This window comes from Parasteatoda tepidariorum, chromosome 10 (assembly GCF_982258835.1).
Source record: "Parasteatoda tepidariorum strain Cologne lab strain chromosome 10, Ptep-v5.0, whole genome shotgun sequence".
Lineage (NCBI taxonomy): Eukaryota > Metazoa > Arthropoda > Arachnida > Araneae > Theridiidae > Parasteatoda > Parasteatoda tepidariorum.
The window spans coordinates 64,640,173-64,754,861 of NC_141764.1; the positions used below are offsets into that span (position 1 = coordinate 64,640,173).

Below are 114,689 nucleotides of genomic sequence, written 5' to 3' on the forward strand. Positions count from 1 at the left end.
CGACTTGTTACATATCTGAAGAGGTTGCTAGGAAATTCACTTTTTTCCCCCTTCTAAATCTTCTATCGCAAAGAGAGATTCGTAATTATTACGGAAATAAATCGCGATGGTCCCAGCTATTTAATTTAGCTAAATTTTCGTGTGAAATTCGTTATTTCATAGAATAACTACAGTACCTGGCCAAATTATTAGACGCACTGTAAGATTCTATGTAAAATCTTAATTACCAGGTAATACTGTACAGCTTTATTGTTGTTACGTGAATGAAACAGGTTCGCACTTGTTTACGTTCGTGTTGTTGTTGTAGTTAATTTACGTCGCACTAGAGCTGCACAATGGGCTATTGGCGACGGTCTGGGAAACATCCCTGAGGATGATCCGAAAGCATGCCAATACAATTTTGATCCTCTGCAGAGGGGATGGCACCCCCGCTTCGGTAGCCTGACGACCTGCATGCGAAGTCGAGCGCTTTACGGTAGAACAGTTTAACGAGGACCAATACCGCACACCCTCGGTCCCTACGCAGACTAATCCAAGTAGTCACCCACCCGCTGTTTACGTTTGTGCGTGTCAATTGGTAATTCAATACAATATATAATATGAATTTGACGATTGGATAAGTTAGACCATATATTATATAACTATAGAATATTTATTATATCAAGCATTATATTAGTACTATATTATAATAATTAGACCAAATTATTAGACGCACTGTAGTTTTTTAATCATGACATGTTTTGCACGAGTTGGTATGCGATACTTTTAAATTTAAACAGACATGTAATGGGTAAAATTTAGGAGATATTTTATATAATTCCTATTTGTATTTATTTTTAACGTATTGCATTACAATGTTAACCAGTTGATACACGAACGTAAACAAGTGCAAACCGGTTTCAGCCGCGTATAAACAATAAAGCTGTATAGTATCACCTGATAAGATTTTACATAGAATCTTATAGTGCGTCTAATAATTTGGCCAGTATATAAAATTGTTGAAAAAATGTCGACTGTTATTTCTAATTTGTGTATTTTTTAAGCGAATGAAGTTTTCAATCAAGTAATAAGGGTAATACATATTAGGTATTACTTTATAGAGAAAAGAACACCGCTTATAGCTTTAAGCTTTTAATTTAAAATGATAATTAAAATCATAAAGATATTTACAGTAATGGTAGGAAAAGATGGTAAATAAATTAACATTAAAAAAGGGATGGATAAATACTTTTCATGTGAAAATTAACAAGAAAACTTTTACTTATTTGGCGCTAGTGTGAAAGTCAACTGACGAAATCCAAATCTATGTTAAGTAAAATTCCATTTACATGATTTTTCTCGTCGATCAGAATGTACCAAAAAACTATGAGAAACTGTTTCATTATTTTCTTATGTTATATTGAGATACGCAACTCACATTAGATTTCCATACGGCCATGGGATGTTTCCTTCCCACCAACTTTAACCATTTTTTGTCAATGAGAAGGTATTTTCCCATTGAAACGTGGCATTTTTTTAAGTTAGCAACTATTCTTTCCATTTCCATTCCGGTAAGCCAAGCACGTCAAGTATCAGTTATGTCAAATATATATATATTCATATACAATGTATATTTGTATACAAAGATTCATTCACAATGATTTCAATTCTTTCACTATATATTTCTTTCTTAACGCAAAGGCAGGCAAAAAGCCAAGTAGAACATAAACAAACTAATTTAATACCGAAGTTGCCAGGTATAAAAAGCAAAAATTATATCACGTTTCTAATTAAATACACAAACAAATAATAAATCTAAGTTAAGAAAAAGATGTAGACGAAAAAGAATTATATTTCAACTAATTCGATGTTCGATATTCATGTGTATTAAATTAACTTCGCATTAATTAACATTTTAATTCATGTGGAGAAAGTTAGCTCAACTTTAACATGCTATTTTGATTTTAAATGATCAACTGAAGCTGACGTCATACGTCGCATGTGTGGGTATCTGTGATTTTCTTCTTACAAGGCAAATACTTTACAGTAGAAAAAAAGTTTAAAATCCCCCCCCTCCTGTCATGCTACAAAAATAGGGTCTTAAAATCAAAATAATTTTAGGTAAAAAGCTAAATGAATTTCTTTTTATTAATTAATTTCACTTCTATTTTATCATATTACTAGACAGAAAAAATGGCCCTATAAAAAGTAAAAATATTTTATTACTTCAAATTAGCTACAGTAAGAATAAAATTGATGATCGATACGAGCATGATTATTATTTCGTTTAGATAATTTATACAAAACACGTTTTTATTACAAATTATTTCCTGATCGTTAAAGAAAAATAATAATATTCAATCATTTAAAGATCCTACTTAGTTCAAGTTCGAAGGAAATGCATACAAGTGCGAAATTCAGGCCGATCTGCGACTTAAAACGATATATGGAGCAGCGCGAACCCTCCTCCCTTCTGATTAATTGGTCAGGCAGAAAGATCTTTTCACTTTCTAAAACTAAGTTCTTTTTTATCTCCAAATATTCTTTCCGTCGGATATCTGGAAAACAGCTTTGAAGTGTCACAAAACCATGCTGTTCCTGGCGCAAACCTACCATAAAAAGAGGTCATCGTAATGAAATCATCGCCAATTGGCGACCAAACAAATGAGAAAGGAGATGAAAATTCCGTTATTATAGAAAAAAAAGAACAAATGAAACGAATATGGGGGGAAAATCAACAAATCAAATAGTGAGGTGTGAAGTTGGGAGGGCCGGAAGTAGAACTTTTGGAATAGGAAGAACAATGTCGCCACAGGTTTTGATCAAAAAGTAGCAAAGAAGTGAAAGTAGTAGTTGATGACAGAATTTTTTTAAAATTCCTAGTAAATCACACCACCTGATAATAAGGAGAAATTCGATAATTCTAAATTTAAATTAGAATGCATAACTTGTAGAATTCGGATATCGTTAATAATTTTACAAATTTGGAATATTTTTATTGAAAAAAAAATTTAGATAAATTAGATGATGAATTCCAAAATGAATATATGTACGTGATTTAAATTTGGAAGAATTCACAATTTAAGAATGATGTTCTTGTACAATAAATGAACATCGTGTTTGTTGCTTTGATGTTCCAAAATTTACGATTTTAAGAATATTGTTTACGCAAATTTTATCGTTTGCGTATTTTGAAGTAGCTCTATTTTAGAAGAAACTACAGACGTGCATTGTGCTTTAAGACTAGAAAAGTGTTAATTACGAAAAAAAAATTGCCAATGGATATTGATTGCATCATAAATTCTACCAATCTGTACGAAGAATAAATTTCTGAGGTAAGTGATTTTAAAAATTATGTAAAAAAATTTTGAAGTTGATCTTGAAGAAAATTAACCGTTACTCTTATTACGTAATTTATTAATTAAAAAACCTATATAGTGTGAATTAAGATCACAAATTAATAGCACAGATGAATTTCTATAGAAGTTTATAAGACTTAATAAAAAATTGTTCGAACATTGTTTAATTGTACATTGAACATTGTTCAATTGTACATTGAACATTGTATTTATGGAACATTGAACATTGTATCTGTGGAAAAAATACTCATTTTCAACAAATCGTAAAATTTTAATATTACATGTAACCTATTTTTTACTAGCCTATTTCGCAGTCATGAAGCCTATCATAAGCCTTTTTTTTTCAATTACGTGATAACTACAATTTTGTAGAGTAAGAACTCACATCAATTTTATGTTTGGATAGACAATTCAGGAAGTGGCATGAAATTTTTTTTACTGACAATATATATTCCTAATTCGCTATTTAAATACTATTTAAATCATCCTAAATGAAACAATAAGAAAAGTTTTATCCTGCCGTTGTTGCAAAAATTCACCATTTTAAAGCAATGCAATAAATGCCTTAAACTGAAACAAGTAAAAAAAAAGTGATAATAATCACACGCTTCAAATGTAGGGATATTTTGTTCTGACAACTGTCACTTCAGTTGCACAAAAAAAAAAAAAAATTAGTTAAATTAATTTGAATTATGATATAGATTTTAATTTCTGTAAATGAGATGTCGCAAAATTCGACTGGCAAATTCAGAAAAATAATAAAAGGCATCAAAAGTATAAAGACTTACATGGCATCTCAAACTACTTTAAAAGGGAGAAAATTCATGCAGCTTTCGTTGTTACGCTAGAAAAAAAAAAAAAAAAAACTACAAATGATGCTAGAAATTTAGTAAACTTTAAAAATATTTATTTGATTATTTATTTCAAGATTTGCTTCAAGTGACGCCCACTGACGTCATTGCACAGTCTACAACGACATAAAAACGATTCTCGGGAGCGATACCAGGTTTGCTTTTGAAGCCAGTTTAGGCAAAGACAATCAGCTCTATGAAATACTTCGCAGTGTGTCTACATTGCATGCGTTTTTCGCGATTTTCAACCTCGCAATGTGGTTTGCGACCTTATGTTTTCTTTCTTTTGATGCCTTTTATCATTTTTCTGAATTTTTCGGGGCGAATTTAGTTGTTCCTCTATTATGGTAGACATAATTGTTTGTTTCTTCAAAATAGATATATAAAATGTAAAGAAATGATTGAGTTACAAGTGGCTATTTATTTTTTAATTAATTCAAATGAATGAATGCTTCCAATTTAATTAATTCAAATGATTGTAGATCCAGTTTTTGCAGAAACAATACTCAAAATACGACATAACCAGATCATATATTTAGCTTCTTTTTTTTAATTATTCTGTGTACGTAATTTTTCACTTTTTGAATTAAGAAAAAATATTTTTAGTAATAGATGAGAAGCTTTCTAAAGAATACTTTTAAAAAGTAATTGGTAAAGCTAACTAAGAATTTCTATTAATTTCAAAAGTAGAGAATATATGTATTTTTAAATAAACGGTCTAAACAAATTTAAGCATAAAATTACAATACAATTTTAATTTATTTTCTTCCCCCAAATATATCTATCTATCTATATCTAATATATCTTTCATAGAGTAATCTATATTTCCCTAACTTATCTAGTATACTATATTTCACTAACTCATCTTATTATCTAGTAATCCATATTTTACTAACTTATCCAGTAATCTATATTTCACAAACTTATTAAGTAATCTATATTTCATCAACTTATTTAGTAATCGATATTTCATTACCTTATCTAGTTATCTGTTTCTCTAACTTGACTAGTAATCTATATTTCACATTTTTGACCATGAACTACAACCACCCAGGAAAAAAATCTAGGAAGTCTAGATCAGTGGTTACCAACTGGCGGCCCCCGGGCCGCATCCAGCCCGCGAAGCCTTCTTTTGTGGCCAGCGAACTAAAGTATATTAGTTGTCATTTATTGGGGACAATTTTCGCAAAAATTCTAAGTGAGTTTAAAATACTTTTCTTTCTTTAAAAAAACCTAATTTTTTCGTTTCTGTGAAATTTAACATACCAACTGTGCAAAAAAAATTATTTCTCAGGTTTTGCATCCAAGAAAATATTTATTCGAGAAAATATTTATTATTATTTGTAATTCAATGCTTTTGTTTTGTACAACTAGATAAAAATCTGACAGTAATATTTAATGTTCCTTCAAACATTAAAGAGTCCTATATAAAATTTTGATAAAGTTGCGGCCCGCCATTTGACTGGTGTTTTTAATTGCGGCCCCCGGCCTCATGTAAGCTGGAAACCCCTGGTCTAGATCATTCTACCTTCAATATAAAGGGGAATTTTCTATACCAAACGACTAAATTTCGGTCACTATATTGGAATAAACTGTTCTATGCGAACGTTCTAATAATCATTAAAATAACATTGTGTCCATGGAACTGCAAACGGAACCTTAAGCTTAAATCGTTATAGTAGAAGTGGGGGTCGTACTAATGGTGTGGAGGTCGGCTATAATGGGGGTCGTACTAAGAGTATGGAGAGTACTTGGTTGGCATATTGCTAAGCCTATGGGAGCATAATTTGCTATTAACAAACTCCGGTTTTAAAGAGCTATATTTTTGTGATTTTTACGACGTTGTTCCACTTTTCCAGCTCAACTGATTCTTTATGGAAAAAGTTTCGTTTATCATTCTAAAATCAACTGAAAGTTAGTTATTAATCTTAAATCCAGCAAACTCTTATTTCGAAAGCAAGGTTACAAATGACGATGTTTTCTAGGCTATGAGTTTTTTTTCTTCGAAAAGCAATAACACAACATAAGAGACACTAAGACAGTTTAAAACCAATTAACTAACATCTTTTGTACTGTACAGATATGAAATAAGTAGCATATTTATAATTCAGTAAATTTGTTAATAAATTTTCACGAACTCGTTTTTTACGAGAACTCTGTTATAACGAGCAAATGCTGCGGCAAAATCACGTTATAAGTTTAACGTATTTTTAAAAACGAAAGTATATATTTTAAATATTTTTTACGGAGTTAATCTATGACGGAAATTATTCTATAGTAAATTATTGCTTCCACAAACTAATTTCCACTCTTTTTAATAAAAAGAATAAAGTTTTCTTTCTGAAACAACATTTCCAAATTTGAAATCATTAATTAAAAATTCTATTTTATACTTTTTAAAATATTTTGGTTGAGAAATATATTTATTAATAGATATAATTTTATAATAAAAAATAACATAAATAAATAATTTTTAAATCCTTAGTTCATGAATTGTATACTGACTATGGCTGGATCACAGATATACAGCCCTTATATTAATCCCTGGGCAGGACGCTATGAACAGTTTTCTACTTCTTCTCCCTCTAGGCCAGTGGTTACCAACTGGTGGCCCGCGGGCCGCATTCGGTCCGCGAAGTCTTTTTTTGGTAGCCCGCGAACCAAAATATATTAGTTGTCATTTTTTTAGAACACTTTTTGGAGAAAATCTATATGGGTTTTACATACTTTTAAGTTTTCTATCTTAAAAATTTGATATCTGTTGCACATTAATTGTTTAATACATAGGTACTCATTAAAGTTATTGTAACCAGAATTATTTAATATGCAATTAAATATTTTTAAAAATCAACTTCTGATTTTAATTTGCAATTCAATATTTTTGTTTTGTACTACTTGATAAAAATCTGACAGTAATATTTAATGTTCCTACAAACATAAAAGAGTCCTACATAAAATTTCGATAAAGTTGCGGTCCGCCATTCGACTAGAGTTTTTAATTGCGGCCCCCGGCCTCGTATAAGTTGGAAACCCCTGCTCTAGACGTCATAGCACTAAAACCTTATTTAAATTATCGAACAATATCATGTGCTATTTAAACATCAGAAAAAAGCATTTTCACAATGCGAGCTTTTGAAGAGAAACGTGTAAAAATATATAACTTTAGTGTTAACGATTAATAAAAAAAAAATTTTCTTTTCAAAAGTATTAAAACTAGTTACCATATTTTCTGTATTAAAACTAGTTCTGTGATTCATTGAATAAGTTTATAATATTATTGATTCATTTTAAAAATTACATAAATAAATACTTGGGAAAAGAAAATGTGATTAAGTCATAAACACAAGAGAACATGAACTTACGCAACCACTCGTTTTGATAACATTACTTGTTATCTACTTTTCTTATTTCGTTTGAAGTTTAAAATTTACATGTGGGGGTATAGCTCAGTGGCAGAGCATTCGACTGCAGATCGAGAGGTCCCCGGTTCAAATCCGGGTGCCCCCTGTTTATTTTATAATTTGTTGATAACTTGTAAACTCTAATACTTGAAGTTCAATTCTAAGAAAAATTTTTGTAGCATGCTGTCCTTCATTTTTTTTCTTTATTATATTTGATAGTCTCATTAAAAAAATTTTAATCAAAGTTTTTTAAATTTGACTTATTTTTAAGAAATAGATTTTTTTTAAAAAATTTTTAGAACAAAAACATAGCAATTTCTCTTTATACAGACGAGAATTTTCGAAGACAAATTCATTTTACGTGCCATAAAATTGTTTTTGCATATAAAATGAGGCACGTTTTTCAACAAGGTCGATTGAATTAGTTTCAAAATCATCTATCTTCGAAAAAAATAATACAAAAAATAAAACCCTCTTTTACTTTGGCAATTTAATTTAGGTGATTCTTTTTAGTTGTGTTTGAAAAACGAATTTTGATCCATAATTGTTTAGAAATAGCAGTATTCTCCCTAAGACGGGCGGTCCGCCCCGCTTGCCCTTTGATCCCTATAAATGCGTCCTCCTTGCCCTTTTTGTAAAAAAATAAACCGCCATCCCTTTAAAACACTGCCATTTTATTTAATTTTTTCAGGAAAAGGTTGTTTTCTTAATGAGCTGCTTCCATGAAAAGTCCACTTCTGATTTATTTCGTTATTGATAATTATTTAACTTTATTTTTTAATTTCATTCCTTCATTTTAGTAAGATTTTTATGTTGTTTAGTTATATAGTTAAAATTCGCATTGACATTCGGCTCTAGAGATATTCACATCTTTTATTTGGGAGGAAGTTTATTGAGTTTTTTTAAATTTTTTTTTATTTTTTATTTTTTCATTTTTTTTTTTTTTAAATAAACACATTTTATTTAAAAATGTACCTTTAAATGTTTATTTTCTCAATTTTCAATTTAAAATATATTAAAAAAAGTTTCAAGTTGTTTATTAAATAATTCTTTTTTTTTTGGTTTAATTTTTTTAAAGAAAATTTATTCACAGAGATTGTCTTTTAGCATGACTTTAATTATTGTTTCAAAAGCTTCAAATTCCTCTGTCATTTTGATAATGAGTGAGAATTGCTTTCTGAAATATACACATAGAATAGTATAAGAAGGTAATTTAAAAATTAATGATAAAATTCACTTATTACATAATATTACACATTTTGATAAATTTTGAAGGTAGTGAGTTCCCTTTCAAAACTCAAAATGCCTCTTTCTGTGAGGAAGCCCCCTGCCCTTTTTTATTCCATTGGAGAACTCCGGAAATAGTTTCACCAAATTGCTCTGAAACCTAAGTACTTCTTTAAGAATAGACTTTTAAGATATTTTGATAAATAATTTTTTTCAGTAATTCGAAAAATAACTTCAAATTTCGTAATTCGTTCATCTTGGTTAGAATTATTTAACAAAAACACTCATTAATACCTATTTTGTGGTTAAACTGTTTTTCTATAAATGATATTAAATATCTAAAAAAAAAGTATGGACTTCGGTAAAAAATTGTAATATTTAATATTATAAATTCAGTTTTCATTTAGCAATCAAACTGGTTTTATGATACCCATCTTACTCGCGAAAAACAGATGGCGAAACTTTACTCGGTCATTTTTGATGGGAGCAAAAATAAATGGGTTGGCAACAGTTAATCCTGAATTCGATTGGTATTTATGTTATGTGCACTAAATATTTAATACTCCCTACGAATAAAATTGACTTTTATGTTTTAACACTCTAATGACGTTTTTCTACGAATTTCGATGCAACAGATAGTCTTGAAAAATACATTTATGGAAATAACTATCGGTGTTGCCTACGTTACATAATTTGTACAATTCTTCAGGCATGTGTTTTTCCGTTAATTCGCGGTTTTCCACGAATCTCAATCTCTAATTTCAGCTAATCAATAATTTATATTTTATAACCGTCTTTGAACAGCCGACCCAATTTTTTGAGTTTACGACTGCAAATGTTGAACTCCGTAGCCCTGTAATGTTGAATCCAATCTAGAAGACAAGGGGGATCAAGTATTGGAAGAAATTTGCCTTTGTGGAGGACTTTTTAATGGAACTAGCCCGCATTTGCGTTGCATGGAGAGGAAAACCTCGAAAACCTCCTACGATTTGTCTGATGGCAAGGGGACTCTAGCCCATGATCCGTCTACCACTGTTGGTATTTTACGTCAGCACTGTGGTCGGTGCATGTCGGATGCGGAATTCGTATCAACCAGAAATCGCTGGGATTCGAACCCGGTTACCCTCATTGGCAGGTGAACGCTTTATCCCCTGAGCCACCACGACTTGATAATTTATATTTCGACCCCATTTCCTCAGTGTTCCGCTAATCTAAAATTTAAATTTCGTTACTTTCGCAAAATCTCGTTAACAAGACATTTAATCCGTCCTTCCCAGAGCCTTTTTTTTTCTTATTATTAATTTTGCATACACGCGCAATAAGGACTTTTTTTACGCAAAATCGTTAGAGAAAAATGCAATTTCGGATAAACTTCGAGAACACGAGACTGAAAATCATGGCTGGAGTTACGAAACTATTAAGGCTATCACAAAAGTATAAAATTGATAATCTAAAATTTTATTCCGAAATTGCAAACGTTTAAAAGATTGTTCGCTAGAAAAAATTGTGCTTTTTTTTCATTTTTTTAAAATTTGTATTTTAAAGTATAACAATTTAGTTGAGAATTCCGATTTGTAACAGAAGAATAATTTAATGAATGTGATATATTTGCCCCTTTTTTAGTTAGCTCACAATTAGATCGGACAAATTTTTAATAGGATGTAATGATGTGAAAATTTCGAATTGCGCATTCACTATTCAACATGTTCGATAACATCAAATATCCACATCCTTTTTTTTGTTGCAGCTAATGCAATTGATTTTCTCATGATTTTTAAAATTCCGATATTATTACGATTCAGTTATTGCCGTAAATATCACGGGTTTTTAACTTTTTTTTTTTTTGGTACGATGAGGACTTGCAAAGTGTGAAAACGGGGGAACATGTAATTTTTTTTGCGATATATGCATTCTTACATGTGTTGATAAGAAAAAAATTCATTAGATAATTTTTTCTTTTCTCGCTTTAAATTTTTTAAATGTTACTTTTATGCATAAAAATGACAGTCTTTAATTTACCTTCTAAGCACAAAATAAGAAAATAAAATAAATTAAGTGCTAAAAAAATTGACACTAGAGAGAAAAAAAAAATCGGATAATTTCTTCTTTCTGCAATCTGCTATATTTTATGCTTAAGAAGATGGGATTTTGCCACAGAAATATTTCCTAAAAACGTTAAAAAAAATCATTTTAAGTGTGGAGAAATAAGTTTTAAAGACTTACTTTAATATATTTTTTGACAAAATATCTCTATTTCGTACGTCACTTTTCGAACTTGCATTGAAACACTAATTTCTTTTTCTAAAAATCGTTCATTCAGCTTTGAAGAACAAATAGTAAAAAAAAACGTGTAGTAATATGCTTTTCTTATGTGTGTCTGCGGTGGTACTTATCTTTTAATTTAAAAGAGGAAAATAATTTTTTAAAAAAAGCCACCCCACAAATAAAATAAAAAATGCTTCTTGGTATTTCCTTTTATTCCTTTTTTTTTCTAAATCAAGTGTAAAAGTGTGATGCCTTTTTTTTTTAATTAAAAGGTAACTATTACCATCGATACATATCACATATATATAAAAGAATTGTAAAAAAATGAATAGTGTATTGCACAATGTCTATATGTGGGGAAAAAATGTTTGAAGAGTAAAATAGTGAATTCTAGGGAAAGAAAAAGAAAAATTTACACAAATTTATTACTTAAACAACAAATTTTTATATAAATAAGGGCAGTATAAAGGTTTCAATTATGTTAGTTTGAGCAAGAGAAAACTTTTCTTACTTTGCCAAAAGTTTATTAAAGTTTCTTCAGTTCAAGTTCAGTTCAAATTTGAAAACATTTCCGCTTAACACCACGCATCCCTGTATTACTTCGCTCATCTATCCCTTCACGATTGTAACAGAATCTTTTCATTTCTTGATTGTTACATCAAAATAACAAATTATTCATTCGCGTTACATGAAGAGAAAAACCATGAAAACCTCCCATGGTTAGCCTGATGGCAAGGGAACTCTAACCCATGATCCGTCTACTACTGAGGATATTTACGTCGGAACTGTGGTCTGTTCGAGCCACGTGCGAACCTGAGTCATCTCATTAGGAGGCGAGCGCTCTATCCCCTAAACCACCACGTCTCTAAGAATAGTAATATTTTATTTTTATAACAGCCGTTGAACAGCCGACCCAATTTTGGGTTCACGACTATTAGTCTTGTAATTCTGAACCCAATCTAGAAGACAAGGAAACTTCTAGATCAGTACTCCCAGAGGTACTGATTTGCGACTCGACAGATTTTACGTGCATCAGTCACCATTTACTACACGGGGAGTCTTCGGCTGACGGGGATCGAACTCACGAACTCTTGGACATGGACCCAGTGCCCTACTAACCAGGCTATCCCGGCCTAATAATAGTAATAGTCAGAAAAGATGATAAAAAAATATTACAGTAAACACTATTGAGAAAGGGATGGTGAAATATATTTTGCCGATTGAGAAATGGTTCGCACAGCAATAACTTATTTATTGCCGTTATTAGTTAAGGATACTATTAAGTAACTGCCTGTTTAATTTTGTAATCTTATTTTTTATGTTACATAAGCTCAGTTAACATCATGAATAACCAAATTTGTTCTTTTTGGTTTGAAATTTTTTTTAAAGGATAATTAAATTTAAACTTATTTGTTGCCAGAGCTTTAAATTAGATCTGTGTTATGCTCCTACTGTTTAAAAACTGCCTTGTAATAAATAGTTTTTAACGGCTTTATAGAAACCAGGCATTTTTATACAAAAAAAAAAAAAAAACTTGAAGATCGATTAGATTCTGAATTATTAAAATTTGAATTAAAATTAGCGCAAAAGTTAAATTTTTTTAAGAATTTTGTAGGAAATTTTTTTTTAAACCAGAGTTCTCCCCAAGAATAATAATAATAAAAAAAACAGCGTGCTTCCTCTCTGAAAACGCACTTACTTAACATCATAAATAATTATCAAAATGTCATATTATCGTAATAACTAAATTTTATACTCCACAATTTTTAAACTATCCTCTTATATACTATTTTAAAAGTATATTTCAATTCGTAATTTTCTTTCATTATCAAAATATGAGAAAAATTTGCAGCTTATAAAAATAATTAAAGGCATACAAAAAGGCAATTCTTTTTCAAAAAAAGTAAATTAGCAAAAAGTGATTAATTGATAAACAACTTAAAAGCTTTTTTTTCTTTCTAAAATTCAAACTGAAATTTATGAGAAAATAAACATTTAAATTTGCATTTCTTTTTTTAAAAAAAATGGTTTTAAAATCAGTTATAAAATTTATTAATATTCCTCCCCTCCGAAAAAATATACTTATAAAAATTTAATCAGTTGAGAATAATCCTAACAAAGTAAACATTTGTAATAGTAAACAGAATTAAACCCATAAACACAGGTAATTTCATCAGTGTGTAAGTAGAGTTTAAAAACAATTAATTTTTTTTAAAAAAAAGTGGAACCTGAATAAAAAAGCAGTAATTTTAAGGGATGGCGGCTTACTTTTAAAAAAAAAGGCAAAGAGGGCGTATTTATTGGGATCAAAGGGCAAGCAGAGCGGACCGCCCTTCAAAAAAAAAAAAAAAAGAAAAAAAAAACGATTAGGGAAAACACTGTTTAAACCAAGTTAACACCTAGTATTAATAGTAGCTACCATTAAAGAACCAATAAATTAGTAAAAAAGTATCTTGTGAGACAATAAACCGCATTTTACCTGTTTTAATTTTTTCAGAAAAAAAATAAGTGGTGACAAAAATTTCTCAATTTATAATTAATTTCTATCGCAGTAATTATATTTATGATATATTTATAGCATATAGCTGCCAATTCTATCGGAGTTTACCAGTAGACTACCGGATTTTGCCAGTTGCTGGTTTAATCAAAAATTCACCTAATTTTTTAATTTTTGAGAAAATTCCCCCAAAATTGAAAAAAAATCGTATGGGGATAGATTTTTTACTCTGTTCATTCATCGTTTGCTTGAGTATATTGTTGAGTATATCGTTCATACATCGTTTGCTTAAATAAATATTGATGCTAAATAATGAAGTGAGTCGAATCGAAAATAATCAGTTTGAAGCTTTTCTTTTTTCATTATTCAAATATTTTCATTTTTCACAACTCTCTATTTTTGAGATCTTTATTTTAGAGTAAAGTCGTAACTATCTAAAATGATTTCAATATCTGTTATTGAAATTAATGAATTCAAAAATAAGTGCAAAATAATGAAAATCTATTTCCATGGTTTATTTAGTATCTATCACAAAGAGAAAATCCAGTCAATTTAATTTTTCATAGTTATTAGTCATTTTTTATAGTTATGAGTATTGTAAAAAGTCATGTTTTTAAAATTCGATTTTTCAAGAACGATTCGACCGATTTCATTAAAATTGTGTATTTTGCCATGTAAAATTACATTCTTTGAAATGGTGTGAAAAAATTGTGTACTTTTTAATTCAAAATTTTTCGACTCTTATTAAATAAAATAATAAAAAAAATACTAAAAGTCATATTTTGCATTAATTAAATTATTTTTGGATAAAAGAATTTTATAATTAATTATGTGCAAAAATTTTTCAATTCGCTTAAAAAGTTCCAGAGATAAGGCGAAATACGCACGAAATACGCATGCGAAAAAAGGTATGTTTATTCAGAGAAAAAGTATGTTTATGTGTCTGATTTTGTAACTTAAATTATTATCGGCACTAATTATTTAGCATATATGAAGTCACATCCTCGAACTAATAAGTTTGAGTTCTCGAACGTAAGGATCCGTTCATTAGATTAAAAGTTATTCAGGGTGGTCTGTTTATTTTTTTTGCGCCCTGTACAAAAGACGCTTTAGGGGATGATCCCTAAATTCATCATTTAAAAATGCTATATTACTGAACTATTAATTGGAACCGACCGTTTTTTAAATTTTAAGATCGTTTTTCAGAAATTATTCATTTATTATAATTGTTAAACTATAAAAATCTTGCGAGATTTTTTTATTAAATTTGCTGAAAATAATAAGAAACCATATCACTCCTGAAATTATCATAAAAATTCAATAACGTAAAATTGTTAATTGAGTTTCCTTTTCATAGAATGTTGTTGTTGTTCATTTACGTCGCACTAGAGCTGCACAATGGGCTATTGGCGACGGGCTGGGAAACATCCCTGAGGATGATCCGAAGACATGCCATCACAATTTTGATCCTCTGCAGAGGGGATGACACCCCTGATTCGGTAGCCCGACGACCTGCACGCGAAGTCAAGCACTTTACGGTAGAACAGTTTAACGAGGACCCATACCGCACACCCTCGGTCCCTACGCAGGCTGATCCAAGTGGTCACCCACCCGCACACTGACCACAGCCAGTGATGCTTGACTTTGGTGATCTACTGGGAACCGTGTCTTAACGATCAGTCCACTGCGGGACTTTTCATAGAATGACTTAATTCCCATGGAACAATGAATCCTGTGGGTATGACTAAATCCGTGAACCATGTATATATAACTAGTAGATGGTGCTATGTTGGAATTATCGAGTTTTGCGATTTCTACAAGCATTGTTAATTACAATAAAAAGATATTAGATCAAAAATCCAAAACTTTCGATTCTTCAAATGTACTTTTTAAAAATTTACATTTGGTATATTCTCAGAAAATGGGATTTTCGGAACGCACACAAAAATCAAGAATATCAGGACAAAATATTTTTATCTCTAATATCAGGACAACTACGAACCTTGTATTTTGAAGGCTTTTTAAAAAGCTTTTTTAAACGATTGTTTACCTCTAAATTTTCGAAATATCCCTACACACATTCCACTACATTTAAATTATTTATTAGAGCTTATTCTTGCTAAAAATTTGAGGTTTATTGGGTTATGTAATCATTTATTTGAATTGTGCTAAGCTTAAGTACGAGAAAAATTGTGGAATCTTTCAAATATACTTAAAACTTGCCAGATTTTTTTAAGACAAAACATTAAATTAAAATAAATTCCATTTTTTATTAAGAAATTTAACCGGGTACTCAACTGACTCATGCTATAGGTCAATTTTTCCTGTTTTCCATCTTAAATACTACTATGGGAGAAATTGAAAACACAATGTTTTTGACGGTAATTTTAAAGAAAATAATGAAGTTATAATGTATAATGGAATTATGGAAATATAAATATGTCTGTATGTACGAATATGGACAGTTTGAAGAGGATAATTTCCGTAGGTTTTTAAAAGCAATTAAACATCTTATTCAATAAACAAAATTAAAAATAGTAGATAACAACACTAGTTCCATTCTAAGAATTAGATCAAATATACCATAAAGATAACACTAACTTCATAATTTCAAAATTCTTACCATCAAATCTAAGTTTAAAAAAAAATGGAATAGCTGTCATAAAAACTCACCAAACCTTAGAATAGCCACCTTGCCCGCCATTTTCTCTTTGTAAATATTCATTACGATTTGCTCTTAGCATGCAAGTGCTTATTTGGATTAGTATCCACTTTACAATCTTTACCACAGTGATTTGTAAATAATTATAATGTACTTTTAATAAAAATTAACGAAAATTATGTAAATATTATAGAAATAAAATAAATATTTGTGCCATTGGATCTTCTCTATCATCAATCTTGATTTAAAAATGTAGTGTTACTAAAAAATAAGCACAACACAATAAAAGATTCGTTGAATGTTTAGGAAACATGGCCGAAAATGTAAAGAGTACTAGCTTACCATTCGTAAACAGCCGAAAAGTTGAATTGGTTACATTTGGTTTTTACTCTGGAGTTTCTTGAAAGACCCATCAAATTACATTTTCAAGCATAAGTCTGAAGCTTTTACGTTGGATTCGAGATCAGTTTATAAAATTAGTGATTGAGGTATAATATCAACTCGTGACTTGAAAACTATTGGGGAAACTCAACGTTTGCAACTGAATAGCACATAAGCGCTTCATTGTAAGTAATACAAGCAGTTATTACTTTCAGTACACTCATTATATGTAAGTAAGTTGTAAGACAATTTAATAAGGTTAAATGCAGAACAGCTGACGAACGATTCGGGAAGGTATGTGTTTATCTTATGATGATCAAATGAGTGAGTTCTTGTCCGAGGAGCACTATTTTTTGGTCAAATACTCTGAAGCTTGGAGGTAGCGAGTTCGATTCTTGTTGTGAATACAGTTGCGATGGGAACCAGTAAAAACGATGCAACATAATATTTGTTTTTCTATTTTTTTTCCTTTTGCAAAAAGAAACAACGTAAATCTATTTCATGTTTGTTGGTAATATTTTGACAGTTCTAAGTTCATCATTGTAAATATATTTATTGTTTCAGATACCTGAGAAATTTAGAATCGTAACAAAATTTCACCTATGTAATTGTTTTTTTTTTTTTTTTTTTTTGTGCAGTAAAATTTGTTTTTTTTATAAGGGTTTATAAAGAAAATTGTATTATCCAAAAAAAAAAAAAAAAAAAGTAAAGATAGAAAAACATCGCTATTTCCAACTTTTTGAACCTGTGAAACCAAAATCTAGTAGGAAATATATATACATACACAGGGTGTGAAATTTAGAAAGGTGTTAAAGGATTCGCATCGCATAGGAAAAATTTAGTGAGAAGGATCCTATAAAAAGCATTAAGCGGATTAAAATTCACCATAATATATGGGGTCGCAAACCACGTTGACAAAGTGAAAATACCATGCAGGTCTCGCCGTCAAGCTGGAAAACAACTTCAAAAGATACAGGAAACTTGTTAACTACAAAAGAATTTATTTGAGCTATTATTGCAAGAGTTGTGTAAAATCCAATGACATTATTTATTACACAGTCCACAACGACGTAAAAACGACTCGTGGACGTGATCAATGAGACAAGGTGTGATTTGCCTCATTGGATATGGGTGTATCCAGAGGTGTCATATAAACTAGTGATTTATGGTGACCCAGAAGGAAGAAATCCCACAAATTGAGATTTTACGAACAAAAAACCATGAACACTTAATTTAGGTAGGACAAATCGTTAGTAGCCTTCACCTTTCGCTTCCTCTAGATTGAGAGCCTGCACGCATTTTGTATGATTTTCTCCCTCTCAGCGTTGTCCAATCTCATATCCTATCATAAGTTTTAATCCACCTGACGAAATTGTTCCTCTCTGAAATTTACGTTCGGGACACCGGACACCCTGTATGGAAAAATTATCCATGATATGATTGCCTTGAAAGAATTTCACACCCGATAAAACTTTACCTCATTTAATTGAAAGTAATTCGTTTTTAAAATTGGTTTTGTATTTGTTATACGTCCTTTAAAATCATAAATTTGTATTTTTAGATCACAAACTCCTCCTGAAATTCAAGAGAGAAACAATTTATTCTCCTCAGACTGGTTATTGGAGTTCAGACATCAGGAAAGAAGGCGCCATCTTTGTTCCTCTTGTCATCGAGGGTTTACTGATCCAAGCAACCTACAGCGACACGTTCGTTCACAGCATTTAGGCAATAGAAACCACGCTTGTAGCCAGTGTGGGAAGGCATTTGCAACTTCAAGTGGACTCAAACAGCACACGCACATCCACAGTAGCATCAAACCGTTCAGGTGCGATGTCTGCTTCAAATCTTATACCCAGTTCTCAAACCTCTGTCGTCATAAGCGTATGCATTCTTCTTGTCGATTCCAAGGTAGTTGTGACCACTGTTCGCTGAATTCCAACATTCAATCGTTCTTCCGAAATCATTCTTTCAGTAGAACCCACTTACCGCTATTTAGAATTCGGTCCAGGCAAAGACACATTGAAAAATCTGACGAAAGAAAGACAACCACAACTTTTCTAACGAAAAAGAACGACGCAGTATACCGTAGGTCTAGAAGACTAAAATTTAGAAACAGCACCCATAGTAAGCTTAACATTGATCGAGCAGAATCAGATTGCCCAAGAAAACTTTCCGAAACAGGTGAACACCCGGCAACACAAACTATGTTCAGCTATCAAGGTCAAACTTCACCGAAAGTGGCGAATGTTTGTCCAGAATCTTTATTGATGAGCGATTTGTATTCACACCACAGATTTTCGGACAGTAGTTGCTTCATGGGGTCAGAATACTCTAGGCAATGGAAATCTCCAAGCACAGAACTGTACAAATCTTATTTACATCCATTTCATTCACTTATAGACTTGCAGAAGCAAAGAGATGAGCCATTAGATTTGAGAGTGAGTCGCAAAAAGAAAACCTCTAGTGATACAGATGAAAACAACAACGCTGATTGGAAACTGCTCGGAGATCCCAGCAATATTCATGACATTATTCTGGAAAGCGGGTGTAATTTTCCGTCACCGTGGGCAAGAACTATACAGCCATTTTTCTTTGACCCACTCTATCGCGGTCATCAAGAAAACCTAGCCGTGAATTTCTTTCCTAGTCCACCTGATTTAAATCATTTCCCCTTTTCACAAAATGTAATGACTACCCCAACAATTGAAAACCCAATCATGGGTGCAACGAAACCCCAAGTTCAAAACTCATCTGTTGATTACGCTAAACACAAGAAGAACAAAGAAAAATACTCCTGCAAGTTTTGTGGGAAAGTATTTCCACGATCTGCGAATCTTACAAGACATTTGCGTACACATACCGGAGAGCAACCGTACAAATGCAAGTACTGTGACCGATCATTCAGTATTTCTTCCAACCTCCAAAGACACGTTCGTAATATACACAATAAAGAAAAACCTTTTAAATGCTCGTTGTGCGATCGATGCTTCGGGCAGCAGACAAATTTAGATAGGCATATCAAGAAACACGAATCTGACTTGGCGGGTTTAGACAAAACTGTACCAACTACTCAAAACAAAAACAGATTTCAGGATACGGATAAGTCTTCAAAAATAGCTATTAACCTAAACGTAAAAAGTGAATTCAGAACGAATGAAGGTGACCCCGAAGAATTTCTTCGAAGAAAGTTCGAAAGGAGTACTTTCAATCCATGGTCGTACGAAAGATTTGCGGAAGATAAATTAAGAGAGGTTTTGTGCAGTAAAGAGTTAGAAGCAAATAGCAGGGTGAGGAACAATGATATTGAACTGAAAAACGGCATCATGCGAAATTCCGCATCACAAAGGGCTTTCAAGATTCCTGAAAATAAAACTAATGTGGAAATAAGAGCAAGCGCTGATAGCGAAAAGATCTACAAAGAAAAAAGAGATTTTCGTATAAAGAGTATTTCAAAATGATAAATATTAGAATGATAATTGAAGTACTTCACAGAAGAACTAAATTTTGTGGCATAGATCATTAATTTATTCTGTGCTCAAACTTTAATAGAAGAACTTGAGGCAATATAATGATAATCCAATAAGATGAAGATGTTTCTGTGCATTGTGTAATTGCTATTCCGCAAACTTGTAAAGTACTTACCTGGAAACGACGAAAAAAAAAAATTTAAAGTTAAAATGTTCCCTCTGGAAAAAAGTGTGGCTTATCATTATATTGCCTCAAATCAGTAAAAAAAAAATTGCTTGTTTCATAATTTTTTTGTTGGTGTTTTTATACATTCTAAAACTGATTTTTCTCAATATCAGTAATAAGCCCTTCCATAATAGAAACAATTGCAAAGGTTTTTCGGAGGAGGTTTAAGTTACGTTGGTGTAAGGTACATTATTTTTGTTCTGCAGATATAATGGCAAAACCTAAATGGTGCGAACAAAATCGGCAATAGAGACGCTCTACTTACATTTTATAGGCAATGCCTGGCTCCAAATAAACATAAAGAAACTATCCATTAAATTGCACCAATCTTTTTTAGAAAAAACAAAAACAATAAGATTAAAATGTTAACTATAATTTTAGGAAAAAAAAACTTATATTAGTTCAAAAAATAAAATTCACTTTAATCATACACCCAAGTGACTTGAGAAACAAAGAAAAAAATGTAAAATCAAATTGTAAGTACAGACTTAAGAAAATAAATTTTCATGCAATGATGCTTTATAAATAACATTACATAACCTCAAAAATTACGTGTATTATTAACTAATTAAAAACGCAGAAGAAAATTTAAAAATGATGTTATATAAAATGGAATGTCGTTATAGCTATAGTAACAAAATATATTAAATGCTGATATATAAATTATCAAGATTTAAGTTTTTTTTTTCTTCTTAATCAAAAATAGTTATAAAAAAATGAAAAAATATCTTTTTTGAAAAAAAAAATTTGCTTGAAAAGTTAAATTAATTAACTAATTAAAAGAATTTTTAAAATCAGTTTTGTATTTTTAAAATTTATTACTAATATTTTTATTTTACTGTGGTGGAAAAATTTAATAACTGCAGTGTTTGGTTCTATAGATTTTCTAGCATCTTGTCTCCAAACATCTGTTATTTTTTTTTAATAAGCCAATAAACTGGCCCGAATCTTCAGTTATCAAAGTAAATTACACCAACTGTAACCTTAACCAGTCTATCTTAACAATTGGATTCATATTTCCCATCATTAAACTGTGTTTCTGATAAAGAGATATAAAACACATCAAGTGATGCCTAGTTAAATAAAGAATCACAATTTCATAGTATAATTTAAATAGTAAATTGAATAACTTTCAATGAATGTTTTCATAAAGATAACACTAGAAAAAGTAAATTATTCCAACAACGGACATTGTCATATCTTTTATTATTTTCATCTTGTTTGTCTATCATGTTACTTAATGATCATATTAACTAGTATACATTTTCAGTTTGAATTATTTAAGAAAATATCAGGTTAAAAAAAGTTTTTTCAGGATTTAAAATATGTTAAAATAAAACGCGTTTTAAACTAGAAATTATTTCCTAATTACTATGAAAAAAATATGATAAAGAATTAAGGCTGTTATTCGAAGGCTCCGTCGTTATATGAAATGATGTTTTTTTGCGAATATATGTTATTTTTATAACTCCTGTGAGTTTGTAACTGTTATGTTAAGTTAAGCCTATCTGAAGCCAGCGCTGTCTACCATTATTTTACAAATGGCGCAAAACATCAATATGGAGAAAAGTCACAGTTTGGTAAACATAAAAGGCGTTTGTCCTTTGTGGTGTAATTTTTTAATATTTAAAAACTTAGACCAATGCTACACTACCTGGGCTTATACAAATGTGCAAAAACTGGAAATAAGGCAGTGATTTTGATAATTTTCATCTAGGTGGAAAATTATTGCCAAATTGGCGATTTTTTAAAAAGTTCAATAATTTTTAAAATATTTAAATTATTTATCTGTGCTAAAGCCCAGATAATTCTTCAGAGCAAGATCATATATATAGTTTAAAATCATTGCATTGCTTCGAGTGTAAGTCACTTAAACTAAGGATTTTTTATTTTCCTTGGTGACAGAGCTTCGGAATACAGCATTATATTTAGAATAGGGGACGCAATTTTAGCCCGGATGTTGCAACCTTCTCAACAGCATCCCCAATGCGGTCCCGATAAACCAGCAACCTGGACTTGATAAGTTTTTTTTTTAAATTTTTCAACAAAACAATTAAAGTTTGGATGATAAAACTGGAGATTTTTATTGAATTAAATGATAAAAAATTTGTCCAAAAGACTAAAAAATAAGTAACGTACTCTCAAGCCTAAATATCTTCCTCACTTCATAAACAAAATTGTTCATAGTTTAAAACAACAGTATGTTGGTATGATGAGCTACAAAGTAGACAAATCAGTCAAAATACTCAACATGTGCCCCACTGAATGTTGGGAAATCAATCCAAATAGCTTTTAAAATGTTTCAATCAGCAGAAACAAACAGGAAATAAAAAATATAATAATTTTTTTCTCTTAAATTTATTAGGCTGTAGTAGAAATGTCTTTTAACCTCCCAAATAAGGTCTTCGTTAGTGCAGATCTTAAAACTGAAAAGTTTGGAGACCAGATAATCAAATGGAGATTATTTACTCTATAAAGAGATAAAACACAAAAAATTTTCATCTGTTTATAGTAAATAGACTGTGCAAGAGAAATTTATAACTATTCATCAATAAAAAACTTTAAACAAAATATATATTTCTCAAACAAGTTTTTAAGTTGCTTATTTACTTGTTATAAAATTTAAGTTTCCATTATTTTGTTTGTATTGTTAAGAATTTTGTTTTTAAACCTGGCTGTGATCTACAGAGGATACCGGAAGAAACTTTTTCACTAATCTGTCAAATGGGATGTTCCGTAATCCAACGTCATTAAATATATAATTCTGGAATCCTAGTCAAGTAAAAATATAATAGGAATTGAAGAAATCTGACAATTTATGAACAGTAACATAAATTGATATTTAAGAAAGAAAGAATAAAAAAGTCATCGAATTAAGGTGTATCACAATCTGAGAAAGAAGGGATTAAAAACAATGCATAACCTGACAATTGGAAACACTTGAATTTTCTTCTGGCTGTTTGATTTTTTACTTTTTTTAATCCCGCCACCCTCTGATTGTGATCTAACAGATTTCGAATACATTTCCCCCCTTCTTAAGGTGTGACCTCTAAAGATGCAGACTTCTTTGATATGATAAGGATTCTAAAAATATTTATTAAGGGCGGAGATTGCAGAACACCCTATGTAATTCTTACTGTTTGATGTTGATTCATAACACAATTCGTTTGTTTTTTGTCATTGTTTGAGAGATTTTGTTTATTGTGTTTACATTTCTATTTCACAAGTTATGTCACCAGTCATAAATAATTTATTTAATTTATATATTAAGTGTATCCGTTTTGTATTTGTCAACTATTAAAGATTGCATTAGAAGGATTTTGTTTTATTTGAAATTTTCTTTCTAAGATAATACCAGGTATTTTAAAGTTCTTCTAATTAAAGAAAACTAACAGCCAGTTGAGCATATTATGTTACCTTATGGTGATAAAAGTAGAGTGGTAGTTGATGTAAAATACTAATATAATTTTCTTAGCTGTTGCACTAGTTTTTTTCTTCTTTTAAATGTTTCAAAACGTAATTATGAAGAGTAAATAAATATATTTCATTAAAATCTAGGTAAATGAAATACTATATTTAGATTAAGTATAATAGATTACCATTATAAATGTATGCAACTATTCTTAGCAGCAAGTTTTTTTCTTCCACAATGGTCAGTTTAATAAGAAATTTAGATCAAACAATTAATATTTATGTAAATAAAGGATATTGGTACTTAATAGTAAAGTTTAAAAAAATTTTATATTTTCCAGCAAGCATTTTATTTTTTAGACTATTTATTTAAAAAAACAAAACAATTTTAGTAAAAATTATGTCTTTCACTAAACAATAAAAGGAAATACACATAGAAAGAAAATGGAAAAAGAAAAAGCATTTCGAAATTTATTCTGCAGAAATTTTTTTATGGAAAACCGTATACATGAATAACTTTTCATAAAACTACATATAAATTTTTTTATAAATAACTGTTTTTTATTTCTTTAAATTTTATGAAAATACATGAGAATTTCAATGTATTTCTTACCAAAACACGCAGGAAAATATCCACACGTTTGTATGCTAATAGCACTGATTAAGGGTATATATACCTATAATAATTTAATTTGCTATTTTCTAATTCATTTGTAAAAATTGGTTGTTGAACTAATTAAATCAAGGTAATTTAAAAGAAAAAATAATAATTAGCATACAATAACAAAATATTACACTTATTTTTTTATAAAAAAAAAGTAAATTTCTCTTGTAGCAGTTAGTTGTCCAGCAAGAGGGGTCATAAAGATTATAAGGCTCCACAATTTACCCAAAATGGAATTTTAGTGAAAATTTGTGAGGTTTCTAATAATTACCTTTCAATTCCTCTGTTTCCTACGGCAATCAACTGGTTTTGAAATCACTAATTATTGATAGCGTTTTAGTTACTTAAATATTAGTTAGGGTCTGATTATGTTTTAACTTTACTTTCTTTAAGAACATATTAAGGGTGGTGATTAAACACCCTGAACAAACTGTTCCAGATTTTTAACATATAAAAAAGAAACTAAACACTTTTAACAAGATTTAATCTATTTATTGGTCACAAAACACTGTGTACAACAGAGTGGATACACTAATCACTTCTATCAGAAGCAAATTTTTCTCCGTCAGGAGCGTGAACAGATATCAGACAAAAATCAAAGCTTAAAAAATAACTGCCATAATATATACCTTATACTAGTAGTACATACAAGTCATCATATTTTCAAAAGCATTGACATAATTACTGTACAAACCTTAAAATTTAAATAAAGAGTGAATAGCTGAAATAAATGCAAGGAAAGTACTTAAAAATATTATGTAAACAAAATAAAAAAAGAGAGTATTTAAAAATATTTAATATTAATTTTAAGGATTTATCAAAATTCAAATCTACTTAAACAAACTAAAAATTTAAAAATTATAATTCATCATTCTATTTTCAATGTTAACAAAAAATATGTTTAGAAAATATTAAGATAAAAAATAATATTTAATGATTATTGAACAAATATTCAAATATGGATAGACTGCCTAAAACTTAGTGAAAAATCAGTCTTTAAAAAGTAACTTTCACAAAACACCTGTTGCGTTATTGTGTACAAATCCAAATATTTTTTTTATTTTCTAACAACACTGAAACATATTGATTCAAAAATTTATAAAGAATGAATCGTTATAAAATAAAAGCAATTTAAAAAAAAAAATCAGATGTACTAATATGCTTACGCAATTAAAATAATCAAAACTGATTTTAATCACATTTTGAAAAATTACAAAATTTTATAGCTATCTCCTTCAAAATAATTAAAATTTTTCTCAGATCATAACAATTACTTGAAAAATAACTAATTATAATAATATTTAAAAAAAAATTAACCATAAATTAAATTTTAAAAAACACCGTTTAACACTGCATGTAAAGTAAAACTTGGCAATATACTGACTAGCTAAATATATGGAAGAAAACAGTATTATAACTAAACATACTTTGGAAAATTCCCATCAGATCTTTTTATGAAAGAAGAGTTAAAAAGTTTATTTTTAGGGACAAATCACAAAGATAAAACAAGGATGACATAGAAATAAAGTAAATCTTTCTTTGGGTTAAAATATAATAGAAAGTGGTTAATGTAAGTAGAGTAAAAAGTGAATAACAGACTGCAGGTGATATATTTCAACTATAAATAATCATATTTTACAGAAATTTATATAAATTTAGCTATAATTTAAGATGAAATTAAGAAATAGCGTGAATGTTTCATAATAATTTTGTGATACATTTAAAAAATTATATATAATTTTGAATTATTCATTCATAGAAAAATATTTATTAAATGCTTCTTTTATTTATTTTTAATATTAAATCCTTAAATTAACGTCCAAATTTATCAACGTTAATTTAATACATTTAAAATGAAATTGCAAATTTAGCAGTTCTAATGCTTTAAAAATGTAACACACTTTTATAATTTGATAATTATTACACATAAACTAACAGTCATACTTTAAAATTACCGATTAATTATTGAATTTATTTAAAATTAGAGGATTACATATTAAAATTTGATTAATATATACGAATAATTACAATAATGAAACAGAGACATTTTAGTATGAATTACTGAAAAAAAATGCAATTTACTACATTTAATTTCAATCTTCTCTTTTTTTACAGTTCGAAAAATATTACTGAATAATGTGAATATTTTTTTTATAAATATTAAAATAATCAACAGAAAAAGTTATTGATAAAAATATTACTTTTAGAAAAATTCACTTGAAAATAAATACCAAACTCAATATCACTATATTCTTGAATAAGAGTTATTAAAATTGACAGTTTGAGAAATACTGTTTCATAATAATGTGGTAATTAATATTTGCAATAAGTACATATGAAAAATAGCAAAATAGGTTTTTAACCATAAATATTTCAATACTATTTATGTAAAGAGAAGTTAGTGAGACAACTAAAAATAAATATGAAGACAAGGAAACTTTTTAGTAATTGTTTGTAACTAACTTCATAAAATATAAAACTTTGAAACAAAATAATATTCTGTTAAATAAATCAGATCTTGGTTCACCGGTCATATAAACGCATTTAAAGAATAAGTAAGAGTTAATGTAAAAGAAAAACAAGAACATAAAGCAATAAACAATTGTAATTTAGAGAGTTAAGTAAAAGGTACATTATGATGAAATATGCATATAACAGAAGAAAAACAAAAATATAACATAAAAAAAGAGATTCATAATAACGAAACAAAATAGATAGATTCTTAAAGAGTAACAATTAGACAATATCTTATCAGAACCAATAACTTTGCTTTAGCGATATAAAACAAATTCATAACATGAAAAACTAAGGTGGCAAGAGAGTAAGAAATAATCAGGTAAAAAGTAATAAATATGTAAAGGTATACCTATTAGTAAGAAAATATCATTACTATAGTTAAACATAACTTCTTAAAATACAGTAAAGACTTTCTATAATGAAATCTACTGATCTTAGTTGAAAAATTTTCTACCAAGAAAATTTTGTTATGCAGATCTTCGAATAACAAAACAGAAATATTTTTACAATTATTTAAATAAATGTTAAATTTTTTTATTTAGGGGGAAAAGTTCATGACTATATAATTATGTTTGTAAATAAAATAAAAATGATGTAAAAACCTGTGCTTGAAATAGTCATGTTCCTACACATAGAATCATATAGTTACGCATTATTCCTGGAGATAGACTCTAGATACAGGTACAAAAATTTCAGATTTCACAGAAACTCCAGCTACCAATTGCAATTTTCTTCAAAAAACAACAAATATCATAAAGATAAATTTTATAATCTGAAAAATTCCGAAAATAACAAAATTCGAGAAAATAAATGTCTAACACCTTCATTATAGATAGACAATCATTTTGTCACACGGAGAAAATTTTGAATGTTGTTATAGCAGTATTCGTTACTGGGACATTTATTTCCTTTTAGTGTGAAATTCGATATAGCGAGGATTTCACGGTAAGGAGAAACTACTTTAGTTATGTAAAAAAATTCAGAACAAAAGTAAGTAAGATAAAAACAATTACTTAAAATGCAAAGGCACAATAGCCTTTTAAACTGTTTCAGTACGTTTTAAAGAACCGAAACAAAAGACTTTTGTTTGATGCTGCTTAGATAATTATACATATAAAAAAACACCTTCAGATAAATAACAGTTTCTCGAATGACATTTTTTAGACAACTATAAAATTCCTATGTGCTATTTTCATACTCAATTTCAGAATATCTCTGGAATTATTTGACCTCGTTTAAAGCAAGATAAGTTTTTCAAAGATGCAGAATATACTTTTATACATGGAAGACAAGTGTAAGTATTAGTTTCACAAAGAAGTATTTTAAACAGACATATAGGGATATCTCCAGTCAGGTTGAGGCACAAATGTCTCTTTTATAACTTGTGGTGTTGTCCATTTAAGCATGTAATGCGGGCCTCCAGCTTTATCATTGGTACCTGCAATTCATTGTTTCACATAAAAAATCAAATGTTCCTTTTTTTAATTATGTATTAGAATTAAATTAAATTAAGTAGTCGCACAAAAACACTTTAAAAAATACAAATAAATTTTGTAATAAGCAAATAAGTACATAAAATATATAATAAGTAATAAAAATATAAGTACATAAAATATTTATTTTAAAATATTAGAAAAAAATTATTTTACAACTGTTAGATTTTATCTTACCTTTTGAACAACAATAGTGTTTAAACTAACATTATTTTCTACTTTTAAGAAGAGATAGTGCTACAAAAAGTTAAAAATCCTAATATGTGTTAAAGATTAAATGTAAACAATAAAAAAGTTTTGCAAAAGATTTACTTTTTATGTTACAATATTTTTTGTCAGTTACTCAATATAAATGTTAAACATTAGTCTCAAGAATTAGAAAAAACTAAGAAACTATACTGGCTGATATTAAATCCATTATTTTTATGTGTATGCCTATCAAAAAAATGTTGATAAAATAGTTCTTGATATTACTAAACAGTTGTTAACACAGTTGTAAGCCTCACAGCAAGACTGGAAGAAAAAAAAAATTCAAAAATTTTTTTGTTGGTATTTTTAAAACAAATGTGTCTTAAAATAAGTTTCCTTCACACTTAAAATGATAATAAATAATAATTAAAAAAAAATTTTAAAATATGTATTAAAAATATAATTATTGGCAGTTCTTACATTAGATATAAATATGCATAAAAAATTTAAATAAAAAAAGAATATTTTTTACTAAACAAGAAGTTTTATTTTTCATACACTAGCATAAATACTAGTATACTCTAGAAAAGAGGTCCCCAACCCTATGCCCGCGGGCATCATGGCGCCCGTTGATCGATCTAGATGCGCCTGCTGCCTGTGCCCAACAATAAAATATTTCCATTTTCCATTAAAATGCTATGCAAATACATACTAAAGTACGTTGGCTCAGTAAAGGCAAAGTACTTGATAGATTTCTACATTTAATAAAGTAAGGCAAGAAGGGGAGATCGAAGTTTTGGATCTTCAGAATGACGTTATCTTCAAAACTATTATATCAGATGAGAAATTCTGGAATATAGTTGATAGAAATAAATTCCATTATTAAAAAGAGCAGCATATAAAATTAAGTCGTTTTTAGGTTCCACATACTTGTGTGAATCATTGCTTTCAACAATCAAAATCAATCAAAATATAGACCCCAAATTTCAGATGAACACCTTGACGATTGCTTACGAGCAGGAATTTCATCATATTCTCCCAATTATGAAGCGCTGGTCAGTGAAATGCAATGAAGATCACACTGACTGTCTATCAACTATAAATTTATCTTGAAAGTATAAATAGTGACCACCATTTGACAGATATTCTGGTATTTGCTCTTCAGTACAAAAAGGTTGGGGACCTCTGCTTTAGAAAATGCATAGTATAACTAGTACATATTAGAAAATGCAACTTTTCACTTTCCACATTTGAATGAGCACCAACTAAAAACTATTATGTACAATCATTCACACTTTTTCATAAGTAAGCCTTGCTATATCAGCTGTCAAAATATATACTAATTATGCATCTGAAATGTGAAAAAATACAATGCAGTCCTATGCTGGGAAAAAACAAAATTACTTTTTGACAATCCAAAATAAAATGACTTTATATATTTACTGCAGGGAAAGTTCTGAAACAAAGTTTCATCCCGCTTTCCTTAAAATGAGCCTAATAACAAACTAATTTACAAGCTTTTGTACATCTTTTTCACATAGTTAGCATGGACTTAAATGAATTTCCTGTACAGTGAGATTATTTTCATGAACATTCATTACTAAGTTATGCAGTAGTAGTTTTTCATGAACATTCGTTACATATTTAAAGACATTTTTTATAGTCTGCTGCACTTTGAAATGATGTTCTAATTGTGCTGATTTTACTTCAGAAAAAAAGTTTAAGCATGGTGGGTAAAAATCAGGAGTATAAGCCAGATCTCTCCCATGCTGGATAACAAATAATACTTTTGTCTTCTTCTGAGCATTTATTTTTCTGTAATAATGATTTGCACTTGACTGTGCTCTGGCATGGAAATATGCTTTTTATTTGTTACTTCTTTGGACATAAATTCGATAAAATTTATGGTAATGTTTATTTCTGTTAGCCATACCAAAAAATTTCATTTTGGGGACACGGAAAGTTCAAGCAATTTAATTCCCTCATGCAAAATAGAAAAAAAAAGCATACTAATAAGATTTTATTCAATAGTCAAGAGTAAAAAATTAAGTATCCCAAAATTTAAACCATCAAAAGAAAGTACATGGGAATTTCAATGATATGAGTAAAATGCAGAATGCTGTAAAAAAGTGAGATATACCTGACAATCTACTTCCACCAAAGGGTTGTTGACCAACAACAGAACCTGTTGACTTGTCATTGATATAAAAGTTTCCAGCAGCATTTTTCAAAAACTCAGTAGCATATTCCAAAAACGCTCTGCAATTAACAGGAGGAAAAAAAAGGTTTAAACTTTATTTAACGACAAAACAGCATTTTTACAGTCTTATGATATAAATAACAAGCAATGTTAAAAATGGAGGCAAAAGCCTAGTAGTCATGATAATGTCTGAATAAATTACTTAACGTTTTCCAGAATGATCAGACTATGCATTACACACCAGCTTAACTTTTTGCTCATTTAATATTTGGACAAATGTTCATTGAATCTTTAGCAGCTCGTCATTTGAAATATGTTGTCCTGGCTTTTTGTTGTTTGATTTAACATGAGCAGCAATAGTAAACAAACACAAAAACAAATAATGACACAAGTAAAGATAACTTTAACATCAAATCAGTTCGTAATAGTTAAATTGTTCTCAGTTTAATGATTAAAATATAAAAATGAAATTTTGAAATTCATTATGATAATCAGAAATTAATCATTTTATCAAATACAGCCAATTAATATTCAGACTATTTCTTCAAAATATTAATGATAATACAAAACCATTAATATTTTAAAGAGAAAATTAAAACATTACATTAATGCCCTTTTTACTTAAAACAAATTACATTGCCAAAACATAGTCTTCTCAAACTTTATTGGCCTTTAATATAGTTAAACAGCTTTTGAAATTTTTGACTGAATAAAATGATTATGGCATGATATCTAAAATAATACAGGACACAGCAGGGCTTGGAAAACCGCCCGTCCTCGGTGATAAAAAATTCCCCGCAAACAACGAATTTCTCAAATCCGACGTCCGTGCGGGCAGCCATTTTCCCGTTAATGTTCGTGATACACTTTCAATTTTTGTTATCTTACGAGAGTCTAGGGCCTCACTTCTAAAATGACCCTCTAATCTAGAAATCTACTTAATTCCTTCGTCACTAGAAATACTAGGTTACTATTAGTAACGTAGTATTAGTATAGTAACCTAGTATTACTATGTTACTATTAGTAACCTAGTATTTCTTTTATATCTGCATAGCGTAATCCTAGTAACTACTAATTCATTATGCAATTTATATAAATATTTGTAATAAAGAAGAGAAAATTATATTTTTATTTATTTAGAAGCTACGGGTTAGTTTCAAAGGAGGACGGGTACATTGTTGGACAAGCCGTCCTCGGGAACGGGTAAAATTTCTGAGTTTTTTCGAGCCTTGTGACATAGTTTAAAAAAATTTGCTCAAATAGCTCATTAAAATTCTATTTTTAAAATATTGGAAATTTTTCAATATTTTTTCTTAGTAAAGAGCAGGTTTTATCACAATCGCCAAAAAATCAAAGAACTATAGTTCCTTACCACAAAACAATGTAATGCAATTAGTCGATTTTTTGGCAGTTTCCTGTTTTCTTAAAAACTGCCAAGTTGTGTAGTCACAAAATATACTTATTCATTTTTTAAAAGCAAAATAAGCCTACTAATTTCTAATAAGAATATGCATTAAAATTAATATATAAATACGACACTTTGCTAAATTAAATCATACACAGCAATTATTAATAGCATAAAAGCTTAGGCAAACTTACTGATCTTGACCAAAGATAGCTCCAGTTAAAGCATACTGATTATCATTCACCAGCTCTAAGGTCTCTTGTAGGGAAGAATCTTTATAAACATATATAACTAAGATGGGACCGAATATTTCTTCTTTCATAATCATATCACCAGCATTTTCAGTCTCTATTATTGTAGGTTCAATGAAATACCCTTTGCTAAATTATGAAATAAATTACAAAATAAAACTCATGGGTATTGATTAAAACAAAGTGAAATAAATAAAATACAGTTGAACCTTTATATAATGGACCTGACATACAGTAAACACTTCGCTGCAGTTGCTGAGTGAACATTTTTAGTGGTCCCTTCTGAACTCCCATTTAGATAATAATGTTACGCTTATAGTGGCAACTGAAAAATTGGTCGGTCGTTTATAGTGGAACCTAATTTCATTTTCTCAGTTTTCTATTTCTCTTCATTTTTATAACTTTAAATTTGGGGGAGTTGTGGTTGCAAATGACGGAATTTCTTCACATTTTGTCAAATCTTACTATTCCATCTTCTTCGTTCTTAACTGTAATAAGTTGTTTAACAGCACAATCATTTAACATTAGTGCACAGTTTAACGAAGTTGCTTAACAGCACATACTAACCCCCAAGGCAGTAGAAGAATGATAAATTTTGGCAACTTTTATATTAAAGGTGAAATTAGGATTAAACATTCTGATATTTTTTTAATGCAGAAAATGGGGACTGAATTTTTTTTAGATATTTTACTAATTGTTGATATGATATTTGGTAAACTTTACTTAAAATTAAACCTAGCTTAATGATCTCTAATGACCATAGCCTAATGATCTCCAGTTTAGAAGTTAAGGGGTATTTCTTCACTTTTAATGTTTTGTTCCATTTCAATACATAGTTTCATTTTTTAAAATCAGATATGGTTAAGTCATAAGTAGCGATGCCAGTATTCCTCACTGTTTAGTCTCAATTGCATACTAGTCCTTTTAATGCTCGGGGACAGATGGATAAAGTAGTAAAATTTTTCCTATAGCTCGTTGGGGTAACATTACCCAACAACAAAATTACATGAAAATTTAAATATAAAAAGTCTACAATCATATTCCTTTAATGGCTATTATTCACAACTCATATATGCTAGATACTGTGAAACTTGTAGGAAGACTGCATGGCCCACACTTAACATATTTACACTAAGATGAGAAAAGTTTGTCAGGCGACTTATGTGGAAGTGTGTGAGTGGGTGGTAAAGGTGTGCGATGGTGTATCAACCAAGACTGTGACAAATGCTTTTCGAAAAGAAAAAAAACTATAAAAACAATCAGTTTTCACATTTGGTTTATCAGTTCAGTAGAAGAATCACTGTTAGCTAACCGGAGTGTTAAAGTGATCAACTAAAAATATCCCAGAAAGCTACTAGTAGCTTGCTGGGATATTTAGCTTTAGATGAACGGCTTACCGCTTTAAATGAGCCTGCAACCACTGATTTAGATGAAATATAAGGATTTTATGAAATTTTTTATATAAAATATAAAGCCTACCACAAGACAATGAAACATTTAAACATCTAGTATGTTTATAAGAAATTCACCACAAAGAAATGAAGTGAAAAGGATGAAAGCAGCATAGTAAAGAGTAATCACAGAAGCTGATTAACTTTAGCGGAAAAAAAATGCTTTACAATGTATTATTTTTCAAACAGAAGCAGTAAGAAAGATTTTGCCAAAGTACCTGTCGTCACATGTTCCTCCAGCCAATATCTTCAGACTTGGTGAAGATTTTGCATGATCAATAAATCCTTTAATTTTTTTGAACGCCCTATCATCAATGACAGCGGAAACAAAAGTATCCGGCTCAAGAGGAGAGCCAACTTTGATTTGATTCCTGATTTCTAGCAAACCTTCTTTAATCTAATTAAAAAAAAATTTAAACAAATTTCATTTTGAAACACTAGCATGAATATAAAAAAACAGAAGTCATCAGGGAAATATTACAACTAATAATAGTTCAGAAAAAAAAATTATCATTTTTACAAAATGAAAAAGCGAACAATTATGTCTAATTTTCGCAGGTAACAATGATAATTTCGTCACTATTTTAGCATCATTTAAAACATTTTTTGGAAACAAATCAATTTGTCAGCACACTTTGTTTTGGTTGAAAAGTTTAAGAAAATTTAAACTGTCCAACCTAGATGTAAACTTCGAACTGGAGGGAAATTTTTTGCAAGAAGAGCTTAAAATGAATTTTATTCCACAAAAACTTTTCATGTTTTTTAAAGATTAACAAAATGATTTTGTTTGATAATATAGTTTACAAAATAACTTATTAAAAGTCCAATAATAAACAAATAGGCTGCCAGAAATTGGTTTAGGTTCACGATTTTGGGGAATTTTCTCTGCATTTTGAATTTTTAAATCATGATGATGAGAAATAATTATTCAACATTGTTTGGTTAATTAATAATATAATTAATATATGAATGGGGATTAAATTTTGAAATTATACAATATTTAACTGCTTTCTTCTTCTGTTGTTTTATTGGAATGATCAAATTACTATAAAAAAAAGTTAATAAAATATATATTCACCGCCTGTTTAGCACCATATTTTTTTTTTTTTACATCCAGTTTATCTTTCCATCAAATGAAGTGTAATTTTCCTCTGTTGTTCAAAGGCGAAACACTGTACAACTGAGAAATTTTAATACAAATTTACGAGAATTCAAGGTTTAACTCTCTGATATGATTAATACATAGGTGATTTGCATATGGTGTAATTTTCCTCTGTAGTGTAATTTTCCTCTGTTGTTCAAAGGAGAAACACTGTACAACTGAGAAATTTTAATACAAATTTACAAGAATGCAAGGTTTAACTCTCTGATACGATTAATACATAGGTGATTTGCATATGGTGTAATTTTCCTGTGTAGCGTAATTTTCCTCTGTTGTTCAAAGGAGAAACACTGTACAACTGAGAAATTTTAATACAAATTTACAAGAATGCAAGGTTTAACTCTCTGATACGATTAATACATAGGTGATTTGAATATGGAATAAAAATTCAAAATCTACCTTCGGCCATAGGCTTTCAGGAACATACATTCTATCCAAAGCAGAACATTTTTGACCACTGTATTCAAAGGCTGACCTAATAGAAGAGGCTACTACAGTTTGGACATCAGCAGATTTGTGAACAAAATGAAAATTCTTGCCCCCACATTCTAATGAAAAAGGTTAAAATAACGTAATTTGTTAAAAGCAAGTGATACATTATAGACTGATATGAAAGAGAAGACAGAAACATAAATACCAACTAGTGCTGAAAAGCAGATTTAACTCAGTAAGAATGGCAATTATATTCTAAGTATACATTTGGGTTTCTAATGTTTGATGAAAAATTGTTTAAACCATCACTATAAATCAATAATTAAAAGATGTGTGTAGGAAATGCATACTGCTTAAAAAATACAACATTTTAAACAGAAATGTTACAATATACAAATAATTAACTAATAAAATTACTGCAAATTTGTAAAAAAAATTTCATTCAATTGCAAATTTAAACAATATGTGAAAATGATAATAATTCTCATTACTTGAAAGTATTTTATTTCTTAATAACAGAAAATTAAAAAAAATAATAAAACTATCTAATTTAGACTGAATACTGTTATTTATTAGAATTTAAATGAAAATTAGAACAATTTATCAGAAGTTTGACAAGAGATTAGAACAGTTTTATGTATTGTTTTTTTAAAAAAAAAACTTTTCTGAAAAAAAGCTATTTTATAAAATGCAAAACAACATGAAAATAACAGAAATGAAATTAAAATTAATTTTAAATAGAGGCAAAAATGCAGAACCTGTGAAATACCATAACCTCTAGAATAAAAATACAAAATTACCTTATTATAAGAGATGAATCTGTAACTTTAAAGAATAGATCAAAGTAAATAACACAAATTGAATGAATACATTTTTTTAAAGATAACAATAAAAATTTTTAAAAATAAACCTTTTAAAATGTGAAGCTTTCTTTTTTTTTAAAAAAAAAACAAGAAAACAAATAATAACAGAGCCACAAAGGTTATTTAAAAAAAAAAAATTTTTTTTTTAGTACATATACAGGGCTTGCGATAAGGACTTCATATTATTAGCCAGTAAATTAGCCAAATATCAAAAGTATTAACCAAATTTCAAAAGTTTTAGCCAAAGGCAAATCTTAATCTTATTGGAGTCAAATTCTTCTTCATAATCCTGATTTTATAAATTGTTTAGATATTTGATATTTGTTATGAGTGGGATAAGCAATATTATTTTAAACTGAAAATCAAATCATATGATTAAGAATTAGGTATTTTAAATTGCAAATAATAATATCATGTAAGCATGTATATAAGAGATGTAATATGTTACATCAATAATGAATATGTTACACTGATAATAATTTACATTAATAATGAAATTATTACTGTAAATTTACTTAATGAAATATACATGGATTTCTTTTTGCTAACTTTAAAAATTTTGCAATAAACTGTCATGTCACATTTAGGATATTTTCATGGTGTATGAAAATAATAATGCTGATAGATCAAATTTATGTTTTTTATTTAAGTAAAAAGCAGCTCATTTTTTTTCACTAAAACTAAATTGTATTTATTAAAATAAATCTAATTAAATTAATAAAAATTTTCACAGAGATATTCAAGAGACAATCTAAAAACACTACATTAGGGAATTTCAAAAGACAATAGAATTTTTGTACTATTCGAATTTTGTACAAGTACTTACAATAGTGTAGTTTTATAAGATAGGATTTCTAGACACTGTTACTATAGTGTTCTGTAGTATAATAGAAGAAATTCAATGTTTTAAAAATATATTTTAATTTTCTCTTTCAAATTTTTCAAAGTTCATTTTTTTAAAAATTGAAATAAATGCTTTTTAAATTTAATGAAGCTTTGATTCTGCAGTTTTCAGAAATAAAAGGGGGCAAGATATATTTTAATCCAACAAAAAACAAACATACACATAAGAGCTAAAAGATAAATAACAATACAAAATGAAATACCTCCAACAAGTCTGGGAAAGTTTTTATACAGGTCTATTTTTTCAGAAGTCATTTTCCAAAGTATTTTAAAAGTCCTAAAAAAATTTTTAAAATAAAATAAATGTAAGAGACAGTACAAAACAAATTTCTTTTAATCTAGAACATCATTTATATGCATTAATAATTTAATAAATCATAAAAAAAAATTAAAATTGTGAAGAAAGTATTTAGGTTAGTTTAATAAAAAAACAACATATTATCACAAAAGAATAAGAACAACTCGAATTTTTCCAGCAAACTTCAACCTTTGAATTTCAGAATAATTCAATCATATAAAGAGTATTATACTAAACAACTGGTAAAATATACCTTTCTTTTTTTATTCCAGTGACCTACTAGATGCTCCTAAAGCAAAAATAAATGTATATATAAGGGGCGAATTGAGACTTAGGAATAAACTTATCCCTACCTAAGGCTGCCAGTGAAATTAATGCCAGCAAGATGTGGGGAAGAGGTAATGACATCTCCAAATACTGGACCATCTGATGGAAGAAAATTGATAACACCAGGGGGAAATCCTGCTTCTTTTAAAAGATTATATATCACAAAATTTGAAAGCACAGCAGTATCCGAGGGTTTCCACAATATAACATTGCCCTAAAAAGAACATTAAAATGAATATTCTAGTATTTAGACAAACATTTCATACAAGTGTGTGTAAGGGTCCCTTGCTAATAGCATTACAATTAAAAAATTTTAAAGTTATTGAGAAACAAAGTAGAACGGTAGAGAAACGTAACAATTAAAACAAATTATTTCCATTTGAATAATGTCAGCTAAATTATTTCTTAAAAATTAAATTTACTTCATAATTAAATGTTTATGTAAAGTAACTATTTATTATACTGTATTTAATAATAAATAGATGTAGCAAAAATGCAACATGCATCACATTTATTATACAATAATAATAAAACATTTACTACATTGTTTGAAATATCATTAATTTAATGTGTTAGCCTAAATTTAATTCAGGAGCAATTTAATCAAGTTGGGTAAAAACAATTTGATTTAAAAAGGCCATTTATAATTAATTAAAAAAGGGTCCTTGATATACAACTTATGCTCTTTAGTAAGAACCCCCCTTATTGAAAACCTTCCATTACAACGAACGATACAGTCCCTTTTGTTATTCTCTAGACTAAATACTATTTTAACGCCCACTAGAGCGTCTGAACTGGACGGTTCATTCCAATATAGAAATTGAAATTTAATTTTCAATTTTTAAGAATATTACTCAAAAACGGCATTAAACAGTTTTGCGCTTTCTAATCAAATATTTTTTCATTGACAGTCAATAGCAAATTTCTCCTGCATACACTCGACTGCTAATGGCAATACAAGAGCATCCACGACCGTGAAATGAATATAGCTCTCGCGATCAGCAAAAGCACGGTGATCTTAATACAACTCTCTCAATTTCTCACAAAACAGTATTGACACACAACTAGTGGTATCATTCATCGAATTCTATCACAGACATAATTCTGGTGGGGGAGGACTGTAGTGTATCTACCACTACAAAAATATAATTCCAATTCACTAGTATATAAGAAATGTTAACTTGATTCTATGGTGGGGTACCTTTTCATAGATGAAGGTTGACATTGGCGATAGTTACCATCCCCACACTTTTTAAATTTTATTTTGGTTTAACGTTTCAGTTCTCTGGAAGTATGTTATTCAGTGATAATGACTGCTAACAGCCAGTATAAGGTTATATGCTTAACTGACTTTAAAAAATTTGAAGAAAGTGAATTGATTACATTGGTAGTGGATTTTGCCAAAAAAAGTTCAGTTTTTAGGTGTAAATATTTGTTGTAGTTTTGAAAACTCGCATTATAGCGACCTTAGTTTATATAATTTTTTTGGACAACAGGGGTTGTTATATCGAGAGTAGATTGTATAAGCAAATTTTAAACTACAATTTCAAGATTAACTAACTTTTTACTTTAAAAAAAAAGCTAAGTTTCATAAACACCAATAAAAATGATATAATTATAAATGTTGAAGAAAAATAAAATACCAACATTCTTATTAATATAAATGTACTTAATAACTAAAATAAAATTTAAAAACAAACCTCTCTAAAAGTGTAAAAAAAATTTTACGATGGCAAGTGGTGTAAATTCGCATGAAAATCTAGAATTTCAAATTCACAATTATTCTTTAATAAATTTGAAAATTATTCTTCATTAAAAAAAAAAGTACATAAATACATTAACTGAGCATTTTTAAGAAAAACTGACAAACTAATAGCTAATATAGGTGCCATATTCTTTATTAAACATTATTATACTTCAAAAATGTTATGAATAATTATAGAATATTAAAAATACGTTTTTATCACTTGTCAATCAGTTGTTGATTAAAAACATTATTAATGTAGTATACATGGGCTAATAGCAATTATTAATACTGAACCATGATTATAAATATTGAAAAATTGGCAATGTACTAAATAAAAGCAATTAAAAATAATAAACTCAATTAATTACCATCAATGTTGGACCAGTAGCAAGGTTACCTCCAATCGCAGTGAAATTAAATGGAGATATTGAAGCAATGAAACCCTAAAAATGAAATGATGAAGAATCAAGTCAGCACTCGGAAACATTTTATATTGTTTGATGTATATTTTTACACAGAAAAAAACTTACAGCATTAAACAGAAAAAATACAGTTGTAAATAAAACATAGTTTCATGTATAACCATATTTTTCTGCCAATATTGCACTTTTTTTTACATTATCATACATCCCTCTGTAAGATCATTCTACAATTAATCATTACTAACCAAAGAACAAAAAATAATCATTTAGGTAAGAATGTACGAGAATTTATCAGTAAAGTGTAAGAATATTTCAATTATTTTTCAATTGAGAAGAAATAAACTGTCCCTGACTACCTCTCTTTAACTTGGTGTTAACATTGATATTTATTTGAAGAAATTTCAATAACTATTAATAAGTAGTGGTTGTTACAGATAGTTTATTTAATCTGAATAAAAAGAAGAAGTGAAATGTTTTAGCTGCCAGTATTCTCCAGTTAAATAGCAGAAAGTCGAAGTAAAAAAATGCAGGCAATCATTTAATGACAGTACAAATAATGCTGGTAGGATATGTAATATGTTTAGTTGAAAAGAATGCGATATATTTTTCTTTATTATTAAGCATATCAAAAAAGGTATAGATACATAATGAAAATAGATGTTAAATACATAAAAACAAAAATAACGAAATAATAAATACAAAGTAATAATAGAAATAATTAACAACAAATTAAGTTTAAGTCACTTAAAGATTCAATAAAGTAAATGACAAAAATGAAACATTTAGACATAATAATTTCTTCATATAATAAGTTTGGAAGTGATATAAATCAGAATATTAATGATGGATTAAATGATCATGCATCAAATAAACAACACTATTCTAACCTCTAAACCTCGAAAACGGAATGAATTTACAGTAGATTTTGGATCTGGACTAATTGGTTGATACTTTGTCAATTCCTAGAAAAAGAAAAAACATATTTAATACTTAACTCTTAATTTAAGTATTTTATAAACAATACATACTTTAGAAACTAATTAGAAAATTATAACAAAATTTTCAAACTTGGGGAGCAAGAAAAATATGTAATTAAGTCACAGGTTAGTGAAAGTATGAAAAAATGGAATATTTACACATACAAAAAGAATAGCTAAAAATATTGTTTTACTCATAATCTGCACTGGTAAATGATTACAATAAGGGACAAAGTTGATCATGACAAATTGAAAAGAACATTGACACGCCTTTTCATCACCCTATATTGATTAAAATTGAAAACTTTTCATTATTTATGTTGCCTGCAAAGTTCAAAGCGAACATTCCATCAAACACCTAAGCCTTTCACAAAAAAACTATAAACTGTCCAATGAAATAAGAAACAATTAAACAAGTTACACAGTTTAGCTGTATGATAGAAGGCCAAATGAAAAAACACGAAACTACTCACAAATTTCTACAAATAAATTTGAATAATACCAGCAGTAAAATTACTCTCAGTTCTCCATTGAGGGTACTCAAAACCATAAATATTATTTCAAAATAATAAAACATTGCCACATTTGTACTTTCGAGGAAAAAAAATCTTAAAAGACAGTGTTATCATGACCACTTTTTTTATAATGAGCTTAGTCCACATCTATTATTTTAAAGAATGCTTAGGCATAACTGGCAGAGTTTGAAACCCAGTATTCTGTAGAATGCAGAAAATCGGTAAGAAAAATATGAAAAGATAATGCATTGTAAACATTGACTAAGCATTCGATAGAATGCCTAAAAACCAACCAGAAAAACATGAAATATATCAGACATTTTATAAAATGCTAAGTATTCTAAAGAATGCATGTTTCATAAATTTACAGAATACCTAGCATTTTATGTGTAAGGTTTATATTCTATTTTCTTTCAATATAACATTAGCATTTTTAAGGAATGAATAACTTTTAAATAATAATCTTATCATGACTTTGCCATAATTTGCCTAAACTGCATTTATTATTCCATACAATGCCTAGGTAAAATATATAACAATTCTCATATTTCTTAATTTAACTAAATCTGTAGGGTATTTTAAAAATACCCAGGGATTCCACTTCAGTGTTATAGCGTGTCAAATAATGTCATAAATGGCAAAGGGAACATGAAAAATAAAGTAAGATGCATTCCTAAAGACAGCATTTCTTGAATTATTTTTTAAGTAATTTTCCAGCATCATAAAAAAAACACCATGCAGGAAATAGAATTATATATAAATAATTCTTTCTTAGTCTCTTAACAGATTAAATAATTATAAATATGCATATTAATAGCTGGTTTAAGAGGTACAGCATTCGTATTTTAAATAGATATCTGTGTGCATTAAAAAGGGGCCCAGATATTTGGAAGTACTAAGGACCCACAGCTTGAATCATTGCCACATACATATTCTATAGAATATTTATGAATTCTTAGAAAAATTCTGAGTAACAAATTACATTGTTTTTTCTTGATGAAAGGATTTGATCTGATCAGTACTAATTAAAAGTCTTGATAGTTCAAATGTAATTCTTTTTCTTGCTTTTAAATTCTTTGTTTAGTCAATTAGGAAATAAAATAATTATAAGTGTGCACATTAATAGATGGTTTCAGAGGTAGAGTATTCATGTTTTAAATAAAGACCTGTTTGCAGTAAAAAAGGGTACAGACTTTTGAAAGTCCTGGAATATAAGGACCCACAGTTACCAAAGCGTGGTGGAATCACTGATACCTATGTATTCTATATGTTGGTGTTTCATATATTTCATGCATCATACACAATACCTAAGTAAAGGGTTCTTATATTTCATACTGTGCCCAAAAATGCCAGGTATTTAATAAATGCTTGCATTTCACAAATTGCTGATAACATAATATACATATTTTCTATAAAATAAGTGTTAACGTGCAGATAATTTTGAACAAATGTAATTTAATAAAGCATATAATTTTTTTTCAAATGTGTTAGCAATTAAATACTGTAAATTAAGAGAGAAATACACGAGAGTGCTGCCCTTTATCGAGTGATAAATGTATATTTTATTTTATTTTATTTATCCTATTTTAAAACTAAGGCTTTTCGACACTTTATTTAGCGTGCTTTGTTTATTTAGCCTTAATTCTGATCAGCATGAAGAATTTAGTTCAGTATTTTTCACCATTTTGGAAATAGAATATTCAGTCATTCATGAGTAAAGAATAACTCTCAACAGACTATCTAATCAATCATGTATATGGCAATAAGAAATACACAAAAAACTGAATTCAAAGGTTCATTCTACTGTGAGTAATTGGCACTTTGTAATTAGATATTCCTAAATTAGTTCGATCTTAATAATAATCTTTTAAATAAGTTTTTAAAACATTTGGGAAATTAAAGAAAATACAAAATATATTTCTCTAATACTTACTAAAAAATTTCATGCTATTCTAATATGTATTAAATTAATAGAAAAATGAAAAATTTACTAACTTTAGCAAAATAGGCATTGAACCTAAGAAAATCAGCAAATTCTGCTGCTGCATCTATTTCAGCTTGAATTATGTTCTTCCCCTATAATGGAATAAAAATATCCTTAAAATGAATTAAAATATGAAAATTTAAAAAAAAAACATATAAAAAAAACATTTTTTAATTTTAGAAATTTCTAATAAATTTGAATATAAAAATTAAAAATTATAATAATTTATCCTATAACTTAGATAAGATGCTAATAAATGTTAGGAGAATTATAATCAGCTTATATGTACAGAACAAAGATAAAAGAATCCTTGAATTATTAGGGTACTTCAGAAAAATTTAAACATAATTGCAGACTACAGTATGACTTAACTAAGATATTCTGCAAAAATTCAATTTTGCAAGAAATAATTTAATTTGAATTTCAATAATTAATATGACCAACAATCTGAGATTAATCCTTTTTCTGTTATGTAGTAAGAAGTAACCAGAAATACTGACCTTTAGATACAAAATCAAATTGATTATATTTCAGGCTTTTCCCTATCCATACTCTTTAACCAGGAGGAATCCAATAATAGTTGAAAAACAGAAATTAAAGTTCATTTATATATTTCTCAAAATTGTCAATTTGGCATGAAACTAATTAGAAACTAGACTGGCCACTATTTCTTTTGATGGTCATGCACATGGACAGTCACATTTGCACATAGTCTTTTATCTACGTAAAAAGAATTTTTTTCTTTTCGTTTTCATATTATAAGCTAAAGAAAGATACAGCGGTTAAGTATTCTTTTTAATTTTCCGTCATAGTTGAAAAGCTTTGAAGCTTTCTAAATATTTTGCAAATTGGAAAATTCATAAAATGGAATTTACTTTTACGTTTTAAAAAAAGCTATTGGGTATTCGAGAAATTCTGTTGAGCCAATAATTTTATGAGATCTAATATTTATTGAGTGTATAAAAGAAACAAAATAATAGATATTAAACATTAAGGAAGAATTACAGGTTAAACAAAGTTTCTTTCATTGGTGAATCTAATAGCAGAAATATATTTAATGATCTGCGGGTATTGTACAACAAACAACTGCACGAATAACATTAATATACAAAAATATTTCTGTTTTTAGGATTTTAATTAAGTAAACAACTTTATCTAGAGGTACACACATCAATTGCAGTTTCTAATGATTAATTTAAAATTTTTTTAAGACTTTCTAAGATGCATTTATAACATCTACATGTAGTTTGGAGGAAGTGTTTATAATCACCAAATTCATACATTTATATCCTCCATATGCCATAAAATATTAAATAAAAATAAAATTATGTTTTTTTATCTACTTTTCAGAATGTAGTACAAAATTTCTCTCTTAACAATGATATAATAAAATTATATTTTATTTTTTAACTGTCATTGAACAGTCGGCCCAAGTTAAGGGTTTACGACTACTAATGTTCAACTCCGTAGCCTTGTTATTTTGAACCCAATCCAGAAGACAAGGGAACTCGTGGATCAAATATTGGGAGAAATTTGTTTTCCTGGAGGATTTTTGACGGAACTAACCCGGATTTGTGTTACATGGAGAGGAAGACCACAAGAACCTTCCACGGTTTGCCTGGTGGCAAGGGGACTCTAACCCATGATCCGTCTGGGGATATTTCACATCAGCACTGTGGTCGGTGCAAGCCGTATGCAGAGCCCAGTTCACCTCATTCAAAGGCGAGCGCTCTAGCTCCTGAGCCTCGCAGTTCTAATTAGATTATATGTGATAAATTTAGTTATTATTCTTACTTGTCCAAGCATTGTGGTGGCATTTAAATCCATTCGATATTTCCCACTGACAAGATCAGCTGCTTTATGGAACAACGAGATTTTTTCAGTCAGAGGTGTTCTCTCCCATTCTGTTCTTACTTTCTGGCTTTCTGTAATTGCACTTCTGATCATTTCCTAAAGGAACAAATAAGGTTTTTTTTCATAAAAAAATTATAAATTCATATTTTAACAATACTGGTTAACCAAAATGTAAAAACATTTGCATAATGATTCGCCAATGAATACTTACAGGAAAAAAAAAACTATTTTAAATTAAAGAAAAAGACTCCAGAGCTCATAAATAAATGACACATGAAATTTAATCTGCCGTTCCGGTGGCCAAGTGGTTAGCGTGCCTGACTGCGAAGCCAATGGCTGTGGGTTTGAATCCCACTCAGAGCATGGATGATTCTTTGTGTGTTGTGTGAATGTGGTCCACCCTATGAACGGGTATTTGTGGCAGTGTGGCGTGGGTAATGTTGCTCACCTTCGTGACTTTGGTTTACAAGTGCTAACTAGGTAACAATAAATGACCAACACTTCCGACATCTTCTAAGATGTAGAACAAAAGTTCAGTGCCAGCCGTTATTTGAAAAAAATAATAATCTTTTTCTTAAGGTTTTTATTCGCCCCATTCTGATAAACTTATATTAACATTCCCTAAACTAATTTTTAACCTTTTTCTTTCGACATTGTGCGAAAACAAATTTCAATAACAAAACAAGGAAGAGATAAATACCACTAATCACAAAACATTCTTAAGACATAACAAATCAGGACTTTCAACTTTAATGAATAACTTTCGGTCTAAATATAACCTAAAATGCAAACAAACTGTTGGTAAAACAAAAATTGATGGCTATGATTCATGAAAAACCTTCCCCCGTTTTTTCCGATGATTTTCTTCCCACAGACATTGACAATAACTGCCAATGTGGGATTTGAACTGTACATATGTGCACAGCTTAGAGAGATCTCCATATTCATCAAAATAATGACCAAGTTTGAGACAAGCAGGTAGTAGTAACTGATAATGGCTCAAAACTGAATAAAGTTTTATTTCCCTTTTTAGCAATAGCTTACTACCACTTACTGTTATGATAAATTTTTATCATATTAGAAAAATAAGAAATTTTTAGAGAAAACATTAAGTAGCACAGTTGGTTATACCTTTCATAAAGGGCAACTAGAACATAGGCTGTTTGTCACATTACAACAATGGTACTAATCAGTAAATGCTATTATACTTCACTTAAAAAACGCAGTTTTATTACTTTGATAAGATTCTTTCTTTGCAATCAATACTACTCAAAATCTCTTTAAACATATAACAAAAAATCTTAATCATTTTATTTTTAGTTAATAGAATTAAATCAATGATTTTAAATATACACATTCTCTATATATTTATTTTAGTTTATAGAATTAAATCAATGATTTTTACTATTGACATTCTCTATATTTAAACACTTTTAACCGCAAACTTCAAAAGTTGATTGAATGAATGTGTAGTTAAATTATACAAAAGCCTACAGCAAAAAAATAACAATTTGTATTTACTCATTGAACCAACACTAAAACCTATCAATTGAAAACAAAAAAAAGGAGAGCAACAAACAAAAAAGTATTAAAATATTATATTTCATAACAAAACAAAATTTTATTTTATTATCGTTGTGGGGAGAGTAGATATCGACTATGTCAACCGTCATCTATGAAAAGGTACCCCAACATAGAATCGAGTTAACATGTCTTACATACTAAGTTATTGGAATTGTATTTTTGTAGTGGTAGACACACTACAGTACAGTAGAGAATTATATCTGATAGAATTCGATGAACAGATTCCACTAGTTGATTCATTGCTGTTTTTCGAGAAGACGGGAGAGCTGCATTAAGATCACCGCACTTTTGAGTGCTGAACGTGAGTGCTACGGTCGTGGTCGCTCCTAGGTTGCCATTAGCAGTCGTGATTATATAGTAGCAACAGCGCAAGGAGTTGGATAATGTCGCAGTTACAAGTCAACTGTTAAATGTGGTCCATCCCTTGAAGTAGGCGTGTTCAAATCGAAGTGGGAGTTTCTGTCTTAATATTTTTCCTTTTTATTTAATAAAAATATTTTTTAAAATTTCCGCGATTCCTTTTTTCAGAACTATGTTTAATATAGTTTTCAGTTCCATATAGTTTTCTAACTTAAAAATCTATATGAAAATCGAGAGAGAAACTAACGTACTTCCGTCCTCTATGACTCTCCGCACATTAGAGGGGAAAGCATCTGAAGTGTTGCCATAGGTAGAGAGTTCTGCTCTACGCCACCTACAGTTCATTTCGACTATTCCGATGCGCAGAAACACCGATGCAAGCTACAAGCTTGTTTCAAAATTTAAATAAATATCTTAAGACATTCTCCAAAGCTTTACTGCTGTTTGTTTATTGCGAAAAGTTCTGCTGCATTCATAAACGAAGTTAAATAAAAATTGAATTGTGTATTATTCTCTTCTTATCGTTAATTAAAATTTTTTTTATGGAAGGAGCTGAATCCGATTCGGAAGATTGGGTTATTAATTGTAGTGATGAGGAATTAGTATCAACTTCAGAAACACAGGAATCTTGGGAGCCAAGTCCACAAGAAATATTGAATATGTATGAAATTCTTGAATCCAACAGTGTTTTGGAGTTAGAATGGCGATGTCCTGGCCGAAGATCTCCAAGTGTTAATTCGAATAAATCAGATTTGTTAGAGAAAGGTTCAATATCGGATGAAGATAGCAATAAACAGTTAGTAAAAAGCTCATTCCTTAAAACTTTTAAAATATTTTTATTTAATAATATTTTCAATTAAAGTATCAAAAGTACATTAAATTCTCACTCAGCTAGCCTCCATGATCTCCTTTTAATAATATAAACATACAATAAAATGTTCAAACGCCATATCGTTTTATAAACTGTTTAAAATGCAATTCTGGTACATGCATACTACAATGCCTGATCTATAACCTATTTATTTTTTGTTAAATAGCCACTGTCAGTTTATTAAGTATATTTTACTGTGATGTTTTAGAAAAAACAAATTTTGTTTTTTAAGTAAATGATTAAACAAAAGTACAAACTCAAATATGTAATTATTCATTACATATTTAATATACATTATTTGATTCTGATAAATTGTGAGTATCATATTAAAATATATATATATATATATTTTTTAAAAAAACAACACTGTTGCCAGATTTAGATTATGCTAGATTTGCTTACTTTTCCAAATATATTGTAGCATATTCTACATCAAAATTGCATAGATCAAAACAAGGACAGAATAGCATATTTCATGAATATTGCATAGATCAGAACATGATATATATATGCTTGTATGTCATTTAGTAAAGAATACAATATAGGATGACCAATTAATCAAGCCAAATATGGTTACACAAAAGAAAAGAATATTAATTTATAAATATATGCCTTGAGTTAACAATTCTGCTGTTAGAAACATTATTCGTATTGTAATAATATAAATGGCAGGGCGGGTCGACCTGGGAACCAGCTTCGAAGGTTTGAGAAAAAATTGTGTTTTGCTGACTTAAGTTTAACCAAATTTTGATTTATGCTGAATTTAAATTATCTTCTAGTACTAATTCTGAGGGAATGACAATTACTTATGTGTTTTGTTATGCATAATTTTTATTTATAATTTAAGCTAAAGTAGGAAATAATAATATTAAAATTCAACAGGGTTGGCAGAATAGGGTGCAGAAAAAAGTTCTTTTATATTAAATTTATTATATTAAATTTACCTTATGCTGTACAAGTAGAAGGTATTTATTTTAGGAATGCTTTAAAAAATTTGTATTTATTTTAATAATTTTATTGTTTTTATTTTATCATTTCAAGTTTAAATCAAATATATAAAATATCCAATTATTCAAAAAATTTAAAGTTGTTTTATATTGCTTGGATGCAACTATAATACTGTTATCAAGCAATTACGTAATTTTTCGGAATCATTATAATTTATATTAATTCCATCATTGTTTTCTAAATATTTTTTTTTAAATTTTGAATTAGGGTGACCTGGGGTAATTCCTGATCAAAAAATGTAAACATCTATTTTGTGAAAAAACTATTCAAGATAAAATTTTAATATTTATTGGAAGTTTGAGGCTATATGAGATGAGTCCTATGCCACCTTCTTTTGTTTGAAGATCTAATTAGAATTTGAAAGATTTTAAATTTTTAGTGATCAAGAATTACCCCTGGTCATGATCATTTCTGGGGTAATTACTGATAACCAGTTTTTATTGTAAAGGGGCTGTTTAAAAATAATTATATAATGGTAATTAACATATAAGACATCAAGATCAAACAAATAAACAAAAAAGACATGTTTAAGCAGCTAATAAAACAATATATTTAAAAGCAAGAAAGATAAGCACTTTAAATTTTCCAAAAATCTTTGCATCGTGCCATACATTGTAGGCAATCAGCCAACTCATTCTCATGTTCTGCTGAAATATAAGAGAGTTCCCACATGGGTTACTTTTGCTGGATTTTTTAACTTCATTAAGTGAAAGTGTAAAGTTAAGTAAGGTCAACTCAACAGCTCCGGCAGCAGCTTTCACATTGAAATTTTCATTTTTAATCATTAAAAGAAATTCACTAATTTTGCTTTCTAGAAGCTTAGTATCATTTTTAGGCCAATAATTTCTCACCATATTTATACTAGGCTAATTAATAAACTTAAGAATTATTCTAACAATGTACGAACATAAAATTAAGATCGAAGCAAGGTAAAACAAACCAGAGATGGTGCAAATCAGAATACAGTCTTGTATACAGTTAAAAACAAATTTTGTGATGACAGTTAAAATATATTTTATAGTTGTTCCACTTAATAAATATGAACTGTTATTTAAGAAAATGTAATTAGCTACTTATTAGCTATTTTATATACTATTTATAAGAAGAAATGACAATGATCAGGAATTACCCCAGTGATCAATAATTACCCCATCTGTAGGGGGCAACATTTGATATAGTTTCCTATAAACAATTATAATGTTTACAGTAGATATGAAACAATTAAACAAAAGCTAATTCTACTTTTATATCAAAGAAAAAGAAAATAACTCAAAATAATTATTATTAAGAGAAGGAAGGGGATCTTTGCAGAAATGTGCACATTTTGAAACCGATCTTTGAAATGGAAAATACAGAAAGCAGTTTAAAAGATACTTATTTTGTTAGATTAAACAAAAAACTATTATTAAGTAAATGTAGTTATACTTTAGTAAAGTGTACAAGCATACTTGTCCATGTCTCAAATTTAGAAAAAAATAATTTTTTTAAATAAAACTTAGGTGATCATTATTTACCCCAGAAACAGAGTGATCGTGAATTACCCCGGGTCACCCTATGAGAAGTTATGTTCTCCATTATTTGGCATAATTCTGTTATGAATCAATTTTTTTCTTTGCTCCAATATTCTTTCAATATATAATATTAAAAATTTTATTTATCTATTTTTTTGTATTTTATGCAGTTATTTTTGTTATGTTTCATTTACTGATCTTCTATCTAGATTTTTTTGTTTGTTTTTTAAAGGTTGATTTATGTTTTGCTTTCCTTATGTGTTTTTTTTCCCCCACCTTCAAAACTAAAGTTCATGAGTCACAGTAGCTGATGGCATTGATTTTGATTTTATGGAATTTCATTTCACATGCAAGTCAAAAAATTAAAAGAAAAAATATTCTAAATTCCTTTTTACATGGCCTTACAATGCAAAGTATTATTTAAATTTTGAATCTAGAAATAAAAAATGCTAAATAGCTTAGTTTTAAATGTTTATAACTTTAAAAATAAAATATTTCACATAAAAAATTATAAACATATTTAGGCTGCAGGAAAGACCTGCACTAGTGGAGTAAAATTATTTTTAAATTTTTATTGTACTTATGAAGATATTCCGCGCAGTATTCAAACATATATACATTTTATGTAATAAATTTCTGACTTTTAAATTTTTGTAGTTTTATTCCTATTTTATCATTTTGACTTAATCAATATTTTTATTTAGTTATAAGTTTGTTTTCATTAAATTGTGTTATTTTTGATAAAAATATGCACTAGTTAATTATTAAGCAGAAAGAATATTGTTTATTTATATTGTGTAATTTGTATTGTACATTAAACTAAATTATTAATAAAAAAGAATCTCATTTTTTTTTATTTACATAAAATTGTTTTGAAAATTAAATAGCATTTCCACTTTATTATAAACCAGTATTCTCAATAAATGTCCTTTTATATTTTCATGGACTTCAGGGTGACGAGTTAAAATTCTACCCATGGTGTCAAAAGACTTTGCCTGAAATGTATAGATATTTCTCTCACATATTTCATGAAATACTTTCATTAAAATATTTAAATTGCCTGGTTTTGGTCAGTTCTCTGTGTTGTCATGATTACAACAAAGACTTATTAATCAACTGTGTTGTCATGATTGCAACACAGATTTACTATTATTTTATTAAAGTATCCCAATTTTATTAAAATTGGCTTTTAATAATTTTGTATCTATCTGTACTCGTTCTATAATGGCTAAATATTTTGAAAAGACAGTTGATTAATGCATCAGCAAAATGACTATATTTATACACTGTTTTGCAGTACCTTACAGAAGTCATGTATTTTTTTAAAAAAAAACTCTTTTTTTTATTTTTGTTTAGTTTAAAAATATAACATTCAAAATTGTGAGTCATATGCTTATATAAGTCAGAAAATCATAAGAGACATTCATTTTATAAATTTGTAAGACAAAACTGGAATTTTGAGAAAATAAAGTAATGACCCAGCGATTTTTAACAGTTTTTTTCTTAATTCTTTAAATCTCAAATAATATTTTAAATTTAAAAAAAAAAAAAATTATTTTGAAAATTATTTTACTATAAAATTAAATGTTGTGAATCAGATGTCTATGTAAATCAGAAAAGCCAAAAATAAATAAATAAAAAGCAATACATTGCTAAAATTGAAATTCTGAAAAAAGGAACCATTCACCCCAAGATTTTCTAATTAAAATCAGTTTTTATCTTAATTTTTTAAAATTTCAATTGCTATTTTAGTAAAGTAGTGAAATTATTTATTTATTTTGTTTTGCACCATTAAACATGCTCTCTTATTTTTGCCTTAAATCTAATGAAATTCCTGATATTAGTCTCATAGTTGCTTTTGTAAAAATAATAAATAAATAAAATAAAATTGTAGTTCAAAATTATGCATTTTCTTAAACTTGTGTGTAGATTAAAACTTATCTCTCACATTATTTATATTTTTACTAAAATTGGCTGCTTATGAACACCATTTTTACTTAACTAATGTTTTAACTTTTCAGAGTGGAGCCAAATGAATTTGATTTTGATGATGAATTTGGTTCAGAACGACCCTCCCTGAAGTTATCTGCCCGCAAACGAAATAATGGTACGAATTACAACATTTTATTTTAGAATTATATGATGAGTTGGTAATTATCTGCCACTACATGTCAAAAATATAAATGCATTATTTTTTTAATATAATTATTCACTTATTATATTATCATTGCAAAGTCGCATTGCAAACATTATAAATTTTTTGGAATTTTTCGAATTGCAAACATTATAATTTTTTGGTGTTGTCAACATGTATTTTAATTAAATTAATTATTATTAAAATTTTAACTTTTTTTCATATTTATGTTATTTTTAATACAATTTCTTTCTTTGTTGTCAACCACTTCTTTCTGTATGGTTTTATGTGGTAACACTGCACTAGAGCTATTTTATTAGGCTATTAATGGCAGCATAGGATTCACCATAATGGTCAAAAGAAAATACTGTGCATTGCCGTCACTACTTAAAAATGATTCATATCTAAGGGCAGATCATAGCACTTTCTTCCCAACATGCTCCTAATCACTCAATTGTGTTGGGAGTGTTTTCTCTGAAACTGCTTGTGTAATTATATTAGAGTGAATTTAAAACCAAAAAGGCCTGATCCTAGTTATTACAATTCTATCAGACATCCTGTCTTTATACAAAAACACGAACCCCTGCCCAAGCTGTGGTAAAGCCAAACTCACCCCCCCCCTCGACTGGACAATCCTTTCCTTCAGAAAGACTAAAGGGGTGGGCTATTCTTCGTAATTCAATTTTGTTCCAACTTGCAAAACTTTAAACCCAGTGTTTTTGCAAAGTAATAGTTTGTTGTGTTACTGCAAAATGTATTGTTTTTATGAGTAAAAATGTTTATATGTATAAAAGCTAGTAATTTGGTTTTTAGTCTGATAATGGTAATCACAATGTACTAAATTAAGTTAATTAATTATATTTGTTTCTTTTGTTGGTGAAAACGTATTTTATATGTATAGCGATTCTCATACAAACTTAATTTCACAATAAAATGTAAAAATATGTAAGTAACTTATTGCATTATCTTTGAACATTTGCTTAAAATTTGTAGTAAAAAAGTACAGGCAAAGCTCGCTAAGAGCTAGATAAATAAGTACAATGATGCAGATTTGCACAGAACCTGATAACATATAAAACTGGCCCTGAATATATAGATTTAAAATTGTTTAATTTATACAAGAGGGAAAATACCATATTAGCATGTAAAAATATTTTAAGACACATTTATATGTAATATTTTAAGAGCAGTTAAGTGCTAAAAAATTAAACTGCCTCTTAGTAAAAAACATATACATCTGCTAATATTTAAAAAAATCTCAGTTTCATAATTTTTTGCAACAAAATATTAATGTAGTAAGTTGGAAATAAAGGTATGACTTTTAAGAAAATGAGAAAGTTAAAAAAAATAATAAGAATAAATTGAAGATGTTTCATAAAATTTGGTTTTGATTTATAATGTTTTTTTTTACAAAAAATTTCAATTTCCTCACTTTTTTAATTGTTTAATTTTTGTAAGAATTAATATTTTTCAGTTTTCTTTTAAAGTAGTTAGCCAGAAAGACAGGATACTCAGCAACAGTTGATAAAATATAATTATTTAATTCAGAATTTTATCATGAATGTACAGAATTATTTTATAATCTTGAATTATACTTAGACTTATTTATGTTACTTGTAATTTCAAATAAGAACTCAATTTTTGAGAGATAAAAATACAATTAAAAGAAAAAAATTAGATAAAAGTTTAGTAAAACTAATAATTTAGCTTGACTAATTGAGCCAATGATGAAACGCTAGAAACTATTAAATGTTATACTATGTTGTTGACCAGTATTTTTGAAAACTCTATCTAAGGAAGTTGCTTGCAGATGAAAATGAGCATATTGAGACATCAAGTTCTTTAAGGTAAAATCACTATATATTGGACATTGTATTAACACCTACTATTGTCTAGTATAAGGGAAATAAAAAAAAGAAATTCCAATTTAAAACATATTTTTTAAATAATTTGTTTGATGTTGATTTTAAAATTTTATAATTAATGAAAGCAATTTAACCAAAAATAGAATTCATAGTAATGTGAGTAAATAATAACAATAGAATTAAAAATATAATTACTTGCTACTCCAAAAAAAAAACAGTATTGAAAGTTTGTTAACATTATTTTAAAATTTTTATCCTCATATTCGGTTATTAAAAAAGTTTACATTGTGCTAGAATAATGTTTTATTCAATAAATTAGATCCCTGTTTTATAACGCAAAAAACATTATTTTTTAAGTTTTTGTTATAATTTTGGATTAAGTTTTACTTAACCCATTAAAAAAGGTTTGGGCAGATGTAGTTTGTAAAATATTCAGAGCTCTTTGCTGCAAGTTAAATGAGTTATCAAAACAAGAAGAAGAAAAAAAACCTTCAAAAAGTGTTTCAAAGTCATCCTAATTTGTAATATTTTTTCTGGTAATTTTTATTTTATTTATTTATTATTAAAAAAAACTTGCCAATTCTATGTTTAAAAAATTTACCCTTTTTGTAATCACTCAATCAATTTATTTTTTAAATATGAGTAATTTCTGAATGCAACACATGATATTACTTTTACAGTCATGCTTAATTTTTACTAAACATTTGAATTTTTGTGTCATCTGGGTGCTTCAAAATGGGCATTTTATTTTCTAATTTTCTATACTTCTACAGTGAATACATAAACATTTTATTAAAGAGAAAGTATTGCTTATATTTTGTTGAATCATAGCTCTTGATAAGTTTAGTTGTTAATTTCAATTAGAACCCAAATAAAAATGGTTACCTTCATTAAAATTGGGCACTTAAAAACTAAATCATAATTAGTTGTTAATTTTTCATTTTTTCTTACAAATTAACCTAACTAGTATATATTATGTCTGTGTGCTCATTGCTAATCAACTTTTAATGTCTTTGCACACAAGTTTGTTTACGTGTACTTAAATGTATGATGTCCACCTTCTAAGATAATTTTATCAAAAAATTCTTTCAATTCTTTTCAAAAATATTTGAAATTGTCTAATTATTGTTTCAGCTACCAGTGCACAAAAAAGAGTTGCAAGACTAGATAAAGTAATGTTTGATATCCAAAGACATCGTAAACTAGATGAACTGGAATTGCAAAAAAGTTTATCAGACTCTACTTGTTCCAGCCCTTCTTCAAAAACTGAACAAAAGACATCATGAGTGCGTTGTATACCTTGCACTTAATTCTTAATTTATGAGTTCATATTATCGTGTAAATATAAAATTTGTTAGTGCCCATGCCATTCATTATTGTAATTTGTAATTATTGAAATAAATAATGTATGTTTTCAAAAACTATTTTTGTTTTGTTTAAAGATTTAAACACTCATCACAAAGCCTGGATAATTATTCTGATAAACTGCTTTTTTAAAATGGTGATAAGCTCTATTTTAAATATCAACAACAAAGTTTAAATTATTCATTTTACATAGAATTTTAATGAATTGAGTACAAACTTCCTACCAATCTGATCACCTACCGACACCATAAATATAGAGTAATCTTCTAGACTTCATGGTATATAAACCTTACTATTTGGGTTGACTCAGGCAAATGTATAAATGAACAGAAAAAACAATAAAAATTACAAAAACAGCCTTCTTTTGTCGAACATTTTTCTCTTAAAAAAAGTTTTAGGATACAGAAGGAATTACATATCTGAAAATTATGCCACCAAAAAGCAACTTTGTTATTTCAAGCAAGTTTGGGCTCCATTTTGAGAAGAATCTGCTGTTCCTTTCAAAATAACTACTAAATTGTTTTTTAAAATGTTCTTTAGTGTAATTTGTGCGCTCTTCAAAATTTTTTTCTTCATCCTTTTTTTTTCTATTTTGTTTTGAAATTCAACTTAATCTTCAAAAAATGAATGCAAGTGTATATGAAGTTTCTAAGCTGCCTTGCATCATGAAAGATTTTTTTGGCAAAAAAATTGACCTTAAATATAAAAATGGGCTGAAAAAGGAGTGAAACTACCAATCAGAATTAAGTAAACTTGGTTTTAAGTTGATCAGGTGTTAAAAATGTTTTTTTTTTTTTTTTTTTAAAGCAATAATTGCAGGTTTTAAACGAAACTAACTATTGAATCATCTTAAACACAGATTTAATATTTAAAAAAAAAAAAATCACGAAATTGAGACTAGTGGCTTTAAATGCCAAATTAGCACATTCAAATAACTAGACACTTAAATGAAACTAGTTTTTTCCATATATTTTCAGCTTAAGAAACCGGAATATCAGTGAATGAGATAATTTGCATACATGAAATCGAAACATTTAATAAATATGGTCTTGTGAGTTTTATAGACTATAAGCCGAGCATATAGTCTATATAAATATATATATATATAATATATATTTATCTAGGGGCATCCAGGGGTTACTGATAACCTGGAGTGCGCACACGTAACTGCTAAAGTAGAGAGACTAGGACACCACACAGGAAAGACTTGGCGGACATTTTATTGATGGTCAAAAGAGACCTGTAGGTTACAGGTAGAGAAGTCAATAAAAACTTAGGTATAGTCGTATAAGTGATAAGTAAAAGTAGTTCAAAAAAATCAGACAGCTATGCACACAGAGTGGTTACTTCTTCCCATGAGCGCCCCTCCCTGAACAAGAAGACTGCAAAAAGTTGTGAGTCGTAATATCATTATGATATAGACTATAACCAATATTTTCTTAAACAACTATAATACTCTTTAAACAAACAGAATATTTAAACAACTGCACATTAAAATTACAATACAGTGAAACCCCGATTTTACGTTTCTCAGGGGACTGGGTAAAAAAAAACGTAAAATCCGGGAAAACGTAAAATACGGGAAATACTTAGATAGCAAAAAATCATATAATAATAATGGGAAAATAAAACAAACGAAAGGTAGTAAAGATGACTCTTTCAAAAGGTACTATTAAAATTTATATTTTACGAAAAGAATATTAGTATTTAAAGAAAAAAACATACCAGTTCAAGATCATTTTTACAATTTTTGTTAAGAATCATGTAATTTAGGTGCAAAATAGTGCGTAATAGTAGATTGTTTTTTAGACATTGAGTTCAAAGTAAATGCCTCATCTTCCAGGACTGAAATCTTTTGCAAATTTATTTCCTGGTCTTTGTATGATAGAAAATAGTCTTTCACTATTAGCAAACTTCTCAATGCTGTGTTGAAAGAAGGAACGGGCTGTGCTTCTGTTCCTTCTTGTTCATCTTCATCGGCGGATGAAAAGTCCATAACATCGTCCACGGATGGAGCAGTGGTTCTCTCAGCTTCGCATGTTGCTAAGTTTTCTCGGATGTACTCGTCGAAGTCATAGCTAACTGTTTCATTGTCATTCTCCGGGTCTAATCTAGCTAATCCTGCATCTGCTAACGGTTCATTAGAAGCTACGATTCCGCTTTCTTCAAAACAGTGGGAAATGCACTTTTGTGTAACGCTTCTCCAAGCAGCAGAGATAAAATGCATAGCCTCCAGAACACTTAACTTTTGTTTGCAGGCGTCATTTAGGTTTCCGTTCTCTAGTTCAGCTACAGCTTTCCGGACAAGTTGCTTTCTGTAAAAAACCTTAAATATTGCTTATTAAAGCGTTTTTTTATTTTTTTCCTTTCCACAAAAAACGTAAAATGCGGGAAATTCCGTAAATTAAAAACTTACAATCCGGGTAAAATTAACATTGGAGGTATACGGAAAAACTGGGTCCTGATGAAAAAAACGTAAAATGCGGGAAAAACGTAAATTCGGGGGACGTAAAATCGAGGTTTCACTGTAATTCATTATGTCTTACTGTAAGAAATTGCTTACAACTCTTTTAACTACATCGCATTACTAGCTTGAATTTAAAAGGAGAAAACCACCCATCAAAAATAATCTTTTATTGAAAAATTTTAAAAAGGGAAAAAAAAAACAGGTTTTCATTTATTTTTGATAGCTCTTATTAAGTGATTAAAATCGTAATAATACTATTTAAAGAATAAAATAATAAAAAAAATTTTGAAATCCCCTTCATGGTTTCTTTTTGCATATCAAACATCAAAACCAGCCTTTTTCAGTTTCAAAGCCTTACTAAACTAATTTTTGAAAAGCAAATAAATGATATTTCAGGCAATTTTTTTAATGTCATACTATTGTTCTTAAAAGTTTTTAACTGAGAAAAATGAGTGTTTTAAGAAATGAAATTTAAAAATGCTGATTTATGATTAGATTGGTTGATTTCTTTTAGTCAATGTAAGTTATCAAAAACTTTTTAACCATTAAAAACTTTTTCTCAGGTAAAAACATGCATTATTTTTCACTATATTAATCATTATACTAACACAAAATGGGCGAAGACTATCACTAAATTATGTGAAGATAAATTATAATATTTATATTAATTCAATTTTACTAATACAGTAGAGAAAAGTATTAAAGATTTGAGTGACACAGCCAGCAAAAATAAAATTAGGCTTATTAACTTTTGATTTAGTAATAATTTACACTAAATGAGTTGCAATCTTATCATGTGCAAAAAGAAAACCCAATTTAAATTTACAAAAAGCCCATTTTTAAAATGCTATTGATTTAACTGTTAGTAGAAATGTCACAAATGAGCATAGACAAAAAAATTATGTTTTTGAATACTTAGTAAATTAGAATAACAAATCTTTTAAAAACAAATTTACAATGAATGAAAAAACTTTGCAAATAAAATTATTTAATATTTTACTTACAGCGTTAGCCCAGTGATATTTAGCTATCTTCTTTCCATGGTCAGAAGGCTAAGATAAAAAAGTAAATTGTGTTAAAGAATAAAGTGTTAATTTAGATCATTTGAAATAAAACTAAAAGCAATTAAAACTAACTAGCACTTAAAACTAATTGCTTCATTTAAATATAAGATGTAATCATTTAGATATAAGATGTTAAACATAAGAAAATATCCAAAAATATAAGATGTAATAAGAGAGTAAACTATTCTTTTCACTTTTATTTTTCTTTAGATTTTTCATAACATATACCAGGTGTACCAAAAGTGACCAAAAATTTTAAAAAAATAATTAAATGAAACGAGAGGAAATTTTACAGTTAGCTGCTTTCTGTTTAGGAAACAAGAAATTTACTCTCACTACGTTTCAAAATTAGCTACAAAGTACACTGAAACAAATAGCGCTGATAAATAACATATGATGTGATATTTTTAAAACATCCAGCATTTGCAACAAAAAAGTAATGCAGACTGAAGACTAAATTATCAGACGTCATGCCCGTGAAAATTTTTCCATTGTAAATTGTAATGGTTAGAGGTAGGCCTAACTGTGTAGATGGCTTGAGTGTGTAGAAGAGGATTTTAAAATTCTAAGAATTACTAACTGGAGAAAAGCCGCAAAGAAAAGAGCAGAATGGAGAAAGATTGTAGGAAAGGCTGTAGCCCACAAAGGGCTGTCATCCCAATAGAAGAAGAATAATTTTTAATGGTTTGCCATGCAACAAAGAAATTTTTTTGGAGTTTTTCCAATCAGAAAATGCCTTCTATTGACGAACTTTGAAACTAACTTTAAAATTCGGTGAGAATAAATAACTGGTTTCCTAAGCAGTTTCATTCCTAAGTACTCATTCCGTTTTTCCTTAATTAAGTTTTTAAATTATCGGCCATTTATCGGACACCCAGTTTTACATTTTAAATTATAGTAATATTAGAAAGAGAAAATAGAATTAGTCGTAGACGGTTTATCTTAACTCAATAAATACATATTAGTAGTAACCAGGTTAGACCAAATATGTAACACTTAACTCATAGAAGAGTAAGAATAAACACGATTCTAATGCATTAAAAAAATAATAAATAATAATAACAAACAAACAAACACTGCTTCACTTGCATCAATAATGAGATACTACAATATTTTAAAAGTTAGTTAAGTAATAACCAACTAAAATATAATTTGTTTGATCATAAAGTTTGTATTTATTTTTATTTTTTAAATAAAGGCAGTATTAAGACTAATTCGATAAGCAAACGAGGCAAAATTTTAAAAAACATTAATACAAAAAATTAGAAAAGAGAATTTAATTTAAAATTGAAGAAAATAAAAATTTATTTTAAAAATTCAGAAAAATTAACTTTTTTTTCTTACCTTTACATATTATTATCTGTTCTTATTACAATTTACCTACTCTCAAGTCTTGTGTATAACTTTATTTCAGGTTGAGATTAAAATTTATAAATTGTTTCTCATAAAATTAATTTTTTTAACGATATATTTAACGACTTACTTTATTAAGTGATGTTTTTCACTAAGAAAATACCATCATCTACAATTTCAATCTGTCTCTTTAAAGAGATTTTTTTTTATAAAATTTGATTTTATTATATTTATTTTCATAATTTTGACTGCATACTAAAGGAATTATGTTTTTCACACTTTAATGTTGTGTCTCTCATTAACCCACTCCGGGGAGGGAATTTAAATTTTTATTCAATTTCAATAAATAAGCGGTGTTTTGTTGCAAACAAAACACCGCTTATGTAAAATTAATATAAAATTACATGTGAAATTAGAGTACTAAGTGAGTTTAGTATAACTATTATTTGTCCACTTTCAAGCACTACTTAAATTTCGAAAAAAGAAAATATTTATTTTTTTTAAAACTTTTCTTAAGTAATTTTAGCGATGTGATTATTATTATTATTCTAATTGATAGCTTAAAAATGAAATAATATTTACCATGACTTGGTATTTGATCTCATTGGATTGTAATTCTTTGCCTCCGATTATAATAGGTATTTCAGTACAGGTATTCTTGTACTTGTCAATAGCCTTATAGAGAGCTTTTCTTTCGTCACTGTCCTTGAGATATTGCAAAATAGGCTCATTTTTCACGTCAAAGTCTTTTACTTTGGCAGCTAATGAAATAGGTTGTAATCTGAAAGAAAAGAAAAACACATCTATCTATAATTAGAATAAATATGTTTTACAACATGCATTATTTTTTCCCCCCTTCTCGTACGTACACCTAAAATATTTCTCAACAATTTCAGTCGTCGCATCTAGCCCAACGATTGTTCGAAAACCTTGATCATCAATAAAAACAGCAACCATGGTATATTTTTTTAAATCGTAATTATGAAAATAAACTGTATGAGAATAAAAATAAAATGTTCTTTTCCCCTTTTAAATTATAAGATATTCAAAATATAAGAAGATATAATATTCCTTTTAAATTATAAGATTGGTATCGAAAAACACAAATACAATTTGCAACAATTAAAACTCAGTCACAGAATACACCTGTATTTTCCATTCCGTTCTATTTTAATTTTTTTAAAAAAAGAGTATTTGTTTGTTGATAAAGTGCACATTTATAGAGTTACCTGCTTCTGGAAGATTTTGTTTTTATATAGCGAAAATTATGCTTTTACGTTTTATTAATTATTTAATAAATTTTTAAAAATTATACGTTAATTACTATATTTAATTAGTGAAAACATATTAGAAGTCTTAAAATCATTTATTGCTGTTTTAGGTGCAGGCGAAATTTAAAAAATCTTTGCTACGGTCACCAAAGCAATTTTTTTATTTCATTACCAATAAAAAAAAACATTAATCATAAAGTGAAAATGTCAGTTACGATGCTCATAAATGCACTATGTCCAATAAACTGATTAAAAATAGGAAATCCCACTCCCTAATTTTTCGATTGATTATAAAAATATAGAAAAGAGGAATTTATCATTGTTTCAAATAATAAGTCCTTTAAATGGATAAATTTTTAAACCTTACAAACAAATATTTTCCTTGTAAATAGTGTACAGGTAAAACAGTATAAAAATAAGAGGGTCATAGACACATGCATTTGAGAAGAACTAATTTAGAAAGTTGTTTGAATGTGGAATTTATTAGTCCCAAGGTCCAAAGTTGCTGATTTAGAAAAACTAGAAGTCTGTCTATAGGCAGGAGTTCAGGTGAAGTAAATATATATACAGTAAAAGTAAAATTAGAGCTAAAAGGTGCTATTTATTACTTCAAATCTTTCTCCGAGTTACGATTTATAACCACACGTTATGTAGGGACAGCTGATAATACTGATAAGTTTCCTCGGATAAAAATTTTCTCTCTTTTACATTTCTCGTCTAGTTACATAATATCACATGAAATTTCCATAAGCATTCTAACATGATAAAAAGAAATAATTGAAGATTTTGAATATGTTTATACGTTACGTTACATTTCAACTAAATATAAAAATAAAAATTTAACATCAAAATGTTATATTAGTATTGTATGAAAAACAATTAGTTCTACTTAGTTTGTCAGCATACATAAAAATGCCATACTTTAACATTATTTAATATCATTAATTAGCAGTATTCAATTTACAACAGTATGAATTTACTTGATAAAATGATCATGCCTTTTTTTTTTATAAAAAATGTAAGGTAGTATATTTTTTTTGCTAAATTAAAACTTTTTTGAAAATAATGGAATGACGAGAAGAAATAAAAATGTCAAATATGCTGCATACATATATATAAAGTTGTGAAGTAATAGGTAGTATTAGCACTAATAATTTAATAATGATTTAAAACTAATAATTTTAAGAACTATCAGAACATTGATTTGCTGATAGTTATTTTAAGAATTTTTAGAGAATTATGACTTAACTTTAAATTTGCTCAAATTAAATTATTTTATAAACTTGTTCAGAGAAGCAATAATACCTAAACATTTAAAAATAACATATCTTTATTTAAAGCAAAACATACTCAGATTAGTTATTTAACTCAAGATGGAAAGATATTTTTATGAGAAAATTAAATTTTTTTTAGTTAGTTATGTTTAAACTAAAGGTATTTATATAAATAAATGAAATTCAAATACTATTTACCTATATAAATTTTTTCTTTAAAAAAAAAAAAGAAATTCTTTTTTCTTTTTCTTTTAAATAGTTTTACACCGTGGATTAAACCAACCCATCTGCAACAACATAATTAATAAATGTATAAAAAGTATATCAAATTCATGATACGGAAAAAATATCTATAAAGCTCTCAAACCAACAAATCAATATTTCAGGAAAGGTTTTATGTCTGTAAGGAATAAATCAACCTCAATTAATTCGTGCAATATTCTATTGCGCTAATTTTCGTTCTTCTCGCGAATACAAAAACACAGCATTTCTTTTCGAAATTCATGGGATAAGTATATAAACTGCGTATAGTATAGTTGCATATCATGTCAAAAATTTTCTCATTATTTCTCAATTTAAAATTATATTTTGACACGTTTAATAAAATAAATTATCGAATGAATATTAGAAAAGGATAATTCTAATTTTTGTTCCAAATTTATGCAATGATTTCCATGATCATTGATAAATTTTAAATGAGGCTATAGGTTACATTTAAATTTCCATTTATTCTTGAAACAATCTTTTAATTACAACCACAAATAACTTTCCGTAGTTAAACAGCCGACCCAATGTCGGGTTTACGACTACTAATGTTCAACTCCGTAACCTTGTAATTTTAAACCCAATCCAGAAGACAAGGAAACTCCTGGATCAAGTATTGAGAGGAATTGGCCTTCGGGTAGGATTTTTTGATGGAACTAACCCATATTTGAGTTACATGGAGAAGAAAACCTCCCACAGTTAGCCTGAAGGCAAGGGGACTTTAGCCCATGATCTGTCCACCACTGAGGGTATTTTATGTCAGCACTGTGATCGGTGTGAGCCAGGTGCGGAATTCGTATCGACCAGTCATCGCTGGGATTCGAACCCGGTTCATCTCATCGGAAGACGAACGGTCTATCCCCTGAGTCTTCAAGGCTCCAACCACAAATATTTTATTTCATAATATTTTTTCTTTCATAACCGTCGTTGAACAGCCGACCCAATTTTATTGGTTTACGATTACTAATATTCAACTCCGTAGCCTTGTAATTTTGAACCCAATCCAGAAGATAAGGGAACTCCTGGATCAAGTATTGTGAGAAATTTGCCATCGTGGCGGACTTTTTGATGGAGCTAACCCGCATTTGCGTTACACGGAGAGAAAGACCACGAGAACATTCCACGGTTAGCCTGACGGAAAGGGACTTTAACCCATGATCCGTCGACCACTGAGGATATTTCACGTCAGCACTGTGGTTGGTGCAAGCCGGATGCGGAACTCGTATCGACTGGGATTCCAACCCGGTTCGCCTCATTGGAAGGCGAACGCTCTAACACCTGAGACATCGCGGCTCAATATGGTTTGTTTGGATATTTTCGACCTTTTCCCCATTTATGAAGAAAAGCCTATCTATAAGCGTATCAATTCATAATTAAAAATGTAAAACATTCCCGCTATAGTCCATTGTGTGGTGCATGGTCTAAGCACGATGATGTCATTGTGCAATTCATAATTATTTTTACAAAATTTTATTGAAATTAAAAGTTTTAGACATTTTAAAATGCAGTAGGCATAGAATGCTGAAGGTGAGGAGCATATTAAACTATCTGTGGTGCCCTATTTATTATTCTAGGCATGCCATTTGATTTTTAAGCCTCTGCGCATCTCGGTTAAATGAGCAGACTAATATTAACTGCCATGGTTTTAGTATAGAGATAATGTATCTCTATCTAACATAAAAACGTAATGGTCAAACACAGTTTTTCATTGTTGTCGGTGCAATTTTATTTATCTGAAAATAACATGGTAAGATCCAGTTCCCCCACCCATTAATTTCCATATTGTTTTGATTTTGATTGTTTTCTAAATTAAGAGTTTAAAACTAGGATATTTGTTTTTATTTTATTATAATGTAATTCTACGCTACATTTTAAGATGAAGTTATTTATATCGGTGTCTAATCTTATTAATCGTTTTACAATTATTATTTTTTGTACAAATTACATTAATATACTAATATAAATTACAATTAAAGAGATTCTTTAAATGATTTACAACTTAACAATCAGCTTCCTGCACAATGTGATGCATGCAAAAAATTGTATTTAATATATTTTTTAATAGGTTTCATTTGGTGAGCGAAAATATTAAATTAGGGTTGTGGAACTCACCTATTTGTGATAGCAATATACTTTTAATTTTCAAATTTATTTTAAAAAATGATTACTTAAAAAAATTACTTATGTTCACAAATAGATCTTAATAGAATAAGGGAAATATTTAAATGGGAAGGAGGTAAACGTAAGAAAACAGAATTATTTTTGGAACATATATTTTAAGTGAATAATTCCAAGATTCGTTGAAAAAACTGTTTTATGCCAAGAAACAATGGTTATTACGAGACAAACATCGGTGGGCGACAGCGAACAGGGGGCTTAGTCCCCTAGTACGAAACATTAAAAAAATATATTGACTGAACTGACATTATATTGGCGCTGCCTCTCGGACTATAATGGAATTACTTTAAGTTGTGACATCCGCATTTATTTTTAACTCATTCGGAAAAAGAGATAAACGGTTATCATAGAGAAGTGAAAATGGAGGAACACTTGCATCTAAATGTAAATGTGTTTCTCAAACATTCGAGGGGGTATCTGTCTATCTGTGCAATTCCTGCAAACGCGCGGGACAGAAATCCCCGCTTAATCTTGAAGTAGATGCAAATTCATTTTTTAATGATATTTTTAGATATCGGCTACGAACTAAGGAATACGATTATGAACCTTATTTTATTATTCTTTCAGTAAAAACAACGAAATTTTTTAATGAAGTTAAATAAAAACTCAATTTCTAGTAAAAATGCATATAATCAAAATATTGTTAAAAGATTGTTTTATCTTAAATACTGTTATTTGCATATTTCTGTATGATTATAACGGACAAACCGTAGAAAAAAAGGGGATAGCTTTATAGATTGACGTGATCTAATTGAAGTAACATACATATCGTTGATGTTAGTGCGTTCTTATGAAAAAAATAGTTATGCACACTGAATTATAAATTTTAAAATTATTCTAATAAGTTTCTAATCGTACTTAGTGTATCACATATTATAAAATATTTACCAGTTACAACTATCATCAGTATTAAAAATTGCTAAAAATATAAAAAATTTTAACAGCTAAATCTCTTTAAGATTTTGAAGTAATACATACACCAAAATGCATACGGGACAACAATTTTTTTATTTTTTATATTAAATAGAAAGAGAAATTTTGAGAAAGCAGGGGTCTGTCCAGACATTTTGTGAAAGGTCCGTTTTTCGTGAAATTGTGAAAAAATTACTCACATTCTTTCAACCAGGGTCCGCTTTTATGAATTTGTGCAAATAGGGTCCCCGGTTATTGCAAAAAACTTTTTCAAGAATTTTTTAAATTGTAAATAGATACAAGATTATGCTCGGCGTTGTAAAATTATAATAAAAAAATTAAATACTCAAAAATAAACAGCGATTGTTGCTTCTAAATTAGAGATGCAACACACAAATATTTGGTATATAGCCTATACTGTTGAACGCAGAATATTCATTTCGGACGAATAATGGAAGAATCGTCTGCCGAAGACAAAACTTAATTCGTTTATATCAGTCTTTCTTGTTTTCTGCCCTGGGAAGGGTTTATTCGATTAACAAAACAATAACGAAGATAAACAAATTTGTGAAAGGTACGATTAAAAGAAATATCATTTTGTGAAGGGTCCGTTTTTAAGTTAAAATATTTTGTGAAGGGTCCGTTTTTAAGAAAAGATATTTTGTGAAGGGTCCGTTAACGGACCCAAATTTCTTCTAAACAGACCCCTGGAAAGGGTCGAGAAATTTTTAAAGAAGGAGCCTAATTATTTCATACCAAATGACGAATGAACCAATGAACGAATTTAGATGAAGCTTTTATACAGAATAACTGATAAAATGTTCATTTTAATTGAACGAGAACGAACCAGAAGGTGCTAAGGAGCAAACAAACTCAAAACAATTTTATTCATTCAAATGTTATTATGAACGAAAGCCAAAGCAGACGCAAAAGAAAGAAGAAAAAAAAGCTCGAACCAATAGAAGTAAAAAAGAAGAAAAAAAATTAAAAAGGAATTTTTACAATTATGCATATAATGACGTTTTAAGTTCTCAAGCAAAATTTAACATATTTATAGACTATAGCTTTATAATAAAGTAAAAATAAAATTCAGCGTAAAATAAAAAAGGCATCTTTTAAGAAAATAAAGTTGTATACTTATGTAAAATGTAGAAGGAATACATAAATTTTAATATTTCTAAAAAAAAAAAAAAATCAAAAGTATAATAAGTCAAGAAAAGTTTAGCAAGTTTTAAGTCAATGGAATAAAACTCTAAGTCGCAGAACCTTTGGTATTGCTGGATGATATCGGATTTTTAATACTACAATATATCATCGAGAAATATCGAAGGGCGGTTTTCTTTAGTTTCCTTATTTACATTATTTTTAGATTAGTCTCTTCCTTCACTACTCAAATTAAATGTATTACTACTCACTATAATATTCGGGGCCCGGGATAGCCTGGTCGGTAGGGCGCTGGGCCCATGTCCAAGAGGTCGTGGGTTCGATCCTCGCCGGCCGAAAATGGTGACTGATGCACGTTAAATCTGTCGAGTTTCAAAGTCCCCCATGTTCCCATAACAAATCAATACCTTTGGGGGTACTGATCCAGGAGTTTCCTTGTCTTCTGGATTGGTTCAAAATTACAAGGCTACGGAGTTGAACATTAGTGATCGTAAACCCATGAAATTGGGTCAGCTGTTCAACGACAGTTATAAAATAAAATAAAATATCGTATACGAAATTTATCTTTGTGATAATAATCAGAATATATCTCGTTCAGTTTGTTGGTTAAGAACACGATATTATCGTATCAGATAATTATAACTATCAAAAAAATTTGCGTAAATATGGTATTCAACATTTATTGTAGGTAGTAATGGTCGTATATTCAATATTTATCATTAAAAATAGAAGTAACAATAAATTGCAAAAATACGTTTTGAAATATCGTTATTGCGGTATCCAAAAAATATCATTTTTTTAAGATATTTAAAAATTATCAATTATCTCGCACACTAAAAAATCGAAAAAGTCACTCCCCTTTGTGTTTAACTTTTTGTTACATTTTGTTTTGATGCTACTTTTTTTGCTTGGGAAAATGCACAAAAAGTACGATGAAATAAAAAAAAAGAAGTCACATTTGATAATTAGTTCGATACAAACTTGAAGAAAAAAATACGCTGCAGCTCGCAATAATGTAATTAAAGAGTTGAAATTTGACTAACTGAAAAGCCATTTTTTAGGTAACTTACCACGAGTTTTTTTTTTCCCTTCAAAATTTCAATTTGCTTGAAAGTTATTGTAATTTGAAGCACTTCGCTCGCGAATTTTCTTCACTTCTCAGCTTTAAATAATAAATATTTATCTATTGCCGCAGAAAATTAAATGTCTTAAGTTTATGATCTTGAAAGCGTTCAATGAAAAATTATGTAATCTTTAACGAGTAAAATTATTTGCCTTCGTTTATTTATTTTTTCACATACAGTTACAATACAATCGTAACGAATAAATGTTTACCAAGATTTTTCAAATCTAGGTAAACATTTATTTCGTTACGATTAACACATGTTAACAAATCGAGTTTGCATAAAATTATAATAATTAATTTTAAATTTTATTAGCAAAATTATATCTGCTTCATTGAAAAAAATATAGACTTAAAGAAAAACTATGATGAATTCGAGGTTTAAAATAGGCATTTAAAAAAATGCCAATTTTTTTCACCATATATTGTAAAAATACTTCTTGAAATATCGTTATCGCGATGTAAAATATCAATGTCACTCAGCTAGAAACTCATGGTCGCAAAAAGAGTATAAAAAGACTTTTATCGTAACTCAAATCTAGAAGTCATACGAGGGTTGCTATTTATGTTTCTGGCCTTGGCAACAGTAAGTGTTGCTAGGCGACCGCCGACGATTTTAATCGAAAGTTTGATATTTTTAAACATAAATTCAGCAGACGATTTACCATTATAGCTTCATTTGTGTTGTTGACAGTAAATTGAAAAGTTCTTCTCTTTCAAAAATTGGAATTGTATCGTGAACATTTTCGTGCCATTATTTTTCATAACTTTCGACGTGGATTGTCAAGACAAGAGTGCTTCGATGAACTTAATTCTTTATTCAGCGATAAAGCGCTATCCTACAGCACTGTAAAAAATTGGTATAACGAATTTAATCGTGGTCGATGTTCGACCCAGGACGAATCCCGTGCAGGTCGCCCAAAATCCGTTGTTGTGCCAGAAAAGATCGATGCTGTGCGTGAACTGATAAAGCAAGATCGTCATGTGACATACCGTGAGATAGAGGCGTCTTTGGACATTAGTATGACTAGCATCAATAAAATATTGCATGAACATTTGAGCGTAAAAAAAAAATTTGTTCGCGTTGGATCCCGCATAATCTGACAAACGCTCAAAAAAAGGCTCGTGTCGATTGGTGCAAGGAAATGTTGGAAAAATACTAAATTTTGATGAAAATAATGCTAAATTTTGAAAATTTTATTTATTTTTCAAATATTATTCTTTTAAAAATGCATGATAATTTTAATGAAATAAATAGCTCCATAAAAAAAATTAAAATATGCTCCTATTATAGCCTTTCAAAATACATGTAGCAGCATAATTGCTGATATTCTTTTAAAAAGCGCAAATAATTAAAAAAAATATGTATATATATATAAATAAAAAAATTTTATACAGCTATTTACATAATTATTTCCTTAAATGGAAAGTAAATTAATAAATTATATGGAAGCTAAATTGAAATTAAATCATTTTGAAAACAGAGCAATTTAGAAACCAAATTTAAAACAAATTTTACATTACAAATAATATAAAAGACAAATTAATAAATAAAAAGAAAAAAATACAGAAGGAAGCATGTTTTGAATAAATCAAAAATAAAAGGAAAAGAAAATGCCTGAGCACATTTCTTCAAGAAAGATAAAAATAACTTGATGAAAAGCACAGTTTGACACTATCAATGAAATATCTGAGACTCCATCAATTAGATAAAAAGATCGACGACACTTGATTATGAAACAAAAAAAATTCGAGCTGGAATATTGTGTGATCGCAAAAACCACTGCTTTTAAATGAATCGCTATCTTTGTCTAATCGTGAAAAAAGTCCTAGAGCAATTTTTACTCATTTGATTTTTAAGAAAACGACAATGATTTTAGAGAAAATAACAATTTATAATATCACTTAGTGTACTAACAATGCTAAACGTACAAAAATATATAATTTTTTATTATTTTAAATTATCGACTCACCCTTTTTACGCAAACAGTCTGCCCGAATAGTAATTTTGAGGCAATAAGACTGGCTACTTATTTTTAAAATAAAACGTTAGGAGAAATAATTTTATATAAGATAATTAATTAGGGATCTACACAAAGCTGACAGTTTTAATATAAAAAATTAAAAATGATAACACAGACTCATTGGGAGTCCCTCTAAGCATGTGTAAAACATGGTGATGGTGCATCAATCAACATGGTGACCACTAATTAAATTTAATAATAATTCAGAAAAAAGCATTTGACTAAATAATTTTGTTTTAAAATGAAGTAATATCTTTCAACTACACTGAGTAAAATTTTTATTTTCTGCTGAATTTTTTTTAAACAGATCTTATATAGATACTCTTCAATCACCGATTTCAATTCTGCAATAAGTTTCTCTTTCCAAACTACAACCTTTCTTATTTTCTTTTAAATGACATTTCAGTCTATTTTTTGCCGAGATTTACAAGTTTAAAAACGTTATAGATATCAGGGGATCGCGTAAATGTTGCAACTAACTTCTAAGGGAGTTGGGACACATCATCAGGATCAAAAGTGCATAGGAACCCTTGCCCAAAATATCGTCACACGACATTAGAGGCGCTTCTCGATATGAACTGTTTCTTCATGTGCTTCTGAACAGGTAACAATAAGGTACCGCCTTTTACCGTGTATGGTAAAATTTTCGGGCATGTGTTCCGATGCAATTTTAATTCTGATGATGTGTCCTAACTACCTTAGAAGTTTATCGCAATATTTATGCAATCCTCCTGTTATATATAATGTCTTAAAATTTGATATTCCGATAAAAAAAATAGACTAAAAATATCCTTTTAAAAATTGTGTAGCTTTAAGAACAAAACTAATTTAATATTTAAAATTATCCCCTCCCAATTATCCCCCAAATTAAATTACTCCTTCACATCCCATTTAGGCAATATCAAGTATTTCTATAAATGAAATGTCTACCCAGTTTTACCCACACCAGTGTTATTTATACCAATATAAAAAAATAATTAAAATTGGTAACTTAAAGTTTTGATATGAATAATATACATTTAGTTGGGAACTTATTTGATATTAGGAGTGTACTTAGGACATGTGATTCTTCAGATGCTCTTTCCAAATAGCTGCTATAAGCAATTTATAGGTCAGGTTTATTTATTAATTGCACTAGAAATACACAGTCTTAAGGCTCAGTTTTTAACTACAAGATGTTAAGTTATCATGTTACAAACTTGCAGTCCAAAAAATTAAAAAAAAAAGAAATTATTCAGCATTGTAAAGTGAAATCATATATGTTGGGGGGGGGGATGCATAGCTTTTCCTCAGGCTAATGTTTTCAATTCTTAAAACAAAAAAATAAATTAAAAGTGCAAGCAAATATTTACTTCACTGCAGTCTTAACTTATTAAACAATAAGAATGCGATAGTCATAAAATACGATTCCCAGAGCCACGGAGATTACCAGTGCTCTTGTGGCAAATTTACAATTAGAGAACGCTAAAAATTTGAACATTTCATAGAGATTTTTTAATTTGAAATGAACACATAAAAGTATTATAGATGCTTTTATTTCTAACTGCATTTAGTTTAAAATTCTCTAACTTATAAAAATTATTTTAAACCAAGGCTGTCATTAGGGACAAAAAAGGGTGATTGAGGATGCGGATTGTTGGTGGGGGCTTTGGTTCTTGTGTCAATTATGTGAAACAGTAACAAGAAATTATAATTTAATTAACACGAAACTTAACATGGAACTTTTATTCTTTAATCAACTTTAAAAGAATAAAATATTTTATAAAGATTAATCCAAAATAAATAGAAAAAAAAATGGCATTGTAACGAAAAACTAGTGGGGATATCACATTCCTCTTTCATTATATATAAGTTAAAAACAAAGAGCACATTGTAATTATTGTTTCAAATTTTATTTCTAACAGTTTAATTTTGATTAGAGCATTTAGAACATCTGTAAAGAACAAATTTAAACACTTATCATTTATTAGATTAAAATTAGTTAATTATTAGAATAAAAGGATGCATTCACAATCTGTAAATTTCTTTGTAAAGGATAAAATAAATTTAGCAATCATACTTTTTTCGTTAGAAAATTTAACTTACTCATTCGAAACTAGAAAGTTTTATTTTTGATAAATACATAGTCTTTTTAGTTATCTTCACATTTATTATTAAAAATCGAAAATGACTGCCTTAAATCAGCATATTATTTTTAATGTATTTTTCACCCATAAATTATTATTTTAACAGGCACTTTTAAGCATATATTAAAACAAATAAAAAAGAAACAAGTGCATTTATTTTGTTAGTTAGTTACCTTAATCTTATTAAAATAAAGCATTACTATAACTTGATTAAAAACTTCATTTGTATCAAAAATATACAAATTGGAAATAACTGTTGACATGTTTCAAGCACTCAAAAACAGATGCTCATTTTCAAAACTCACCAAAAGTGAAGACATGATATGATGGGAAGAAATTTTGTCTGTCAAGTGCTTGAAACATGTTGACTGTTATTTTCAATTTGCATACTTTTGAAGCGAATGAAGTTTTTGATCAAGTAATATCAAACTACTTCAGTTTCTTTGGATTGTATTACGTTAAAAATTAGTGAAATGTTAACTATCATTAAGTGAATATTTTTTATACACTCACGATCTAACCACGTCACATAATAAAGACCTTTTTCATTCAGATAAAATCATTATATCGAGCTTAGACTGTATATGGTTAATAATGTTTCCCAGAAAGTCTCTTGATTGTGTCCATTGTTTCTCACTTCAAAGTTCTTTGTAACTTCAAAATTAATTAACACATTTTACTTAACTTTTTAAAGCAACTAATTATCTCCGATAATCTCAATCATCTATTTATGATTCTTTGATTGAACAGAATAATCACAACACTCACATGATTTACAAAATCTAAAAGTAATCTCTTTTTCTATTTATTATCTAATGAAGCAGTGACAACACGGAAGCCCCAAACTAACTTCATTAGCCTTCTTAGCTAAAGAAACCTTAGCCTTTTCGGGAGCTGATGGATATCAAAATTAAAAGAAAAAATTGGAGTAATTTGTACATTTTTTTTTCTTTCAAATGTGCATTAATCCAAAAATTTTTTAAGGGTGCATAAGATTTGACTCAGAACTGATAAAAAGCTTTTTTTCATTATTGCTTTATCAAGATAAATAAGGAATTATGAAGAGTAGCATGTGATTAATACATGCATGTATCAAACTGTAAGGACCAACTGAACTCTTATTAAACTTCTAAAAACTTTTTCTTCTTCTTTGTCAGTGCAACAGCACGTTGCAGGCCTTGGCTGCCTCAACAGCTGATAAATGCCAATGCCTCCTATGCATGGCAACTCCCCTCAAATTTCTAATCCTTAGGGTTTTCAAATCATTATCGATGTCGTTGAGTCATCTAGTAGGGGCCGGCCTCTGGGAGGCGACCCCTCGGGGTTCTTAAAGGTGACTATTCTCACGGCGCTATTTTCAGGGCTTCTCAATAGATGGCACAGCCATCTCAGCCTATCACTGCGAATTATTTGTCAAAATTGGGGCTGCTTGTAGAGTCGATATAGCTCAAAGTTATATCTGGTTCGTCAGCATTATGGTAAATTCAATAATATAAGTAGCATTTAAAATCTCCATTTAAAACTTAAAACATTTAATTTTACAGCCAACTATTTACTCCATGTTACAACATTTTATGTTTTATTAAATAGCATTCAAAAAAGAAAAAATAATAATAATTATGTGATGGTTTTTTCTTTTGCTGGATTTATCATATTGAGATAACATTTTCAACTATTTAAGGGGATATTAACACATCATGATTTATCGTACCAACTACAATTGTCAAAGAGAAAAATGGATTTCAAACTTCCAAGTAGTTTTTTTAAAAAAACATGTAGAGGTTTCTCCAGGGTGGTTACAAGCTATAGGTACTCTTTCAGTTGGTCTTCTTCTGTGATGTTTATTTTAGTTGCTTGTGGGTCGCTGCTGGAAAGTTGGCAAGACTTGGCGATTATTCTGCTGTAGATCATGATGTAAAAATCTTCCCATTATAAAAATAAATTTATGTTAGTTCAATAATGAGATATAAATTTGAGAATTTTATATTTGTTAACAATATGTTAAGTTAACAAATATAAAATTCTGAAATCTTTTTTCTTTTACCAATTGAATATTCATTATTTATAAGTGTTGTGGTTTTGCAATTTTTCAAACATTACCCTTATACAGCAAACTCTAAGGTTAGGATTGCATTAATTAGCTAATATAGAAAAAAAAAGGAGATAGTTGAAGCAAGTTAATAATTATCAATATTTGAAAATAATTTTTTTGCATTTTCAATAAATATTTTATTATATTGACTCCTAATTGCTTCTAGAACTAATTTGCTGGATATGTTTTTTCCAAAGAATTATCTTCGCTCAAATTTACATAAAAATAAATTTAAAATATGGATATAGCTTTTTATTTAGTATATATATTTACACTACACATGTTTCTAAATTAAATTTTTCAGCCCTCCTACAAATTAAAAAACAGGTTTATTTATAACAGGTATATTATTATAGTTAGGTTATAGATCATTTCAAAAATATAGTTAGTAATCAAGAGCAAGTAAATGCATGACAACATTAAATACATACTTAACCTAGCCTAACGTATATTCAAATAGTATTCTAAATACAAAAATATCATTATTTTAACAACTTTTTTTCTCATTTTAAACAGATTATTTCAGCAACTTACCTTTTATAAAACAAGTTTCTAATTTGACTTTTGAATACGTTTCGTCTGATCCATAACATTTTTAAACTTTAAATATTATAGCAATAAAACGGTTAAATATTGGTAATAAATGAGATTCTCCACATGAAACAGATTTCAGAACAGAACTTCTCAAAACACACAGACGACAATAAATATTGCATGTCTTCTCTTCAGTTATATATTATAATAAATTTAATTTCTGAGGCTATACTATTAGCTAAATTTATAATCTCAAAGGCACTCACTAATTTTCGATTTTTAAAAGTCCATTTGCTTCCTCTTAAGCTCTGTAATATTTAAAATAATTTTATTTGAACAAAAATCTTAGAATCAGCAGATATTCTCAGTGAAAATTATATAATTAATACTGTTTACAAACTTCAACGTGGTGGTTCGCAAACCATTTAATCTTTCGCTTGTCATAAATGAACGGATAAAACTCAGAAGTTCATATCGTGTGTTTTATGGAATTCTTATAACTTGATCTAGTTCAGCGTTAATTTTTCGTGACTCACAGGAAGACGTCCCTTTTTTTTCGTTTAGTAGCAGTCAGCTGTAAAAAGTTTATGCGCTGAATAAAACAACCTTGAGTATTGATTTATGCATATTTAATTAATATTGTTAGTGTATACGAGTATCGTAGGAGGAAATAGATTGCTGTTATTTTCTTAAGATAAAACTTCTGTGTGCTTCCTTCTTAATAATAAGTTATTGTACTTGTAAATAAAACTTTCGTGCTTCGAAATTAGTTGGACTTATCCTTTTAAATGGCCAAAGAACGATCTTCCTCCAATCCTTTCCTCGATGATGATGATGAAGTTGATGATTTTGAATTTTTAAGTCATCCAAAACAGGGAACGACGGGATATATGTTAGAAAGTGATTCTGCCAAACGAGAAGAAAATGAATGGGAAGCCAAAAGACAACAAATACTTCAGGAACGCCGATTGATTGAGGAGAGAACTTTGCAAAGCACTAATAACTCTCTTGGTTTGCTACACGAGTCAGAGCAAGTTGGCATTCTAACAGCAGAGGCTTGTATTTTTACTATTTTACTTTATTAAGCAAATAAGAATTGTATTGTGTTTGCATAATCACTGCTAAAAAAATTACAGAAGGATTTCTTCATTAACAGCTCCTGGTATCATCAAGTTTCTCAAAAATAAGACTTCAACTAATACAGTGACTCATGAATGTCTCTGTGTTAGTTGAAGTCTCTCAACTAATACAGTGGGATTTCAGAGTCTTTCTCAAATATAATTTTCATGTTTTTCGGCTTTTGCCTATTTCAATGAGTGAAAAACTAGCACATTTTTTATATATTATATATATAAACATCTGTAAACATAAACTTTATTTATTTATTTTTTTTGTGTGTGTGTTTGACCTGAGTGTTTTATATTTTATAACTGTCTTGAACAGCAGACATAATTTTGGGGGTTTACAACTACTAATGCAGAGCTCATTCTAGGCAGGGTAAACAGGGCACAGCACCCTGCTGCACTTTTAGTCAAAAGAATCTACCCTGTTGCCCTTGAAGTAAATTAGTACCCTGATGTAATAGACGCCATACCCTTTTTGCCCTCTCTTTCCTCAACCCTTCTTTATTTTCAACTCTTTTTATTTAGTTTGTCATTGCTGTCAATACATAGATTTATATAGAAAAGGAAAAATGGCCATCACACCCTCTTGTTGCACTTGTCTTTGAAAGTTTGCAGTTACTTCACTATCATTAAATCATAATTATTATTAATCATTTTAATTATTAAATCATAACTACAATCACTTATTATTTTATATAACATATATTTATTATTTAATTAATATATGCATGCATTTTAAATAAATTACTAAGCTCATTAACTTGATTTATATATGTTATTTTATTAATAAAAATTAGTAATTAATATGATTGCTTTGGTACTGTTAGTAAAGTAAAAAAAATGACAATGTTTTTTTAATAGAATGTGTAAAGCCCATAGAAAGAAATTATTGCCTTTTTAGAATAATAATGCCCTTTTTTCTGCCTAGAATGAGCTCTGACTAATGTTCAACTCCGTAGCCTTGCAATTTCAAACCCAATTAAAAAAGACGGGAACTCCTGGATCCTTGTTGGGAGAAAATTGCCTCCGTTGAGGACTTTTTGATTAAAGAACCTGAAACTAACCTGCATTTGTGTTACAAGGAGAAGAAGACCTTCCACAGTTAACCTGACAGCTAGGGGACTCTAACCCACAATCTGTCTACCACTAATCATATTTTACGTGAGCAATGTGGTTAGCGTAGGCCGGTTGCAGAATTCGACAATGACCAGCAATTGCCAGAATTCAAACCTGGTTCACTTCATTGGAAAGTAAATGCTCTATCCCCTGAAACGAGACACCGTGGCTCTGATCTGACTATTGTTGGAATAACCATGGGTAAGGTTGTTGTTTCAGTACAGACGCCAAATTTTGTGGACTTCTAGATTGTGGCCCCCTTTAAGCTTTAAGAAAAAAAATTCTAGAAGAGACCACAAAGCTTATAAGTCATAGCCATCCCCAGGCAAGCATTTACAGGGGTCTGTCCAGACATTTTGTGAAAGATCCTGTTTTTGTAAAATTGTGAAAAAACTTCATAATTTGCGAATATAAAATAAGTGTTAAGTCACATTCTTTCAACCAGGGTCCTGCTTTTGTGAATTTGTGCAAATAGGGTCCTGTTATTTCAAAAATTGCTAAAAACCTTTTCAGGAAGTTTTTAAATTATAAATGGATAAAAGATTCCATGAAGGGTCCATTTATATGAAAGGATATTTTGTGAAGGATCCTTTAACGGACCCAGATTTCTTCTAAACAGACTCCTGATCTACATAGTTTTAAAAAATATTGTGTGAGCTGGTACTGATATGGAAGTATCCCTTAATTGCGTGAACTTTAAATATTCAGTCATTAAACATTCAGTTTGCACTAACAAAATTTACATTGTGGATAGATACGTATATTTGGAGTTATGCTTAAGAGAAATGAAATTATTGGAAGAAGGGCAAAAACTATAATTTTTGTGATTCTTAGGAAATAATAAGTAAATTGTAAATGATGTAGTTGCTAATAATTGAAGTGGATATTGTTTAAAAGGTTAGTAGTGATAGTGGTTTTAACATTGAAAAATATCCTACCTGAATAATGTAATCCAAGTTGACGTAAAACAACATCAGCAGCAGTGCTCTGTCAAAGCTCTTATTATATTTTTACACTATTTATTTATAATTATGAAATGAAATTGTTTTGTTTATTTATTCCAATTTTCAATTATATATATTCGAGAGTAAAATAAAATATTTTTATTGTAAGAAACAGTTTTTAAATATATTTCTAAATCTTATGTTTTATGTTATGATCTTAAATTTTCTTTTAAATATTAACTGTGTTTAAAACTAGAAATTAAAAATATTTTTCATGATACTTTGCTTTCTTAATAGCTTTTCTAAAAAATTTTTTTATATTTTCAGGAGTTAGTGAAACAGAGAGAGCAATTGGAAAATATTGAGGAAAATTTAGATCTCATCAACAGTACTATGCGTATCAGTCAAAAACATATCAATTCTATGAAGGTATAACTTGATTTAAGAATTTTTTTTCAGTCACTATATGTCTACCATATGTATTCAGTAATTTAAAAGTAATGGTTACCTTAAAGTATGTGTTCATACTGGCCAGAGAAACTTATAATATATTATGTTTTCTTTTTAATTCTTTTTTTTTTTTTTTACACTATTCTGTTTATAAATTAATCCAATGTTATATTTTATGTATTTGTAAATCTTTAGAGTAAATTGTTCCCATTCAATGGTATAAGAATACTTTATAAAGATTTCTTTAGTCTTATAATGTTCCTCAGAAAAATGAGAAATGAACAGGATATTCTCAAAAAAATAAGACTACATATATACCCTTTGAGCAATAATCTTTCCTGGCTATTTCTGAATTTTTAGTTGCAAGTTTTCCTGCATCAAAAAACCAGTTTTCTTGGTTTAATGAAAGAGCAATGCATAGAAAAATTTCCTTACAATCTCAAGTCTAAAATTTTTCTAATAAATTCTGTTACAACTAGTAAACAAGTGCATCTAATAAGAAATGTTTCTGATATTATATAATATTTAATGAATTTTATATTATAATACTTATGTTTTTTGTAATCAGATAATGTTTGCATTTTGATATCTACTCTGAAAAATAATAAATTTTAAAATGCTCAACAGAAAAAAACTATTAAAGAAATTAAGAATATAAAGTAAGATAATTTTTTTTCTATTGCTCAATAGAACTATAAAAAAATTGAGGCATTTCCCCAAAAAATTGGGACTAATAATCTGTATAATACTTAATGAATTTCAATTGAATATTTCATTTATTTTAAATTTTGTTTATTGCAAATATTTATGTATTTTGAAACCAGATAATGTTTGCATCTTGTTATTTATTCTAAAATGAGATAAATTTAAATAATATTTCTGAGACTTCCTTTTTTTTTTTTTCGTTAAAAAAAAAAACTTCGAGCCTTTAGTTTAAAAAGTAACATGTTTGTATTTGCTAAATTTATTATTGAATTGATATTTTTATATTTGATATTTATAATATTTTTAATGAATTGATCTATTTAGTAAAAAAGTATTTTTTATGAATTATGTTTTTAAAAAATTATGCGGTTTTGAGAAGGAATTTTTTTACTTGAACTTTGATTCTTTAACAATAACCAGTACTAATAATTTATCTCAACTCAGACGCATACACTGTTATGTATGAAATTGGCAATATTTTTTATACAATTGTGTATTGTTGTACAATTTTTTATGTACTCCTAATAATCTACAGGATTAAGCATTTCAGCACCACTGCTGATCTGCAAAATAACATAAATATTTTTTGCTGTTTTAACATAGCTTTTCTCAATTTATAATCGGGCATTATTTAGCAAAATTTTTTTGAATGCAAAATGCTTATTGTTGCATTTTGTCAATGCAAACCAAAGTGATTTATAAAAAGTTTTAGTTGATATTTTATTTTTAAATTATATACTTATTCTCTATTTAAATTCTTCTCTATTCAAATTCTATACTCTTTGTGTATTTCAGAGTCTTTTTGGTGGTATCAAAGGATATTTCACAAAGGGTAATGTCGATACTAATTCAAAAATCCTTGAACCGTCTCAAACTAAGAAAAGTGCAAGCGCATTACAAAGTAAAATCGACACTTTGAGAGAAGATAACACTCTAAGTGAAGCTACTCATCCAGCTCTGAGGATACGAGATTTACCTTATGATGAACCTGATGCATTTGGCAAAAGCTCAGGTGGAGTTACTTCTCCTACTTCAAAGAAAATGCCCATAAGTGTTGATGAAAAACTAGATCAAAATCTTGGTATGTCAATAATTATCTTTTATTTTGGTGAATCATTTTTATGTGCACTTCTCATTATATTTAGAAATAAAAAATATATATTGCCTATATTAATTTTTTGAAAATTTGTAGGATTCACGCCAGTATGGTGACAATTGTCACCAAATTTTTACTAAAATCATGTGCATGGAGGAAAAAATTGGACGCTTTTAAATGAGTTTGAAATTGACAAAATAGTTACGAAAAATAGTTTTTGTTACATCGAATTGAATGAATTTTAAAAAAATTTATGGTACTAATTTTAATGTTCCACAAGTGGTATGGAACTAAAATGCATGGTATCCAAATTAACTGATAGCAGCTTGTACAAAACTAATAGCGTTTTGGACAAAAAGTTTTAAATTTAACTGTTGAAATTCAAATTTACATTTATTTTAGCTTTTTTTCACTTAATTTTAATGAATATTAATCTTTAACAATTATGGGGGTCCTAGTTTCAACAAGTATGGGGTACCTTCAACAATAGATGGCAATTAATAATTTTTATGTGTGCCTTAACAGGAATTATGTAATTGTAAAGTTCAAGTTTTTTCCCAAATTTGTCCACCATATAAAATTTTTGGACTGCTAAATGATTATCTAAGTGGTCCTATTGGACCACTAAATTTTCATTATTGATGTGAACCCTATAAATATAAATTTGTTGACTATGTTAAGGGTGCACAAGCAACTGTCTGTTACATGTCGATCTCTGTCTTCTGACCAAAATTAATTGAAAAACACTGTCATAGAAAATGTATTGTTTTTTTAATAGTTTTAATAAATGTTGAAAAAAAATTGCAACTTAAAGTTGGAAGATATCTTAGTACTGATTCAAGGTATCAAAAGATCACCTCTATCATTTCAATCTTCATCTTACCATTTCCATTATTCTGAAGAGAATATTTTTGATCAAACAAATTTAATTTAAGAATTTATTCAAAACTTAATTTATTTAAAAAAGATGTAATGTGTACAGTAAAAATATAAATGAATTTTTCTCAGAGAAAGTAGAAAACCTGTTATAATTTAAGTTTATGCATCAAAAAATGCATATTATACAAAGTATGTAAAACTTTTAAGCAGTTTTAACTCAGAAATATTACACTTTGTCTTTAAATTAAGACTGATTAACGTTCTTATTAAACTTAGGAGAAATTAGGTTATTAAAGTAATATAACTACATTAATTTTGTATATGTGGCCCTCAGGAGTCAATTTTATTTCTTAAAAAAGTTATGCACCTTTACATGTTCAAGTAATTTCATAAAAATCATTTTTATCTGGCAACAATTTAATATTTGAAAAATATAATTTAAAATTAGAATTTTAATAGCACTGAATAGGTTCATTGGTATTTATTTCTTTTTTAACTCTTTCATTGCACCGGACGAAATAACTAGTCTCCCAGGAATACTCATTGTACTCTATTGTTGTTATTAGTAAATATGGATTTGATTGCAATTGATTATCATTTTTTAAACTAAAATAATTAAGTTTTAGAGGAAATTTGGATTCATTTGAATTGTAGCTCTGCTGGGGATCTCTAAGCACAGAGTAGTGGGACAAAGGTGTCATCTCCACGATGAAAGTATTAATGCTGCAAAAATTATTTAAGTTTTAATTTGGAAGAAACAGTTTTATTTTAATACTTGTTTGCCCTGATCATAACATAAGTAATTCTGTACATAAGTGTGGTGATGCTACACTTATCAAATTAAATTTAAGATATGCAAGTTTACTTGAGTATAGTGAGTATCCCTTGAGTATTGAGTACTGGTCAGTACAAGTTTTGAACTGCATAATTCTGAATTTTAATGGCATATTATTAAAATTATTAGGAATCTATTTCTCTACTAGTTAATCAGAGAGGTTAGAAAAGACTAGTTTAGAATGAAAAAGAAATAAAGTTAATTATTTTATGTCTATATTTTTGAAGAACTGTGCTATTTTAGTCTTTATTTTTACCTAAATGTGTATATTTGCTTTTCTTAAATATTGAAATCAGATATGTTTCTTTTTAAGAATTCATGTCCATGGGGCTTGGCAGATTGAAGAATCTGGCTATTGGTTTGAATGACGAAATTGAAACCCAGAATGAATTGTTGGACACAATTCATAACAAAGCAGACAAGGCTGATGAGACTTTGGAATATCAGAATAGTCAGATCAAGCGTTTGTTAAAGAAGTGAATATTGTTATTTATTGACTTATAGTGTACAGAATATTTTTTTGTCAGATTACTGGAATTTTAGTTTTTCCTTTTACTATAAAATGTTAAAGCAATAAGATTTGTATAAATGTTTTAATTTATTTACAATAAACTGCTATGCAGACTAAGAAATTTGATAAAAAAATAATAATAAAAAAATGAAGTTACATAAAATATAATTACTAGAAAACTAAGCCATTCTGAATGTATTTAATATTAAAATAAATTTTATCTTTTATATAGAGTTAGATGTATATATATTGCTATTTCTGTAGTTTTCAGTTGATTTGTGTCATATCTTTACTTTGTGAACAGTATTTATAGTACTTTTAATTGGTCACTGATGTATTTTATTATTTTTTTTATTTATATTAAATAAAACTTTAATTTTGCTTTAAAAATTAAGCTTGATGTCTTTTTAATTTATGCTGTATGCTTGAATTTATTTGAAATATAGAATTTTTTTTTATTATGAAACCGCAACAAATAAAAAATTATTCTTGAACCATTGCAAAACAAATAAATCAAATTATTTTAAAATTACAGCTAAAAAAATTTTTTTTTTCTTGGTGCTCTACATGGGAATTAATTGTACAAGTGATTATTTTTAAAAAATGTTTTATAATATATATGTTTTAAGTAATATTATTCTAAATTCTTTAATTATTTTTGAATGATCGTACCTAAGTATAAAAACCATTTTGACAAACTTTTCAATTTTTGCTGCAACCATAATTTAAGGGTTTAAGACAATATAAAATTAAGCCACATAATGGAATTGTAGAAAAAGTGTTTTAAGTAAAAAACAATAAAATAAATCTAGACAAAATGTTTTTGCATATTATGTTGTTGAAAGAAAAAGTTGAGAAAATACCTATGTGGAAACAATACTTTGAGACTCTTGAATTACTTTTGCTATCATACACAAAAAGTTTTAGGTAAAGTTAAGTTAAAATTAACTGCAGATTTGTTGTCAAATTATTAAAAACCATTATATTAACAACATTAGGAAAAACTAAAATTCTGCATTAATAACATTTGTAGTGTTGTAGAATTGCTTTTTTACCATAGAAACTTGCAACTAAAATAGCAGAAGAAACAACTGTTATGGTATGTTTCAGTGGTGGCCAACCTATAGTATGATTCAAAATATTTCTTTTTAAAAAGTCACAATGCTCTATTAAACTAAGTACCTAAAGCTTTGAATGCAGTATGTACTAAATAAACTGTACATCTTTACTTTAAATAGATAAGAGCCACCCTAGTAAATGCAGATACAGAGATAACTAGAATTTATTTGTATAATAACTACTAATGTGCTATTAAAATTTACTAAGTTTAAAAATAGTAAAATTACAAAAGATTGAAATTTATTATTGAGCATCTAAAATGAGTAATAGTAAAATTAAAAATACTATTTTTCTCGAATTAAAAAGTTAAAATGCTGAAAAAGATTATTTCATTATTTGCATTAATCTATCGACTGCAAGACATCTAAGCCTATCACAACAAAGTGAATTTCCCTCAATTACAAATTTTTAATAAAGTTCAAATTGTTCTCAATGTAAAGATGTGTTTCTCTATAAGTACTTTTTTTCAGATTTATCTTTTCAAATTTAAGACAGTTTCAATTAAATATTTGAGAGAAAGGTCAAATAACAGAAGATGCGACTTTGTCTTTTCAAAAGTGGACAAAAAAAAAACAGTTAACATATCCTGCAGATGGAGACATTAACAGTCTGATGGACAATTTTAAATGTCAGAAAAGGGAGAATGATTCCAAAAACGAAGACTCGATACAGTCAAAACTACATTGAACTGAAAAATTATATCCATTCAAAACCATTAAAAGTTCATAAATGGAAAAATCTATTTTTAACTGACTATTGCAAATGGAAAAAATATCAATAAAAATTAAAATTGAGAGCAGAACCTCTTCTTTAAAGATTACTAAGAGACAAAGCAATTTTCCAAACCCCTTCAGTGAATCCAAGACATGGAAAAAAACATTCATTAGATATACAGTTAATTGGCATCTGGACAAACAACGGCACTTTTCTGTATTTTAAAGTGACAAAATTAAATGTGTTTGTATTTTTAGTTTGTAATAATGAAAATATGGTATAAAACTGACATAAAAAAAAATCATGAATCCTTTCTAAGTAGTTCTTAAAAGGACAACTTGCAAAAGTATTGTTGTACACTTTTTACACATTAGTTAATTATTTATCGGCATGATCATGCTAGCTGAGTCTTAAAGGATTATAGATATTCACTGTTAAGGGGGAAGACAAAAAAACTTATGCAATTGAGATAGGTCAAAAGTAACTAAGCACAAAATGAATAATTTTGATCAGCAATAAATAAGGAGTTTAATTTGTTTTCTCACAAATTTAACAGGCAAATCATAATTTTTTATTTTATTTAAAACAAATAATTAAATCAAACTTTACAAAAGGGTTGTATTTGACAAAACAGACTCAGATAAGTGAGGTTACAGACTGCAATTTCTTGTTGCTTTTGATAATCTATTTAAATATGGAGAGCAAAAATCTTAGAACAGTTAGAAAGTAAGATTGTAATGTGAAAGTATTCAAAAGCAATTTTTTCCCTTCCTAACAGGTAGATGAAAAAATATACCATACAAAAGCATATGTTTATTTCCATACAAAAGCATAGGTTTATATGTTTATTAGTTTATGTGAAATGTCTTGTTCAATCAGAAAAAGTTTCAACATCAGAGTCATCACAGCTATCTTCTGAGGCTGAATCATATACTATGTGTTTGGGCTTCTTCTCACTAATATGTTCAACATCATCTGCTTTCTTAAACAAGTAAAGAGGTCTACTAAAACCTACAAATAAAAAAGATATGCAAATTATTATAAGAATAACATTAAATCTATTTATAAAATATAAAGCATGTCTGTTTCTCTCCTTTTTTAATTTATTGCATTAACATTCTGCGAGAAAAATCTAACTTTTGCAATGCTCTTAAATTCTGCTAACAACAAAAATTGTATTAAAAAATAAATTTATTACACAGAAGATCAATACAATGACATTCTATAAACCACAACTAACTGTAAATTACATTAACTTTACAATCTCTAAAGTAAACCAAAATTGATAGATTTTTTGGTTTTTAGCTCTAATGGTCTCGATAATTAAACTTTTTTCTTATTGACTTATGGCTGACTTTTTACTTATGATATACTTATTTACTTTTTACTTATGTGGAAGATAAGGAAAAAAAATTATCTGATTCACTTTTTCTCAATCGTGGTTCGATTTGAAACTGAGCTGGCAAATGTTTTTTTTTTCTTTCTTGCTTGCTGCGAAATGAATTCTGAATTGTCCAGCAGACCAGAAAATTTTAATTTACAGGTCAATGCTGGTCAAATTCACTTAATTCTGGCATGACAGTTGATGGGGTGTGATATTAAAACAATCATTAACAACAATATAAAGCATACTTTTTCTAACGAGAGCTGTCATAATAAAATTTAATAATATAAACTTAAGCTTAATAACAAGGTAAAATTTTAAATATACTTTAAATAAATAAATTAGAATAAACTTTAAATAAAATAATACATATTGAAGGTTGCATTGAGATGAAAAGTAAATTTATTTAAGTTCAAGTTACATCAATTTATTGATTATGAAAGCAAGAATTTTTATTTCCATTTGCATTAAAATATTGCTTGCCCTGAGTATGTGTTCATTTACTATCGGCATCATGTGTACAATATATATTGTATTTAAAATTTGCTTTATGTATATATATATTTACCTTTTGAAGCATGAGCAGGTACATCTATAAGTTCACAAGACTGGAAACCAACTTCTTTCAATAAAAACTCATTGAACATTTCAGGGAATAGTTTTATTTCTTTATAATGCTTAAGCACTTCTTCCTGAAAAAAAAAAATAGTGAAATTTAGGAATTTATACCCTATAATGCAAAACAAGAAATAAAACTTCTGAACAGTAAAATCAGGAACCGAATCACTTATAAATCACTTCAGGACAGTGATCATGAGGTTCTCCCTTCAAGGTTCATGGTATCTAGTGTTTTCATCGCAGAAAAAAATGGGTGAGAATTTCCCACCCTTTCTCAAAAACAAGGTGAGATTTCTAAAAATTAAAAAAAAAAAAAAAAAAAAACGCAAAGAGACTTGAAAAAAAATTATTTCTTTTATTATAATACATTTTTAACATCTTCTAATTTTTAAAGCATTGAATATTTTTGCTGCATCATTATGTGGAAAATGTTCTATATCTACTTTTTCATCAGCTATTCTCATTAGGTTTGCTCAAATGAGTATTTGTTTCGTTTTGATCGTTTCTTTCGGATTTTATTCTAAATGGCGCAATGAGAAATTTTTTTCAAAATGCGAGAGAAATTCGCGAATTTTGAAATTGGTTTATAGAATGGGCAAATTTCTCGCAGCAATCATTTTTTGATGCGAGAAAAGAAAAAAATTAACGAGATTCTCGCGCTGTAGTGAAAACACTGGTATCATATATGAAACAAGTATTTTTTTACTTTTCAATATGGTAAATGATCGAGTAAATATCTTTTCCCTCACTTTTTTAAAAATTCTTTAATAGAATAACACGGTTGAATTATATTCTATTATTAAAGGTGGAAAAAAACATCTAAAAAACAAAAGAAAATTTTTTTTAAACGAATTCCAAGAAAATTAAGAGAGAAGGATCTCTAAGGAAGCTATTTTGCCACTCTGCCCAGGGTTCCAAAAACACTTGTAACGCCTCTGTGTGGTACTTTTATGTTACAGATGCGCCAGTATATTAAAATATTCTTTTCATTATTATTTTAAAAAGATGGCAATCACTTAAAATTAAATAAAAACAAATTTAAAACAAATAATATAAAACTGAACTTACTGGTGCCTGGGTAACTAAAAATTAACCTGTATTTAACTGTGCAGCCCAAAAAGTACAAGGAAAAAAAATCTAAAGATATTTAAAAATAATTTTTTCAATCAATATTTAAAAAATTGCTAAAATTTATTACAAAACTTACATTTATTTTCTTTCTTCTTGCATATGACTGATAAGTTTGAGCCTCTAAAATAAGATAACCACCAGGATTGAGTTGCTTGAATATTCTATTAAACAACCTTTTGATGCCAGCATCACCCCAGTTTAAATGAATCCATTTAGTTAGGCTAAGACACAGTATTGTATCAAATAGAGACTCTTCATAATTTAAATATGCATCAGATGGAAGAATGTAGTTTGCCTGGAAAGAAAATCCAAATAGGTGGCATAAAAAAACAACAACTACAATTACAACACACAAAAAATTATGACAACTACTAACATTTAACTAAGAAATATAGGAGTGCAGATTTAAGGAAGTAAGCATAAAACACAGAAACTAATTTAAGAATCAAGCAAATTTTAAAAATGCAATTTAGCTTTGAAACTTCCATAATTAAATAACCTAATTTTTAATATTTAAAAAATTTATAATTAATAAGTCAATTAAGAGTTTTTAAATTAAAATATAAATAAATAAAAGTTTTATTAGAAAGAAAATAGAACAAAAGGACAAAATGAAAAAAAAAATTTTTTTTTGATGTAGATACAGAACAGAACCCGTTATCCGGAAACCGGAATGAAATTCAATAAATTTTCCCGCCATTTTAAAAAAAAATTAATTTTTTTCCTCATAAGATTTTAGGATTTTTCTTTCTTTTTTGAAAGATGTTCACCTTCCCATCATTTTGGAAATAATCATTAGTGTATTACTTCATCGTTTTTTCTTCTTTTCAAGATTATTTCCAAATTTTTTTTATAGTTGGGTTTAACAATAAAAAAACCGCTTTTTGTAGCGATTGCGAAAGCCGGAAAAATCAGTTATCCGGAATAGTGATGATCCCAATCGTTCCGGATAATCGGTTCCCTACTGTAGTTAAATACACTAATTAAGCAAGCTTATTGTCTGAAAATTTCTTTAGCTTATCAATAAAAAATTAAGCTGATAAGTAAAAAAAAAAATTGAAATTAAATTAAAAATGTTATTAAATTTATCAATAATGTGTTATTAAAAAACATAGTATAATATAATTGTAATGTTTTCTGACAGGAAATCAAACCACAATCAAGATAAATACGTGTAAAACTTCACGGTTTGAGTCATTATCAACATTTAGATTTTTTTCAATATCACTACATTTTGTAATTTTGTCCCCCAAAACTCAAACTTAAAATTTTTTATTCATGATTTGTTTCCTATAATACAGAATTTTATATGAAAGATAAAAAAAAAAAAAAAATATTTAATGACCTATTATTCATCTTAATCATTTAGGGATCATATAACTATGATGCATTTGGTACATTTATTGTTTCTAATAAAATAGTAACATCATATATAAAAAACATGATTACCATAACTTGTCTTAAACATGTGCAAAAAAAAATTTTTTTTGATTAAATTATAAATTAATGACAGACTCTAATACTAATCATTACACATGGTGATAAATGGGAGTCGATATTGACTTTATTATATATATAAAATATATAATAAAGTGAATTATGAAATATATTTTCACACATTGATTTTATTCAGATTAAATGGTTTTACAGCTAAAGGGGAGATGCATCAAACATAACTTTAAAAAAGTAATACTATATATAAAATAATATTTAAAAGCAATTTACTATTAGAGGGAATAATCTTGTTGAACAACAAGTTATATGCAGTGATTAATAAAACATATATACTACATCCTCCTGACAATTTTAAACAAAAAGAGTCTTCAAAATAATAACATAAGTATATAGCACAAAAAAATTTGTGGAGTACTTTTAGCATAGTTATTCAAACAAAATTATTTTCAAAATATTACATAACATTCAGTATTTTCACCAATGAAAACTGAACATTAAATGTAAATTCACAGACAGATTATCTGCATTTTGGATCAAGAATCCGCACAGTAGGTTTATAGATTATAACCACAGGATGCTATTTTTAATTTTACATACACTTTTTAAAATGTAACAATAATCAGCTCTTCATGGCTGTTTTAACAACTTTATCAATATCAAAACTAACTATTGATCTGGGATTAAAAACCTACATAGTGATTTTAATCAGATTAAATAGCTTTATAACTAGAAAGGAAGATTAATAGTATACTAGGAAATATAAATTTACAATCACTGCGGTGAATAAAATTGGTTGAACAGCAAAATTTGTTTAGAATATGCAATGACTAAAAGAGGAATTGAAATCTTAGAAAGCTAAGTAATCTTTGCTGCGAATTGGTGTTTGCTATGAATAACAGGTCTAGATAAAATATAAAAAATTTTAGCTATTTTTAACATAATAACTCAGATAATTAAAATAATTTTGAAGTTTAAGGGTCAAGCTTTAGGATTTTACATATAAAAATTCCCCTAAAAATTATGTAACAGATAAAAATAGAAACGTTTTAAAGTGCTCGAATTCTTCGAACATAGCTTCTCAAACAATTATAATTATTTTTTAACTATGACTCAACATTCAGTTTTTTTTACCTGCAAAAATTGAACATTAAATGGAAATTCGCCAATCGAATACCTGCCCTTGGGATCAAGAACTTGCGCGACAGGTCCATAGTTTATAACCAAAGATAATGGAAAACTAGTTTCAGATATATTTTCTGAAGTTATATAATGCCGTACATTTTTCATGGCCATCTTAACAAGTTCATTATCAATGTCAATACCAATAATTGATCTAGGTTTTAAGTCCCGAGCCAAAGCAAGGGTAAAATGACCAGCATTACATCCAATATCCAGTACATCTTTATCAACAAACCACTCTTGCTTCATACACTGAATTCTTGAATCCATAGTGCCTATATTTCGATAGCCATAATATTGGTGATAATTTCCGTACCTCGCTTCTTTACGTTTTTGCTCACATTTTTTATTTTTTTCTTGCTTGGAACATTTATTTTTTCTATAACTTGGACTGTCACAAGAGAAATGGTCCGTTATACAACTTGATTTTCTTTTGTGTGATCCCATCTCAATCAGGCATTCAAAACGCATTTCGTAATCGAAGTTTATTGACGATTCATTCTGTTCCTTATCCTCAAAAATTATTTATCTGCAAAGAATTTATAACAGTACATCAAAAACCGTAAACTTGCTAATAAAATAGCATAGAAAATCAAAAAATTTGTTCGATACTGTCCCGGTTTGTTTTTAAAAATAGTTGAATGTAAACAAAATGAAAGTAAAAGTTAATAAGTGAAATGCAAATTATATTAAATATAGTAAAATGTGGAACACAAACTACAAACATAGTATTCGCGATCGCAACGCTCGAGTACGCCGTCTAGCGGGAGACTGTAAATATCAGACATTAATTTATCACGTTTTCATTTAGTTCCATCAAAGTCATTGACTGAATCAGACGCCATTTTTTAGCAGCAAATAAGAAACAATATTTCCCTAAGGAAAAGGCCGAAGAACTTGAAAAAAATCTCCAGAATATTAGTAAATCTTTCAGGAACAGAACACGCCAAACATTTGAAGAGAAATTAATCAATAATTTTTAATTTCTATTATCAACAAACTTGCAACTGATGACTTCCGATTTCGGATACTGTTACAGATGTGTGTATTAAGGTAAAATGCATTTCTTCTGTCTTCAATTCATTACGAATTAAAGTGAAGTCAACATTGCTTTCGTCATTCCAGTGAATAGATATGAATTCAGAACATACAGAATTGTAATAGTTATAGCATATTCTTCTTCGTTATAGAATAGTATATATTTCTGTATCCATATGCGGAAAACAACAATAAAAAATTATCCAAGTTACTTGAAATAGTGCCATTTGTGCTGATTCTTAATTAATTTTAATCGTTTTCTTTAGTTTTGAAAGAATAAGTTCAACTAGAATTCAGCTATTCTGTCTTTAGCTACATATTCAAATTCATATCAATTATAAAATTTTACTGTGTAGTATGTTATCTAAAAGTAATGAAGGGATAAACTATGCATATATTATTTGAGAATAAAGTTTTCAAACAAGGAACTTATCATTTTGGAATTCTCCGGGAATTATAAATCAGGTAAGTGCAATGATTTTTACAATAAAAAATTTGCTTGTAAATATTTTTTTTTTTTTCATTTGATGTTGGTTCTCTACAGAATGGTTTTTTACGTCTGATTAAGAACTATAAGAATAATAAAAAAAGAAATAATATGAAAGTTTTTATTTCAATGTAAAGAATTCTTAAAATCGTTTTTTTATCCTAAGAATTCTTTATTTTACGTTTTTTAGTTTATAATTTTTTGATAAAAATTGTTCTCAAAATACTTTTTCTGAAAAATTAAATGGTATAACATTATGTGTTTATGTATACTTCTTGTATATTCCAATGTTTGAAGTAATATGATTCAGAAAAGTATGGAATAAAAATTCGGTACTTACTTATTAACGCCACCGCCGCTACAGATTTGGCGGTTTTTAAGTGCCGCCAATCTACACTTAAAATTTTTGCGACAATTCATAAAATAAAACACTTTATTTAAAATCAAAATAGTCAATCGGATTTCGGTGGAAAATGAGCCGATATAGAGTTTAGCATAGATTCAAAACAATCATATCGCCATATGAACTATGATAAATAAGATTCCAAATGAAATAACATTTCCAAAACGTACGTTTACCAAGATAAAGTTTTATGTTGTGGGAATTGGTACATTTTCGTTTTTTCGGTAAAATATTTCCCTCCTGAAAAAATAAAATTGCTTCTTGTTTTGTTTTTGGCAAATCCCAAAGACGAATTTTCGTAGCACTAAAAATGGCGACAAAAAAGAATTGTTTTTTTTTGTTTTTGTTTCGTCCGCATTCTTTATTTTACGTTTCTTAGTTTCTAAATAATAATTTTTATTGAAACTTGAAATTTTTTGATAAAAATTGTTGTCAAAAAACTTTGCTTACAAAATTAAATTTCATAAAATTATGAGGCTTATGTATACTTTTTGTTCATTTTAATTTTTGAAGTAATATGATTCTTAAAACTATAGAATGTAAAGTTTAAATGGGCCTTTCATGTTATATCATTAAATTTAGTAATACTATTTCTCGGGAAATTAGGTTTTAACTCTTATAAGAAATATACATATTTTTTTCTGTTAATGTACAAATATTTTTCCGATGCGTTTTGGATATTCCTTCTCTAATAAAAAGAGATACCATTTAGTTTTCGTTTGCAGAAGAAAGAATATCAAGCATTTTTCTTTTTTAAATTTAATTAGCCACAATAAAGAAGGAACGTTGCAATGCTACACGCTACATTAACGACGTCTCCAGAGTAACTGAATGACGGTTCATATAGAAATCGCAGGTAAGCGGCTCACACAACAACGCCCCCTATAGTTCGTTGCGATCGCGAATCGTAACAATTTTTTAAAAAAAATTTTTAATCTCTTTTTATCTTGATAAAAGAGATAAACAGAAAAAAATTTAGGAAGAAAATAAGCGCTATTTTTCAAGTGACCTCTGTTGGTCGTTTTCTCCACGTGCTGACATTCCATACTTCTGTAGTTGTCATTCTAGAGAACGAGATTTTTTCTTTATGGCCGGTGGAAGGGAGTGAAAAATTGTTTATGTCGAAACAAATTTTTTTATTATCATTCTTTTTATATTCTACCACTGTCACTCCCTTATCAGCTTGAATTTTATAACTCATCGATTTCACTTATTCTGTCAGAAAAATTAAGATGGGTGCCAAAGTGTCAAGAGCCGATTTTGAATGGGTTTATACAGATGAACCTCATGCGACTCGACGAAAAGAAATATTAAGTAATTTTTATTTATATATAATGTTATTTTTAAGAGAATTTCTCATGTGAGTTGTTATGAAATTATTGCAGCTAAAATAATGGGTACAAATTCCCATTTGATTCATTTCATATTTATTAAATTTTGGATTTGTTTAAATGATACTAAATAACTGGTTTACTTTTTGTAAACAAAGGCTTATTACAAACTTATTTTACATATTTGTCGAGATCTAATCAAGTTTTAAAAAGTGTTTGCTGAGAAATAAAGAATACTTTCTGGGTGAAGCAGGCGCTGAAAAATTAGTCTTGAAAATTATTACAAAATGCTGCAAGTAAATGAATATCGCTGATGGAAAAAGAACTTTGTGTAATGTATTTCAGTTTATTCAGACAGAAATTTTAGATTCCGAAATTTGTGCTTGGATTTACCTCAAAATCATGACCTATGAAGCAATCATTCACTTATGCAACTTTTCACAAAATCAGGACCTTATTTTGTCGAAAATTTTGAGTACACTTTTTAAAGCCTTTCTAAAATGTTCGGAATTCGTAATTTCAAATTAATAATCTTGCTAGTTTTCTGTTCACAATTCTGTCTGTATATTTCAGGAGATTATCTTTTGAATTACAAAATCCGGCGCATAGAAAAATCTATTGCGTAATCAATTAATTTCTTTCTTAAAGTTGCAAGTTGGTATGAAATTGCTTTTCTAACAACCTTTTATCAATTTAAAAAAAGAAGCTAGATAAAAAATGGCAAACCTTCTTTATTTAAAATTAACCTTCTCATTCTAATTTAATTAAAAACCTTTTACTTTAAAAAAAATCTTATTTCAAATTGTTTAAATCAAAACCTTTCTTCAGAGTACTCCCTAGGAATGAAAAGGGCACTTTAAGTTTTGAAAGGGCACTCATTCAACACTGTAAAAATTTATCAAAATGTGTAATATTATGTAATAACTGATTTTGATTTTCAAAAATTTTTAAATTACCCTCTTACACTGGACGTGTATATTTAAAAAAAAAAAAAAAAAAGATCCTCTCATTATCAGAATAAGAGAAAAATTTGTAGTTTATAAAAATAATAAAGAATGATAATAGATAATGTCTGGGTATAAATTTTTTTCAATAAAAGTAAATTAAAAAAATATTAATTGATAAACAACTTTAAAGATTTTAATGTAATTTAAACTAGAAATTATGCAAAAATGAATGTTTAAAGTTGCCTTTTTTTAACAAAGAGGTTTTTAACATTTATTATCCCTCCCACCTGAAAAAAGAGATACTTATAAAAATTTTACGAGTTTCCTAACAAAGTTAATCTATGTAATAGTAATCAGAATTAAACAGATAATTTTACCTTTAGGTAATAAAAAGGCAGTGTTTTTAGTGATGGGCTGCTTATTGTTACTAAAAGGACAAAGAGGGTGCATTTATGGGATCAAAGGGCAGGCAGGGCAGATTGCCCTTCTAAAAACGCTTTGGGAGAACACTGATTTCAAAAGAATGTTTCATATTTTAAATCAAAACAATTTAGTTTAAAATGTTTAAGAATTAAATATGAAAAACATATTGTTATTACAAAAGTGCTAAACTAAATGTTGTGACTAAAGATAGTTCAGTAAAAATATCCTTTTTGATTCTATAAGCAACAAAAACTAGAAAGTTGGTATTTAATTTAGGAAAAATTAAAAAGTTGCCACAAGTTTGTAAAATTAAATGTTTTATCTCTTATTTGTTACCATTGTAATCTAAAATTATGTATATCTTTGGAAAAATGTGTTACTAGTTTTTAATTCTTTTAGGGCATGGGAATTAGTTATTTGTAAGTCATAGTGTTTTGTATTATATTCTCTCTTTGTACTATTGCTTTCTTTTTTTTTCAGGTTTTTTATATTAAAGAATTTAATCTTTTACTCTCAAGCGTAAAATAAATCAATATAGTATTTAACTAATAAACTTGACGAATGAATAGAAACGAAATTATATATTTAATTATTGATTACCATACACAGTATACCTACTCTTGATCTCAAAGTTGAAAGGACGCTAAAAACATTTCAAGATAGCGAGTTTTCGAGATAACAAGTTCAGAACAAAATATGTTTTAAAAAGAAAAATGTGTTCTAAAATATTACTCTAAAAAGTAGAGTAATGAAATATAGGAATAGCTACTTATATATATGTAAGTAATGATAGTTGACTATAAGTCTAAATATAACAGTGATAATTTTATTTTTAAAAGTAAAGCGAAAAGAATTTTTACGAAAAAAAAAATAATTTTCTATTCCAAAAAAAATTGTCATAACAAGGTTATGAGAAGAAACTCTTTGACATAGGAATTCAAATTAACATTAAGTGGATGTATAATGTTAAAGGGAAAAATATTTTTTTGACATAAAATTTTTGTGATATCTAAGTTCAAGATATCAAGAGTATGCTGTATATATATTGTTATCATTTCTTCAACTTCAATAACGTGTAGGTGCTAGTTTTTATTTTAAAAGAAATACAGAATTTATTGATAAGACTTTTCTATTTTTATTGACCCCATGTGTGTATTTCAGTTTACTGGATATTGTTAATTGTCAATTGATTGTTTCTTTTCAGAAAAACATCCTGAAATAAAAGAATTAATGGGATATGATCCAATGTTCAAATATGTTGTTGCAGGGATGGTATTGGTACAAATAATATCATTCTGGCTTCTCAAAGACGCATCTTTTTTCACACTATTTATTGCTGCTTACTGTTTTGGTGGAGTGATCAACCATTCGTTGGGATTAGCTGTCCATGAAATTTCTCACAACTTAGCATTTGGTCATTCCAGGTTAATGGCAAACAGAATTTTTGGAATGTTTGCTAACCTTCCCATTGGTGTGCCTATGTCAATTTCATTCAAGAAATATCACTTAGAACATCATAAATACCAAGTGAGTAATCAAAATATTGAATTGTGTAATTTTGTTTAAAAAATGTAATTTTATTTATGTATTTTGAAAGTGATAACAGGATTCTGTGTGAGCCAAATTTACTACCGTTTAGCAGTACCTTCACAAATTCAACTTTAGGATTTCACAAAATACTTTTTCTTAAAATTTTGTTTTTGTGTCTCATAAGAAACGATAAATCCATATTTTTGTGTTGATTTTTTAATTTAATTTTCACAAATTATGTCTAAATTTTCACAAAATAGGTACCTCTCAGAAAAACCTAGATAGACCCCTGGATAAATATCCAATTTATTATGTGGGTTGACAAGTTTATGGCATGTGCTAGTTAGTAGCGGTTTTAACCATGGATGAGACAATCTTGTCTAAAACTAAAATTGTATATATGTATAAATATTATTTCATATTTAAAATTATACATTGCAGGTAGTGTTTAAAGTCAAACACTTAATATTCTTAATATAATTTAACATAAACTGAAAAGGAATTGTCTTGAAAACAACTCCATTACTACATAAATATATATTTTAGTAAGTCCATGAGACGGGCACCAACCCCCAATGTTACTTCTTATTCCTCTTAGTTTTTTTCTTTCCCTTGAAAATCAATACAAAAAAAGATTCTTTAGTTCATAAAATTTAGAATTATAATTTTATGTATGAAAATTTTTTTACTTTGTTTATCGTCACTATATGAATGATTCTCTTGATTTGAAAAATAATAAAACTTGGGATAACAGAATGTTTGACCCAATAAGAAGAGATGAAAGAAGAAATTTTACCCATTAATGATGTATAACATTTAATACATATAATTTATTCAGTTAGTCTGTCAGTAATAACTTTGTTTGAAAAGACTTTCACCAATCTACATGACTTTGTATTATTAAACCTGTATTAATTTTGAAAGCAATTACGTGTTAACAGCGCAAAAACATTTAGTTATTATGTTTATTGCTGTTTGGCTACTATTGCAATGGTCTGTCTAGGTTTTTCTGAGAGGTACCTATTTTGTGAAAAGTTAGACATAATTTGTAAAAAATTAAAAATTATCTTAAAAGATCAATACAAAAAAATGGATTATCATTTCTTAAGTAATAAAAAAATAAAATTTTAAGAAAAAGTATTTTGTGAAACTACTGTTTTTCCTAAAGTTGAATTTGTGAAGGTACCGCTAAACGGTAGTAAATTCGGCCTGGACAGACCCCTGTATTGACGTATAAAATTACTATAAATTTGTTTAAAAATATGATAATTTAACCTTCTGTTAAGTAATTGTCTATATTCGTGCTTTTTAGCTTGGGTATAACATGGTGACAACAGTATGTATTTAAAAAAATAATTGATTATATCATTAAAATTCTAAATTATAAATGAATTTTAATATTTAATTCAAAGTTCAGTAAGTTTAATCTTACGTTATTTTGATTTGTATGTTTATTTATTTTTTGTGACCGAAATATTTTTTCTTCAAATCTAATTCAAAAGTTTATTTAAAAATTAAACATCTAAGTAATTTACATTCAATATATTCACTACATTTAATTTATTTTTCATTTAAATTAAATATTGTACACATACATACTTTGGAAATAGTATGCATAATCTGTTCTTGTAGTAGCTTGTCTTTAATTTTTAACATAAATTTATATTGTTCTTAATGCACTGATGAATAGTTAAATTATTGTCCATTGATATAAAAACTGAACTTATTGTAATTTTTAAAAAGTTTTAACTATTTTTTTTTTTTTCTGTGACCCTTTCTCAAAAAGATTGTGTATATCCTACTGAACATTATGTATTTGAAATAACAATATGACTGCCAAAAAATGTTCAGATAATAATTTCATTGCTGTATAAAAATTTACCGAAATTCTTTTATCTGTTATAGGGAGATGAAAAACTAGATACTGATCTTCCCACCCAATTGGAGGCACAGCTTTTTTGTACAACCTATACCAAATTTCTATGGGTACTATTGCAGCCTTTCTTTTACACTTTAAGGGCATTCTTTGTGTACCCAAAACCTCCTTCTTCACTTGAAATTATAAATCTCATTGTCCAGCTTATTTTTGATGCTATTGTAGCTTATTTTTGTGGTAAGTATGAATTTTACACCTGTGTATTATTATTTGAAGTTAATTATAGTGCACATTTGAATGATTACTTACCATATTATGTTTATATAAGTCCAAATAAGTGAGGTAATTATTATTATTATTATTATTTTTTTGTTATCATTTAAGTGCATTTTGTCCTGACTAAGCCATTGAATTAAAATGTTTTTAATATTGCAAAGAATGAAAAATCTGGAATCTGGATATGTTTCACAGTGACCTTCCCTAGCTCTAAATATTTTTTCTTCCTCAGCACTGTGGGCCAGAATACCATGATCTTTGGCCAAAAGTCAAAAATTAAATTTTCAACTGAAATATGTGTAGGCAGTTTTAATATAGCCCAAATTAAGTATTCATAACCATTCCAAACATTATAATTTACTTTATGGAACAACAAGAGTACAACGTAGTGAAAAATATGTTAAAAAAATTTTTTTTTAAAGTAAATTTTAAATTTTTATTTCAGAAATATATATTCGAATTTCACCTTACTGTTACATTTTTATCAGAGTAATTACTCTGAAATTATAGTACAACTTTTCAATTTGTTGGATTAGTTGATACTCTTGACAAACTTATAGTTTATATCTTATCATTTGATATTTTACAATGTTTGAATGACTTTCGAAATTTAGTTCCTAAAAGTTCCATGAGGTAATTAGCTAAACTTTGTTTTTTTTTTTTTTTGTTTTCTTTGATGTTTCTTCTTTCGAAAAAACCTGCCCCATTTTGCCCGTATTGCAAAGGTGGACTAAATATACCGATAAACAAAAATTATGTTTTTTTTTTCTTCATGTTTTCGCTTTATTTTGTAATATTACATGGGAAATATAATTTGCTTTTCATTTTTAATATAAAATTACGAAAATCATTATATTTTCATTGCTATATTTAATTATTTAAAAGTACTATATTATTATTTTTATTTTTGCCCACCACATTTCAGCCACCATTTTTTTTTTTTTGTTTTTTTTTTTTTTTTTGGTATTTTTAGTGTATTTCAAAATTTCAACTGTGAATTCAATTTACCTGCACATAAAAACCCCCAAATTTTGGAACAAATTTAATCGAAAATACTAATTTTGGCCATGAAACCTCGAATGCTGGCCCACTGTGCTCAGGAGTGAAAAAAATATGTGAGTTTGAAGACTTCAAAATGTTTTCCTGAAATCCTATTTTTGACTTGTTCAAAGAACTTTTATTAAGGATTTTTTTTTTTTTTTTAATATCACACAAGTAAAGAAACAGAAAATTTATCTGCCAAAAAAAGTAAAAAAATGAATGAAGAAGCCCATATAGGCAATAAATATTTAAATTTGATGTAGGAATGAATTGAATTCAGAAGTCATAAAACATTTCGTATTTTGATCAAAATGTAAAGTATAATTTTAAATGGCATGATCTTCAATTTGAATAAGATTTATGTATGCATCAGAAAATTTAGTATTAAAAACATCAGTTACGGTTACCATGTCTGTTTCTGTGTTCCACATTTGCTGCCACAGATTATTTTAAATACAAAAAAAAGGGGAGGGGAATGATTAAACAAGTTTTAATAATCACCCATTGTTTTTTAATAATGATGGTCTGTCGAATTTGAATTATGAAGTTTAAAAATATTTGCAATATGTTTATTGCATAATTTTAAATTACAAATTAAAAAAATTTGAAATTATGTGTTAAATGGAACACACGAAATGTAAACTTTAATTTCTAAAATCATACTTAGAGCTAGTGGGATAATATTTCAGATGTACTTACCAGTTGTGAGAATCTTCCAAGGTAAAACAATATTCAAGTATTTTTCCATTCATTCTGTTAGTGCCTGTAAAGAAAAATGTATGAAATTAAAAAGTTTATTCAAGAATTTAATCTCAAAATATGCAAAAGAATTTACAAGTTTTTTTTTTTTCATTTGTCGAAAATCAATTTATAAAAAGCAGCTCATAATTTTTAAGAATTAGTTTTAAAAATGTATAAAATTGCATAGTAAGGTTTTGGTACTTTTAATTTATATTCAACTCTTTTCACTTAAGATATTGAGTCACTGCAGGATGGATGTATTTAAGGACTTTAAAATTCAGTTCCAAATTTGAGGATTCTGCTATGAAGACTTAAAACTGTAATATTACATACAATATTACTAATTATATGCTCCAAGTTGCAGATTTTATGAATATTAGTAGTTTGAATATACAATGTATTGATTGTTTAATCTCACTTGTTTATTATTCATGTTTCAGTTTGTTTAATTATCTTTTTAAATGTTTAAAATAAAACTTTTCTAAATTAAGTTCTGTTTTTTATTAACTGTTATATTTTAATAAAATAAAACAGGAACTTCTTAATGCGAAAATTTGAGGTTTTACAATAATTTTACTATCTGTTGCAATGATATTTACAACATATGAGTGATACAAATTATTTACTTAATTGGTATTTGTTATTTTTAGCGTTTAAGTTAACATTACTATCAGAAATTTATGCCATTGCTTAATGCACTAGAGGTAATTGTAAACCACGATTTGAATGGATTACCAGTGTACCAAAAAAAGGAACATATCTTAATAACTTTTAATCTAGTAATCATATTTTCATATACTAAGGTGTTATTCTGATGATTCATTGTTAAAACATGGTTTCAGAGAATTCGAGACATAAGAAAAAATTGGAATTATTATTTTTGACATCCAAACATTTTATTGTTCTCCTGGCTAAGCTATACCTTATTTTCCAAATTATGGTTACCCCTCATATTTTAAGAGTAAAAAATTCAAATTTCTTTTAAAAAAAAATAAAAAATAGTGTCAAATTTCATGATTAAAATATCGTCTACCCAAATTAGTTTGCACATTTAAGAGTGGACCTTTGAAATTATCTTATGGTAAAATTTGATCACTCGATGAACAGTAATTATGATGTTATTTTGTGTACTGCGCAATAGTTATTTAATTTTGTTTTTATAGCTATTGAAAAACTTTTAATAAGAATAATATTATTCATTATAAAATGTATTTTATAAGTAATTGTCCTGTGCATGATTATTTAGATTTGCATTTCTATATTTTTACCAAATTGTATTTTTTAATAGGTATTAGAATGGTGGGATATATGATTGGTGGAACAATTTTGGCCATGGGATTGCATCCAGTTGCTGGTCATTTTATTTCTGAACATTATATGTTCAAGAAAGGTTTTGAAACATACTCTTATTATGGTGGTCTAAATTTCATTACTTTTAATGTTGGATATCATATGGAACATCACGATTTTCCTAGTATTCCTGGCTCAAGATTACCCATGGTAAGTTGATTCTGGAAATTTTGTGAGTTGCACAAGCAAAATCATTCACAAAACCATTTTTTAATTAATACTTATAATTATTATTATTTTTATTCTTTTGTGAAATAAAAAATTAGAACTATTTTGTAAGGAATTATATTAAGAATCATAATCACTGAAGGCAATTCAATGCTGCTATTCTGTATAATGCATGACATGTTAGGGCCAATTATGAAATATGAGAATTATTACATAATTTACCTAAGCATTGTACACAATGCTTAGGTATTGAATACAATGTCAACAGGGATGGCAGTTTTCTTCAAAAGCTGAACAGGAAAAATTAGGTTTCTTCTGACTTAAGTGGAAGAAATAAGTGAAACTCTTTTCAATAAAGAAATATCAAGTATTAAGTTTAAATTTTTAATAGTTTATAATCGTTCTAAAAAGTAGTATTATTTCCTATTCACTATTCTAAAAAGTAGTATTATTTCCAGATTATTTAATGAATCATTTTTAATATAAAAAAGCGAAATTTGGATATAAAAATCAATTGAATGAATTTAAGAAATTAAAACACCTGTAGTTTCTTTTAATGCTTTACATAAAGAAGTTTAGGAAGTTTAGAAGTTTTAAATCATTGATTTTTGAAAAATTTGATTCATTACTTAGCAATTTTAAATCTTTTTTAATATTTGAGATATAACTTTATGGTATTTTTTAATAAATAAAACTTATAAGTTTTCAAACAAAAATGCTATAACTGAAAGAGTTTTTTCTTCGCATTTTGATAGGTTTACAGTATTTTGCTTACTATTTTCTAATATTATAAATTTGGGGTGAAAAACTAGTTAATTTATGTTAACTGAACAATAGCCTTTAAATCCGGTTGGGTTTTTATTCCTGTTGATCTAGTTATTAACGACACATATCTATTACTGAAATATAAGCCTCTCTTACTAAACACAGCAAAATAAAATATAAACCCACTTTTTTCATTTAAAAATTATTTTGAACTAATACTAATAAACATAATTCCAAATTATTTAATGAATTAACTTTAATGAGGAACTTAAATTATGAAATTTTATTTTTTACTTTACTGGTTTATTATTTAACATTGTATAAAATTCCTACACTATATGTAAAAGTATTTGATAATTTCATAATTTGGTGGTTGATTTTCGGCATTGTATTAAGTGGCAAAACTTCGACAGTTGCATATACAGTTGAACCTCACTCCATCATTCCTGTATCTTTCATTTTCCTGTATATATTGTCTTGTTTCAATGATCCCATCATAAAAGCTTTTACTCATAATATTAATAATAACCGTTTAGATCATTAGCTAGAATAATAATAGTAAGTAAATTCAACATATAGATTAAAATGCTTCAACCAAATAAATAAATGAAAGAAACAGAGAATATAAGAACCAACAATATATTATAAATTATCTAAAAATTATGAAATTGTAAATAAAGTCAATTCTAACGGAGCGAGAGAAAAAATTTTAGTGATGAACAATTATACTGTCAGTACAGGAATACAAAGCATAGCACAAAATATATATATATTTTTTTAATGACGGCAGGCACTGAACTTTCGTTCTTCGCCTTAGAAGATGCCGGAGGTGCTGCTCATTCATCGTTACCCAGTGGGCACCTGTGAACCAAAGTCACGGAGGCGAGCAACATTACCCACGCCACACTGCCACGGATACCCGTTCATAGGGTGGGCCACATTCATACATTCACACATCAGAAGACAACATAGAGAGAGAGAAACATCCATGCCCAGAGCGGGATTCGAACCCGCAGCCATTGGCATCGCAGTCAGGCACGCTAACCACTCGGCCACCTGGTTGGCATAGCACAAAATATAAATTAAACATATCAACATTTAAATTCAAAATTTTTTATGCCTGACACTTTCAATTATTCTGTTTGAAAAATTTTAAAACTAAAATGTAACCTATTTGTAGAACAATAAAATAAGCAAATTTTTTTTTTTAAATGCTTGGCATTCGATGCAGAAAAACTATTTTTTGTTACTATTTTCTAATTTTGAAACATATTTCAAGACTACAATTTTGTCGCGCCTATGGCTATGATTTTAACGACGTTTGTAGAATATTTGGCAACAATTGTCGCCATACTGCCCCGAACCTATACATAATTTAAGATTATATATTTCCAAATCATTACTTCTACATTAATTTTCATGCATTCTCAAGTCATTTGTTGGTATTTTTTGTTGACCCGCATTTGTATATCAGTATTATAGTTATCCTGTATATCAGTGGTGTCAAACTCGCGGCCCGAGTTGAAAATTTTTGTGGCCCAGTCAATATATCCGAAGCAAAGTAAAAATAAAATAGAAATGTGAATTAGAAGCAAAGCCAGCATAAAAAATTATAATATACTTTTTTTATAAACTATACAGATCATTTTAAATTGTCCGAGCGAAAATGTAAAATTCTAATTGGCTGAAATGGAGTCCGTTTCACACTAAGCTATCAATTAGATAGTACATAATCAGGTTTATCCTATTACATCGAGGTAAGTTGGTAGTCTCAGCCAATAAAATTTCTCCCGAAATAGAAAAGATAATAGCAGAGAAGAGATGTCAAGTATCAGGACGTAAACAATAATTTAACTTTATATATGTTTATTACAATTCGAAGTAAAAATATTAGTTTCCATGAACATTGATTTTTTTTTAGTAGTTCTAAAGTTAAGCATTGTTTATTTGGCCCAAGTTAGCTTTTGAGTTTGGCACCCCTGCTGTATATCATTTGCAAAAAAATCATCTCTTGATAAATGATCAATGCAGATTCTACTCTAGTTTGTTCTTTGAACTTCATAATCATCCTTTAAACATTTCTTATGGATGGTGTTCTGCAGCAGGCCTTTGTCATTTCATATTCATTATAACTTGAATGGTACCTTGGGAAATGATCAATGGAGGTTCTAAGCTAGTTTGTTCTTTGAACTTCATAATCATCCTTAAAACGTTTCTTATAGATGGAATTCTGCAGCAGGCCTTTGTCATTTCATATTCATTGTAAATTGAATGGTCCCTTGAGTCTACTTTAGTTTGTTCTTTGAACTTCATAATTATACTTTAGTTTGTTCTTTGAACTTCATAATTATCCTTAAAACATTTCTTATGGATGGAGTTCTGCAGCAGACCTTTGTCATTTTTTATTCATTGTAACATGAATGATCTCTTTTGAAATGATCAATGGAGGTTCTATTTTAGTTTGTTCTTTGAAGTTCATAATTATCCTTAAAATATTTCTGATGGATGCAGGCCTTAATCATTTCTTATTCATTGTAACTTCTGGGTTATTGTGTCCAATTGTATTGACATATTTACCAGGCTTCTCTCAGAGTTGCCTTGACATTGTTTAATGATTGTTAAGTCATATTGCAGTGTTTTCCTCATAGCAAAAAAATGGGTGAGAATTTCTCACCCTTTCTCAAAAGCAGGTTGAGATTTCGAAAAGTTAAGTGAGATTTCTAAAAACTAAAAAAACACAAAAACTCTTGAAAAAAATCATTTCTTTAATTGTTAACGTCTTCTATTTTTTAAAGCATTGAATATTTTTGGTGCATCATCATAGAAGATTTTGCCTTTACAAGGTATTTGTCCATCTTACATTAGCACATAAAAAATTTGAACGTCTTACATGAAGAAACCTTACCTATTGTAAAAACGTGGTTGCAGAGAAATGTGTTCTGAAGGGGTTCCGTGGTTGTGTTCTGTTGTTCGAAAAGGTTCTGAACAGTACTGGTAAATAGAGAAGCTAGATAACGGGGCAGATGTTGAAAGATCCAGGAAGAAAAGTGAAGCGGATTTTATTCTAAATGGCATAATTCGAAGCTTTTCCAAAACACAAGAAATTCGCAAATTTTGAAATTGATTTATAGAATGCTCAAATTTCTCGCAGTAATCATTTTTTAATGCGAGAAAAGAAAAAAATATGCGAGATTCTCGCGCTGTAGTGAAAACACTGTATTGTACTATTAAAATTAAGATAAAATAATATCTAGTGGTAATATTTGTATTTTAATTGTACTGTGTGGCTAAACAAATCCTACTATTGCATTTAAGATTTAGATATGAAAAAAAGAGAAAAAAAAAAAACATTTTAATGGTTGATTTCAAAAAATAGAAATTGTTTATAGAGTTAAAAGCAAATTGAATCTGAAATTAATAAAATGTGTTGTGAATATTATTGCAACATAACTGTAAGTTTGTTGTAATCTCTAATACTTTTATGAATGGACAAATTTGCAAGAATTGTTTCTCCTCTATATACAGTTTCCCTATATAATGACATAGGGGGAGAATTAATTATAGAATTAAGGTTGACATTTGATTTTATGTATTCAAACCTGATATTGTAAGTTGCATTCCACTAAGAAATTGTGAAAAATTAAATTAGTTTCAGACTAGTGTATTTAAATGAAACTTACATTATGTTTTTAAATAGGTGAAAAAAATTGCCGGAGAATATTATGACCATTTGCCGCAGCATAACTCTTGGACAAAAGTTTTATTTGATTTTATCACAGATCCTGCTATTGGTCCATATGCCAGAGTTAAGCGACAGCACAAGCCAAGGGGAGAGTGATCTTTAAAGCATGCCTAGTGATAAACAAATTTTTTTTTGGACTTTGCTATTATATTAAATGTATCTACAATTGCTGCATGTATATTTTTGTTGTTTAGAGCTTATCATTCTAAGCCACTGAAAATTAAAACATTTTTAACACTTTTAAGAGTTGCCTGTAAATATAATTATCAAATTCTGTAATATATATTTAACAAATTTTTCAAACATATATTTTTCTTAGCTTTGTTTGTTAAAACTTATTGCTCAAGTTTAAATTCTGTAGATTTCTATTTTTTTTCCTTATGAAGATATATTTCTTGTTTACATAGTTGTAATTTCATTATAAAAGAAAGTATTATAATGGTTTTTTCTTTTTGTTATAGTATGTTTTCAAATTAGAATTATAAGTTTAAGAATGTAATTAGCATGTAGTTGCTTTCTCAAAATGTTATCAAATTATGTTTTATGAATTGAAAGGTACGAAATGATTATATAATGTACTTTTAGAAGCTATTCTGATTTTTACTGTTACTGAAGGAGTCACATGATTGTCTTTGGGTAAAAATTGAATCTTTCTGTGTATTTAATATATTTGAATGATTTTATTAATAGTCACCCTCAATATTTTGAAAAAAAGGTGTAAACTAAAAGTTTCAGTCTTTGGAATAATGTTTAATTATTCACTATTTTTTTAAAGATAATGAAAAAACTTTTGATTTGTAAAACAATAAGAAAAAACTTTTGATTCTGAAAAAAACTTGCTCCAAAAATATATTTTAAAAGGTGTGCTGTTTGCTGCATCTATATTAGAGTGCATATGAAAAAATTTTAATAGCTGTGGTTATGTATTTCAAAAAAATCAATGCTCAACAATTGTGTGTAAAACAAGTGATAAAAGTTTGTAAATTTCTCATGTTTTTGAGGAATGTGGTAGGTTTTTACTAAAATTCGCTATTTATTTTCTTATATATTTTTTAAAGGAAATGAGTTAGTAAAACTGACTCAAATTTATTAAGACTATTATCCTGTTTATACATAAAATTAAAGCTTTAATTAAATTTTTGTTCAAATCACTACATTTTGTGTATTCACCCATATACTGAGCTCTTCACCTCAATCACATTTACAAAACTAAGTCTTATAATATAAGTTTTTGTGTGCTCAAAATTAAACAATTGTGCACGCGAGGCACAAAATTAGCTTTACCAACATAACTGGGAAATTTTCTAGTCATCTGTAAATTTTTCAATGTTTAATTTTTGCACTTAAAATCTCATTGCAATGAGACTTTGCTCTATTCCACTATTCTCAACCCTTTAACTACTGGCAGGTACTACCTACTTGATTGTTGTTTACTTGCACAGAAAATTCCTTCTTGCATTCAATGAAGGAAATGATTGTGAGTGCCATTTTTGTGTAAATTCATCCTGATGTTAAATGACCCAATTAGAAGCTGTATTTATGTAGGGGTGTCTGGATATTTTGCTATTTTTTATGATGATGATGGTTTTTGAGTGCTGTGAAGTATCATTCCCATGATCGTAATATGTGTAATGAATGCAATGCATTCTTCTATTACATTTTAATATTTAAAATCTATGTGATGATCTCAGAAATAATTGAGTTTGCGGGGATGCCAGCTACGAAAGATTTTCCTAATTAAAATTTTTCTGAGCTACAAATTTCCAAATTAAGATTTTCCAGAGTTTCATTTTGCTAAACTAACATTTTCCCTAAGTTATAGATTTCCAAATTAAGATTTTCTGCACACATTTGGGAAATTTTTTGAAAAATGTAGAAAAACTTAATTTTTTAAAGATTATATTTAAAAAGAAAAAATGTGTAGGGCATTATTTTTACTTACCCATTTTGCAATTTAAAAACTAACCGTTGTGTTTTATTGTATCGGTAATTCTATTTATTCAGTAATTACATTAGCAATAGTCTTATAAATTCTGATTTTTAAATTGAGTATTTTGGAGCCAAATTTGTTATAATATAAATCATTTTACTACAAAAGTTGAAAATTATCTTTCAATTATATTAAAATTATCTTTGTTACTATGTAAAAGCACCAGATCTGTGGTGAAACATTATAACAAGTTGGTATCCCTGAGATTGATAAATGATCTTTTGTTGTTGGGCACCGTTCGCTGTGTAACACAGTTCAGCCAAGATTTTAAAATTTAATAGTGCTGAATTTTTTTTAATATTTCACTTTAAAATGTTGTAAATTTGTTTTTATCTATTGATTTATGTTATGAAGGTGCAACTTTTCTGCTCATTTTATCATCTAGATCTCAGCATTTCAGTTCAAATATTTAGTTGTGTAAAATAATTTGTTTGAATCTCCTATTTGTATTCTTATTCTTGCAGCTTTTCTTTTATATTTCTTTTTATCCATTCCTCTTTCTCAGATGCACGTTAATCAGGAAATGTGGTAAAAGAAGTAAAGTTTTATGTTTGTGTGCTAAGTTTATTACTGTCTTAGATTATGATTATTCATTTAAATACTATAAAAAATAAAGGCTATTGTAAAATTGTATATTATTGCACAAATTTTCATGTATTATTTTTTAATGTTTAGCTTCTATTTAACTTATTAATGTCAAATAATTATTTAAGAAATAATTATTTGAGGATTATATAATTAAGAAATAATTAATTTGGTTCTCAACACTGTGAAAGGAGACTTTTGTGTCAAGCTTCCAGGCAAACTGTGTGTAACAGACATTAATAAAGTTTAAAAAAAAAAAAAAGTATTTGTAAGTAATAGACATCAAATTTAGGTACCAAAAGAAAAATGATTTCTCTGAGCTTATAATGTATTGTTAAGTTTTCTGTTAAAGAGACTGTGGGGACTGATCTATTACTGATTAATTATTTTCAAATTTGTATTTTGAAATTTTACCTGTTATTATTTTTTTTAATCTTCTAGTCAAACTATTGATAAAATTAAACTGATTATTGATAAAAATAAAATTAAATAAGTATTCATTTTAATTACATTTAATTTTGATATTTCAGAATATCTTTAAAAGTAAAACTGTAAATTTGCTTAAAAAGGAAAAGTTTGATGCTTTAAAAAGTGTAGCTTTTTTCTGGAAATATATATATATTTTTTTTTTTAACCCTTTTGACCGAAAAAAAAACTTAAGTCAGTGTGTGCTAAGTAATTCATAAAAAAACTCTTAATTTTACTCAACTTTATTGATATGTATTAATATTAATCAAGAATAAAGATTTTTTATTAGAAGTGTTACTTTCAACTTGAATTTTTTCTTTATGTTAATTTCTTAGATTCATTGCTTTATATTCATCTTGTTAAAATTATCTACCAAACTAGTTTTTTCAAAAGCTTAATTGTAAATTGACATTACAATTATGTAATGATAACTTTAAATTTCAAAAATGCTCAAAACTTGATTTGATTAAAATATTGTTATGTTCTAGCCTTATTAATCAAGAATAAATTTCCTTTTTTTATATCAGAAGTATTACTTAAAACTTCAGTTTTTGCTTTATATTAATTTTTTAAATTCATTGCTTTATATTCACTTTGTAGAAATCGTCAATTATATAACGTTTCACAAATGCATAATATTAAAGTGTTATTACAATTATGTATTTTAAATTTTGAAATTAAAAAAAAGAACTCAAAATTTTATTTAATTCAAATAATATTGTTTTGTACTAGCTTTATTAATTGAGAATAAAACTTTTTTTTTACTGTTACTTTAAACTTCAGTATTAGCAATTTATTAAATTATGCAATAATTAGCAATTTATTATTTATTAGATTCGCAATTTATTAAATTCACTAATTTAAATTTATCTTGTTAAAGTTATCAACTAAGCAAGTTTTTTACAAATGCATAATTGTAAAGCGTTATTACAATTATGCATTAGAAACTTCAGAATTTAAAAAAAGCTCCAAACTTGATTTAATTCAAATAATATTGTTTTTTTAGTAGCTTTATTAATCAAGACTATAAATATATTTTTTATTACTAATGTTACTTTTAAATTCAGTGTTGGCATTGTAAAAAAGTTACTTTCTTGCTTTTTATTAACTTGTTAATTTTATACCTTTAAATGCATAATTGTATAGAGACATTACAATTATGCATTAGAAACTTCAGAATTCAAAAAAGCTCCAAACTTGATTTAATTCAAATAATGTTTTCACTAGCTTTATTAATAAAGAATAAATATATATTAGAAATGTTACTTTTAGCTTAACTTTTAAAATTTTACTGTTTCTTTACGTTAAACTAATAAAAACAGTTTACAGTATATATCTTGTTAAAAATGCATAATAATGCTATTTTTCTTTCAAATTTTATATCACCTACTTAATTGCTGGATTTTGTTTATTTACAAGTTATATTTCTTTTTTGTTTGATTTCTCATACTGCAAAGTATCTCGATCATATTTTTTAAAAAGCACTTTGTATTACTGTTATTAAATAAAATGTTATTTTCAAGATTGCTGAATATAAAATAAATAAATAAAATTTTGCTTATTTGCATGATATTAAAATAAAAGTTAATCAAAATTAACTTGAATTAGACTTGGGGTTTTGATAATAAAATTTTTTCACAGTTCTTCGAAGAATAGTTAAAAGTAAGTGATAAATCTTTTTCTTTTTTTTTAAATTATAGATTGCATAGCATGCTCTAAAGTGCTTTTAAGGGCTCTTCAAAGAATTTTCTTTCTTGAGTGCTTTGAAGTACTATTAATTATAACATAAAATTTTTTTACACAGTTGAATTAACTGATTAATATTTATTTTAAAATGAAGAAAAACAAACTCCTTTTGTACTCATTTAAAATTTTAAGTTTTATTGGTTGCAAATAAAACCAAATTCTTCGCCAAAAACCAGTTATTTTATCTCATTTCTATGTAATTATGTAAAATCTTTGAAAATGTTTTTGCAATTTGTTAATTTTAAAGTATGCGTATGTTAAGAACTTTCAGCAGTAAAAAATAAAAGAAAATAATTTGTAATCATAGCTTAAATGTAAATTCTTTTTAGTTCTTCAAAAGTGCCTAAAATGTGCTTATTTTCGTTGAAAGATTTGACTATGTATAACATACATCTGACTAACAACAGATTTGACTACATACATCTATAAATTACAAGCATAATAGGATTTCTGGTCTAAATTTTTTAGTAATAATTTTTTATTTATTATGTAAGTGAATGTTAAGATGGTCTGAAAACTTCAATTCTTTATTATTGCATTTCTTATTGTGGCATAACTACCACTACGATTGTTAGACATTAATTCATTAGTATATGAGACATGCTAACTTGATTCAATCTTGAGGTATCTGATGATCGATGAATGCTGGCATTGTCGATAACTATTCTCCCTACATTGGTGACCCGGACGTGATATGAACTCGTCTACATCGAAAGTAACGACCATTTCGATGAATGGTCCACATTGATTTGCTATTTGTTAATTCGTCCTCCTCGGGCTGTTGCTTCTCAGTCTCAATTACACACAACGGAATCCTGCACACACTCGACTGTTAATAGCAACATAGGAGAGACCATACACACAATCGTTAACTTAATACATCTCCCCCGGTTTGTCACAAATTCCGCAACTAGTGGTATCCGTTTGTCGAATTTATGCCCGATAAAATTTTGGTGCGGGAGTATTGTGGTGTAGGTATAACTACCACTACGATTATTAAACATGATTCACTAGTATACGAGGCATGCAAATTCAACTCTATCTTGAGGTACCTTTTGATAGATGAAGCTTGGCATTGTCGATAACTGCTTTCCCCACACTTATGATTAAAATGTGCACTTAGAATAAGAATTTTTAATTTTTCAACACAATTGTTACCTATTTGTAAAGTTGAAGCACGAATATTTATGGATTAATAATTTTTTTTTAAATTCATAAACTGAATAATTTTTAAATTAGTGTTTTATTTGTAAGTAATTGCTTCTACTATTCGAAGTCACCTCTCAAGAATGTTTCGTCAAAGCATAGACAACGGAGATATATCTTTACTTGCCTTTGCAATTCTGAGCAGTGGCGTATCTAGGGTATGGCGAGAGCCATGGGCGCATTATTTGAAAAAGGCGCAAAATCAAATAACACCAACGTTTCTTTCTTTTTTTAAATTTTTCAAAATATTTTGTTTGTCTTAAGAAAATAAATTTTACATACATACAAATTTAAAAAACAATAATAAAAATTTAAAAAATAAATAAATAAAACATTGAAAAGAATCATTTAGAAAACTCTCCAGAATGCAGAATAAAAACTTCCTAAAATCCTCAGATAAATCTTTATTTTTCCAGTACCACAAGCAAAAAGATAAGCAAACATCCCTTCATATCACATTACCAGGATGTAAAAGGGCAATTATGTGGGGATGAATAGAACACCTGCAGGCAGAGAATAGCCCTTTGGTGGTGACAGAGGGCAAAAGAAATGTGAAAACCATGGGGTGTCCCTGTCTAGTTTAGTCCAATTATCATACCCTAAAATGCTTATAGAGGGTGAAAATCACTTGAAAAACGGCTTTCGAATTTGTTGAATATACAAACAGAACCCTTGGTGTAAATTGGCGTAAATCCTTCCAAAAAAGGGAGGTTTTGCCACACATGGTGGGAATCACTGTCGCAAAATATTTAAATACTAAAAATAGGGGGTGCCTCTGCTTTGCTTAAACCAATGGTAATACTTAACAACGAATACACCCCATCTATTTTTTTTTTATGAAGAAAAAAAAAAGGACAGTCATAAGTGTAATTTAAACGAAGTGTTAGGATTTTCTTGTAATCAAGGATTAAATTGTAAGTAATCATTTCTTATCTATTGAAATCATGCTCACTTTATTATTTCACGTTATATTTTGTAGCGATCGATATATTTTCTATCAATGCCAACTGCTCCACTTTCTTTAAAATATTTTATTGAGTGGTAGTTAAAAACGAAACCATGCAGAATTTAAGATAATTCTGGTAAAATTTATAATGCTCACCTGGAACAAAATTATGTTTCACATAATTTTTTTTAATTATTTATTTATACGAAGAGGGGGAAAATGGTTTTACATTAAATAAACAAAGAATCACACAATAAATATAACTTTAGCACTCAATAAAAAATATTTTTCTTCACGGAGCAGAGCAAGTTTGCATCTCTGTATATGTAGATTGAGAGGGGCGTTTACTACATTATAATATTTTGTTTTTGTATATAATTATTTTTACAAAAAAAAATCCTTTAATATGAACAATGATATTTTGGTAATAGAAAGTGAACTGTGTG

At 28.0% G+C, this 114,689-nt stretch overlaps 6 protein-coding genes and 1 non-coding gene across 9 annotated transcripts; 5 read left to right on the plus strand and 2 right to left on the minus strand.

Moving 5' to 3' along the window:
* The first annotated feature begins 7,624 nt into the window (after window positions 1-7,624).
* On the plus strand, window positions 7,625-7,696 carry TRNAC-GCA (transfer RNA cysteine (anticodon GCA)). The gene has a single exon. It is a non-coding gene; the product is annotated as a tRNA-Cys (tRNA).
* Window positions 7,697-18,178: 10,482 nt separating this feature from the next.
* On the plus strand, window positions 18,179-23,633 carry LOC107449827 (uncharacterized; the record flags this gene model as incomplete). Its single annotated transcript, XM_071184018.2, has 1 exon — window positions 18,179-23,633. A coding segment is annotated over one exon (1,902 nt), but the record flags the coding sequence as incomplete, so codon positions are not given.
* A 1,227-nt stretch (window positions 23,634-24,860) lies between these two features.
* Window positions 24,861-76,221, minus strand: P5CDh1 (delta-1-Pyrroline-5-carboxylate dehydrogenase 1). Of its 3 annotated transcripts, XM_043042293.3 has the most exons (14): window positions 75,925-76,221; window positions 61,545-61,743; window positions 59,550-59,597; window positions 45,321-45,476; window positions 43,538-43,618; window positions 40,938-41,012; window positions 39,997-40,071; window positions 37,908-38,095; window positions 37,460-37,533; window positions 35,458-35,606; window positions 34,115-34,293; window positions 32,389-32,574; window positions 30,730-30,848; window positions 24,861-28,345 (listed from the first exon to the last, which is right to left on the minus strand). In XM_043042293.3, exons 1-14 carry the CDS (start codon window positions 75,981-75,983, stop codon window positions 28,230-28,232), a joined length of 1,704 nt encoding a protein of 567 aa, XP_042898227.2. In that variant the 5' UTR covers window positions 75,984-76,221; the 3' UTR covers window positions 24,861-28,229. The 3 variants fall into 3 exon arrangements, with proteins under 3 accessions (XP_042898227.2, XP_071040121.2, XP_087010247.1); XM_071184020.2 differs by lacking the exons at window positions 59,550-59,597; window positions 61,545-61,743; window positions 75,925-76,221 and adding an exon at window positions 47,103-47,397; XM_087154121.1 differs by lacking the exons at window positions 59,550-59,597; window positions 61,545-61,743; window positions 75,925-76,221 and adding an exon at window positions 47,145-47,394.
* Window positions 47,728-56,134, plus strand: LOC107449854 (PAXIP1-associated glutamate-rich protein 1). The gene is made up of 3 exons (XM_087154122.1): window positions 47,728-48,120; window positions 52,736-52,821; window positions 55,848-56,134. Exons 1-3 carry the CDS (start codon window positions 47,867-47,869, stop codon window positions 55,997-55,999), a joined length of 492 nt encoding a protein of 163 aa, XP_087010248.1. The 5' UTR covers window positions 47,728-47,866; the 3' UTR covers window positions 56,000-56,134.
* A 150-nt stretch (window positions 76,222-76,371) lies between the features above and the next one.
* Snap29 (Synaptosomal-associated protein 29kDa) lies at window positions 76,372-83,974 on the plus strand. Its single transcript, XM_016065511.5, has 4 exons — window positions 76,372-76,979; window positions 79,436-79,537; window positions 81,059-81,344; window positions 83,387-83,974. The coding sequence occupies exons 1-4, from the start codon at window positions 76,713-76,715 to the stop codon at window positions 83,551-83,553; spliced, it is 822 nt and encodes a 273-aa protein (XP_015920997.1). The 5' UTR covers window positions 76,372-76,712; the 3' UTR covers window positions 83,554-83,974.
* Window positions 83,975-85,978: 2,004 nt separating this feature from the next.
* LOC107449865 (7SK snRNA methylphosphate capping enzyme) lies at window positions 85,979-92,258 on the minus strand. Its single transcript, XM_016065533.4, has 4 exons — window positions 91,137-92,258; window positions 88,627-88,845; window positions 87,370-87,493; window positions 85,979-86,428 (listed from the first exon to the last, which is right to left on the minus strand). Exons 1-4 carry the CDS (start codon window positions 91,653-91,655, stop codon window positions 86,289-86,291), a joined length of 1,002 nt encoding a protein of 333 aa, XP_015921019.1. The 5' UTR covers window positions 91,656-92,258; the 3' UTR covers window positions 85,979-86,288.
* Window positions 92,259-93,977: 1,719 nt separating this feature from the next.
* ifc (delta4-sphingolipid-FADS-like protein ifc) lies at window positions 93,978-110,139 on the plus strand. Its single transcript, XM_016065542.4, has 5 exons — window positions 93,978-94,426; window positions 97,018-97,340; window positions 99,249-99,456; window positions 102,566-102,777; window positions 107,258-110,139. Exons 1-5 carry the CDS (start codon window positions 94,345-94,347, stop codon window positions 107,396-107,398), a joined length of 966 nt encoding a protein of 321 aa, XP_015921028.1. The 5' UTR covers window positions 93,978-94,344; the 3' UTR covers window positions 107,399-110,139.
* The last annotated feature ends 4,550 nt before the right edge of the window (window positions 110,140-114,689 follow it).

Coding starts and splice junctions, on each gene's coding strand:
- Snap29 (XM_016065511.5), top strand. CDS start 76,713: ATGGCCAAAGAACGATCTTCCTCCAATCCTTTCCTCGATGATGATGAT. Junction 79,538..81,058: donor AACATATCAATTCTATGAAG/GTATAACTTGAT, acceptor TGTGTATTTCAG/AGTCTTTTTGGTGGTATCAA. Junction 81,345..83,386: donor AAAACTAGATCAAAATCTTG/GTATGTCAATAA, acceptor TTTCTTTTTAAG/AATTCATGTCCATGGGGCTT.
- ifc (XM_016065542.4), top strand. CDS start 94,345: ATGGGTGCCAAAGTGTCAAGAGCCGATTTTGAATGGGTTTATACAGAT. Junction 94,427..97,017: donor TCGACGAAAAGAAATATTAA/GTAATTTTTATT, acceptor GTTTCTTTTCAG/AAAAACATCCTGAAATAAAA. Junction 102,778..107,257: donor CTGGCTCAAGATTACCCATG/GTAAGTTGATTC, acceptor GTTTTTAAATAG/GTGAAAAAAATTGCCGGAGA.
- P5CDh1 (XM_043042293.3), bottom strand. CDS start 75,983: ATGTTATGGATCAGACGAAACGTATTCAAAAGTCAAATTAGAAACTTG. Junction 59,598..61,544: donor AGATCAAATACCAAGTCATG/GTAAATATTATT, acceptor TTTTTATCTTAG/CCTTCTGACCATGGAAAGAA. Junction 41,013..43,537: donor TCAATGCCTATTTTGCTAAA/GTTAGTAAATTT, acceptor TTCTTTTTCTAG/GAATTGACAAAGTATCAACC.
- LOC107449854 (XM_087154122.1), top strand. CDS start 47,867: ATGGAAGGAGCTGAATCCGATTCGGAAGATTGGGTTATTAATTGTAGT. Junction 48,121..52,735: donor GATGAAGATAGCAATAAACA/GTTAGTAAAAAG, acceptor TTAACTTTTCAG/AGTGGAGCCAAATGAATTTG. Junction 52,822..55,847: donor TGCCCGCAAACGAAATAATG/GTACGAATTACA, acceptor TTATTGTTTCAG/CTACCAGTGCACAAAAAAGA.
- LOC107449865 (XM_016065533.4), bottom strand. CDS start 91,655: ATGCGTTTTGAATGCCTGATTGAGATGGGATCACACAAAAGAAAATCA. Junction 88,846..91,136: donor TTAATGTTCAATTTTTGCAG/GTAAAAAAAACT, acceptor TTTTCTTTCCAG/GCAAACTACATTCTTCCATC. Junction 86,429..87,369: donor ACCTGCTCATGCTTCAAAAG/GTAAATATATAT, acceptor TTTTATTTGTAG/GTTTTAGTAGACCTCTTTAC.